The following is a 127,401-nucleotide window of genomic DNA, read 5'->3' as shown; positions in this document are numbered from 1 at the left end:
ACATGCAACATGCTTACTCATAAAAAACAAGTACAATGACAGTAATACAAAAAACTTATATACATATACACACAACTATAAACCTACAATTATTTGTCCACATTTCAGAAGTCCATGGCACTGCGTGTTGGTCTACTGGGTTTAGGTGCAGCGTATTAGTCTCTACTGGTGCACCAATAAGTATGAAGCAGGAACACACTCACAGAGGAACATCTGCACAGCTAGAGGGCAACCCTGCAATTATTATTTTCAATTGCTGCCTATGACACAGTAGGACATCGAAAAAGGGTGGTCCTTAAAGGTAGTAAAGGTGCTACCTTCTTAATATGTAGCCTTCTTCTTCCCTTACTAAATTACATTGAATGTCATTGCTGTCCGTGTGCTGATATCAGAGGCCAGTGTAGCAGCTGTATGAGACATTGGTGAAATGGTTCCACAGTAACACATTCTGACATACCAATGCTATTGCAATACCGTACATCCTGGTGATCCATCATCTTGTCATTGCTGTTGATGCTGTTGTCTACTGATGACTATTCCAGTGTTTCTTTGGTGTGATACTCTGGTAGTATACTTGAGGATCCCCATTTGAAGATGGAAGAGGTAAACAGCATGCATCACCTGGAGCAGTGACCCAGGACAACAGGAGGCTGGCCAACTTCAGAAGAAAGAACCTCGTTCAGATGGAGACTGAAGACAGTGAAATCAATGACGCAGAAGAGTCCATTGTTAAAACTCTAAACAAACACACATGGGCCCTTGACTTTAAAGCACACTGGCTTAAAACAAAACAAAGCTTTATAACAGTCATAATGTGTACTGTTATTTAAATTTTCATAATCATGGATTTTACAGTTAACTAATTGTTCAAACTATCATCATTGTGATCATGTATATCATTCAAAGTGAGAACAATGGCATACCTAATTGGATGGCATTACAAGGCATACTAGCGAATGTTGCTTCGGATGGGTCTCTAAAGGCTGAAAGCCTGCTTTCAGAAGCACCTATATTTCTTTTCAGAAGCATGGCAAAGGATGATTTAAGCAGAAATAACATAAGACAATGACAGAGAACACATAACAGGCTACTAAACAGCTAAGAAATGTAATATTTTGAACAAGTGGATGATATAAAGAATACATTTAAGTCACTGCAAATGTTTTATTCTTGCTTTATGTGCAGGACCAAAATAACTGACAGAGTAAAGGGTACATTTCTGTGATCTGAACAGCGGGAAATCTAAACACTGCCACCCATTTAGTCTATATTAATCCTGCTGGGGTAATAGCTCGACTTGAGTCTACCAGTTGCATCAGCTGTTATTTGTGTTACAGTCCTAACCTGTCAATAATAACATAGTGAATTAATTGTTTGTTTGCTGATATGAATATGAAAAGATCCAGGCCCTACTTTACAAAGAACCCAAAGCATCTGGATTATGTACAGAAGCAGACTGACCCCTTCTTAAAAGAGAAAGCCCTGGGATAACTTCCAACACTTTGATTGAATGAAACAACAAAGATTGGCTTCTGCTAGAGAACAACTCAATTCATTATTTATGTTTCATGTTTCATGATTCAAGTCACTGGCTGTGCAATTGGGTTAAACACTTTACATATCTTCATCAGAAATACATGTCTGGTTTTTTATGAGTAAAGACACGACGAACTATATGTATATATATATATATTATATATATATATATATATATATATATATATATATATATATATATATATATATATATATATTAGATAATAATCATTATATTGGAACCATAGACTATTGTTGCTGTTTAAAATGTGCCCCTTTGTTTTATTAAAACAAATCTTTTTAACAATGTAAGTTTCTTTATGATTTTTGTTGATAAAAGCATGGGACCTTTGACCTTATTTAAATGCACCACTGTTTGGATTAACAGAGTTCCTTGTGAATTTCATTATACAAAGTGTTTAAATGAGTGCAGTTATTTCTATATTGATTACACTACATTGATTGAAAACCAAGCCATACTGGCACACTAAACATAAATGTCTGTCAAAACCAGTCAATAGTGTCCAATGCACTAGTGGCAGATAAAAAGACTGGTTTACAGAGTAACATTGTGGGCTTAAAGTAATGGTAGCTAAGAACAAAATATCAATTTTATAGACCTCCACACATGTTATAGCAAACATGTACTTTCATTTAAAAACTTCATATCTTCTACTACACTAGCATAAAGAAAACTCTGTTTACAAGCCATGCCGCTACAATGTTGGGTAATTTCATTTGAAGAGTGAAATTGTCCTCCCCTTTTACTGGCTCCTTCCCTGTCAACAACCAATCAGCTGCTTCCACTAGTGAGTGACATGCTTAGCCTGTAACATGCTTTGTCCCAGGCAACACTGCTGAGGTGAAATGATCCAGGATTTTCAAGTGGAAACAGCATACAAACCGAGAGCTTCCTTTAACCTAAATTAGCGGCAAAAATCATATTTTACAAGTAAAATAAATGTGTGCTTTAACATTTTAAAACTGCACATTTTAGACCTACTGTCTGTAGTTAATGGAAGTACAACATGGCTCAGATTTATGGAATTATTTTGTTAGCTAGTTACTTTAAGCCTTGTTATATGATGTACAAGCTGCACCAAAACAAAACCCTTGTTTAGGAAGTTACAGCTGTGTTAGGAAATGCAGCTATTTTGTGTTTATCTGTGTACTGGCTATCAGTCTGCAATGTGTATCCCATGTTACATCTGGAGACCCACTTGCCCAATGTTGATAAACTTGCTAAAATGACCAATTCATCATCTGTGGGTGTATGGAACTCGTCTGGCTGACTGTCTGGCTCTCTTACATTTTTACATATAAACAGCATGCAATTAAGATTTCTCCAGCGGTTTTTGGTTGTTCACCATTAAATTGCCAATGTTCCAGTATAGAGACTAATTTCTAACAGTTTGTCATCATTACAGGTCAGTCTTGATGCACAAACCTTCAGGAAACACCATCAGTTCTTTAAGAAGACAGTGACAACTCTGGAACTTGCTAGTAAAAAGCAACTGGTTTTGTATGTATAACCCCTGAACTACTGATTATAAATTCTCCTGAATAAGCCCTCAAGTTAAGTTAACTGTGACACTGGAAGCCCTCATGCACAATCATTTGTTCCGCATTGGTTACTATCTCCTGCCAATTACTTATTTGATGCAACAGTGGGTGGACTGAATTATGTTTCATGCAATTGGGCATCCTAGCTGCATTGATTGCCACTGGGAGACTTACCAGTACTTAAACTGTGTCGGGGTTCTGTGATTGTGATTACAAGAGTATGCCTCTGTCCATCGTTGAATATAAGGTTGTGCAACTGAAGAAATGTACTTGTATAGGGGTGTTATGTGTGTGCTTCTTTATACTCATTTGAGATCCTCCCAGTAGTACTCAAATATACTAAAGAAGTAATTTACAAACCGCTAACCAAGATCATGCAGCAGTCTCTTGACACAGGGGTGGTACCGACAGACTGGAAAATTGCAAACGTAATACCGATCCACAAAAAGGGAAACAAAACTGAACCAGGTAACTACAGACCAGTAAGCCTGACTTCTATTATATGCAAACTTATGGAAACTATAATAAGATCCAAAATGGAAAATTACCTATATGGTAACAGGGTCCTGGAAGACAGTAACATGGTTTTAGGAAAGGGAGATCGTGTCTAACTAACTTGCTTGATTTTTTGAGGATGCAACATCGATAATGGATAATTGCAAAGCATATGACATGGTTTATTCAGAGTTCCAGAAAGCTTTTGACAAAGTCCCGCACAAAAGATTAATTCTCAAACTGAATGCAGTTGGGATTCAAGGAAACACATGTACATGGACTAGGGAGTGGTTAACATGTAGAAAACAGAAAGTACTGATTAGAGGAAAAACCTCAGAATGGAGTGTGGTAACCAGTGATGTACCACAGGGATCAGTATTAGGTCCTCTGCTATTCCTAATCTACATTAATGATTTAGATTCTGGTATAGTAAGCAAACTTGTTAAATTTGCAGACGACACAAAAGTAGGAGGAGTGGCAAACACTGCTGCAGCAGCAAAGGTCATTCAAAATGATCTAGACAAGATTCAGAACTGGGCAGACACATGGCAAATGACATTTAATAGAGAAAAGTGTAAGGTACTGCACGCAGGAAATAAAAATGTACATCATAAATATGATATGGGAGATACTGAAATTGGAGAAGGAATCTATGAAAAAGACCTAGGAGTTTTTGTTGACTCAGAAATGTCTTCATCTGTCCCTCAGGAGGGGGATCAGAATACCTCCTGGGTATCCCTGCCTGTCGTAAGAGGCGACTAAAAGGGTTGTGTCAGGAAGGGCATCCGACGTAAAACCATCTTGCCAAAACCATGGTTGCAAAGAACACAAATCACATACCGGATCAGTTGGGGCCCGGGTTAACAACGGCTGCCATTAGTGCTGTGTCCCAACAGGGTACTAATGGAAATTATGCTACTGTGGGGAAAACTGTAGAGTGGGGTCTACAGAAAAGAAACAAGGTGAAAGGGCCTGAAAGGAATGTTAAGTCAATGAGAGTGGGGAGTTGGAATGTTGGTACCATGACAGGGAGAGGGAGAGAATTGGTTGAAACTATGGCAAGGAGAAAAGTGGAGATCTTGTGTGTGCAAGAAACCAAGTGGAAAGGAAACAGCTCAAGACACCTAGGAGAGGGATACAAGATTCTATACGCTGGAAAGAGTACAAAAAATGAATGGAGTGGGTGTGATAGTATGCAAAGACCTAGCAGACAAGATAGTGAGGGTGGTTAGACACTCAGACAGGTATATCAATGTACAGGTGGCCTTTGAGAGCGGGTTGTGGAATATCATCTCTGTATATGCACCACAGGTAGGAAGACCACAGGAGGAAAAGGATAGCTTCTTGAAAGATCTCGAAGAAGTGGTTAGCAGAATCCCAGGAAATGAAATGGTGGTAATTGGAGGAGACTTCAGTGCACATTTAGGAGAGAAATGCCCAGATTATCCAGATGAACATGGTCAGAGAGGGCTAGGAGAGAGAAATAAAGAAGGCGGAAGGCTACTAGAAACACTCCAAGCTCTTGAATTGTTTGCAGTGAACACAGGGTTCACGAAGAATTATGAGCAAAAGGTGACATACAGGAGTGGAGGCCATGATACCCAAATAGACTACATATTAGTGAGAAGAACTGATAGAGCGAAAGTCCAAGATGCTAATGTCCTGCCCCATGACGCTGTTACCAGACAACACAGGCTACTAGTGATGGACATCACAATATTGAAGGAGCGAAGAATAAAGCAGAGAAAACGCCCAGCACGAACAAAAGTGTGGAAACTGAGAGACAACAAAGTAGATTTCAACAGGCTGGTGAGAGAAATGAAAAACAACACAGAGGAAACAGAGGAGCCTTCAGTTGAAGAAGAGTGGACTGAGATGAGCCACATCCTAGAAGAAGCTGCTACCAGGGTTTGTGGAAAGACAAGAGGAGGCAGACCGAGGGAAAATGAAGAGTGGTGGTGGGATTTGGAAGTTCAGGAATCACTGAAGGAAAAGAAAAAAGCATACAAAGCACTGAAAGATGGCACTGGAGAACTAGAAGAATATAAGAGACTAAAGAAGGTAGCAAAAAGAAGTGTAGCAAGAGCAAAGGAAAGAGCCTGGAAAGAATGGCATGAGAAACTTGAAACAAAGGAAAGGGAGGACCAAATCTACAAGATTGCTAAACAGAGAGCAAGACAGAAAAAAGATATTATCCGGGTGGCAGTACTCAAGGATGGAAAAGGCAGAGTCTTGATTAAAGAAGAGCAGATCAAGCAAAGATGGCTGGAGTACTTCAAAAACTTGTTAAATGTAGAAAATGAGAGGGAGAACCTAATGGAGGCAGAAGTAGTGTGTGGACCAATCCAAGAAATCTCAGTAAAGGAAGTGACAGAAGCTATCAAAGAGATGAAAGTGGGCAAAGCAACTGGACCATCAGGAATAGCAGCAGAACACTTTAAAAACCTCGATGAAGAGGGGATTCAGTGGCTGACGAGATTGCTAAAAGGGGAGAGACAAAAGAGTTTGAAATCACAGTTGGAGTACTCCAAGGATCAGCACTAAGTCCTTTCCTTTTTATAAACATTATTGACACACTGACAGAGGAGGCAAGAACAGAAGTGCCTTGGGAACTCATATTTGCTGATGATGTGGCACTGATGGCAGATTCAGAAGTAGAACTACAGGAGAAAGTGTTCAAATGGCAGAGGAGTCTGGAAAAGGGTGGACTGAAAAATCTGAAATAATGGTAATGGAGAGAAGAGGAGATACTATGACCACTGTTGAGGAGACAAATGGAGACAGGTTGATGGCTTTAAATACCTTGGATCAGAAGTGGTAAAGGGAGGAGAAACACCGGAGGCAGTAAAACAAAGAGTGAAAGCTGGATGGAACAAGTGGAGAGAAATAACTGGAATAATCTGTGACAGGAAAATTCCCAGAAAGTTAAAGTGCAAAATGTACAAGACTGTGATTAGACCTGTACTACTATATGGAGCTGAATGCTGGGCAGTTGGAAAGAGGGAAGAGAACCTGATGAGAAGAACTGAAATGAGGATGTTGAGATGGATTCTGCAGATTTCAATGAAGGATAAGATCAGAAATGAAGAAATCCGTAGACGATGTAGGGTGGCGAATGTGGTTGAGAAGATGCGAGAGGCGAGGTTACGGTGGTATGGACATATCACAAGGAGGGACGTTGAGGAAGTAACAAAGAGGGTAATGGAATTTGAGGTGGAAGGTAACAGGGGAAGAGGCAGGCCTAGAAAGAGATGGATAGATTGTGTGAGAAAAGATATGGAGGTATGTGAAGTGAGTGAGGAAGATGTGCTCGACAGAGACAAGTGGAGAAGAGCAACCAAAGCAGCTGACCCCAGGACAGTCTGGGACTAAGGCTGTCAAAAAGAAGAAGAAGAAGAAGAGAAATGTCTTCATCTAGACAATGTGGGGAAGCTATAAAAAAGGCTAACAAGATGCTCGGACACATTGTGAAAAGTGTTGAATTTAAATCAAGGGAAGTAATGTTAAAACTGTACAATGCACTAGTAAGACCTCATCTTGAATATTGTGTGCAGTTCTGGTCACCTTGCTATAAAAAAAAGATATTGCCGCTCTAGAAAGAGTGCAAAGAAGAGCAACCAGAATTATTCTGGGCTTAAAAGGCATGTCATATGCAGACAGGCTAAAAGAATTGAATCTGTTCAGTCTTGAACAAAGAAGACTACGTGGTGACCTAATTCAAGCATTCAAAATTCTAAAAGGTATTGACAGTGTCGACCCAAGGGACTTTTTCAGCCTGAAAAAAGAAACAAGAACCAGGGGTCACAAATGGACATTAGACAAAGGGGAATCCAGAACAGAAAATAGGAGGCACTTTTTTACACAGAGAATTGTGAGGGTCTGGAATCAACTCCCCAGTAATGTTGTTGAAGTGGACACCCTGGGATCCTTCAAGAAGCTGCTTGATGAGATTCTGGGATCAATAAGCTACTAACAACCAAACGAGCAAGATGGGCCGAATGGCCTCCTCTCGTTTGTAAACTTTCTTCTTATGTTCTTATGTTCTTATGTTTAAGCAGACACTGATAGTATTTAAAACGTTATTGTTTATGGTTCTGAATTAGCAGTATTTTCCCACTTCTGTTTTGCTTTAGATCAGCCATGTGCATGCAATCGAATTCTAAATTAATTCTAAATCTAATTCACCATAAACTTTTGAAACCAAATAACGTACAGTAATTCATTGTTTCCTCAAACATATAGAAGTCTTTCTTTGCATCTGCTGTGTTTCGGGGAGACTAGTGTTCAACATGCTGCTGCTGCTGCTTCAGTGGACCTTGTGAGACTCCTTATAAACAGCTTAAGAACATACCGAGGAAACGCAGAGGCTTTGCCAGAGGCCTTCAGGGTTTGTTGTCTCTTTATTGTGCAAGAACAAACTGTTTCTGACCCAGCCAGACAAGGAGGGTTAGTCACTGTGTATGTCATCTAGAGACCTCTAAACTGGCTTTCATCTAATTAGCCATTCTACAAGAGATAACAGGTTTATTAGGCTGCTTGTAATCATTTTAAGCCCTGTTCCAGTGGTTAAAATGACTAGACCACTCATTTGAGGGCAAGTAGTGTCACTTTGTCATAAATGCAACTGTAAAGAGAATGGACAGTGTATAAGGTGTCTACCATAAATAGCCCAGTAGCTTACTGTCAGTGCTGCCACCATAGCATCTGTCACCTTCAGTGTTGGGAGGTAACACATAACATGTACTGCATTGCTGTAATCTGATTAAATTTTTTCAGTAACTTGTAACTGTAATGGTTCATTGTTCACACAGGTAACCAAATGTGGCAACAGATTTTAACGGATTACATTTGATGTGAAAAAAGTATTTAATTTTGAAAAAAAAAAAAAAAAAAAAAAAAGAACTAAGGCTATTGCATAACATGAAAATCATAAAGCGCTTCAACAATACAGGTCAACCCTTACCTGTAGTGATGAGTCAATCCATTTAATTGGCTAAGTCTTGGGGCGGGTTCCTGGGCTGGAATAGAGGGCGGGGCACAGAGATGGCTCAGTCCACTCCTGACTTGAGTCTGTCAGGACAGTAATTTCTCAACCCTGAGAAGTAACTGTTTTTAACTGTACCTACAGTTTTTCAAAGCAATAGGTTACTGTAACTGTTTACAATTGTGTTCAAGAAGCCTGTAGCTGTAATGGATTAGTCCCTCAACAGTGGCCACCTTTACCATCATAAGCCATGCTTAATTAATAATCTTGAACCTTTGCTCTGGTATTGTGTTTAGTTTCACACGCACACAATTGCATTAAGCCCTCAGTAAAGCATGAGCAGTATTTAAGACCATCATACAAGAAGTATGTGAAGTCTCAACCCACTAACCCCTTTATTGTGTCATTGTATTCAGGAAACAGAAAGCAACTTTCTCTGGAAAGCCAGGAAAATGATAGCAGAATAATACAGGTCACCGACAATACGCGTATTACAGTTCACTTTGTTATATCATGGTACATTAAAGACAAATCACGGTTAACGCACCGTTAAAACATTGTAAAAACAGTCGTGCATGCAGCTGGGTATTACCGCCGCGCGTGCTGTTGATATAGGGTTACTGCAGAACAGGCTGTGTGAAGTCTTGTTTCTTGTTATTCTTGTTTATTAAGCAAACATGAAAACAGACATGCAGCGTAAATGTACTTTCAAAGGCCACAGCACTCAATACATCTTTTGAACTTTGCTCTGCCCTTGTGGGTGTACGGAAATTAATATTTGACACGTTTATTTTCCCGTCGGAACAGTTTCTTATCGGACACTCTTGGTACGGTGTTTATTATGTCCCCCACTACGGTTGAATCAATATGACACAACGTCAGCTGTAACATTAGCGATTTTAAATATTGTGTTAACTGTCGCATCATTGCATTGGGATGCAGTCACGGGATTTGTGCAGTGGCACGGCTGCTGCAATAGCTGCACGGAGAATCAGGAATATTTTAGGTTCCGTACTTGGAAGAGGGGGCTGGTCAAGGAAACAACATGAGGTCAAACTTATAAACACGACTGCAGGTAACCAAATGCCACGTTACACGAGGCAGCCACTTTGAAAATATTGGATTAGATTGGATTGGATTTAACAATCCCTTATAATGTACCGGTTGATAGACCTGTAAGCATAAACTAAAACATTGCTTCACCGGTAGTGTACTGTGATTAGTCTGATCAGACTGCACTTACCGGCGGTAGCACAGATCACTTGCAACAGTTCGCCCTTCATGTTGACAGCTTTGGTTATGATGCATTAGTATGTAGATTACCTTGAAGTGTCTCGGCTTGGAATCAGTATTTCAAATCATAACTGTTATTTGTTACTGTACAGATGTTATGCAAGCAGCAACAGCATTCCCATTGCTTAGCAGTTTAAGTCATTCCATGTTTTACTGTGACTCAGTAATTGGGGAGAGACTCAGGTTTGCATAACTAAACTCACAGTAAAACACGGAATGACTCAGACAGACTGCTATACAGTGGGGCTTATGGGAGTGCCATTATTTCCAGTGCCTGACGTAACATTCAGCATTATTTCTCAAGAAAAGGGATTGACAGTACATTCAGCGCCCTTCCAAGTTAAAGACTTGTATTGAATCAGAACAGTGACAATGTAAACATCATTCTCATAGTTTGTTACACTGTACTTTTCAGGTACATCTTTGATAGTTTTAAAATTGACCAGTTAACATTCCACATTTGCAACTTGACTGTGTTGTTAGGTAAGGCCTGTAAACCTGGAAAAAAAAGGTGCTATCCCTAAAGTCACTGCAGGTCTTACATACATCTTCCTCAAAGTAATGGGTGACATGATGAAGACTGACAAAGGGATGGTGTTTTATAATAGGGTTATTGTAGCAGTTGACTGTAGCTCAACCCGTCAGACTGGTTACATTCCAGATCTGCTAATGGTCCTCATCTGAGCTTCTCTGATTGTGGCATGTTTATTAGGCACACTACCCTCATTGTAGCATAATCTCATTATTTGTAATAAATAAATAAATAAGGGACATGAAAAATGGTACCCTCTGAACCGTGCTATTCTTAAAAAGGCATAGTTCTTAGTAAGACAAAGCCATGCAGTGTACCTTGTTTTCACCTAAGTGCCTCTACTTTATGCATTTGATTTGCACGATTGTGCCATATTTTAATGTTAAGTTATTAAACGTGATTTTTTCTTATTTGTTGTGCATATTCTAAACCTCAACATATATTCGCAGATGGGCAGATTTATACACACATGTTAGAATTGTGACACACTTTGTCAAAATTGTCAAGATACTTGACACATTTCGTGTAAATATTATAACACACAAATTGCATAATTTTGTATCTTTCTTTTTGTAAGGACTGGGTAAATGGCAGGTTTGTCTTTTGTTTCAGGTGATGCTGTTAAAATTGGTGACATTTCATTCAAACTGAAGTCACCTACGAATCCTGAACTTGTGCCTTTTAATTACTGTAAGTAATGGCTATGGGTAAGCTTTTCCCCTTCATACTGTATGTGTAGAAATGTAAGTGGACAGACAGGTAGCCTTTTAGCCTCTGAATGTGATGCATCCAGTAACCTGTGTTAAAGAAGGTCCTAACTGTAGCCCATTTCATCCCTGGCTCTCTAGATATATGCAAAATTCTAATTGCACAGTATCCTGAGGATATACATTTAACCAACCGTTAAACCTTTAGAATTTTGCCTGATCGCTTAAACATTATTAGAAGTATGCATGTAAAATATGGATTTTGGCCATTCAATAGTAACTATGCAGTGCAAGGTTATTTATTTAATATTGAATCTATTCCATATACACATTGGTGTTAATGTTTAACACGCTAAAATACATCCGGCAAGTACTGTGGTTTAAATTAAAGTGTTTGACCTGAAGTCACACTTGCCATAAAAAATCAGGTTTTAATTCTGTGGATTGACATTTACATGACAGCGTGTTAATGTAAGTTACAGTGGTAATAATTAGAAGTGGTGGAAGAAAATTAGACTGTGACTCTGTGATGAGGTCAGTCCAGTTAATTAAAACTGAGCAAAACAACAAAAAAAAGCATGTGAAGAAACGCAATTCATCTTGGGGATCAGCATGCATTTCACTATATGCAAAACTACAAAGTGTATGTAATTCAGTATGTTAACATATACAATTATTCTGCAGGTTTCATTCCACTTTAGAAAGCAGTATGAGTTCATTCCACCATTCTGCCAGTCTTTTGGCCATAGCTGTACTGTGGATCATCATGAAGGGCAGCAAGTTCTCTTGCATTTCCATCACACTCCAGAGGTCCCTCCATAGTCCAATACAGTACATGAGGAAAGTAAACAACAGGAGAGGAAGTTATTTCTGTATTCCTTGTTGTAGTCTTAATAATTGTTATTAAGCAGTAAATACCATTTGGCTGAGCAGCCTCTTTATATATATATATATACACACACACATATATATATATATATATATATATATATATATATATATATATATGTGTGTGTGTGTATATATATATATATATATATATATATATATATATATATATATATAAATAGACCATGTCGGTATATTAATATAATTTAGACATTTCTGAAGCTATTTTCATGTAGATAAGTACAAAAAGATATAGGTCTAATAATAAAACTGGCCGCTTTCATGCAGTATGCCTCGTGCTACAGTTTGCAGCCAGTGACATACTGTAACCCTGAAGACGTTACTAATGACATACAAAGTGAAACAGTAACAGGATAAATAGAAGTAAGTGAGGAAGACTGAGAACTTTCTTTAACTGCACATGTGAGGCGTAGGCTGTGAATGGGAGCGCTTGAGCAGCCAGATTCATGGATTTGCTGTCAGCTGTAACCACTTTAAGAGTTTGTGCATGCAAGGACAAAATAAGAAATCTTTAGTTTTCAGGTGTTTATTTAAAATAAAAAATAGTTTTGTTTTCTTTTTTTTTTAACCCATTTTCAAATGGGTAATTAAAATGGCTACATTTACAGTGAGAATAAAGGTAGCGTGCAATGACTGTCTCACTGTTACCCTTGAAAAAAAAAATCTTTTGAGCCTGTCCTTTTTTATTATTACAAATGAAATTCTAAGTGCCGTTCCAGTGGGTATCATTTTATGGTAGTTAAGGAGGGGCTATGCTAATATTTCATATAGCACGCATCATAAGAACGTACCAGTAATTAAACACACATTGTATTAAAAAGGTTGTTCACAACGACTTTGTTATTTTAGAATGATATTACACAAACGTTACAATGTTACTTACCTAATCACGGCTGTCCAGATATATTCAGCATGGACCATTTCCACGTTTCACCCTGACCTCATAATGTTCTATAATGTTCTGAACTCTGCCTTCAGAAAAACTGCCCTGGGTGTTGTGTGATGTATGATTTTGTGTTCCTCAGTGTCTGAAGCTTTGCCGCAGACAGTGGCCCCGCATCTCAGATGGGTTATGCAGAAAGACCTGTTGGGACAGGATGTGTTTCTGATTGGTCCCCCGGGTCCTCTTCGCCGCTCCATCGCTATGCAGTATCTGGTAAGTCAAGGTCTAAGCCACATAAAAAGGATACAATGGTATATTGCATTTTTAATGTATATAACTTTTTATATATAAAAGCAATTGCAGTATAAACAGATTTAACTCTTCTGACTTTATTCAGAGAAGCATTTTATGAAGTTCCTGAGAATGTACTTTTGACAAGCACTGGGTAAGCACTGATGTAGCTCTGTGCCCTGTCCCTTGGGTACCAAGTTTCACTGGCCCTTGCATCCTTTGTTTTGATGTAGTGCGGTGTGATTTCATCCCAAACACAGGAAGACAAACTCCACTGCATCCCTTCCTTTGGGCCCCCAGAAAAGATTGGCAAAACGGCATGACCGAGACTCAAACCAGTGAGCTCTCGATCACATGACTCCTCTTGCACTCCACAATGCTCGTGCTTTTATTACAGAACTTGAGCCAATGGCGACGCCTGCTTCGTGTTGATGATATGTTATGGTGATTGAATCTACCGATTGATTTTTCAGGGTAGAAAACGATACTGAATTATTGATTGCAAACTTATAAGGAACATCTTTGTCTTTGCCACATATTTATAACCAGTTTATAACCTTTTGCAAGTGTGAATGTGTTTTGTGAGATTCAAATTAACAGTCTGAGTAATCCTATAAATTTACTATATATACAACCTGCTGCCACTTTAAGAGTTTGTGCATGCAGTTCAGCAGTGCTAGGATCAATTTACTAACAGTGATGGTTATTGAGGCTTGTTAGAAGTGAATCAGATTATAGATTTGTTTTTTTATGTAATAACAGGGCAGTTAATGGTGCTGTAACAGTGTTAATTAGCAGATGGAGAATGTGTTTGGAATATGTTGGCTGTATGTTATTGCTGGGTGCTATGTGAGTAGTTCTTCCAACAATACACAGGTGAATACAAAAATGATTTGTAGATACCTTTTTTTAAGTTTGCACTGATTTTAAAATGTCAATTTAGATCTTCTGGATCACATAGTCTGGGTATCCATTGATATTCAAGGTTGTTGAACTCCCAGACATTTCCTTATACTAATCAAGGCTTCAAGACTCTACTCTGCCTTTGATGATGATGCTTCTCGACTTGGGGGGCTTGAACTCCATGCATGCCCATCTGAAATTATCTGCTAGTTTGACAAGTAACCAACTGGTGCAGGCTACCGTTGTAGTGATGGTGGTCATGTCATCCATGTATGCTCCAAGTGCCAGAAGCCAGCCGTTCTCCTCCCGCTGCCCATTGTGAGGCCCTAATGATGACTTCCATTGTCATGGTGTAGACCAGTGGAGAAATTGTGCAACCTGCCATGATTCCAACTTCGAGAAACGGCCAAGTAGTGGTGAGCTCTGGAGAAATATTACATTTGCCTTTCTGACTGCCGCATTGCATTATGTAGCTGTTTTCTCTTATAGTGGTGGATGACTTTTATTATGTAGAAGAACGTTGCAAAAATAAGATGTTGTCAGAAGACAGTACGAATGAAATTGTATCTTTCAATACAGCACCACGGAAAAAATGCATAGGTGGCTTAAAGGAACAGCTGTGAGTGTGTGTGTTTGTGTATTGGTTTGGTTTCTTTCCTCATAGAGCTGTATTAGAGGAAAACTGCTTCCTGACAGGAATCTCATGACAGTAGTTCTTTCTTTTTAACTGTCTGAACACACATGGTCCTTCATATGCTTAAGCAACAGTTGCTCTATTTCACAAGTAGATATCCCCTTAGGCCACAAATTCATGGTAATATTTGTGTGGAAAAAGTTAAAATGGGATTTGACACAATTTGTTTTATCATGGAATTCAGTTTTGAATGACCTTGGGAATTTGATGTCACAAGCCTACTTTAGCCTAATTTCTTCTGCCTGGGTATTATAGCTGCTTGCCTTACAGACATCAAACATTGGATATCACAGCATTTTCTAATGTTGAATTCAGATAAAACAGAGGTTATACTAGTGGGCTCACAGAACCAACTAAAAGGAAATGTGGGATTACATGAGCTCAACCCTTGCAGTCTCTCATCAAAACTTAAACGAGAAATTAAGAGGTTGGTGGTCATCTTTGGTCCTAATCTATCATTTGATCATCTAATGCTGAGAGACTAATGCATGCCTTTGTTTCATCTAGAATTGATTATTTTCTGATGTCCCAAAAAGTGTGGTATCCCGCTTGCAGCTTGTTCAGAGTACCGCCGCTAGAATTCTGAGTAAAACCAGGAAAAGTAAACATATTAGCCTTGTTTTGGCCTCTTTACACTGGCTCCCTGTGCAGTATAGAATTGATTTTAAGATTTTTCTGTTACCTTACAAGGCTCTGAATGGATTAACACCTAGTTATTTGCAGATGTTACTGACCCTGTATCTTCCAAACTTCACTCTGAGATAACAAGATGCAGGGCTGCTGATTATTCCTAGGGCCAACAAAAGCAACATGGGAGGTAGAGCTTTTTCTTATAGAGCGCATAAATTATGGAATGCTCTGCCTTCGTTTGTCAGGGAAACTGGGACTGTTAGTTTTCAAGTCAAGACTAAAAATGCACTTTTATAAAATAGCTTTCTTATCTTAGTGGGTTTTAATGCAACTTAATAATTGCTGCTTTTGGCAATAGTCAGTCAATCACTGCCAGTTGCAGTAGGGAGTGACTTGGAGCTAGGTCAGATGCTGTGAACAGGGGAAAGCTGGGGTTGGAAGATGTACAAAAACAGGTGTGAATGGCCCCATGCTAACAGTGACTGTGCTTCTCAATCCTTCAGGAACTGACGAAACGAGAAGTGGAGTATGTGGCCTTGTCTCGAGACACAACGGAGACAGATCTGAAGCAGCGGCGAGAGATCCGAGCTGGCACAGCATTTCACATCGACCAAGCAAGTGGGACTCACAGCTGAAACACTTTACACACAATGCCTTTCAGCCAGCACAGCCTTTTACATCCACCAGGCAAGTGAGAGTCACACTTTACACACACTTCCCATTCGATTTTAAATGCCTGCTTAATTGGAAAGATATTCCTTCAAGGTAATTGTTTCTTAAAGAATTTATGCTTCTCATGTTTCTGTATTGATGTTGTTTCTGATTTGAAACGTACATCTCTGGGTGTGGAGAAAGCAGTCGACTGTAAAGAAGGCAGCAGTGTTAACCGTTTCACAGTAATAATAATAATGATGGAACTGATACAGCAGCGTGTATCACTCCTGTTTGTAATCCCATGGGTTTGATCCGCAACCAAAAAGTCCCGTCTTTTCTCACCAACACAAAACACAAACACAGACACAGTTCCTACAGTGCGTGAATTAAGTGCTCGTGGTGCAAAGACAGTTCTGAAGTGAAAAGTGAGTGTTGATGTCCGGGTTTAATGCTGGCCTGCGGCTACAGCTCCGGATCGTGCGAGTACTCTTTGAAAGACAAACAACACAAACAAACAGTGTTACAAGACAGACGAACACTCAGAACACTCAGAACACTCTCGGTTTATCCACAAATTACGGGCTCCTTCTAGGTTGTTACTAACCATCTACAAAGGAACAGATCACTGAAGCTACGCCCCCCTATTTATACCCTCGCCCATGACCCCTAGGTTAACAACTGCATCCGCTCCTCCAATCCTCGGATGCCACACCGTCTACTGTCCGGGTCAGTGAGCTTGGGTGCTTTAGCTCCGCCCCCTTCCTAAATGACCGACTTCCGCCTACCCTACGGAATAAATTGTCTTGCCATTTGCTTAAGGTTACTCTGTTCCTTCTTTCTAGTGCCCTCACAGATCGGGAAGGAGATCTAACACCAAGCGTCATTCGATCTCTGTCACAGACCCACTTAAATATTTTCAGAGAGTTGTGGTTTACTGTGGAAACAATTATGCAATTTTGTGGAAATGACGGTCGCGGGTTTCTGCTGGTGTTTTTATGTTTTCTAACAGTTGTTATTTCAGTTCTTCCATTGTTATATATATATATATATATCTATATATATATATATATATATATATATATAATGTGTTATCATTTAAATTATTTCAAATGACTGGCTTCAAGAGAACTGTAAAATAACCATTGTCAATCAGTCAAAAAACCCATCTTATTTTTGACATTCAGCCACCTTAATTTTCAAAGAAGACAAGCAGGAGGTGGTTTTCATTGGTGGCTTCTGGCAGCTCATTCCATTGGTCAGAGGGCTGTGAGTTGAAAGGTTAATAGAAGAACACTGGAGCTGGTCTGGGTACTGATGTTTCTCTTCAGCACAGAGAGACATGTCAATCACCAGCTTGGCCTCCATGCTTCAGTAGCTTTGCAGCAGCAGCTGTTTTAGGGCCGCAGAACTACTTGTTGAACTAAACGGTTGTATTGACATGGATGATGTTGTGGTCTGTAATGATTTGTTTATGTAACGTTTGTGTGTAACTGGTGCCGTTGACCTAGAGCTCTGGCCAAAAGTTCTCCATCACCTAAAATTTTAGGATTGAGACACAATTTAAAAACGATCGCAAAAGACTACCGGAAGCCATAATAGTAGAACAGTATTTCATGTTAAATTTCGAAATGCCACTTTTGGCCAAGCTGGAATCAAGGCCTTTAATCTCAGAGGGGGTGTCCTGGTCTGAAAATGTTAAAAAAAAAAAAAAAATGAAACAGAAAAAGAGTTTACAATGTATACAGGGAATGTAAGCAGCGCTGTCTCCTTGTCTTTTGTCTCTAACCACTTGGCCACACCACTGCCGTCAGTAATCCAGTAATATGGGAAATGGTTGGATAATTTATTGCACCGTTTTAGTAGCTGTAAGGTTTCTGTATTTGACCTAAATCTTCCAGACTGTTTTATATAGCACAGTGAGGGAAGCTGATGAATTCCTCCTTCCAGGCTGTTTTATATAGCACAGTGAGGGAAGCTGATGAATTCCTCCTTCCAGGCTGTTTTATGTAGCACAGTGAGGGAAGCTGATGAATTCCTCCTTCCAGCCTGTTTTATGTAGCACAGTGCAGGGAAGCTGATGAATTCCTCCTTCCAGGCTGTTTTATATAGCACAGTGAGGGAAGCTGATGAATTCCTCCTTCCAGGCTGTTTTATGTAGCACAGTGCAGGGAAGCTGATGAATTCCTCCTTCCAGGCTGTTTTATGTAGCACAGTGAGGGAAGCTGATGAATTCCTCCTTCCAGGCTGTTTTATGTAGCACAGTGAGGGAAGCTAATGAATTCCTCCTTCCAGGCTGTTTTATGTAGCACAGTGAGGGAAGCTGATGAATTCCTCCTTCCAGGCTTTTATATAGCACAGTGAGGGAAACTGATGAATTCCTCCTTCCAGGCTGTTTTATGTAGCACAGTGAGGGAAGCTGATGAAATCCTGCTCTGATAAGGGAGAGTAGCACAGGAAGAATTCTTTGTGAGGTGACTGAGGTGATCTGCAGCATTGTCAGTTTCTTCAATAAGAGCATAAATTAATACACTTGAGCTGCTCAAGTCTTTATTAGCTCTGGAGGATTACCAAGGGGAGCGATTCCCTATTCATGTGGTTACAAAAGAAACCTGATAAAACCTTTCAAACCCTTTCAAAAGCACCTGTTTAAAATGTATCTGTTTTAATTTGTTTTGGCTCTTTAGTTGAACATTTCTTTGCAATCTGAAGTGTGCCAGCTGCTTGAATTGAAAAACATGGCTGAACTGATGTGATTTCTTGTTCGACTCTGAGCTCTCTAATGATTGGTTTAGAAGGGTTATGAAGTTCAGCCCGATAATAGATTGGGTGCTGAACTGGGCACATGTGGTGGAGGAGGTATGGAAGCAGTGTAATAAAAGATGAGCAGAATAAGATTGGAAATGACAGGCTTCACTTTGGCATTAATTAGAACTAAAACAAATAAGACGATCAACTGTATTTCACATATATATAAAATCATAATAATTGCATGGAAAGATTGAGAAGGTTGCATGAGATGGTGCTAAGATTTGAGAGTGGCATTTTATTGCACATTTTAATGAAGCACAACACAGCACATGTAGAGGTGTAGCAGTAATTGGTGCCGTGGTCTTTGCCAGTGCTTATTCGAGATTACGCTGTGGGCTCATTGTGTGTGTATCTTCTTTTATGATTCACACTGCCAATTGAATAGAATGAGGAGAAAGAAAGTAGAAATGTTATTATCCAGCCATTCGTCCATCTGTCAAATGCAGCTTTCTGACACACCAAGTACATAATCTATACAGTGCATAGCTAAAATGAATAAAATACAATTTTCAAAAAGCAATGCAATCTCAATAAATGTATGCATAATCAATACAAAAATCCAAAAGGTGTGTATTATGTGTCCACCAGTTAGTTAGTTGTCTTCACTGAAGTAAACCAAACTAGGATGATGTGATATACAATAATGTGGTGCAATACTTGATATACAATGATGTGATGCAATACTTGATATACAATGATGTGGTGCAATACTTGGCTTATCCAGACCTTGGTCTCAGGAGATGTATCTCTAATCCTCTTCAGGTTCTTAGCTAAGACTTGATGTGCTTGACAGGTTTATGGTAGCTTGTTATACCAGTTGAAGAATTCAACACAAAACTCCATGAACAAATGCAGTAAATATACATTGCACTACCCACCTAACACAGGAAAAAATAAAATAAAAGATATATACACATTTGTCAATTAGGCTGTCTGCCTTCTGTGAATCCCACCCCCTCAGCTCCCTTCCAGAATAATTAGAACACAAGAGCTTGAAAACATTCTTAGTTGTCATTACTGCTTAACCAGTGTAGGAAGTGAAAAGGACAAACTTTGCAGTATGTCGTAGTACCAAGCTTACACTGTCCTTTAGTCCCTGAAGACATTGTCTGTTTGTTTCTGTTTCAAGATTTCACTCTGTAGCCAGGGTTGGCCAACCCTGGTCCTGGAGAGCCACAGTCCTACAGTTTTTCTGGCTATCTTTAAATCATCATGGCTAAATACCTGCATTTTTTGTGTTGATTTAAGTAAGTAATTAAGAACTGAGGTGGAACGAAAACCAGAACACCCTGCAGCTCTCCTGGACCAGGGTTGGCCAACCCTGCTGTAGCCGTAGTCAAAGTAAACACTTTCACTACAATCTAGCCCCCTGATGTTGTGCATGCATATTGTAAAAGTACAGTGTTCCTCCTCAAGGTTATTCCTGCAGACCATGTGAGCTGCGGGGAGATAGGGATCTGTCAAACTGCTGTGCTAACGTTGATGTGATCATTCCAGTGGGAAATTATTTATGAAACACGTTTTCAGAATTTCAAGTGGGAGAGCTAGGTGTATTGCACTGTACTCAAGTTCAGTTTCTAAGGCTCCCCACGAGACCTGGTTCCTGCCTAGATACAACACAGCAAATGAGTTCTCTGAAGCTGCTCTCCAAGGCTTCTTTGTAAAGTCCTAATAATTAGTATGTATTTATTACAGTAACAATTCACACACCGGTAATGTGCTTGCCTTACTCCTTTCATGTCCTGCACATGCAATCAAGGAGTATAAATATGCATATTTAGTTTTCAAAGCAACTGCCTGCAATAATATTCATTTTCTTTCATCCCTTTTTCATTGAAATAATTCAGTTCTTGTATCTAGCTGTGGAAGGCATGCAAAGAGAGGTGTCTGCTTTGCCATTCACAATAGCAGGTATATATTGCAGAGCTCAAAGAGGGAAGAACCATTCCTCCATGACCCTTTAGTCCTTCCTATTCAAGTGTTTTCAAGCTGTCTTTGTCAGTTGTCTGGCAGCAGAAGCCTTTGTGAGCATGAAAAGCCTTCTTTTATAGAATAGTTTACTGAGCGTGTTTATTTTTAGATTTAGGGTTTGCTATGCAATACGTTTGTTAACTGTATTTTTCCATGCACATACAGTCCACAAGCTGCTATTTTTGCAGAGGATTATGAGGGGACACATTTTACTGTCTTTGTGTGTGTGTTTGGAGCTTAATATCTGTGTTTAGCCATCTATAGTCTTACTAATTAAACCTGTAATGGAGCAATACCCAGTGAAACAAGCATACAGTAACTACATTAAAAACATACATGGCATTCAGCATTAGCTTAATGGTACCGGATATGTTGCCAGGCTAATGGTCTCTTTGATGTGGATGACAGAGACCTTTGCTTTGCATGCACAATTTCTAGTTAAGAATACAAAAGCAATGTTGGTTTTTTCAGATCGTGTTTTTACAGGACTTCATTCATTGTCCTGGTGTGGTTTCTGCTTCTTTTGCGTCAGTGCCTTTAAAACTATTGATGTGATTATAGCTTTAGGGATCATTAATCATAAGTAAAGTTTTGAGTGGCAGGCTGAGTTAGTGAGCTTTCTACCCACGGGATCAAACCTACATTTTAATCTAAATCCAAATTCCGTGGCTGGTGGTTTGGAGTTTTATTTTTATTTCCTCAGATTTACGTGAGAAAGCTAGATTTATAAAGTTTGTTTTTTTTCCTTAGGTTTTTATGTTTTTTTCCCTGACAGTTCTAGTAACATGGTAACCCTTTCCTTCTTTGCTTTCACATAGTTATTCAGTGAAAGTGTAATTTCCTGTACACATACAGTAATGGGTCTTTCCATGTCGAATCTGAATTTCATATTGTTGCTTATAGCTTTGTCTGTTTCAGTTGATGGCATGCTATGTGGCTTATCAATTAAATCATTGGCTTTTTGTAGAAAGCATCATTACTTAGAAAGGAGATTAAGATGTGATAGCTTTAATAAAGGTGTTTTCAGTGGAAGTATTGAATTGTTGCAGTTTTCTGTCATTCCGTACACATGAATTGTTCATGCCCCTGTGTACACACCTGCAAGCTGCATGTTGATTTATTCAATGACACCAATCAGTACACGCTATTGGCAGTGGTTGTTATCGGGGAAGCAAGCGAAGAAGCAACATGCCCAAAGGAAATGGCAGTGATGGTGACTAAATAAACTAAACACATGCTGGATTCCCCAAGACCATCCTCATTTTGGGAGCCAGTTGGGTGCAAACACTCCTGCCACGCATGATTATTCATAACGAAGTTGCACCTCGTGTGTGCATAGCCTCCCTGCACCGGATAGGGTCTGTTCTGACAGAGGGTCTTGTAATGACACATAAAGACATTTTAATGGTAGCGCCCGAATACAAAATCAAAATAAGTCTTCAATATGTACCAACAATTGAGTACATGTTGAAAGAGATTCCATGAATAGGTACCACACTGCAAGCAGCAATGAGAAGCAATGGGTTTTGTTGTAACCCTACAGCATGTTCTACTTTAAGCCCATAAATATAATATAAATAGCAAAGCATTTGATGCAGCATGGTGTAATTTGAAGGTCTATTTGAGCCTTCAGTGGGTTCACCTGTATAAGTTAAACATTACATCATTTTCTTTTCAGAAAAGGCTCTTCTTTCATATTGTTGCTCCAGGTCTCCACAGTGTAGCAGTTCATTTTTCAAATTACTTCCATGGCATATAATCCTATTTCTTTTACAGCCTCTCATCTCTAAATGGCACTCCAATCATTTGTAACATCAGAGCCCATTTGTTTTTTTCCTCTGTTAATCAGAAAAGCAGATAGCTCTGTGCCTATTTTACCATTACTTATAGTGCAGAATGTTTCTGCTTAATTTACAAACAAAAACCAAAAATGCTTTTATTGTCTAATAATACCAAAATAATCCTGTAATCTCTCCTATCAGTCACCTTATCAGGAAGCTTTAATGAGCGGTGTCCTTGGCTTCTGATGCCGTAATTGAATATATATCTTGATTTGGCATTTTGCTGCAACCCTAAATAGGACAAGGGACAGTGAAATAAGGCAGTGCAAGTTGTGGAGCTGATTCAAGAGGGCAGGGAGGAGCACCATGGTTAAACTTGCAAAGAGCAAGTACCGTAATGCTAACATGCCATTTTGACGGTGTTTGATCTCCTTCATTTTTCTCTCCCATTTTCTATTAACATTTTGTTTCATTCTTTTTTTCCCAGTGCCATTTTTTGTCCTTGTTCTGTTCGTCATCTATTATATTGTTTGATCTTTGACATCTTGGGTGGCAAGAGAACACGGTTAAAGCAGCTGATCCCAATTAGGACAAACTGGCGGAGGAGAAATCCAAGAGCTCAGTACTGCTAATCTGTATCCTACTGTGGTTTATAACATATATTAAAAATAACATGTGCATTATTGAATTTGATCTCTGAGAGTAAGATTAGAGAAGTATTTCTCCTCTTTGATTATTGTTGTTTTGTAGTGTGTTACAGTATTTCGTCGGATGATGCTATGCAAAGTGTAAGCGCTGCTCTAATGCGCCTGTTTCCTCTCTACAGTGTGCCGTCCGCGCAGCGATGCATGGGAGGATCCTGGTGCTAGAGGGACTGGAGAAAGCTGAGCGAAACAGCCGTTCTCAACAACCTTCTGAAAAACAGGGAGATGCAGTTGGAGGACGGGCGCTTCCTCATGTCTGCACAGGGCTACGACAGACTGCTGCAGGTTAACGAAATGTTTTTTAACAAATCCCGATGTTGATGTTGTTAGAGAATTAGTAAATTTTGATTAATCAGGACACGAGCATAGAGAAGACTGCAACAAAGCTCTACGTTGCTCTACGTAAAGCTGTGTTTTTTTTTTTTTAACGATTATCACAGATTACATAATTTCCATGAAGTTTAACCAGTGCTGTGTAATATGTGAAATCCCCTTTTCTGAAAGAGTAGTATAAATATACATAGTGTTTTTTTTTAGTATTTAAAAAACTAAAATAAAGCAAACATTTGTTTTTCTGAAACATTTAGGAAGCTGGCAGCAGGTTTAGTTTGTTTACGGTAAATGATTAAAAACGTTGCATAAAGCTGCACAGGTTCTTTAAAATGTCTTCCACGAAAATGAAACCAGTTCCATCAAAGATCAGAAATATTTCTGCTAAAGATCAGCCTGTTAAAAACGAGACATTTCACATATCTGGTGATACTTGTATTAATGTTTAAGCCTTGATGTGCCAGTGGCCTCGTCTCACTCCCACAGTTCTAATAAGTGATAATGTGTTGATGTAGGATCACACTGAGGAAGAGATGGATGTCTGGAAGATTGTACGTGTGAGTGAGGATTTCCAAGTGATTGCACTGGGCTTGCCTGTCCCCAGGTACACTGGGAACCCACCTCTGCTCAAGGTTCCAAGCCAGAGACATTTATTACTTGCCTTTCAAGGTAAGCGAGCGGTAGTACAGCTGTTACTGCAGAGGTACTGTGCCTGCAGAGATGCATTGCAAACTAGCAGAAATCGGGAGAAAAAAAGAGCACTGGTTTAGTCAACCAGCCAGAGAAAATGAAGTAGACTTAAAAGTTAAAACAAACACTATGAACACTGTTTAGGAATTTAGTAACACAATAAGGCACACTTTAGCACAACTAGTGTTTAATGTCTGCAATGCCGGGCTTACGCAGAACGATTTTCACTGATCGCCGACGAGCTGAGGAGTTGGTGACTAATTTCTTAAAATCTGGGACAAAAAGAGGTTGTCGGGGACAAAATGATCGATAAGTGTGATAGGGTCTACGATGCCCTGTTAATAGCTTCTGCAATCTCCCGACGCTCTTACGACATCCCGAAAAATTTCTAACATGTCAGAAAACTTTAGTCCCCGACAAAGCAATTTGTGAAGTGTGTGAGGGGCTTCGGCCCGATATCCTGACGAATGCTACAGCAGCCAATAGGACAAGCTAGCAACAATAGCAACGAAGAGCATTTAGGCAATGAACTTCTGTTTTACAGTACATCCAGTTTTAATACACAGCCCCTCATTATAATATACGTTTTGTAGTTGAGATACACAGCTGTTCTTGTGCAAAAAAGAAACTTGTAAAATGTAAAATATCAATATTAAATTTTGGCTGTACAACAACCCAGGAGTCCTATCTAACAGGGATCTCTAAAGCTATGAAGCTCACAGTGGCATTTATTGGCATTCTCTGTTTGAATTTCAAGCTTTGCACTCAGAGTGACAATTTAGAACTGAATCAGAAAGCCTTCCAAGCCTGGCATTCCTGTTTTATAATGGGTCTGGCGCCCCTTGACAATTCACAAAGAGAAAATCAATACATAACACTTCACTCGTAACACTTCATTGTCTGAAATGGTGCTTGTACATCAAATACATTGTTGCACTGTGGACTTACAACTTATGTAACTGCTGTATTATGTCTTTTATATGATTTGTAAGTACAGAAGCTGTGCCATATATAATAACTCCTGGGTAGCCATAACTGTATTAACAATGCTTCATTGTCTGATATAAATCTGTTTATTGATTGCACAATATGTGCAATGTTATAAATGTATCCGTTAAGCTGCACTTTTATTCTGAAAAGGTTATATCAGAATAATAAAGAAGTAGTTATTGGTGGTTGCTATTAAGTCAGTCAGTTTTTCAGTGAACAGCAAAATTCGCTCTCAAGCGCTTGTCTGTCTGACTGATGGAGCATCTCCAGTAAATGTTTCAACACCAGCTCTTTCCTGTTTGAGAGATTTGAGCTGCTTGATTCAGGCAAGCACCATTTCCCCAGAGGGATCATTAAAGTGGAAGAGAAAGATGGCAGCCAGACCCCACAGACAGCAGTTACTGTGCAGATCGCAAGCACAGAAGTCACATTTCAGGTAACAATATCTAGGACTGCAGAAGAGCATGTGATATGTACAGAGTGGTTCAGGTTATGAGAATTGCGTTAGGAGGGAAATCACTGCTCAGTTCCGCAGAGGTGCGGCGATAGATTTCACACAAGTAGAATTTGTGCCAAAAGACAAAGAGGATGGCATTGATTCATTGTGAGATGAGACTGTCTAATAGATTGCTCTGTCTCTCACCTGACACGTCATCAAAAGACCTCATAACCTGGGATTTTAAAACTTGCCAAGTTTTCTAAACATGATAATTAATAATCATATACAGCGACATGGTTTTCTAAGCAGCCATATTGTTCTGTTCCATTAAATGATATCCCAACATAATTTTTAACATTTTGAGGTTATAGAATAGTATATTTAATTTGATTCATGCAATCATGTATTTGTGCAGTGTACTCCAAGGAAGCACAAAATTAAAACAACGTTTTACTGTGGTTCAATATTTTAGGGGAAATGCTACATGCTACATCAGTGGTGTTGTTTAATTGTATGCACATTTAGAGAACGCTTCAAAAACTGGTACATAAAAGCAACATTTTGACCTTTAATGAGTAATAAACATCAAAGTATGAAGTGGTAAAAGACACAGTTATGCACTTTATGGTGCTTATGATAACATTGACAGGGACACCTAGTTAACATGGGTTAATCATATAGCTAACTCATGTATGTCTACTAAAGTTCATAAGAAGAAAAAAAAAAACTCTGGAAATGGTTTTCAAGACAGCCCACTGTTCACTGTTAGGCTGTGTTTGCTTGATATCGTGCTACACAGGTCCCAGCTGGAATAAGACCTTTAAGATTCCACCTGGGAGGCCTGATCTTCATTAGGACACCAAGTCATGACCAGCTGCTGGCAGAAATGATGCAGTCACACATGGTGAAAAACGTGGGTCTGATTGGTGCAAAGGTAAGGCGTGTCACAGACTTGTTCAATCTACTGCAATGTACCGCTTTCATTTGTGAACCACTGGTTCACCTGTGGGACATGGAGCTGTGTATTTCCTGGCCATCAAAAGTAATTTCTGTTTAGCGTTTTCTATCTTGTGGGTATGTGCACAGTGTTTGGTTGATGACCATCATAATTGCTTGTTGGCAGTCTCAGACACACTTAATCATATTCCCTTTAGGAAGCACGCATATGGGGTTCTATTGAGCAAAAAGGTTAAAAAACAATTCCCTTTTTATGGTATATAACTAGCAAAAAAACAACTCTGAGTTATCCCGTTTGTTGTATAGTGTGCTTTATTGTTTCAGCAAATATGCCTTTGTACTTGCACTATTTGTTGAGCATTAAGTGTGTGCAGTATTTATCCACAGATGTTGTAAAGAACAAAATCATGGCTTTTATTTGATCCACATGGGTCCCACCATCAGGTGAAAGGAAAACCCAATACCGCAGAGCCTGTCATATCCGATTTGAATGGTTCCAGGAGTCCATGAGATATGTCAATACATCTTATCTCAGAGCGAGTCCATGTACTACATTGGAGTTGCTTTATTAATGACAAGTCATTAGAAATAAACAATGCCAGGTGCAGCAGTGTGTCAAAGTACGATACTGCATAAGAACATAAGAAAGTTTACAAACGAGAGGAGGCCATTCGGCCCATCTTGCTCGTTTGGTTGTTAGTAGCTTATTGATCCCAGAATCTCATCAAGCAGCTTTTTGAAGGATGCCAAGGTGTCAGCTTCAACAACATTACTGGGCAGTTAATTCCAGACCCTCACAATTCTCTGTGTAAAAAAGTGCCTCCTATTTTCTATTCTGAATGCCCCTTTGTCCAATCTCCATTTGTGACCCCTGGTCCTTGTTTCTTTTTTCAGGTCGAAAAAGTCCCTTGGGTCAACATTGTCAATGCCTTTTAGAATTTTGAATGCTTGAATTAGGTCGCCGCGTAGTCTTCTTTGTTCAAGACTGAATAGATTCAATTCTTTTAGCCTGTCTGCATATGACATGACTTTTAAGCCCGGAATAATTCTGGTCGGTCTTCTTTGCACTCTTTCTAGAGCAGCAATATCTTTTTTATAGCGAGGTGACCAGAACTGAACACAATATTCAAGACGAGGTCTTACTAATGCATTGTACAGTTTTAACATTACTTCCCTTGATTTAAATTAAACACTTTTCACAATGTATCCGAGCACCTTGTTGGCCTTTTTTATAGCTTCCCCACGTTGTCTAGATGAAGACATTTCTGAGTCAACAAAAACTCCTAGGTCTTTTTCATAGATTCCCTCTCCAATTTCAGTATCTCTCATATGATATTAATAATGCACATTTTTATTTCCTGCGTGCAGTACCTTACACTTTTCTCTATTTAATATCATTTGCCATGTGTCTGCCCAGTTCTGAATCTTGTCCAGATCATTTTGAATGACCTTTGCTGCTGCAACAGTGTTTGCCACTCCTCCTATTTTTGTGTCTTCTGCAAATTTAACAAGTTTGCTTACTATATCAGAATCTAACGTATACTACACAAAGAGAATCAGTGAAAATTATAACAAAGCACTGCAATACACTATTTGGCAATTTACAAAATAGCAAAAACCATTCTTGCCATGCTTTCTGAGTCTATGCCAAAATAATCCTACAGGTTTTTGTTTTTTTTCTCACCTTGCACGTTACCCCAAGACAGAAACAAGAAGAAGAAAGCCTGCACACAAACACAAACTGGTTTTGCCGGTCGGCATAAAAATCTTGTTTCAGCTTTTTTACTGTACAGTAATGATATAAATCCCTTGTTTTGTTTTATTTATGTAATAATTTTAACTGCAACTGAATCCATTGAAAGCAGGGAGCTGAATGTTCTATTTTAGACCGTTTTACCGTTAGGCTCTTTCAGGAGAGGGCAGGAAAAGGAAACTGTTGTAACTATTTGTGGCTGCTGCAGTTCAGGGGTTACAGTGTTCTGGGAATAAAAGAATGTTTGAAACAATGTAGTTATCTAGTACAGTACATACAGTACAGCACACACCATTTGACAGAGTACATTACATGATGTATACACGCAAGAATGATTCATTCCCAAATAAAAAAAAGGCTTTTCTGTGTCTTAGTAGTTTCGGTGATTAGGGGATCGCCTGAACCAAATATTATTTAATGAGGAAAAGTATAAAAACCACTCCTGTGGTCATCACTATCCTCTTGCAATAGGACCAGCTGGATGGCAAAACAGTGCTAGTAGTACCTCAAAAGTAATTGGAATCAAAAAATAACTATTGACCATGCCCAAAGAGTTGAAAAGAAAAGTTTTGAGTGAGGAAAAGAAGGGTTCAATTCTGGCTTTACTGGCAGAGGGATACAGTGAGCGTCGGGTTGCTTCCATCCTTAAAATTTCAAAGACGGCGGTACATAAGAACAAGATCAAGCAGCACACATTGGGGACAACAAAGCTACAGACCAGCAGAGGGCGAAAACGACTCTCCACTGACCGGGATGACCGCCAACTCATTCGAATGTCACTTAGCAACCGTAGGATGACATCAAGTGACCTACAAAAAGAATGGCAAATGGCAGCTGGGGTGAAGTGCACGGCGAGGACGGTTCGAAACAGGCTCCTAGGGGCAGGGCTGAAGTCATGCAAAGCTAGAAAAAAAGCCCTTTATCAATGAGAAGCAAAGAAGAGCCAGGCTGAGGTTTGCAAAAGACCATAAGGATTGGACCGTGGAGGACTGGAGTAAGGTCATCTTCTCTGATGAGTCCAATTTTCAGCTTTGCCCAACACCTGGTCATCTAATGGTTAGACGGAGACCTGGAGAGGCCTACAAGCCACAGTGTCTTGCACCCACTGTGAAATGTGGTGGAGGATCGGTGATGATCTGGGGGTGCTTCAGTAAGGCTGGAATCGGGCAGATTTCTCTTTGTGAAGGACGCATGAATCAAGCCAAGTACAAGGTTGTCCTGGAAGAAAACTTGCTTCCTTCTGCTCTGACAATGTTCCCCAACTCTGAGGATTGGTTTTTCCAGCAGGACAATGCTCCATGCCACACAGCCAGGTCAATCAAGATGTGGATGGAGGACCACCAGATCAAGACCTTGTCATGGCCAGCCCAATCTCCAGACCTGAACCCCATTGAAAACCTCTGGAATGTGATCAAGAGGAAGATGGATGGTCACAAGCCATCAAATAAAGCCGAGCTGCTTGAATTTTTGCACCAGGAGTGGCATAAAGTCACCCAACATCAGTGTGAAAGACTGGTGGAGAGCATGCCAAGACGCATGAAAGCTGTGATTGAAAATCAGGGTTATTCCACCAAATATTGATTTCTGAACTCTTCCTAAGTTAAAACAGTATTGTTTTGTTTAAAAATTAATATTAACTTATTTTCTTTGCATTATTCGAGGTCTGACAACACTGCATATTTTTCGTTATTTTGACCAGTTGTCATTTTCTGCAAATAAATGCTCTAATGACAATATTTTATTTGGAATTTGGGAGAAATGTTGTCAGTAGTTTATAGAATAAAACAAAAATGTTCATTTTACCCAAACACTATAATACCTAAAATACCTATAAATAGTAAAACCAGAGAAACTGATAATTTTGCAGTGGTCTCTTAATTTTTTCCAGAGCTGTGTGTATGTGTGTATGTGTATGTGTATAATGTATATATATATATATATATATATATATACACACACACACACACACACACACACACACACACACACACACACACACACACACACACACTGCTGTGCAATAGTCTTAAACATGTTGCATATTTTCTACTCTGATGCATGATGAGCATCAACAATTTACTCAAAGCCTCCACTGGTGTTTTCTACTGTTATAAAAACCTTGACTTGCATAATGAACATTGAGTGAAAAAGCTCGCATCACTTGATTTTCAAGGTGTGGTAGCCAAAGCATAATCAACAAGTACAGAGAAACATCATCTATAATTGACAAACCCAGGACTGGAATACCCAAAAAGCTGTCTAACAAGGATGAGCAATACTTGAAGATAATATCCTTAAGGAATAGAAATAAGACAAGCATTGAATTGACAACAGAACCGTCGGAAGGCATACAAGGTCTGCGATGCATCACTTGTTTGGACTAACCAATTTTGATGTTCCCTAATGACATTTGCTACTGGAAGAAATTCCTTGCATGAGTCATCCGGCACTAAATTTACCAGTGGACCAAGTTTTCCATGACTGGCTTAGTGGATTGGAGTCAGGGCTCTTGGGTGCAATGTCCCTGACCCCTGGAATTCTGAAGATTCCCTCAGTGTTTTTTTCTGAAGAATTATGAAGATTCCCTCAGTGGTTTTAGATGTAAACTTAAGACCTGGATTCTGGTCACTAGTTCACATTAGTCCTGTAACATGTTTTCACTACTAGTCATGGATTGGATTATAAAATATTAATGATAATGATTGGTGTTTGGCAGTTTTTTCCCCTGCATTCTGGTTTTAGAATTAGAATAAGCAATTCTAATGCATGTTAACCAGTACACACTGTGGCAGTGATGTCATCTTTATCAGAGACAGTAAAGAGCCCAATTACCAAATCAGTTGAAGCTGTTTAAATAATCAACAGTCACCTGGCTGTTATCTAGCTGCATGACAATGTGTTCAACAAACAAAACAAACGGTATACCAGTACAAAATCTTTAATTTTATAAAATGAAAAATGTATATTAAAATGACATTTTAGCAGAAGTCATTCAGCAAATGTGATTGCTGGCACAGTCACTGCCATTGCAAGAATATGTTTGATTTGCTTGTTCTCACAAAGAAGTTGATGGTAACAGAGTTCCATAAGTCTTACCTGTTGTTCATATTCACTATTGGTCTCAAATGTGCAGTTTTGAAAGAAACGCTTCAGAAGCCGTGGTTGACAACTTCTGTTAAATTTTGAAGATGTGGACTAGCTATATATATATATATATATATATATATATATATATATATATATATATATATATAGTATGAGTTGTAGATTCTGGATTCTGGTTCTGTATAACCAAAAAGCTGGTTTTATAGAATAGTCAGTGTTTCAGATGAATACTTTTTGTCAGTTCACACCACTAAGCAGCTTATTACCAGCGCTCCTCTGTCACTCACTCTCTCCATCACCCCCATGCTATTAATTTCTGAGTGACTGTTATTGTTATCCACAGCAAATCTTTGGAATTTACTTTAAAACCAGCTTACAGCTACAGAACATAGGGTTACAATGGAGAAATTTGACTGGCTCTTCCTTTTACCCTAAACCTAAAATCACAAAACCACACTGCCTCCTGTTGACATTAAAAGGGACGCAATTTGACACCCCAGTAAGCAATAGTAGCTGCCAATTTGTAGCGACTACAAAGCTACAGAAAATACATGCTGTTAATAATTAAGTAGTGGGGATGACACAGTGCTTTAGTGAAGACACCATTACGTGTGCAATGGAAGAATTGTCAGAGGAACACATCAATCTCGCTGGCTCCCCAGGATTTACCACATGGTCATTCCACCAGGAGTTCTTTATTCTCAGCATCTTCTAAATTATGTTGATTGATTGCACATTTTTCTTACAATTACTAAACCCCACCGTCTCTCATGCCACGCAATATATATTGTATTGCTACAGTATAATTTAAAGTCACTGATGTCAGCATGATTCAAGCATCAGGAATGTCTTGGTTTATTCATTTTAAAAATAAATGTAAGCGTAATGGATTATGCATTTAAGCATCAAATGTGAAACTCTGGTGTGGAAACATGGCTAACCAGGTTGTTATTGACAGGATATGACTACCAGGGATGTGCTCCAGCAGAGGTACACCCTTCCCAATGGAGACAGCCTGAAGACCTCCCCTGGTCACTGCAGCCCAGGAGGGCAAGCTGGTCCTTCTAGATGGCATCCATCGAGTCAACCTGGGAACACTGTCAGTTCTCTCGAGGTCAGCTTCTGGAACTTGGATACCTGAATGCACCTGGATTCACTTGAAAGTCTTTGTGGCCCTTTAACTTGGTACCAGTACAGTATATGCACCAATTGTGTGAAAAAGTAAAGTATTTTTTTCTCCCTGCAGACTAATCCACAACCGAGAGCTGACTCTGTATGATGGCACACGCTTGCTTCGTGTAGACAGGTATGAGTCTTTGAAAGAGGAGCTTCAGCTGTCGGACGAGTAGCTACAGAAGAGGTACCATTTTTAGTTTATAACAATTATTCCAGTAAGTGTTTTATGGGTCTGAATTATGAGAGATCTGCAGAGCAGGCCAATGTTCTTATATGGCTGTTGACTGCTGTTCATTTTTAATTCATGCCAGCACGTTTTATACAGGTGGTTTGTGGAACGAGTTTCGAAATTCTGTCTGCTACGTTGAGAAAACTTCATCCTAGGCCAGATTTCCTCACGCCATCTAAAAAAACCCTTGCCCTTTCATAATAATTACCAGCTGATTGTGTTGCTGAGCATTGAGCTCTGTTTTCACAGTCCTGACAGTAAAATGACATCACTTTTATTTCCTTCTTTTTTTCTCCATTTACTTCAGAATTCATGGTTAATCCACTTGATGGTTATTTGTCTATCGTTAAACAGGAAGTTTAAAAATTGGTAAATGGTCATGGGGTATTTTCTTTTTTCTTGCAGTCATAGACCAACGTCAAGCAATGAACCTTTCCGTGAGCAATCTGTTTTCAGATTGTGTGTCAAGTCTTTTTTATTGAAGAACACTTTTCCTCTCGTTGGATTGACAGGTGTCCTTTCAGCATGCTATATGTTACAAGAATTCAGGCTAATCTTTGTTGTGGCACTGTGTGATATGATTAGCTACATGAATGTGGAGAGGATGTGAAACATACTCATGTGTCATTTTGGTAACATGTGTAAGCCTGATGCACACAGTTCATTTATGCTGTAACAGTTGTTTATATATACATAAATAGGTCATGTAAGAACATGGATACAGTCCATAAACATGTTTTTGCATTTTTACATTGAAAGACACATTCTAGAAGATCCTAGGAGGGCACAAGTGCTGAAATCGTCCCTGTCTTAATCAGTGCTGGTCTGCAGCTCACACATCTCAGGGGGGTTGTTTGCCTAGTTTCCCTTTCATCTCATTACCAGTTTATTTTTATTCGTGCAAAAACCCTCTTGGGAGGCAAAGTACAGATGCCTACAAGGTTGGATAAAATACAAAAATAGATTAATTAGTTTTCAGTGAACAGCGGGATATCATCTGTCCTTTATGAAATCTCCAGTTGTATTCTCTTGATCTCTGGGAATGTGGTGTCTGAAGCTATCAGACTCATTAGTGACAAGAAAGAGCCTGAATGTGCAAGTGGAACAGCAGCGTTGATCCTGACCTAAGAGAATATGCTGGTGGCTCAGAGAGGAAGATTGGGGAAAAAGAACAAGATTTTCATTCTTCTAGTACAGTAACAATATTTGTGATATCTCAGATCACATTAGTGAAGGCTCTTGGCTTCTCAAAGACAATGAATAGGGGACAACTTTCAATATGATGCCTTCTTCCAGAGTATTTTTGTTCTTGCAGTTGCCAACAAGCTGCACATACGCATACAGTAGTAGCTCTTTCAAAGGTTTTTTTCCCCACTATCATGTGTATCTGTTACTTGGATATCTTTTTTTTAATTTTTTTTTTTTTATATAATTAAGCCAACATTTTTTTATTTTAATTAGTGCGATAGTAAAATAAAACAGACAATGCACAGACTATATTTACTGTACAGTCAGTGTTGATCTTACATTCAGAGTGTTGCTCAGATTGGAATAGGAGCATTTCTGCTCGCGAGCATTTGGCTTTTATCATCCACTGATCCCCTTAGCAATGGTTTCATTTTTTCAAGGCACACAAGAAAGCTTTCAGCTTAAGATGACTGCATTCAGTCACAAGCTTGGTACTGTAATGACTGTCAGACACTAGTAATTAGGAATGTATTACTTAGACAAGCTTAATGTGGTTATTATTTCACTCATAGTTACATTTCCAGTTCTCTCATGTTTGTTGGACTGGTCTTGAGGTGAAAGTATAATTCAAAAGCTGGTCCTTACAAATATGTACAGTTTACAGTTGCATATTATAGACAACATGTTGTTCTTTGCTGTCAAATGTTATAATTGCTGATTACTTTTTCTGTATCTAATTAATTGTAATATTCAGATTCCAGGAAATGTATTATAACACAGTTCAGACTAATTAAATAAAATAAATAAATAAATCCAGTGACAGAAGTGACATGTTTCTAAGCAGCTATGCAAAAGCAATCCTTTATACATGTTCTGTGCTTGTGGCATCTTGATTTTGTAACACAACTGCACAGATTGTCCAGAATTAGTTATTTACAAAAGCAAATTAAGGCCAGAAAAAGACACAGAATAGATCAATAAGAAGTCATTCTTTAATGTTAATCATTGTATGTGATTGCTGCCAGGAACAGGTTTGAACTGTTTAGGGCTGGCACATCTTTTCTATTTCTTACACATCTCTGTAAATCTTGTTATTACCATGAGATCCCTGGTTGCATTGCTGGGACATTGATGCTTCTTGGGTGTGCTTTAGCACATTCCTGGGTTGCTAACACCTCTACACTTGCTGTCAACCATTGCTGTCTGAACTTTAACGTCTGCAGCGCCAGATGGGACCCCCAGTTTGACGTTTCAACCAAAAGATAGCCCCAGTGCCCCATGCTGTGCGTGTTGAGAGATAGGAGCGTGGCAAGGGCATCTCTGGACCTAATTCAAATACTGTAGCAGCAGAAGAGTAAAAAACAGTACGAAATATGAATCATAGTCTTGTTATTCAACAAACCAGAACGATAATACTCTTCTACAAGTGTATAGTGGAACTGAGGGAGATTACATTTATTTTTTTTCCGGATCAATGTAAATATAATTGTTTTGAGAATTGCTCATATTAAGTGACAGTGGGGCAGGTTTGCTAGCAGACAGAGTCGATCCTGCTCCTTCATGACTCCCAGGGTGAACACCCTTGGAATAGAGCCTGACAGATCCTGACTGAGACAGTGGCGCGTCATGGACACTGTCAGGGGAAACTCACACAGAATACATGCAGGAGCAAAATAAGAACTGGGTCACAAAGTGGTTTCTAAAAGCTGATTTGGGTCACTAAGTACAGTTCCTATAGAAAGTCTACACCCCCTTGAATTTTTTTTCACATTTTGTTGTGTGAGTGCCAGAGTTTCATGCATTTAAATGAGGATTTTTTTCCACTTATCTACACACCATGCTCCACACTTGTGCGATTTTGAAGGCGATTGGTTAAACCTGAGCTCATTTAGGATTGCTATTACAAGGGGGGTGGACACTTATCCAACCAAGCTATTTCCATTTTTCTTTTTAATTAATTTTCTACAAATTTCTAGAATATTTTTTTCACTTGGAAGTTGTGGGGTAGGATGTGAGATAAATGAAAAAAAAACAAAACAACAGTTTTAATGCATTTTAATTTCAGGCTATAAGGAACCAAAATTTGAAAGGGGATGTAGACTTTCTAAAGGCACGGTATATGGCTTTCAAAGGGTTTAGACTAAATGAGTTGTGAATTCACTTGTTGACGCTTTATTTTATCTCTTTTGAAAATCACACTGTTTGTGGTTATTAAGAATGAAGTGACTACAGCTATGGTCAAAGGTTTTGCATCCCTCTATAGAATTAACAAATTTTGTCGAATGAAACGTGCTGAATGGTAACATATTGAATTTAATCTGACATGAAATACTGTACCACTGTTATGGCTTCCGGTAGACTTTTGCAATCTCATTTTGTAGTTTTTTTTTTTAATGTTAAATAAAATATCTACATATATATATATATATATATATATATATATATATATATATATATATATATATATATAATATCTAATCCTACAATTCTAGATGATGCAAAACTGTTGGCCATAGCTGTACCTAATTGTTAGAATATAACATGCATCCTAAGTAAAATGGGCAGGACTGTGCTGCCTTGTATTACTGCTAGAGGTTAGAAAATGGATTTTAAATGAATGTGATGTGCCAATTATATTTTAACAGATGGATAAGACAGAGTGATTCTAGATTTAAACCAATCATACCACCCAATACAATCATAGAAATAGCCCAATCTGGAGTGATTGGTATAACTGGAGCTGATAATTTTGATACCTCTGGGTTTCCCAGTGTCATAGAAATAGCCCAGTCTGGAGTGATTGCTGTAACTGGAGCGGATGATTCTGATACCTCTGGGTTTCCCAGACTCATAACACTTTTTCCAGCCTCAGTTAAATTGGTTATTGCAAGATGTAATTGGCAGCAGGGGTCTTGTTCTTTGTTGTAAGTGCAGTGAAGCAAGTGGGATTTGGCAGTATGTTTATTTCAGAGATATATGCTGTGAGGTTATTGTTTGAAACATATGACTGTGAAACTTCAAATATAAACTCTCTTAAACAAAACGGTTGCCTTGTTGAGGTTTACCCATGGGGTAGTATTCATGCCAATCAAATAAGGGTGGTGTATTAATAGCAGTCCCTTTATATATGTAATGTAAATATTTGTCATGCCAATTTTAGTTTAGTGCTTAGCTAACCTCCCATTAAATAGTAGTTACCCATCCAAAAGTGTCAACAGTTTTGATGGCTCTGTACTGTAAATAACTGTAAGGAGTAAACCCTCTATTATCCAAATTCATTAGGACTAGGAGTTGTTTGTAAGATCAGATTGTTATTGTTCATAAGACTTTCCCACTCAAGAAAGCTCCAAAAAAAGAAGCAACCCCTCTACCTTAAAATACACAACATGCAGTGCATGCTTGCACTGTAAATACCAGTGAGAGGGCTGGTTAGTGTATGTTCTGTCACACTGGGGGAGAAGAGCACAAGAATACAGGTTAACATGATAATCAAGGGTTTTTTTTTTTTTTTAATTTAGTCGTTGCCAATAATTTTTTTATTTTCTCCCATTTTGAAATGGCCAATTATTATTCATTTATGCTTGGCTCACCGCTACCACCCCTGCGCTGACTCGTGAGCATCGAAGACGAACACACGTTGTCCTCCGAAGCATGTGCCGTCAGCCGACCACTTCTTTACACACTGCAGATTCACCATGCAGCCACTCAGAAGCTACAGCGTTCACGGTCAGCTGTGGAATAGCCCAGACTAGAACCGGCGATGTCCAGGCTATAGGGCACATCATGTATTCATGCAGAGTGCCTTTACTGGATGCGCCACTCGGGAGCCCAATAATCAAGGTTTTACTGTCTAGTAAACATGGTAACTTCAACAGAATTGTGTCTTATAGTGGTGCAAGTCTTCACTGGCTTAGGGGCTGCATTATTCTGAAGTGTACTTTTGTAACAATAATCTGTTAATGCTATCCATATAATTCAAACCACAGAAGCAAAAATGTTGAAGTTGTGGTTTAGTTTTAATGGGTTGCAAAGTGTTTTCATAGTAAAGTAATTATGTGGTCAGATTTCACTTGGCAAGGTAAGAAAAGCAACATCGGTGTGAACACTTGATCCCTGATATGCAAAGTCATCCCTTTGTTAAGTGACTCGAACACCAGTCTAAAGTGCCTAACGTTTCCATTTTGAGTCCTTGTAGCCTTTCACTTGTGAAAGTGACCTATACGTTTCAGGTGGGAAACAATTTAGTTAACTGCACACGTGGACATGTGAACTAGGGACAAAACTTTCAGTACGCAAAATGGTTTGAATACACTTCACTTAGGCAAGTGTTTAATGTGTTTTAATTTGTATGTTGTTGTTGGGTGGGGTCATACGTTTTTCATGGTCTTAACATCTGGCCTAATTGTGTTTTGGCCTTTACAAGTGTTCTAAAAATCCTGGATTGCACAGCTGACCTTTCTGTGGTTTTGAAATGTCAGTGGGCTTCGGTTGGAATGGTCATTCATTCTGTGGTTTTTAGCTGTGATTGGACCTCAGTTGGAATGGTCATTCATTCTGTGGTTTTGAGATGTGAGTGGGCCTCGGTTGGAATGGTCCTTCATTCTGTGGTTTTGAGATGTGATTGGACCTCGGTTGGAATGGTCATTCATTCTGTGGTTTTGAGATATGAGTGAGCCTCGGCTGGAATGGCCTATCATTCTGTGGTTTTGAGATTTGAGTGGGCCTCGGTTGGAATGGTCATTCATTCTGTGGTTTTGAGATGTGATTGGGCCTCTTTTTCAGATCTGTCTTCCCGGTCCACCCTTCTTTGCGAATCGTTACCTTGGCGGAGCCCCCAGTTGTGGGCAGCAGCTCTCCGCAGTGGCTTGGACCAGAGCTACTCACCATGTTCCTGTTTCATCGCGTCAAGCCTCTCACAGTGACTGAGGAAACCCAGATCATCAGAGCAATGGTGAGCACTCTGTACATCAGAACCCAGACAATATTCCTGGTTTACCAGAAATTATAATTCAGCTTTGAGCGAATTTCTCCACCACAGCTTGACAGTCATAAGAAAATACCTAAAATAGTTCCTGTGCAATATGTTATATGAGAGAGAAATAGGGGATGTAAATATATATGAATTTGAAATAACCACTAATATATATATATATATATATATATATATATATATATATATATATATATATATATATATATATTGTGAACAATCCTCGCACTCACGGAGTTCGTTGCCCCTTTAAGACCAGACCCAGGACACGGAAATGGATTTTGAAAGCGCTTACGCGCTATTTTTAATAAACACAAATGAATACAAACAAAACAAACAAAACAGAAACAAAAACACCTAGCTCTCTCTTGGAGCTCTAACTAACATTAACGGGAACCTAACTAAACATTCAGGACGGCTAAGCCGTTTACCTGACACCAACACCAAATACAAACTCACACGGGCTTCACTCCGTACTTCACCTTCGATACGACTGGACACACACACACTCAGTCGGGCTCTTCACTCAGCAGCCCCGAACAAACTGCCTGTCTCTCTTAAATACCCTGCACCTGGCTCTAATTTACAACTACCACCAGGTGCAGGGGATTACTAAACAATTAAGCAATTAGACCCAAATGTGCATTCTCACAAGTTTTAGCAGGGAAGGATTTTAACCCCCTCCCTGCTACCTTACAATATATATATATATATATATATATATATATATATATATATATATATATATATATATATATTATATATATATTTTTCCCCCGTTTTTAATAATTCGGTCCTAGTGTGAAGGAAATCTTTTCAATCAGGTTCCAGTGGACTCTTTCAATTTCCGTGTTGTAAAAATCTGCAGATAGATGTACAGTATGCCCTAAAATGTGTTCTATATGTTATCCTCCCAAATGGGGGGAATAAATCCAAGGTAAGTCAGATTGTTGTTCAGTAAAAAATATAATATTCTATGTATTCCATCACTAAGCACAAAACAGGTTACTGGCAGCACCACAAAGTGTCCAAACTGACTTTGCCCTGTTTATTTTTTTATTGGTCACCTGGAGCTTATTTTCAGTGGTGTGTCTGAAGCTTATACCTTTTACTTTGTCAGTGTTTTTAGAATTTTGACTCATCTCTATGCTAAGACCATATGCTTAATCCATGGCGAGGTGACTGCACTTTCTATCAGCATTTCAGGATTTACTATGAGTGAAATACACCTGAGATGGTAGCGTTTAGGAGATTTCTCATTAAGCTCAAGTGTGACCAATGTGGATTCCGAAATGGCTGGACTGCTGTGCAATGTGTCACACTGCTTGGTATTGACAAAAAAATAACAGGAGTGTGTTTGGATATGAGTGGTTCTGTTCATACATGTTTGAAACCTGATGAATGTATATATACACTGAGTGTACAAAACATTAGGAACACCTTCCTAATATTGAGTTGCACCCCCTTTTGCTCTCAGAACAGCCTCAATTCATAGGGGCATGGACTGTACAAGGTGTCAAAAGCGTTCCACAGGGATGCTGGCCCATGTTGACTCCAGTGCTTCCCACAGTTGTGGCAAGTTGGCTGGTAGTGGATATTCGAATAGCTTGTTCCATCTCATCCAACAGATGCTCAATTGGATTGAGATCTGGTGACTGGGCAGGCCACTGCAATAAGCTGAATTTACTGTCATACTGTCACCAGTGTTGTACTGGACTATCAGTTGACTAACTGTAGCCATCCGTTGCTCTGCACAATTCGTGTCAGCATCCTTTGGCCTCGTTCATCAATGAGCCGCTTTCGACCACTGGCCTGCGTTGACCACTGCAGCGTTGCAGTTCTCGACACACTCAAACCGGCGTGCCTGGCACCTACTACCATACCCCGTTCAAAGGCACTTAAATTTTTGTCTTGCCCATTTACCCTCTGAATGGCACACATACACAATCCATGTCTCAATTGTGTCAAGGCTTAAAAATCCTTCTTTAACCTGTCTCCCCTTCATCTACTCTGATTGAAGTGGATTTAACAGGTTATATCAATAAGGGATCATAGCTTTCACCTGGATTCACCTTGTCAGTCTATTTCATGGAAAGAGCAGGTGTTCCTAATGTTTTGTACACTCAGTGTGTGTGTGTGTGTGTGTGTGTGTGTGTGTGTGTGTGTGTGTGTGTGTGTGTGTGTGTGTGTGTGTGTGTGTGTATATGTAATATGCACACACACATAGTAAAGTGTATGTATGCATTTTGCATTACAAACGACAAAATGTCTGACAATGTTCAAAAGGAGTCCTACGCAAAGTCAGTTGACGTGTATTTAAACACCCACAAACTTCGGAAGACAAACGACCCAACAGTGAGTGCCATTCTGTAGCTTTTTAATAAGATTTTGCTGAACCCACTCTTTTTTATTTTACATATTGCTTCTCCTGTCTTACCTGATTAAGTGTTCTATAACATCAATACCAAAAAGGAACTGCTTCCTGTGCAATGGGCTTTTTGCCATTAGAAGCCACTTACACATCATGTATGAGGACGTTATCTTCAGTGTTTCTTATATTGGTGAGCATTGTAAGGTCTCAGTTGTAAGAATAGATGCTGTTTTAAAAATGGAGGTAACATGTTTTTTTTATTTAGTTTTTGACAGGCCCAGTCATTGGCATCTTCTTTGTCCACAAGACAGTTACTGAGGATCTGCCGACGTCTTTCACAGTACCCAGAGGAAAGCATTTCTCAGGCTGTAAACAAAGCCTGCCTCTCCAGGTATTTACAGAAACACCATTTAATGTGTTAGCTGCTGTATCAGTACAGTACTGACTGTAAGCACTGCCTGGAAAGTCATGTCCAATTACAGCCCTGACTAAAAACTGCTTTTGAAGTGCCAGTGGAAGAGTTGTAATCATACAGGATGCTTGCTCATATTCAAAACCTGTCTGAAAATAGGTATGGCAATATATTGAAGTGTACAATTCCAAGCTTTTGTAATTCTCTAATGAAGTCCATACTGGATAGATAAGAGACATTTTGTAGTTTATTTGATTACATAAAGTTAGCTCAGTGGTCAGATCTTGGTTGTGTGGCATCTGTTAACACAACAGGATTAAACGGTGATGTTGTCACAGAAGAGTGCACGTTTTGAATGGCAGAGACGGGGCAAAATGCAGCTCTCATTGACTCTAGGACTTGTGCTCTGTTGTTTGTAGTGTGCAGTCTCAATGACTCTAGGACTTGTGCTCTGTTGTTTGTAGTGTGCAGTCTCATTGACTCTAGGACTTGTGCTCTGTTGTTTGTAGTGTGCAGTCTCACTGACTCTAGGACTTGTGCTCTGTTGTTTGTAGTGTGCAGTCTCACTGACTCTAGGACTTGTGCTCTGTTGTTTGTAGTGTGCAGTCTCACTGACTCTAGGACTTGTGCTCTGTTGTTTGTTGTGTGCAGTCTCACTGACTCTAGGACTTGTGCTCTGTTGTTTGTAGTGTGCAGTCTCATTGACTCTAGGACTTGTGCTCTGTTGTCTGTAGTGTGCAGTCTCACTGACTCTAGGACTTGTGCTCTGTTGGTTGTAGTGTGCAGACTCATTGACTCTGTTTAGGACTTGTGCTCTGTTGTTTGTAGTGGCCATAAGAATGTTAGTTCTGGTATTAAATCCGTTGTTGTGAGCAACATAATTCCATTGTCCTACTTGTCATACACTTCAATTCACTATAAAGGACTGTGTGGAGTATTTGTCTCTCAGATCATGTGGTGTATTTGTCTCTTTGTCTGTACATCCACATCTATGTATCACATTTTTGAAGAGAAGAAGTTAAGAAAGCATGTCGGCCACTCCCCTAAGCTTTGTGTCGGCCACAAATGTGACAAGCTTGCTAATTTATTAAGTTGTTGAAAAGATACAGCAAAGGTCCAAGCAAGGAGCCCAGCGGCCCCCCACTGAATACGTGACCCCAGCTAGAGGTTTCCTCTCTTAAAAGTACTCTGCTTCTTATGTTTAAGAAGTTATGTGTCCACTTGCATGTACATTGTTGTACTCCTGCAGATTGCAGCTTTAGGATTAGTCTTTCATGCAGCACTGTCACAGGCTTTTTGGAAGTCCAGGTATGTAATGTCCGGCTCTTTTTGTGAGGTTTGTCAGACAGGAGAATGCTTTTCTGAACTATGTACATACTGGTGATATGAATCATGGTCATCAGCTTTTTCAAAACACTGGAAGCTGTAGTTTTTTTTCCCATTTACAGCCATGGCTGGGGATGTATGTTACAGACATACTCAGGGACGCTGGAACGAGGGGTGCTGGGGGTACGGCAGCACCCCTGGCTTCGCATGAAATCCATCATATACAGGGGTTACAGTTTTGTTCAATGGCTTTCGGCACTCCCACTATAAGAATTTTTCCATTGCCACTGGACATGCTTGTTTTGACCACTAACTCACATCACCTTTTCCTTATCTGTTTGCAGGTTTTTGCCTAGCCTTGCGAGACCTGCTTTGCAGAAGAACTTTCTGGATACTGGAATTGAGGACAGCTCTGTTGTGTCAAATCAGGAAGAAAAGGAAAAGTTGAAGAAAAGGAAAAGAAAAGTTGTGAGTCTTTTCTATTGTGTTTATTTGAAATCTCGACATAGTGGGCTAGCATGTTGTTTTTTGGCAGATTATGAATATTTTTTTTGAATTCCGGTTTCCAAATTAAGTGTAGCCTTATTAATTTGTTGTCTCCTAAACAGCTGTTCAAATAATTGTAATGTGAAGAAAATAGCCTTATAGATATCTGTCAGTTGAGAGGTGGTTATTGGCAACCTCAGTGCTGTATTACATTTATCACTGGGAGCCACAGATGAAGCTTGTCAATGGATGCCAAAAAGAAATTACTTGATCCTTACTGAGATCACACTTATATTGCCCAGATTAGAACACTGTCTTGAGACCTTCCTCTAAGCATATCTGCCAACTAGCCCTTGCTATCCCACACCTCAAAAGGGCACACTAGTCTCTTGTGTCTTTTTTGTGCTATTTTACTTTTATTTGTGGCTTAGAATCCATTCATTTTATTTCCGAGTCATTGTTCCTTTTGTAGAGCAATATAAAGTCAAGATAAGAAAGTTAGTGCTGTTGTCCTGTATTATGGCTAGCCTTTAATTTGTCCACAGTTAACACGGTGCCATTGTAAAAATGTATTTTGTAGGTGAAATAAAAGATGGAACACTGAAGATTGGAAAGGTCTCTGTTCCTGTCTATAATCCAGATGAGAAGATGAAAGTTCCTGACATCCTGTTTTATGAAAATGCTCAGGTAATTCTATGATCATCTTTCTATTTAATAGTGGAGGCATTATTTGTTTCTTATGCTCCTTCAGTTCTGATCTGGATAGCCAGGAATGCTTTTGAAGCTGTTAGTAAGGTGTGGAGATGAAATCACAGCCATAGAATCATTTTCATCTTGTCGCAGAGTTTTGTCGCTGAGTGCAATTGATTTGACATCAAGCTGCTTAGGCTTTCTTTCAGAACAGAGATTGAACAAATCCTCTGGGTCAGCTGTCCAAAACAGTGCAGCGCGGTTTTGTATCCAGGTATTCAAAGTCGTATTTTATTTTTAGGGATTTGGATTCCCTTTCTGATGAAATATTTCAATTGAAATAAGCATCTTAACTGCAAGCTCCTAATCAAAATAGAATCATAAATGGGTTATATCACCCCAGTGCCGCTTAAATTATATGAGTTCCGATGGCACCTTAGCATTTGTGATTTGTATCTGAATACAATGCAGGTAGGCTCCATGTACAGGTCTTCTTTGTTGCTGCTACCATTGCTACTATTAATAAAATCCTGTGAATTCTATGGCTTATTTAAAAACTAGCATTCATTTTGTTTGTTTTTTAACCTTTCTTTATCCCCTCCATCTGCAACATCACAACGCGATAAGGGCATTGAAGCCATTGTGCTTCTTACTACTTAAGTCTTGAACTTGTGAACAGCAAATCCGCTGTTCGAAGAAAAATATAAACGTCTCTGCTGTGCATAACTTAAACAATCCAGGGCTGAGGACTTCCTGAAATCACTTCTTGGGTCACAAAAAATGTGTGTCAGGAAATGGATGGCTCATCCAGGATTTCTCCAGACACCCATTTCTGTTTTGGTTGCTGTGTATATAATTTATTTTTTTAAATATTCAAATGAAGTTCTTAAAACCCAACAGTGAGCAAATATGTTCAGGTAACCAGAATACCTGCCACATTTACAGCCCCTCACACACACACACTCACGCACGCACACACACACGTACGCTCGCATAGACACAGACACACGCACGAACACATGCACGCACATGCAAGCATACACAGACACGTATACACAGACACACACACGCACAGACACACACATGCACAGACACACACACACACTAAACACTCTTCAGTATGCATTATGGGTGCATCTTACACACTACAAGCGGTGGTAGACATGTGGAGAATTGCTCAAGCAGCACTAAGTGAAAGATGAATACATGTATTAAAATTGTATTTCTGCCAGTTCTCAAGAAGTAAAAGGAAATAAAGTGGCTGGCTGTGTGTCTCAATGGCTCCCTAAGAAGTTATCTCTGCGTCAAGAATGATTGCAATAAATCAGTCTTTAGGCTTTGGTGTCCTTGTGGACCTGCAAGAAGTCTGTGCTTGACCTACTTTCAGGTGGCCTGTTTTCTCTAGGTACAGTAAATAGGGAGAGGAAGGCAGATTGAGTGCAAATGTGTAAAGTGCTCCAGGCTTTTACTGAACTGGGTTTATACCACATATCGTAAACTGCAACCCCTTTTGTATCTTCTACAGAGGCAAACATCTGACTTATTTTTGTAGATCTGATTAAGTGGAATGCAATTACTGTCCAAGTGTAAAATCAGGATTATGTTTTGAGACATTTTGATGAGAAGACAAGCTTGGTTCAGTAGAATAGATGTGATTGCCCCTGTAATAAATCCTTCCCACCCAAATGTTCATAGCTGTGTTAGCTTCTGCAGGGGAAAGGATTACAATAAAATATGTGCTTCAGGTAATCTTTTTAAGATCCTTGTGAAATGTAACGGCGTAATCGAGTAATTGGTTCATGCAGATTTACTTTATGTAATCGGTACCAGTACAGACGTTGTACTCATCAGTGACTTTAGGAAATACTGTTTTACTGTACTTTTACTCCAGTAATTTCTGTTTCACATGATGGTGATGGAGGACATGCTAAAGGACTTCCTGCTGGGGGAGCACCTGCTCCTGGTTGGAAACCAGGTGAGGTTCTCAATCCTGTGTTATGGACACATTTCAGATACATTTTGTGCATATTCAAGAATAGTCATCATTAACAGCAACAATGTGCTGTTTAATATTTCCCTCTGATGGCCACATACATGCACCACAGAAATCTGGGGTTTCTGAAAAACAAACCTAGATTCACTTTTGGAAACAACAGCAGCTGTATAATAATTTCTTTGCTTTAGCAAGTGGTTACGGGAAACACAGTTTGTCATGCTCCCTATAATAACTTACTTTGTATAACCCCCAAAATGACACCATACAAATGTGAAATATAACTTGCATTAGCACAGCTTGTGCCTGTTACTGTTTCTATAAGAAGTTTCTTTTTAAAGCATGAATAACAATTGCAGTTTGAGTCAGATTTACATAATAATCTCATTTTACATTGAATCCAGGGGGCAAGGTTCGGCTATGATTTGATTTGCTGCATTATGAAAACCCATTACTGAGGGTTCCCTGCCAGGGTGAAAGTCAGCCGTTGTTGTTCCTCTTTCCATGTATCAAGAGAATTGGATGGTGGGAATTTCACATCTGTCCTTTTTTTTTTTTTTTTTATTTTGGTCCGAGCACCAAAACTACTATTAATGATTCATACATTCAAGCTCAGCTTCCAGGAATTTCATTCATATTTGTCTTTAATCTTTTTTTAAAAAGCTGTTGATTCATTTCCCCTGCAGGGCGTTGGGAAGAACAAGATAGTTGACAGATTTCTGCAGCTCATGAACAGGCCGAGGGAGTACCTGCATCTTCACAGGTATGTTGAGGTGTGACAAGCCTGCCTGGCTGTCACATGTCCCACTGCTTTGTATTCATCACTGGTTTGTGTGACTTGAAGCTGCGTTCATTTTAAAATATCTTCTCTTTCCAAGGTTAAACAACATTATTTTTGTTCATGGCAAATTGGGACACCCCTCATGGGAGGTGGAGATGGGGGTCACTTTTCATAAAATCTACTTTTAAAAAACATCCAAGGGGGGTTATTAATAGCATCTGAATGTTATAAAGGTCAGAGTGATTGTGGAAGGTTTCAAACACTAATTCCTTATTAGAACACTGTTCATTGTATATTTTTTAATGGATCACTTTGCATTAAATGTCTTTGTGAAACAGGACAAGTAATTTACACCAGTAATATTAGTATTAAAATCGGTACCCAGATTCGTGTTTAAAAAGGATGCGGATGTTGATCTCCATTGATGTCAGTCAACCATATTGAATGAATGAAATTAACCCTGTGTTAACCGCAATGATGAGATGCGGAAAGGGTGGCTGGTGCAGCCCACATGCATAACACGTTCAACTTCTAAAATGTGTTTATGTTATTATTTCAACAATTCTTTATTGAATACATGTCTTTAACATTTCACAAGCACAAATCTAAACTACACAAGTAAATATTATATTGTACTTGGATACTAAACATGTACAAAATATTGTCAACACATATCTGTGCTTCAAATTGAAATTTTGTTATTGCATAACAAACAGGTTCTATTCAATTGATCTAAACGGTAGTGGATTCTTACATTGCTGACTGGAAGACATTTTTATAGTCACTCTAAATCAGAGGGTTGAACATATTGCAGTACACTGTATATCACTAGGGAGGCATTAAGTATATTCCTTGATCCAGCACAGCAATCACTGGGAAACGTTTCTCCCATGCTTAATGCAAAAAAATACAGAAAGTCTTTTGAGTAATTCATTAAAGGGCAGATAACAATCAAAGCCTATACAGCCATGGCTATCTCTTCAGCCATGACAGAAAATCAACAAAAGTAATAGAAGCTGCAGTAGGAGACTGAGAGGAATGGAAATGTCACAAATGGACTACTTCAAAATATAAGGACTGGCTGCATTAAGACACTCCAGGAAACAATTTGCATGCACATGTTTTTATGAAGTCATGTGCCTAAAAGGGTTAGGACCCTTTTTTTTCGGACTGAAAAATGTGTAATATTTCAGATTAAAATATTATTGAAGGTGGCCTTTGCATTCTGTGAAAGTACATTTGCATTCAGTTATTGTGGTATTTTGCCAGTCACGGTTTGAAACACTGTTTAAATCTAGAAAATATTTTGTCAGAACAAGTAAAGCGTTCAGTAGATTGTGTACAAGGCGGTTGTCCATACGCACAGCAGTATTGTGTATTCCACCGGGGGTAAAACTGTGTTTAAACTTCCAGGAGATGATTAAGAGAACACGTTTTACTCCTCAGACCCATTCTCTGTGGTCAGTACAGGACTGCATTCGCCTAGTTTACTCCAGTTTTGTAAAAAAAAAAATTTTTGAAAAATGGCCAATATTATTGCCTCCTTGTTTGCTGTGTGGTACAGTATCACCAAGGAAACACAAACTGTAATTGGCAATTTTACATTTACACTGGGGACGGACACACGAGTGAGAGCTGCAATTTCAACTGGCTGTGAACAGAACGATACACAGTCCGATATCACAGCTGTGCAGAACACAGATGGATTTAAAATGAATGCAGCTGCGTTCCTATGGGGCAGATTAAAGCTGCAGTGTTCCACAGATTTGTTAGGTGTACACTATGATACCATCCCTCCCTGTCTCTTTACTACATTCCAGTCTAATAGTGTATTTAGTTTTAGCTGTAGGGGCACAAGCTAAAACATTTTTCCTCCATTGAAACCTGATGTCCACTACTTCACTCTGTCTTTCTAAAGGTTTGTAAAACTATAAGCAGGGGTTCATTTGTGCCAGATCGCAACAATAACTTATACATAACATGTACAATAAAACAAATTCTTTCCTGAAAATGGTATAGAAAGAAATTATTTAGTATAGGATTTATCAAACGGCTTTGTCAGTAACATCATTGCATCTTATACCAGTGTACCATGGGGTATTTGATCAGATACTGACCTTGTGTTGTAGAAAGCTGAAAATCTGCAGGTTCACAGTTCGGGTGGATTCTCTATTCCACATTCTCCAGAAATCACTTGCAGACTGTAATGTGAAGGAAGCTATCATTGTGAATTAGTAAGTATAACATGTTTCTTTGAATTGCAGAGACACCACAGTGCAGACCCTCACTCTGCAGCCCTCTGTTCGGGATGGTATTATCATCTATGAGGATTCCCCACTGGCCAGTTTGAATTGTTCCTATTTACGTTGTAAATCTAATCATGTTAAGCCTCCTCTGTTAAGCCCGGCTGATTGGGACACCTTCTCGGGGAGGAAGGTCCAGTGACAGTAGCAATCTATCAGTACCTGCACTAGCACAGCTGTGTGTATTGGTTTAACATCAGGATTATATTCAATTGCAGGGATGCTCCCCTAACCTGAGCATTGTAGGACTAAAATCTTGTTCTTCCTGAAAAGTGCTTTGACTAGCTGTCCCCAGGGCCCAACACCTCATCATTGTATCTATAACCCACTATATGCTGAATTCATGTTTTTCAGTTTAATCTGATAGCAGTATGGAAGCACCACAGCAGATGTTTGATAGATGTATTTCTCTGTTGTCTAGTGGGGTTAGTCACAATGCATGTTCAGTGAGCCTGGGTATTGGAAGCTTTTATTATTACTCTTTCTCACAGCCTACTCATTTGAAATGCTGGCTCCTTCCTTGACTCTTGAATCAGTAGCCAGATTAAACTGTTACGTTATTATTGATGTGCTTAAAAGCTATACAAGGAAATCAGTAAGATATGATTAAGTTATCTTTAAAAAAACATACAGCAGGATCTGTTTGTTGCAACAGCCAGTTCATTCATCACAGATACAGTATACAGTATGACATTTTATATAAATATATATATAAAAGACAGTGCCTGTAGGAAGTATTGACCCCTCTTGATGTTTTCACAGTTTGTTGTGCTACAACCTGAAATCTTGCATTTAAATGGGATTTTTTTCCCTTTGATTTACACAACCTGCTCAACACTTTCAATGTGTGAAGAAATGGGGGGGAGGTGAAAAAACAAATCAGTTAAAAAAAAAAACCTGTTAAGTTTTCATTAGATAAGTGTTCAACCCCTTTGCTATGACACTCCTAAATAAGCTTGGGTGCAACCAATTGCCTTCAGAATCCACACAGTAAGTTAAATGGAGTCCATCTGTGTGCAATAAAAGTGGTTTACATGATTTCAGATTAAATACACCTGTCTCTGTAACGTCCCACAGTTGGGTAGGGCATTCAAAGCAAAGATAACACCATGAAGACCAAGGAGCTTTCAAAACAACTCCGGGATAAAATTGTGGAAAGGCACAGATCAGGGGAAGTGTATAAAAAGATTTCAAAGGTATTGAATATCCCTTGGAGCACAGGCAAGTCAATCATTAAGAAGTGGAAGGTATACAGCACCACCGAGAATCTGTTAGAGCAGGCCATCCTTCCAAACTGAGTAGACGGGTAAGAAGGGCACCCAGGTAACACCATCCCTACTGTGAAGCATGGTGGTGACAGCATCATGCTATGGGGATGTTTTTAATCAGCAGGGACTGGGAAGCTTGTCATGGGAGAGGGCAAAATGGATGGAGCTAAATACAGGCAAATCCTTGAGGAAAACCTGCTTCAGTCTGCAAAAGACCTAATACTGGGATGGAGTTAAACCTTTCAGTAGGACAATGACCCAAAGCACACAGCCAAAGCGACACTGGAGTGGCTTAAAAACAAGAAAGTGAATGTCCTAGAGTGGCCCAGTCAAAGCCCAGACTTGAATCCGATTGTGAATCTGTGGCAAGACTTGAAGATTGCTGTCCACCAACAATCCACATCCAACTTGACAGTGCTTGAACAATTTTGCCAAGCAGAATGGGCGAATGTTGCAGGATCCAGATGTGCAAACCTGGTAGAGACTTACCCCAAAAGACTCACATCTGTAATTGCTGCCAAGTGGTTCTACCAAGTATTGACTCAGGGTCTTGCCTCTTCAAAGTGTTGAGTAGGTTGTCTAAATCAAAGGGGGAAAAAAATTCCATTTAAATGCATCAAGATTTCAGGTTGTAGCACAACAAACTGTGAAAACGTCCAAAGGGGGTGAATACTTACTATAGGCACTGTCTGTATGTATGTGTGTGTGTGTGTGTGTGTGTGTGTGTGTATAATAATCTATAACTTCCTAGTTCATACTTACAGTTAATGGTTAATTGATTTATAGGTCACCTAATGATTATAATGGGCTAGTTCAATTATAGGTGCCCTATATTCCAAAATTACGGGATTTGCTGAGGTCCTCAGTTATTTTGGGAAAGAGAATGTAATGTTTTTTTTTATGATAACATCTAAAAAAAACCCTCTTTAATGTGAAACTATAATTAGGAGGGGCAGGAGCGTTGTAATTAGATGCAGTATTAAAGCCACATACCACTTAAAGGTGCATGGTCCGTGACAAACAGTTTTGCAGTATCATAAGTGAGACCCAACTTGTGCAAGTTGATTTGACCCTTGCAACCTTGTGGTGCTGCAGGAACGTGCAGGCTGAATGCTATTGTGATCCACCCTGACTTCCGAATGCTTGTGCTGGCAAACAGACCTGGCTTTCCTTTCCTGGGGAATGATTTCTTTGGAGCATTAGGTACAGTAAGTTGTAGCTGCTGCTGAACACGAAGCCACAGCAGGTATCCCTGCTGACTGACTATTTGCTGAAAATTGGATTTCTTATTTTGTACCTGCAACCTCCACAGCTTTCCGTATTTCCTCCTAAAATCCCTTTCTGTGTCAGCTGAAAAAAAAAAAAAATTCTTACAAATGTGTATTTCTGAATAGGATCGTAAGAGCTTTTTCTTTTTGAAATTAGAGAAATGTTTTCAGAGCACTGGAAGTACACGAATGCCCTGTGTGCTGTTAATGCACAGTGGGCCCCACTAAGACAAACAGTAAGTGTCTGTCTGAACTGTATTGCGTCTAGAGGTAAACAGCAGGGATTTTAGATTGTATCTGCTACTGAGAAGTGGATAAAAACAGGAAAACCATGTATATGTTTAACTTTGACATGTTGTTTCTTTACCTCCTCTAGGAGACATATTCAGCTGCCATGCAGTTGACAATCCCAAGCCACAGTCAGAACTTGCCATGCTAAAGCAGTATGGCCCAGATGTCCCAGAGCCAGTGCTTCAGAAACTAGTAGCAGCGTTTGGAGAGCTGAAGGCGATGGCAGATCAGGGCACCATTACATACCCATACTCAACCAGAGAGGTTGTGAATATTGTCAGACACCTGCAGGGAGGAAGGGCCTTTCTTTGTATCCGTAAACAAAAGCAAGAAAATCCCAGGCATTATACCGCTGCGGTAGTTCTGAATATGAAGCTGTGCACTTCGATAGAGACTGTTAATAATAAAGTCAGGTCAGTTTGCATCACTGCCTATTTAATTACTTCCACCCCCCTCCTAAACCCTAGGGGGTTGGAGAGATGCATTTCATAGGTGTGTATTTTAATACTATAATAAAAATACTTTTCTCTTTGTGGTGTGCCAGGAGTGTTGATGTTGCCTCCAGTATAATCCCACTAAAAGCTTATTGTTGAGGTTCTGTTGAGCTGCTTCATAGCCAGACAGCAGTAGATGCTCCGAGATGGAGCAGTGTGATAGTGTAGAATTCATTAGAGAACTCATTGCTGAAATTGATCTTGGGTTTTGTGAAATACAAGACAGGACTTCAGATCTCAGTGCCAATTCTAAGATGTCATGTTCTTTCTGTGCCTGGCTGTTCAGGTCCAGATGGATTGGATAAGAGTCTTTGGCAGGCGGTTTTATAAGTATATGCTTATGTACAGCTATGGCCAAATCGAATGAAACCTGCTGAATAATATTACATTAACATATTGAATTATATACCGTTTTGTAGTTTTACATATACTTAACAAAAAACTGACAAAATAATGTACTACTGTTTTGGCTTTCGGTAGACTTGTGTGATATCATTTTTTAGCTTCTTTGATTACATGATTATGTTCATATATATATATATATATATATATATATATATATATATATATATATAAAAATCGTCCTATATACAAAATGTCCTATAGAGGTTAAGGTCTTGCGATCTCCAATTCCAGAACGCTGCTCATCTTCCCTTCACTTCACCCTAGTGTGTGTGTATATATATATATATATATTATATATAAAATATTTTTTTTTTTTTTAAATATGTCTCAATCCTAAAATTCTAAGTGATGCAAAACTTTGTTCTCTGTATAATGTAATAATTGTTGTAACGTTAAAATGACCAATACTGTGGCCCTAGATTCAGTAATCTAGGTTAATACATTGTATTTGGTTAAAAGGAGAAACTGTTTTAGTGCACAGCTTGGTAGCGTGAAGTCAAGACGGACATAAAAGGTCACAGGCACTGAGCTGCTGAAACCAAACTTCATTATTAATTGTGTACAGCAGTATCCTGGAGTCTGAGAGACACAACATTAAGCAGCAGTAAGACGGGAATAAGCAGCCCAGCAACAGATCAATATACAAGAACGTAATGTACTAATATAGCTTGTCTAGCCCTCTATTCGTCTTTTTTAGCCGTCAATGGGAGATCATTGATTTCTGGGGTTTATTTCCAAAATAGTGGATGCCAGTCTTGACAAAATGGATTAATGGCAGCGTGCATTGAGAAGCATTTAGGTCAATTGAAATTGATGGATTTGTAGATCAGTTTGAAAATAATAAATGAAGATAAAGACAGTACTGACTGTGAGACTTCAGGATGCCTAAATGAAACTGTATTTTAAGACGCAAAGTCATAGTTTGATTGGATCAAAATCAGTCCAGACATGTGGGGAAGTATATTGTGTGTGTGTGTGTGTGTGTGTGTGTGTGTGTGTGTGTGTGTGTGTGTGTGTATATATATATATATATATATATATATATATATATATATATATATATATATATATATATTTTTTTTTTTTTTTTTCTTATTATACGCAATAAAACGCTGCATATTTCAAAAGGTACTTCATAATTTAATAAGTAAAATCATACAGTAATATAGTATAAGCAGCATACAAGGCAAGCAACAGACTAACAAAAACATCGCGGACTTACTTGATTGATGAATCCTGAGTGATCTTATTTGTAGAAAAAAATATTTCTAGAACCTGTGTAAGATTTTTTAAATCACTGTAGCCCACAGAAATCCACTGTGAAGATGAGGTTTGAAAAACCAAACAGCGAATACTCTGTCAACCATTTTGTTTTTTTGTACCACAAGCAATTAAAAAGGCTATTTTGTTTTAGTCCTCCCTGTGGAAAAAGGTCCAGTTTAGACTTTGGACAACCTTTATTGTTATTTTTTTTTGTTATTTTTTCCTCAACATGCATTTCCTGACACATCAGGAAAATTCTTACCAAACAGTAACCAAACACTTAAGCGATGAAAACAAAAACAACAAAAAAAAAAACATTTTGTTTTTTTAAAAAGGTAACATTCAAAATCTGAGCTATCGCCATGATGAAAAAGAGGATGACCATGGCATAAATTAACAGTTTGTACAGAAATATTTAGATTAAGAAATGCCAGTGAATAGCTTAATGAACACTGGATAAGTGGTATGTAAAACTAAGGATCCATTAGGTAATCAAATTCATTGTTAGTATCAGTTTAGTAAGCAGTTTACCAGTTGTGTAAAAATGTAAGTGTGTCAGACAGACGGACAAACGTACAGACAGTCAGACACTCCCATACATCCCCAGAATCAGATGCTCTTAACAGTGCCTGTGTATGCCTAATAGTATTTCTAGCAAGCTTCCTCATAGTTGAAGAAGCCTCCACTCTTATCACCGTCGAATAGGATTACATACCCGTGAGGGGGATAAGAAGTTACTGTGGCAACCACTGGAAAGTAGAAAATCCCCCAGCAGATTGTAATAAACAAGGCCTGTGAGTTCTGGTTTCCCACCTTACTGGAAGTGCACCTTTCTGTTTGTCTGCTACCATCTTGTAGGGCTGTCTCAATGCATGGGGAAAACACAGCAGTTGATTTGTAACAAAATATTTTCAGTAATGAATAATAAAGAGAAATGCCTCAAATGAAACAACATTAAGTATGTTATCCACTGTTCTAGCATGAAGAGAAGGGAAGATGAGCAGCGTTCTGGAATTGGAGATGGTAAAACATATACGGACAGATTTTATAGGTCATCTAAGAATATCATAGAACTTGTCAATTAATATAAGCGACCTCCTTTAACAGAATTAGTCATATGGTCTCAATTTTTAAAGTAGGTCATGTTTTAATCTAAGAAATAAAGTATTATAATTCTAATCGAACATTGGACACGGTCTCAGCAAATAAAGATGAAGCATGTCAGGCGATTATTTACCAGAACTCCCGCTAGTATAAATAAAAAGCCTAATTTCTGTGCTTTAAAGAAGCAGTGCCAATGTGCTTTAATTAGAAAAGTAAACTGAAAGCTGTAGCGGAGTGTTTGATGTGTTCACAGAGACTCTGCAGCTCTGTTTTAGATACAGTGACATCCTAGAAATAAACACAGGTCTCCTGTTCACCTCCCTGAATTTCACACCCTGCATCTCCACAGTTTAACACTTAATAGTTGTCCTGATTGTCCTGGGTTGCGTAGGTCTCCACCTCACATTTCGGAGCTCCTGTTAAAGATTCAGTTTAACAATGATAGCGTTAACAATGTTAAATATACTGAATGGTAATCTGTTCTACTCCAGCAGTACCCAAAATTTAAAACAACAAAAATCACCACTGTGTCTTACTGTTAGGCCACTGGTAACAGCAGCCATTTTAAAAATGTGGGCAGCAAGTCCTCCGATTGCGATTATATCAGAGACGAAAATATCAAGAAACTGAATGAAATGTCTCACCATTTTATTTAATGAAAAAACTAAAAAATATTATTTTAAAACAACACAACTAAGTATGGGTGAATTGTGTACTGTGTAAAACATTGTAAGAAGTAATGCACTTTTATAGATCTATCTTTTTCTGGTTGCCTAAAGATTGCTTAAAACCCCCGTCTGTTTTTATTTAAAACCCAACATCCTTGCACACAGACTTGATTGATGCTTGAACTCCCAAATATCCTTGGGAAGATGATGGGCAAAATAAGTATGGAAGTGGGACTTACAAATCATGCAAATAGTGCAATTGCAGGACAAATCCTCTCCAGTGCTAGGCTAGAAAATGGGCACGTCATATCTATATGTATAACATAAAAATGAATCCTCAATGTAAAGAAGAAACTGAAACTGGACTGGGGCTTTTATTTAAAAAAAAAAAAAAAAAAAAAGGTTGCATGCTGCATCAGGTACAAAATATATACCCATAAACTAATAGGTCTGTATCTTGTTGTATTTATTTATTTATTTTACAGACATTTCCAGACGAAGGGCTTGCAAACGTGGTGCGCAATGTGTTTGACTTTGATTCCTACAACAAGGATATGCGTGAGATTCTCACCTGCGCCCTGCACAAACACGGAATCCCGATTGGAGCCAAGCCAACCAGTGTGCATCTGGCCAAGGAGTAAGGCTATTGGACACTTTGACACTAACAGTTATCATTTACATACTGTACACACTGCTGCTAATTCCATTACAAGTTACCTTACACACTTCACATGGGGCTTATTCCTTCGCCATCTCTGGTGTTTTGTATGTGTTTAAACATCATGCCAGATATAGTGCTATTGTTTCTAAAGGATTGATAGCGGAGGGGGCTCATCTAGTAAAAGCTTAGCCGTGTGGATTGCAGGGTGAGTCATGCAAGCAGGAGCTTGTTGGTTAGAAACCTGTTTGTGTCAAGTTGATCTTGGCTCAGGACCCACATGGAGTGATGCATTGGATTTTGTGCTTCCTTGAGTTAGGGAGCAGAATCGCTTTGGGATAGTTAGCTTAACACAGCTGAAATGAGGTGATTGGCTTCATAGTGGGAACGAAGGTCCTTCTAAGTTGGGTTGCAGCAGTGAAGCAACTTTCGAATTTGGGATTCAAATTGGTTAGAAATGGGGGACCAGTTGTTTTTTTTTTTTTGTTTTTTTAATCAAGCTTTTTGAAATAATGGTATGTGGTACAATGCATATCTTTAAATACACACTATGCCATAAAGTGGGAAAGGTGGTTCTTGACTGATTCTGTTTAAATTGGGGCAAGTAAATAATATGTATCAGAACTGACACGTTTTAATTTTAACTTGAAATGGACAGTACCCTTGGTGATTACGTTAAAGATTGAAGCTTGATTAACAAGTGTCATTGTTACTTCCTCAGTCTAGGGTGTGTAGCAGTGGTTGTACCTTACAGGGTAAGTACCTGTGTGCACACTTCCTTTTTGTAAACCTACACTGCTCTGTTCTACGGGCCTCTGCTGTTTGACTGAAATTAATTCGGTATTTTAGCTAAATGACACCCTTCCCCATACTGGTCTCTCTGATGTTACCAGGATAGCCCACTAAGGGCTGGTCAAGTGGGCTAAGACCTGTGAACAAAATTGAAAGGTGCTTTTTTTGTCTCGTTTTTTTAAACTGAAAGGTTTTATTTCCCACTTAAGGGTGTCTTGACTTGCTATCTGCTAGTGATAGCAATCATCTCCCATATCTTCACAGAACAGCCTGTCACGCTCGATTGCTTTGGAGAGCAATTCCTTCCATCACTTCCATCACCTGATTGTTTTAAAGCTTGCTGTTGGCGGTATGCTTAGACTTGTACCCCACTTTAATTTAGTGTACAGCAGTGGCCAGCTACAACCCTTTCAGCCATCACGTATGTTTCTTGATTACTTTGCAGTCCTATTTTCTTTAGCTGTTCTTAAATAATTTTATTACCAGTACACAGCTGTTTTCATTTTTGCTGTGTTGAGAATATATATATATATATATATATATATATATATATATATATATATATATATATATATATATATATATATATATATACACACACACACACACACACACACACACACACTGTATATATATGAACATAATCATGTAATCAAAGAAGCTACAGAATGATACCACACAAGTCTACCAAAAGCCAAAACGGTAGTACAGTATTTTATGTCTGTTTTATATGTATATATTGTAATTAATTTAATGAAGTACCTGAAGCTCCTGGGATAGCCTGCCTGCTGTGTGTTATTGCCAGCTGGGGATAATCAGCAGGTAGGTGCGTTCCAGCATGGCGTCAGGTATAAAGAGGTCCTGTTCGTTCACCTCGGGGCTGCTGCAAAGCCACGGACAACGGCAAAAGATCATCCACGCTACCCGGACATGGAGACCTGGCTGGGTAATCCTGATCGCCGTGAGAGTGACCCGGGATCAGAAGCGAAAGGGCCGACGGCCCTCCTAGTAGTCTGAGTCGGGGTCTGGTTGTGATTGAACAGACAGGATTAGTTCAGGGAGTGAGCGAGGTGTATAAAGCGGTACCTCCATGTCTTAGGGAGTAGCGCACGCCTTTGTTACGGCACATTTATTTTAATAGTTTTTTGTGCTTTGTTTTATTTTGCACTTTTTGTACAGCTTGCTGTAGTAGTTCTCTGTGCGTTACCATCGTTGGTAACGTCACATGACCATATTTATTTATTTTCACTTTCTGTTTGTGTTAATAAATCCTGCGCGCCTGTGCCTGCGTTGTAACGAATTGCACAGTAATAACCAACTGAAACAAAGTAGTTTAGCTAGTTCACCTTTTAACTGTGCTTATACAGCTGTGACATACAAACCCAGATTAGCAGTTCAGTTTGTTTTCACCTGTATTGTATTTTTAATGGAAAGGAAGGAGCCCTTTCATGTTTAGAGGTGTATTAACTCTGCATATACTGTACATTTTTAAAATAAAGGAAAATATTTGTTTCTTCAGTCTTGTGTTTTTCTTTATGACCTTGAAATTTGGCAGGCCATTCTATTGAAATATGGCCATTTTGGGATATACAGGAATGTTGGCACATTAACTTTATCTTAATAGCAGGGGAAGAAACAAGTATTTTCCTAGCTAAACAAAAGGGGTTTATTTCAGAGAAACCACACATTTAAAATCTCACCATATAAGCATTTTACACTTAAAACACACACACACAATTTAGATCCAATTTTCATATGTCAATGCCAACAGAATCCTTGTTGTTTCTTATTCTCAAAGCCATGTGATATAAAGCATGTCAGAATGCTCTAATAGCAGCAGAATGTCAAATCTGACAGGAAGTTGATTTTCTGTTTATAGCAAGTCCAGTTATACAGTAGTTGGAAAAAGATACTGTAGACATACTTATATTCTGAAAGAGGCACAGAGCAAATCACGGCAGAGCTGGCAGACTGCTGAGAAATCACAAATGCTGTGCCAGAGAGGGGCTGAATATACAGAATGTGTGTTTATGGAGAGTGAAACTAATTTAATATGCAAATGCTGTTATAGATCATAGAAGACAGCAGGCACTTGCTGAGGAAAAAATGCTCCCTGCTGCTGGCCAGTACAATGCAGAGGGTCTGGGTGGTAGAGCATGGTAGCTCTGTACAGAAATCCTGCTATTAGGAGGATACAACAAGTGCATGGGAAGTGTTAATGCCTGTTGGATAGAGTTGAGGCCTGGATCAAATATTGGAAGTTAAATCTAACAAATTTCACCTGTTGTTTTGAGAAAATGCTTCTAATGGCTTATCTGTATGGACGCCAGACAGCCACTGTATGTTTTAGTAAATCCAGTATATCCAGATTTCTTTAAAGCACAGGTAATAAGCTAACCTCTGAAAGCGGTTCCCCTTTTAGGTATAAAGCACTAGGGACAAGCAGTTTGAATTGCTTTGTGAAAACAGATTCAGATTTATTCCAATGAGCTGTGTGCTGATCTGGAATAAACAGAGGATGAAACAACCCTCCACTTTGCTGTGCATCTCTGGAGAAGAGCTTAAAAGAGAGGGCTTGGTCAGTCTTGAGGACCTGTTTCACTGATGAACCCAGCAGATCTTCAAAGAGCTGCCCTCAAACAGTTTCAGCTGTTTATATCATGTTTTACTGATGCACTTAACTCTTTGAGCACCAAGTTACTTTACAGAAAATCGGTAAGAGCAAATTATGTAGCTGCAGTGTCTCAGACTGAAAATTAAATAAGATACTAGTATCATAGATTAAGACCAAAGTCTCACTGAGTTCCCAGGGCAACAGGCTTCACATTATAATAAGATTATGTATCGCTAACAGGTAATGTTGTGTGATACCCTGCCGTTATGGACTCTGCCTGCAAGATGAGATGAGGTTAAAAACTATAAAACTGTGAATGCAGACGAGCCCAGCTCTTTTGCATTGTGATTCATGCCCAGCTTCCGTCCAGTTATATTTTCAAATAACACCCAGCACAACAAAGAAAACAGACCCTGTCTCATAAACTGTTACCCATTAGTTTATCAAACTCTTTTATACCTATCATTGCAGTACTCCTGCTGTTTACTTTTAAATGATAGAAAGTTAGATGTAGATATATTTCACGAGGAGTGCATCCGACTGAGCAGCTCATTCCACCTCCCAAGTGTAAACAGGATCAGAACCAGTCTTGGTTACGGTCTTTCGGACAACCAGCAATATCTGCTGAACACGTGAAGCAGTGCTATTAAGATATGTCAAGCAGAGTTTATCTAAGCATTTATAGAGAGCTGTCATAAAGTGATGCATCCACCTATAACTAACCTAGCTTACTGTAAAGAGTGTAATGCTGTTTTAATTTATGGGAACTTTACAAAATTGTTGCAGCCTTGCAATACAAAACCAATCTGATTGGAACACTTTAATATAGATTGTGTTTGAACTTAGTATAGAGCTGTATCCTGGATATAACTCCCACCACAGCCACCGGAGGATCCAGGGTAAAAGGGTTTAACACTTCAAGTGTCACACTCAAACTAAAATAAGGGTACTACAACTCTTCATGTATACTGTACTGTAAGACCCAATGATTTCTGCAAGAGGAAGCTGAGCAATTAGCTTCAGTACATAAATTCAGCAACGTATAGCTGATTTAAATTCTGCACAAACAGACGTGATTTGGTGAATTTCTGAAGATGTGACTGTTTGGCAGGTTGCCGTTGCCCGAGTGCAGACTCACTGGTTACTGGAAGCAGAAGCTGCTGTGCCCCACTGAGACTCGCCAGACGGACGTCAAGGTTGTACTGCACTGCTTGCTTTTGCTAACCGCTCTATCCTGACTTCTCTTCTATGGTTTTTAATGTTCCTGTTAATGAAAATAAACATGTCATGTACTGAATCTTATGTGTAAAATGTGAAAACATTGAATATGTGTCTGATAAAAAAAACCTTATCAAAATCAAATTATTTGACCTTGGTTGTAATGAAATTGCCATTGTCGCTGGTATGCTATGTTTAATTGAACTTGTTTTTCTCCTGAAGACTACGTATTTTTCTATGTTTCTCCAACAGGGTCCAGTGTTTTTAAGAGTCCAGGGATACCCACTGGAATGACACGAGGCGCGAACCCTGAGCTTCACTGAAGAGCAGGCACACTGGCAGATCCCCATGAATGAAGTGACTATTGTGTGTGATGTAAACACAGCCACAGGTAAACCGGCCCCCTAGAAACAGCTGCACGGTCCCTCGCGATTAAACTGCGGCAGTTTTTTACTGGCTTAATCTTATGTGAAACCAGGCGCTCATTCTGCGCTGTCACATTTGTTTCCCTGTGTAAGTAGCTTCTGTTGTCGTTGAATTGCCTTTTCCGTTTCCATTGCTATGAGATGGTGCTTTCTATCATTCTGAGTGGCTCTGGGGTATGCTGCTCTAGTAGTGAGTAATTATAATTACATCTACATGTAAAGCTGCTGTAACCTGGCTTTGAGCTTATAATACCTCAGCATTAGAGCATCCGAGCCCAGGACGGCTCAGAAGGAATACATTGATAGTAAGGGAAACAGTGAAATAACAAATAAAAAACAGCTAAAATGGCAATTTCAGTGGGTATAAATTAATTTTCAAAAACATTCATTACCATGACAGTAGGTCAACAAGTTCATTGCCATGACAGTAGATCAACCAACCCATTGTATTTTCTTTGAACAGACATTATTTATGTGGCTACCTGCAACCATGTCTCCTTGTACGCTATGCATGTGAGTGGAGACACTGTACAGTGTATGAACTCATACAATGTCTTCCCCAGGACTATCAGTGGTGCCTGGCAACCATTCGTAACAGTGGCGGCTCTTGGGAACCCCCTTCAGGGCCACGTTGTGTTGCACGAGGAACAGGTATGAAAATTAAATAGGCGTTTCGAATTTATATGGGAAATAGCTACTTTAGGTCTTTCCATCTCATTGTGACCTCTATGTTATCATAGATTGCCAGTATCCTGTATACAGTAAACTGCTTTCTACCTTCCATTGAGATCTGAGCTGACCTGAAGTCCTCCATGTATTCGTGTAATATCTGTTAAGGTTAAAGTTAGGATTACCGCTGTGTTCGCTTGGTAAATTGTCTGTCTTGGGTTTAGCACACGCCAGATTTTAAACTGAGAAATAGAAAGTCCTGCTGATAGAGGGACATGGTGACAGATCGATGGGTTAATAGAAGTGGGCCAATGGCTTCTTACATTTGTGTAATATTAAAGACAATAGTTTTTACACTTTTATTCCACTTGGCTGATTATCTCTTTTCCTTTAGCACAGTTGTTTCACTGCTTGAGTAACAAAGCAGTGGCATTATCCCCCATTTTGAAGCAAAGTTGAATTTGGCAATATTTAGCTTACAAACGCTAATATGATATTGCAGAAATAAGCTTTTTACAGTATTGTATCTGTTTCATAGCACTTTGCATTGGTTTGCCTAATAAGGCACTGAAAAATAAAATAAAGTTGAAAGAGCTGTTGGAATAGCAGCTGCTACAAATTAGATAAGACCACAGTGTTTAGGAAAATGAAACTTTGCAGTTTCTAAAAATACCACTTTAAGAAAAGAAAAGAATAAAAAAGTAAGTTGACTTATTACATCTGTCCATGGCATGGAATTCCAGACACCAGGACTAGGTCATCCAAGGGTCGCCCTTCTCCCAGTCAAGTACAAAGAAACAGAACTGGAATGCAGAGGCTCTCATCCCGAAAGACTTGCCAAAACTACCCAGGGTTTATTCAAGAGTGACGCAAACTTTCTATTAATAAACACAGACAGCGTGCACCATCTATCATTCAGGGCATAAGGAAGCCATTACCAGCAAAAGGGGTGGGTTCCCGTGGGTTGTTTCACATTTCTTGTAAAAGTAAACTTAACATTTGGTAGATAAATAATAACTTAAATTTGACTTATCTTTAAGCCAAAAACAGGTAGGCTTCAAATTTCATCTGTGGTAGTTGAAGATTATGGAGTTGGCTTAGAACAAGAATAACTATGATGATCAGCCCTCTTTTTCTTTTAGGACAGTTTCTATTCCAGATGCAGTAGTAATTATTTGCCCCGACCAATGTCATTTCCACAGAAGGCTTTTGCCGACCATTTTAACACAATTGTCAACTTGCTATGTGTCTGTGTGGCAGTAGAAAGGCATAGTCTTTTATGTTTTCATAGCCTGGCATTACTTCACCTAACATTAAGGCGATACATGGCACAGTAATTCATTTTTGAGCTTCTAGTACCGTTCATGCCTAGATGCCTGGATCCGCCTCTGGTCCTCAGAGAAAACATTTCAGTGCTCCCACCCCAGTCCCAAGTGGACAATAGCCAAAATAATTCAACACAATCAGTCTCTGATTGGGTAGCAGGTAGTTCATAGATCAGGATTGACTTGTACTGTGAGGCAAAGCTCTTGTGGCACCAATTGCTATTGTCATTCACCATTCATGAACCCTATACACAACAAACACGCTACTGTAATTATAGGAAGGGTCTTAAAGGCCACTGCTTATCTTTGCCTTTCATTTTACATTATAAAAAGTCTAACCATGGTCTGTGGAGACAGGTAGTCTATATGTAGGATTGGTTTAACGTGTGTGTTTAATATATGACTGGCTGTATTTATCTATGTTAAAGACAGACATTCATAATCACATTTTAGGGCAAGATATGGATCTAATCCTCCGTGGTGTGGACAGATGGGTTTGTCTAACTTCAACCATATTATGGAGTCACCAGAACACAAAACTGTTCACTTTACAGTTGATGAAAGCATGTAATATGCCCTATTGTATTTTGTGTATTCTTTCTAAGTTCATTTTTTACAAAACAAGACAAACACAATGTCTGTCATGTTTTTAAACCTCTCTTTGTGCCGTTTGTTTCCATTGTTTCTCAGCAGTTTACTTCTCTTAGGAAAGTTCACAAGTTTGTGTTTCTTTATTGTTCCAGAGCAATGCTGTCTTGCACTTGGATGTGATGAGCGGAGCTGTGCGCTGAATCATCCTGTCTGCAGAGGGTCAGGAGACCCCTAAGACCCCATCGTACTGGTGGAGCAACAAGCAAGACCAGGTGAGAGAGTGGAGAGGGCTGGATAGCTGCCGTCTCATTTTTAATCCACTGGACCTGTTCTAGTTTATCTTATCCACCTGTATAGAATGGATTTCCATTGTTATGGAAGGTTCTCTCTTTTACAATTTAACCCTCATTGCACAATAATGGGTAAATCTGACAGCCTCGAAGTTGTGGTTAAACATTGATAATACAATGAGAATGTCGGGTGCTGCTTGCTCACATCCATATATACTATAGTGTGCAAAGGTACTGTTCTTGGAAATGTATGATACTGGCTCCCAAAATGTGCTGAGAGTTTTCACAGAAGAACTGGCTTGTCTTCTACAATGAGAATCAGTAAGAGTACAGTATTGCTACTCACTTCAGCTTCAGAGGCACTAAGCAGGCTCCCTATATAAGAATGGGTCTTGTTGTTTTTTTTCAGGAACCACCTCGATGTGCTAGACATGTTAGAAGGCAGAGCGCACACTATCTCCCTGCCAATCAACCTCAAGTCCGTCTTCCTGGTGGCTGAAGACCGCTGGCTGCTCGTGGAAAGCAAAACCAACCAGTAGGTTCACATTGTTTTTAGTAGAGCAGTTTCAGCCCCACAAGACCTATGGTGTGATAAATTTAACACACCATCATTTGCAGAGGTGAAGAAGGTCTGGGTTGTCTTAGACTACTGTAACATTGTTAGGTTAGCATACACAAGTAATAAAGAATGGCATTAAACATTGCTACAAGAAGTGAGTCCACATATTGTACATTGTCATTTGTTATGAGCTTCTTTTCTGCATTTTGTGGACTTAAGCCTGTCTTTGTATGGTACTGATATCGATAATACTTTATTTCTGATCATATAGCATGAAAAGAGAGAATACAGTCAGATAGGGATGCTCTCGTTTATGAAATAAAAAGTAACCCCCTCCCCCGCCCCTCCATTCCTTACTAGGAAGTTCCTGCTCACTAAGCCGATGCACATGGAAGTAGAGGACCCTGGGGACTGCCAACTTCATCCAATCACTAAGGATCCCGTCAGCACTGGTTTCGGAACGACATCAGGTATGAAAGATCTTACAACATCATAGACCTGAGTGCTTTTCACTGTTCCGCTTGGCAGTAGCCTGGGTTTTCAAATGGAAGCACTCAATGATCTGTCTCTTCTGATCATGCTGGGACTGACCAAGTAGCATTAGCATCCCCTCCGAAGTGGAGACTGCAGACCGAAGCCACAGAGTGGAGCTGTGATATCACAGCACCACAGCAATTAAAGCTGAGGGAGCCACCTGAAGTATATGCCAGACTCATCTCAACTGTACCATCACTCACTGGGGCACATTTTAGCCAAATGATACCAGATTTAACTAGAAGCAGTAATACCCCAATAAATCCAATGCCACACATACAAAAGACAGAACAGCCACATTTTCCCCATTTGGGTCACTTAAAGCAGATACTGTGCTATATGTGAGTGAGCCAAGAAGGCTTTTTAAATGCTGCAGACATTGTTGTATCCATTAGTGTTGCATTGTAATGGCTGCTTGAGTCCTATGTGAAAAGGCTTCTCCAGTAGGCTTTTCACATAGCATGTTTTTTTTTTTTGGCTTTTTATTTTTGGCAGCATGTTATTTCTCTGTGGTGTACAGCCACCTGGTGTAAGCAAAGCAGTGTTATCCAAACTGGAGCCAGGAGCAGCACAGCTTTACAAGAGCCAATGGGAAATAAAAGAAAAGAAAAAGGCTGAGCTTTTAATGCTTAATCATCTTTGAGTCTTTTCACTCAATTTTAATAGAGGGTGTTTGGCAGCTGCTGTGTACATAACTGTGTTGTTCCTCGTTGTTTTAATTGTGTTGTTCCACATTCTTTATTACATATTTAAAAGACCCATTACCCTCATATTGAAAATGCCAACCCTATCCAGTTTGTTCTTTACAATTTCTTTACAATGTACAGGTACATAAGCACATGTCCTCTCTATATACATTCTAGTGCTTCAGTTTGGGACATTGTCACTTTAAAGTACGGACGACTTGGAAAACTGCAGTTGAATAAATATTGCTGTAACATAAGCCAAAAGGCTAAACCAAAAAAATAGAAAAATGTTTCTATTTCTAACAGCTGCCCCTCAGGCATCACAAAACCTTTTATAAAGCTAATTCCAGGAATGAGTACAGGGAATTTTGAGAGAGGAGGAGTGGAATGAGGCCAAGTGCATTCTGGATTGCAAGATGGAGGTGCTATTATTATTATTATTATTATTATTATTATTATTATTATTATTATTATTATTATTATTATTATTATTAGTAGTAGTAGTAGTAGTATTAGTAGTAGTATTTACTTGCTTTTTTATTTATTAAATATTTTGGAGTATAGTCTCCAAAAATACAAATACAAAGTCTCCTGAAAAAACTATACACCGTACAAAGAATATGTATATATAATAATTGATTTTGAAATAAATGGGGCTGCCCAGAATACATTTAATGATGTTGAAATATGTGTTTTTGTTATGAGACAAGCCTCTTTTTGTAAAATAAACTAATTTGATTCTTACTCTGCCTGAATGAGAATGAAAATACCGGTCTGTTGTGGACATAACAATAAGTCTATGTTTACAGTACAATCAAAAAGAATCTGGCTGTTTTACCCATGCATTTTGCTGTTAGTGGTATAATTTTACTCCATTATAAGACTCCTCTTGTGAAAAACTGTCGTCACACAGTGAAACCAAAGAGCAGCATGAGCATGCTGTTGTGTTTCAATGCCTGCAGTTTGTTTTTCCAGTGAGTTTGCTTCATAAGCGGTCTAAGCGTTCACCGCTAATGCGTTTCACATCTTCTTTCTGCTTCCCTTTTATTTTGTTACTTCAGATAAATTGACACCTCCTTTAAATGTTTACAGTCACTGGGGATGCTGTTTACAGAAAGCTTGCAATGATGTAGTAGTTGAATAAGCAAAGTAAGAAATTTAGGCTCAGCTGATGTTATGCTATATCTTCCCATACTTTATATATACAGGATTTCATTTTTTGATGGAATAACTATATAAAAATATCTACTGTATACCATAAGACCACATATCACATATAACAGAATCTCAATAAGACCTGTGTAATACTTGCATTTACTAGTTGGAGTTACCTGACCCAGAAAAACATCAACTTGACTAGAATGAACTGGATGTCTTCAAAAATATCCAACCCCAAAATATCCTACGTATCTAGGGCATGCAAAGTGAGGTTTTATAAAGCACATGCTAGTATGTGTGTTACTGGAGTTTAATTGACTGCTTTATGCTAAAACAGATAGAGACATGTTGTAAAAGTGTTGTTTAATGTATACTAATAAATCCAGCATTTGGACAAAATAACACCTGCCAAAACACTGTCAGCATGACAGGAAGGTCATCGTTTGCAGCCAGGACATAACACAGGTGTTTCACAATGTTTGTCCAACCCCTGAATGTTGTATACAAGAGCAGCAGTCTAAATGTTAACAGTGTGTGTCTAAATCATAGTCCCAGTGACAAGGGGAATACATTGCTCTTGTGACCTTGCCCAGGTGTGGAGCTCACAGTCCCATACGAAGTGTCCAGAGATCAGTTACCTGCAGAACACCTGGGGACAGCGCTTGGGCAGAAGATTGTATCTTCCAACAGGGTTCTTGCTGATGAAAACAACTATGTAGCCATTGTAATTGGCTTTCCAGATCTAATGGTAAGTAGAAAAGACAGACATATGTATGTGGTAAGTCAGGCAATTTAGTTTTGTTGACAGATAGAAGGCAAAGACTGTTAGAGGGGCTTGTCAAGTCTGAAATATTTATGACTGACCAGATTAACATCTTACGTAGTCTATGCCACATCGTGCCAAGGCTGTGATCAGGGCAAACAGTGGCTCAATGCAATATGAAATACTTGCTCTAATGAAGTTGCTAGCCGGTGTATGGTAACTATAAACTGTTTGTAATTTCATTGCAAAAACATTACATCTGGGCATCTGAAATCACAGGGTGTGAAAACCTCTGAGCACGGCTGTATATAAATAGATCGCTTACTCCAGCTCTTCACAGAACATGTTTACAAAGCTGCTTGTGTGCTCCAAAGCCTAAACCCATGGAGGAATCAGGGCATGCATCCTGCATGCAATATTTAAGACATGCAACCCCAGCTGCCAAGATGCAAACAGAAATGCTACAAGATCAAAGTCCTCTCTGACTTGGAAATGTAAAAGAAAAATATGTGCCACCCCACCCCTCTTAAAATGATCTAGGAGAGCATCTTGGTTTCCCCTCAAAGTTGAGCTTTTATGACAGGCACCAGTGAGATTAGAAGGAGCTGTAATACCCTGCTTTGCCAGATAAAATGGTATTTACTGGGACATAAGCTGCAGTGAGTTAGTGTGACTTCCCTACTTATGTGGAAAAAAAAAGCTTTTACTAACTGCCATCCAGTTTGATTTATTTGGTGTTTAGTCAGAAGCTTCCAATGCCTCTACTATTCTGGAAGGCTAAAGGAGAGTGAATGGGGTTTGTTTTCTTTCCAGTGTCTCTTAAGCTGGTGTTTCAGTGGGCTGTGTGGGTACAATCACCTCCTACCTCAATACCAGCAGACTTGGGCTATCAGGTCCTTATTCCAGTCTCCATTGTGATCTATGTCTCAGAGCAGTACTTATTTTACACTTGCCTGAGTAAAATATTGCTTTCCTGTCTCGTGTTAACAAAATAGAATTTGAACAGTAGAAACCGAGCAACAGGTTTTAATAGTATTTTAGACTGACTCTAGCTTGAGTAACCCTTTGGGTGATCGTTAGCTTGATGAAGAAGCTGATTATTGTGACTGTAAAAGAAACATCATTACGTCTTTTGTGTGTGTCTTGCTGGTTATAAACAGATTGCAGTATTACTCCCAGTATATTCAACACAGTGAGTGTTTTCCATTGTGTTCCTTTAAAATGGGATGTCAGTGGATTTGTTCCTGCTCTCACATCTTGTGCTTTGATGCCCTGCAGTCTCCTAACGAGGTGTACAGCTGGAAGAGGAAGTCTCCTTTTGTCAGGAGCAGCTCTGCAAGGACCATCTTCATCGAGGGCCACCAGAGTGGGGCTGTGAAACAGACCAACTGTGTTAGTGTGCTCGGAGCCAGCCAGCTCGTCCGTACTGTACCTGCTGGAGATGTGCCTCTGAAAGAACTCTACCTGAAAGGTCAGTCCCCATACAGCAGTAACACTCAGTAACAAGGGATGCAGGGACTGACATGCCCCGCCAAGGGATGCAGTCACAAAACTGATGGAAACGATGCATGTCAAATTTAAAGTTAGCCTATATCTATAGCCTACACTAATATAATGTGCAATGAATCTCTTACAATGATGTGTAGGCTGACTCCTAATAGGCCAGAATGAGATCTCGACGTACTGACCTGTATACATACAGATGGTATATTTCAACAAGTTGCCTGCTAGCCTTTTGGATCTTGGAGCTTTTGCTGTAAATACATTAATAGTAACAATTAATAATTCAGCCCTGCATGTTTGTTGATCTTTTTTTAATGATTTACACCAGAGAGCCCTTTAGCTCTGTATTAAACTGGCTTGTGTTTTCCACTAGGAGTAATTTATTGATCCTTTTTATTAACATGGCTAAATACAATAAAAACAGTGTCAGAACTCTGAGTCAGGCTTTGTAAACAGCCATTATCTTGATAAGTAGGGAACATGAGGACAAGCAATCAAATATAATTTCAGTTTTAGTTTTAATTTCCACAACAAGCCAATGTGTTTATTACCCATCATTTTTCCCCTGTTGCTTCATTACATGTTCAGGGGAAGTACAGAGCCCTGTTAATTATGTGCTGGTGATAAAGCTGAAAAATAAAAATAGAAATTGAGTTGTGTTGTCCCTTTGAGGTGTACCATGTGCTTTAGATATGTGTTGTTTCACTGTTCTCTGGCACTTTCTATCAAAGGAAGAATCCAATTATAGCACAATTCGTGTGTCCGGTGGAAGCAGTGCAGGGTTTCTGTGTTAACTCTTGTGGCAGATTTGAAGAGGCTTTGACTGTAAACTTTCCAGCACTACTTGCTGCTAGGAGCTACATCATTGGAAGGTTCTAGTCTGTTGGTGGAACATTGTATTGGACAGTCACCAGACTTCTGGGGAGGTGTTTCCTTTGTGTTGTTGATGTCATATGAACCACATGCCATGGAAAACAAGGTTTCCATGTAGGTGGTGTGTGCACACAGAAGACAAGCTGTGTAACAAAAATGCTCATTTTGATGACCATTTGCTGAAATACAACCAAGCATGGCTGCTATAAACACACTAACAATGTATGTCCATCTGGCCCCTCTGACGTGTCATTGTGTCTACACTCATCACCTTCGTACTCGTTAGTAACACCCAGAGAGGAAAGGTAGTTTAGGGTAAATGCTGTTCCTTTACTTGGATGATGAGGAAGGAGGCAGTAATTGCTTATTGAAAACGCAGTTGTTTGTGACCTCCCCATTCAGAATGGCAGCGGCGTCGCAACTGATCCTCATCTTGGTTTCTTGTATTGGAAGAGAAGCCTCTCATTAACCTGCCTGAGGAGCTTCCTCCAGTCATGAGGGAGGCTTTGTTAATGGCAGCAGCAGGATAGCATGGAAGTTGTCTAGCAACAAGCGAATTGATCTAAAATTGAGCCACATTTTTTTCACAATTCTTATTTGGAATTTTAAACTGGGCTTATTATTATTTTACACATTTAAGTACTGTACTGAATTCTCTAATTTAAACTGAAAACTTTAGTCATTAACTTTGCAGTGCAAGATCTACAGTAAAATGATAATAATGACCAGCATGTGTTACTACAGGCCAAGCCAGGGCAAAAATATTGTTTACATGGTTCAGGTTGTACTTTGATATGCTATTGAGCATAACAAAAAAATGAATACGCACTGTTCTGGATTGCATTCATGTATCTTTGACTGCTTGCAGGTTATTGATATTGGCTCCTGTAACTCATAGCATATGTTGTGCAGTTTTAGTCATGAAGGCGTTGCTTCATTAAGCTCACGGCAGTCAGAAATGCATGACAGATGTAGTTGACAGACCTTTCTGTATATTTGTGGCAGAATTCGTGCAACAGATCTTGATGCTATACTAAAAAAAAAATAAAACCCATAACTTTGTTCACACACCAGTGTATGTATGTATGTATGTACTGGCCTGGGAATCTATATGAAATGTGGCAAGGCTGCTTGGGTTGGATGCATTGTTTTCTATGTTCAGAAAACGTAAGCTGATGTACATCTAGCACCATTAACAGACTGTTGACATCAGTTCCCCTCAGCAGATGTTGTTTTTGTGCTGCCCTCCAGGCAGGGAAGGTTATTACCCAGACAGATGTACAGTTGTGGACCTTACGGTTCCAGATAGTGGACCTTGTGAACTTAGAGTGCTGAAAGGCCCCAAAACCAAGGTATTGCTTTCTTGTGAGTCTGTCTACACAGCACCTCTGTGTGTATGTCATTTGCAACAGACTTTCCACTAGCGGTGTAATGCTTCATTGTGTATCATTGAATCATGATACTTTCTTTACAGGATGTATCATATCATAATAGAGGCAAAAACACAACACTAGACCACAAGCACAACACCTTGTAGCTCATCAAATGATTCCTGAATGAAGAATGTGTGTTTTATAGGTGGTGTGGATACATACTCTCCCTATCCCATGTCTTTTAACAAAATGGTCCATCGTTAATGACCATTTGATCTTATTATTCATCATACAGGCAGCCAATCAGGACCATCACATATATCTTGATACATATGGCATGGCGACCTGCATGTCGTGATGTGTGTCGCATCGTAAGATGTTAGCGTAGTGTTACACCCCTGCTTTCCACCTCACCAAAACACCTCGAGCTCCTCACTCTACAGCCACACACAGTCCTGAGCAAACTGGCTGCTTTCCTTAAATACCCTGGACCTGGCTCTAATTTACAATGATAATTAACAGTAAAACAATTAACACAGTTAAACAAATAAAACGTACATTTTCAAATGTTTTCAGGCAGGGGGAATCTGACCCTTCCCCTGCCATCTTACTATATATATATATATATATATATATATATATATATATATATATATTGGGTGATGAAGGAACAACGGCCCTGACCAAACTTTGCAAGTATTCAGAGCTAAGAAGTGGCCTCAAGACTGGAAAATGTCAGTATACATTGTCAGGGAGATCTTAGAGTATGTGAGAATTACAGGACAATCGCTCTGATCTGCCACGAAAGCAAAATACTGCTGAAGATCATCTTAAAGAGACTAGATAACTTTATGAATACTCAGCTACCTGATGAGCAAGCAGGGTTTAGGAAAAACAGAGGCACGAGGGACCACATTTGCAACATGAGGTGAATCATCGAAACCAGCAGAGAAAGAAATGGAAAAGTTCACATGTGCTTCATTGATTATGCCAAAGCATTTGATTGTGTAGACTGGGCACTCTGGGAAATCTTGAAGAGGATGGGAGCCCTGGTGCATCTGGCCGGTCTACTAAGCGAGCTTTACAGAGACCAGGAAGCGACCATAAGGACATCAGACCTGGTAACAGAGAAATTCAAAATCGGGCTGTGTCCTTTCTCCGGCCCTGTTCAATCTATATGCGGAAGAAATCATCAGACAATCCTTAGAGGGTCTGGACGTCAGAGTAAAGATTGGCGGGATGAAAATAAACAATCTCCGCTATGCAGATGACACTACCCTGCTAGCAGACAACATTGAAGACCTGGAGAAAGCTTTAACAGTCTTGCACAGAGAAAGCGCAAAGAAAGGTCTTCTTCTGAATATGAAGAAGACTATTCATGTCCACAGTGCCCGACGTTGATCTGAGAATAGAAGGTGAAAGGGTCGAAAGGGTGGCACAATTCGAATTCCTCGGCTCAGTGTTAACGGACAACGGCGATATCAAACCCGAGATCACCAGGCGGTTGGCCAAGGGGAGACAAGTCATGTCAGGCTTGACGAAACTCTAGAAGGACAAAAATATATCCACACAGACAAAAGCAAGGCTAGTGAGATCCCTGGTTCACCCGGTAGCAACCTACGCGAGCGAGAGTTGGACGACAACCAAGACTCAAGAAGGAAAATCCAGGCATTTGAAACGTGGTGCTGGAGGAGAATGCTCAGAATCCCGTGGACTGAAAGGAGACCCAATGTAGAAATTCTTCAGCAAGTAGGAAATCCGATACCTCTGGATGGAACAATCATAAGGCAGAAACTGGTCTACCTCGGGCATATTACAAGGGGCAATCAACTAGAAAAAGTTGTCATGACAGGTATGGCCAATGGGAAAAGAGGGCGTGGAAGGCCCAAAATGAGATGGCTACAGGAAGCCAAGGAAGCCCTGAATATGAGTCTCCAAGAAATCCTACAAGCCACGAGGAATAGAGAAAGGTGACGCGGACTCTGTCATAAGGTCGCTATGAGTCGCCTGCGACTCGACAGACGAATGAACATATATATATATGTGTGTGTGTGTGTGTGTTACATACAAACTATAAGTCATGTTAAATTATCCTCATATTCCCCTTATAGAATGTACCAAAGTAAAAGCCTAGCAAAGTCTGATATGCATTGTGAAAGATTGCTAAAGCATAAGTAAGCATTGCAAAGCATGACAGAGGTGTGTTGAAGCATAATAATGAACATGGCAAACTGTTGTAAATGCATAGTGTAACTGTGGGGAAAGCATGGGGGAAATGTATTGGGTTCAACTTTTATCAGGGTAAATGTATATTATATAAATATCATTTAGCATAAGTTTAACATTAGAACTATAGGGTTTTTTTTTATTATTATGCATATTCTGAACTTCAGATTCCAGTTTCCATGGTAACACCAGCATGTTTCTTTGCTGCGTGGGTGGGTTTTATAAGACAAAGGGTGGACGTGTCTTTAATGAAGCAGGATGAGAGTTTTTTTTTTTTTTTCAATGTGACATAAATAATTTAGTTGAATTTGAAATATCATGCATGAAGTCTCAATTACTGTCAGCAAGCACATTTCCAGATTGTTATGTCGTGTTGCCTGAGGACAATCAGCATGATCATCTATTGAAAGAAACAGGCGTGACCTAGACTGGCCTTTCTAACCCAGTGAATCAGCAGTATGCTGGCATTGCCTCACTGACTGCATGCTATGCAATGGTCCTGCTCACAGGTCAAGGACACTATCTCCCTACTCCTCCTGGCTCTCCAAGATCTCCCACACAGACGTGTTGCTGGCCCCCATGGGCGGAGGGGGCGTGGTCACAGTCGACATGGGCGGGTACGTGAGGCTTTGGGAGACGGGATTGGATACTCTACAGCGCTCCCTGCTGGAGTGGCAAAGTATGATTGGACAAGAGGATGGGAGGCCTGTGCAGGTAGCTGCTTATTTTTGTAACCTATTTTTGAGATGGTTCATACTGTTTGCTGTTCCAGCTTCAGGTGCTCTTTTGTTGCAACGCAATACATGTCCCTGAATATCTAAGTTTTCTTCTGCAGTGTTACTGTGAGTGTCAATTTAATCAGCTGAATGTTAAAGTGAGACTCTTCATTTCGGAAGCCTTGACGTTTCTTCTTTAGCTCTTCCAGTAATGGCTAAATTGTGAATTAACTGACTTTCATTCTTGCTGCTGGTGTCATTCTGTTCAAAGATCGCCGTTCAGCTATGTAAGATATAAGTGTAGTGTGAGGTGAGATGTGACCTCCAACGTTGCTCAGAGGTCCACCAACCCCCAGAAGGGAGATGCAGTTGCAAAGAAGGTGGTGGGGAGGTGGAGGAGAAAGGACACAATCTAGAACACCCCTTGCAAATCACCCCTTGCAAATCACCTGAAACTACAAATGGATCTTGTTCTGTTGTTATGCCATTTAATTAAAGCCCTTTATTGCCAGCATCTTTATTTTTTAGCCTGATTTGGGTTTGTCTCAAAAATTATGGTTTGAATAGTGTAATCCCTTTTTTTAGCACAGACAGTACACTGGATGAAAAAAAAAAAAAACAGCAGTTATACAAGCTGTTTCACATTTTAATAACTGACACATACAGTGTTTTTTATGTTACTGGATAATCTAAACAAACACTCTATTGCTACTACTGTAATTATTATGCAAGTCAGCTGTGGTGCTATCATTTAGTTGCTATAGTTTATTCCATTCTAAATCTTACATCTCCCCCTGCTGACTAAACAGAGATATTGCAGGGAACACACCAAAACGCATGCCCAGGTTGCATTGCAGGAAACAGTCAGACCAAACATACTATTAGAAACTGCAAACAGGACTCCTGGATACTAAAATTAACAGGAAGATCAGACACTGGGAATGTATCAGTCATTTCTGTTTGTATTCCTATTATTATTATTATTATTATTATTATTATTATTATTTATTATTATTATTATTATTCCCCTTAAAAATACCATAGTAAAAGTCTAATATGCATTGTGAAAGATTGGTAAAGCCTAGGTAAGCATTGTAAAGCAGAGCGACAGGTGTGTTGAAGCAATAATAAGCGTGGCAAGCATGGGGGGAATTGTATCGACCTAAACAAAGGGTAAATGTACACCTTTTATGGGCTGCAGTGTCCCTTCATCAAAAACGTTTTTCTTTTCAATCTTGGACACAATTCTGCTTTGGCATCGTTAGTGTCTTGTTTGTGATTGGAAATTTTAAACTGTACCGTTTTTTACCCCAAATAATTGTTATTCAATCCCATGCATTACTTTAAAGTTGCCACATGGTGGCACCCGAGAGACATGATTAATGAAACTCCCAAACATTTGCTTTTAATATGATATGTAAACTGTTCATTTCATTGGAGTGTGTTTACAGTATATTATATATATATATATATATATATATATATATATATATATATATATATATATATATATATATATATATATATATATATATATATATATTATTGGAGGTTTAGATTTACAAAAATAACATGTTTAGTATTTTACAAATTTTGAAATTAAAAGGTAATTGACATGATAATATTGCTCGCGAAAAAACACGAAAAATTATTATTATTTTTTTTTTTTGTTGGTATTTTTAACATCAAGTATGAACTACATCTGAGTTAAGAAACTTAGAAAATGTAGTCTTGGGTCAGTCCATGTGAGGTCACCTAGGCCACATAACCACCAACTCAATATAAAAGATGTGACATGTCTTCCGCTTATACAAAGTAATTAACAATAATGAATAATGCAGCCTTTTAGTAAAAGTGGTGATTTTGTAAGCTTTAGAATTCAGGCTGCAGGGCAGGGTTTATTTAATTCCTAGTTACCCGAGGAAACGACTAAGCTGTTTAAAGAGTCTTGTGTCAGAGTTCACCTTCAGAGATATAATTAATGCTGTTAAGTGCCTCTCCACCTAATGTACCCGTGACCCTCACATTCCTGGACACGTTGTGTGCTCATCAGCAACGAACCAGCTCTTCCGGGCTCTTGCAGTTGACTCAATAAGTAGTTGAAAGAGTAGAGATTGAAAAGTCCTGTTTTCCAGAAAAAAAAAAAGTTATTTAAAAAACCCTAAAGTATCCAGAGAGAAGCTAGTTTCAGCAGAATACTCTTCAATCATTTCTTGAAGATAATCATATATGAAAGAATGAAGACTCCTTGTTGGAATACCTGATACAGGATGGTAGGTTTGTTTGTGGGTGCAGCTCTCTTTCAGAGACACAGCCCTCACAGCAGCTCAGAAAGCAATGAGAAGCTGTAATGCCTCATGCAGCCTGTTATCAATCACCTTCCCTTACTGCTGCGAGCCCAGGGGCTCTGTATTTGAGGTACATTCAAAGGCTCTGGGACAGTTGCTTGGAGAAATAAAACAACTTTAACAGTATAAAACCAGAAAGACACTGCAGTTGCAGAGGGTTACTTTCATTTGCCCCAGCAAATAATCACTGACTTTCAGGGAGTTTGGAGATTTCCTTCTGAAAAGATAATTAAACAATAGAAAAATTTAATGATTTCCTTTCATGCTCAACTATCTGATCTAACCTTCTCCTGTATGAAAATGAGTCACTGTAGCACATTCCACACAGGATTTTATACACACGTCTCTACAGAAGAACCTGCGGCTAAAAACGATAAGCACCTCTGTACTGTATTGGGAAGCGAATAAGTAACTAGGAATGTAATTGAGTCACTCCAGTGAGATTACCAGGAGGTCGCTTTAGATTTACTTACCCGTCTGGAAATAACATGATGACATGGTTTTCAATGTACCTAGCTTACTATACACTGCTTCCAGGCGATTGTGGATAAAACCACAAAGCAAGCAGATTATAGAACAGGCACCAAAGAAAACACCTGTACCACAGTTTCTCTGTCGTTTGAGGTAAATACATTTTTTTAATCGATTGTGAGGTATACCACAGTGAAGGGAGGTTCATTAAAATGTGACTCATTTTGCTAGTTCTGTGTCTGTCTGTTTGCTCAGCACGAAGTCCCCTGCTGGCTGAATGTTGTAATTGAAGTGAAAATCACATTTTTTCTTCTGCACATTTTTTTCAGATATGACTTCATTAATCAACCTTAGTTCAGCTTCGTAAAGCTATCCCTATTATCTGCTCTAAAAAGGTTGGAGAGAAGCTCCCTTGGGCACATATCTTACCCAGTGGAATGAGAAGTTGACAGAATTTGTCAACACCCATTTGGTCTGGCTGCTTTTAAATCCTAGCTGTTGTAATATATTTTCCATTACATATTTATAAAAGCAATGATTGCTGAAAGGTACTATTAAGTAATGTGTTCTAGCATTGAATAACTTTTTTGTATCCAACACAACAGACCAAATATATGTTTTCAATGGCTCCCATTACGGAATCTATCTTGCATTCAAGGGCAGAATGACCGGGTGAATCGCACTCTTCCAAATGACACAGTGTTGCTAAAAAGATGCAGAGCTTGAACCATGGAAAGTCATTACCCGCATTCAGCTGTTATTAAAACAACATGCGGTTTAAAAGCATTGAACAGTGTGGTGAATATTCTCATTGCATGATTTCAAAAAATTAAGATCTCCTGATAAAGGACATTGCAATTCTTCAGATCTCCTGATAAAGGACATTGCAATTCTTCAGATCTCCTGATAAAGGACATTGATGTTCTTCAGATCTTGTGCTGCGTGCTGGAGCTCTCACTTTCATGCCTAAACTGATCTCTTGCGAGACATATAGACACATACAGTACAGAACCCTGCATGAAAGCATGTTCTATTGAAGGTCTTTGTGTCGCCTGCAGCGGATCACTCAGAATATGTCTTTCATTTCATTAGATCATACTGTTCCATTTTGGAATCGAGACAGTTATCCTTTGAAGCTGTCTTTTAGAATTGGTAGCTGTCCTTTTAATTAGAAGACAGTTTTGTGTGTGGTTTTTCTTTTTTTTTTTTTTTTTTACTTATTGCATCAGAGTTGTGGAATTTGCCCTTTGTCTCTGGAATTATATTACATACTGTGTATTTTAGAATTAAAAGTTTAAAGCCTATTTATCATTTATAACATAACATAGTACCAGCAGATATACCTGCACATGCTTATTGCATTTCCAATGGTTTTTCATTCACACTTCGGATTAGTTATTCTAGGTTAATTACAGTAACACTGCCCTTGATGCTGTGCTGGGTTATAGCAAGGGAGTTAATGTACATTGGAAGCAAACAGCTTCATATACTGTGTCAGCAGAACAAGTCTAAATGATAGAAGTAAATTAAATATTTTCTTCTCAAACTTTTAAAAATTTTTTTTATTAAAGTCATCCATAACTATTAAACAGTTTAAACACGAACACAGACAGGCTTGTGAAAAGCCAGTCAGCAGGAGAATGTGTACTGGTCTCCTTGCAGACAGTTACGAGATGAAGGGGCCACATGGCTTGTTGATCTGTATAATGGGATTTGAAACAAAAGCCACCAAGTATAACCCTCCCTCAGTATACTGTGAAGGAGACATCCCAGGTACTGGAGTGGTACATCCAGAAATATATATCGGAGGTTGCAACAACCGCAGGGTTATAAATCTGGCTGTGAAACTAATGAAGCTGATGGAATGCCATACCAATGCACAGATTACAAATGGTCATACCGTTTTATTTTTTTTTTGTTTCCCCTCATAGCAGTAGGTTGATTTGATAGTCTATCGTCAGTGGCTGCTTAGAACACAGAGTTCAATTTCAAACTAAAACTTTCCTTGTAAATTCCAATACTGTACCAGCAAAGGATACAGGATCCCCTGGACTCCAGGCTTCACAAACAAAAGTAAACTGACAAATACAGACAAAAAACAAGTTTTACTTCCTTGAGCACCTCTGTGACGACTCTGAATGCACAGACTACCTCCAGTTACTGTCTTTTATACAATTCGGAGACACTTGGAGGCTGAATTGATTTTTTAAACTTGCTCAACCATTTAATACTGAAAAACATGAAATGCATTCATGAACTCAACTGCAATCAAAATGGGATTGTTTTATTGCTTCAACACACCATGTTTTATCATTCACTGAATTTACTTTCTTATTCTCTGTGTTTGCAGGTGCAATTGTTAGTAAATGATGCAGATCTTTTGACAGTTTTTTTTCCTCATGCTGTGCATAAATGTCAGTTATTCCCTTTGATTCTCTTATCGGCTTATCTATAGATTAAACCTGATATTGTCATAAGTAGTGAGATGCCAACGCTGGTAACTGATTATCAATTTAAGTAACAAAGGAATGTATGTGATGAAAAGCACAATGTTCTCATAGCAAAGACAGTTATGTATTGTAAGTCGCTTAGCTTGTTTTACACAGTGCTGATGCCTGTTGGGCAAATATGTAAAAAATGCATTGTTTCAGAAGTTTGAAAGTACAGTGATACATTATTTTGGTGTGAAAGATGTTGTTGTACAAACGCAAGTCATATATTAACTCTATAGCTGGGAATGAATGAAGCGCCTGGGGTTTTAATGAGTGCAACAAGTTCATAGTCAGTCAGCCTTAAACCCTCGCTTTAACCATTACACCATACTGCTCCACCTTAAACCCTCGCTTTAACCATTACACCATACTGCTCCACCTTAAACCCTCGCTTTAACCATTACACCATACTGCTCCACCTTAAACCCTCGCTTTAACCATTACACCATACTGCTCCACCTTAAACCCTCGCTTTAACCATTACACCATACTGCTCCACCTTAAACCCTCGCTTTAACCATTACACCATACTGCTCCACCTTAAACCCTCGCTTTAACCATTACACCATACTGCTCCACCTTAAACCCTCGCTTTAACCATTACACCATACTGCTCCACCTTAAACCCTCGCTTTAACCATTACACCATACTGCTCCACCTTAAACCCTCGCTTTAACCACCACCATACTGCTCCACCTTAAACCCTCGCTTTAACCATTACACCATACTGCTCCACCTTAAACCCTCGCTTTAACCATTACACCATACTGCTCCACCTTAAACCCTCGCTTTAACCATTACACCATACTGCTCCACCTTAAACCCTCGCTTTAACCATTACACCATACTGCTCCACCTTAAACCCTCGCTTTAACCATTACACCATACTGCTCCTCTTTCACATGTAAATTCCTATTCTGAAATATACCCCCTGGAGTAGCAGATCCCGGTAGAAGTCAAAGATCATTCCTGTTTGTGAAAGGTCTTGCTTGCCTAATCTCACAGGCTCATTGCCTTCTGTGGTGGCCTGACCTCTGGCCTGTAGCCAGGAACAGTGATGCAGGCTGGTTTCAGTTCAGTTGTTGTTTTGCTGAAGCCATTTGAAATGAGAGGCATGTACGTAGCTGCAGGAAGATGAAGGAATAAAGCTTTATCCTGGAAAAAAAAAAGATGAATGGACTTTTAAAAGAGATATCCTGTGCAACATTAAAACAAAGTTGAATGCTAAATTGTGCTTGAGTCGGTGGAAGATGGTGAAAGACGAGGAGTGCTTGCAAATATGAAACCGATGCAGCTAAAAGAAAAAGGTTCCCCCATTAGAATTCAAAGCTTCAATGAGTTACATAACAGCACAGAGCAGACAGAAGCCAAGTTCGGAGAACTGTTAAAAAACCTATTCTCCAGTTTGTCAAGTGTGTTTCAACATAGCCGTGTCAAAGATAACATTTGAAAAGTGAATTACAGTTCCCTATGAAGGAGCTGGGTCTTTTAGAGAGAAAGAAACAAATTGCAGTTTTTCATTTACAAGCACTTGTCCCTCATGCATGTTTGCAGAACTGCATCTTTCAGATATTGTTTGCATTTGTTATGGAGATTCCGTCACCACTAGCATCCCCTAGGAATTCTGGCTGCAGTGCATGCTATATTACAGGGCCATGTAACATGACTCTTTCCTGGTAACTTCACCTCAGAGTTATCAATTTTATAACGCTCATCATGTAGGGCATGAGTTACTCCGCTCTTCTTGTGAATGCACATTTTCTCCATTACATGTGGTTTCTGTATCACCAACCACAAATGGAGGCAACACCTCCCTAGAATTAGATCCACTTGAGCTAGAGTGACCACATAGCGAATGGACAGGTTAGGATTAGGCTAAGTACTGAGCATTTTTCAATACAGCTCGTATTACATGTGACCAATCTCCTGTCAACTCTGTTTTGAGACATTCTGTTCATTTAGGGGATAATAAAAAAAATGCTAATATCCTAGTATATACATAGCTATATTGTACTAGGTGTTCACAGGTGTGCGTTAACAAGAGAGGTTTTTTTCTAGTACAAAAGAAAGCTTGCTGGGTGGCGGTTGTGAAAAGGCAAGAGGAATGATCTGCTGGAGCACACAGATGTAAAGCTTTGCTACAGTTCAATTATTTTGCAGCAAACAGCTGCTGGGAGATTCACGTAGTGCCATGCAGCTGCCTCAGAGATGAGAAGTGTCTTCAAGGCTGGTTAAAGCTGATGTTGAATAGAGAGCCAGCTTGATCATCTACCATCCCTGTCTTGAATCGTTTCTGTCAGGCTGAATTGTTATATTGTGTGTGTGTTGAAAGTGTTGGATTGACGGTACAGGAGACCTGTTCCATCCATTATCTTAATTGTTTAATTGAACCAGTTAAATTTCATTATTTAATGATACTGTAGAATAAACCTCCACTGCCAGGTTTGCCCAACCCAGGCTGAGACAGCATGTTAGCAAGGTGTGTGTTCTCTGTCTTAAACTTGTAACCCAGACTTGAAGATGAAAGATGAACTTGTGGTTCAGGTACTTTTACTAGGACAGAGTTCCCCTTTACTGGGAACTAAACATGTAAGCAATGTATCTAGGTGTACTTTAGCTGTTTTGTCTGAGATCCTCATCATGACTAATGTATTTGAAAGGATCATTTGTATTATTGGGCTCTCAATTCAACATGCCGGTACATGCCAGTTGGATTAACGAATTTGTACCCTATAGATATTCATTAAGACTTATGGGCAAGAATTGTGAAGTGCTAGACAGCATGTGTTCTTTCTACACAAAAATGTATAGTTGGCCTCAGGATAAATATTTCAAATGCAATCTGTGAAATGTGGAAAAAAGAACTAAGATCTAAGAACTTTTTTTTTTTTCACCTGACATGTATTGAGTAAAGTAAGCCCACATAGTCAACCACATTGCAGTACTGCTCTAAAAATACAAACACACTGAGGTTGTCAGATGTTTTCTCCCTTGCATCCTTGCAGGCTCTACCATGATTATGGAACTGCTGTGCCCCTGTTGTTTTTTGTCTATTTTTAGTAAACTAACTTCTTCAAAGGCAAACTAATTAAACAAAATGTGTGCGTAGGCAGCCATCAGAAAATCCATCAGGCACAGTTACAGATTGCAAACCAGGCACAGTCACAGATTACAAATCAGGCACAGTCTCAGATTGCAAATCAGGCACAGTCACAGATTGCAAATCAGGCACAGTCACAGATTACAAATCAGGCACAGGTGCAGATTACAAATCAGGCACATTTACAGATTATGAATAAGGCAAGTTGCAGATTACAAATAGATCTGTGTCTATGTCTGAGCATATTCGTCTGATAGCGCACATTGCCATGCCAGTTGCCCTGTTTGTTAAATTGCTGTGTTTTGACTTGTGTTTCAGATTACAGTTCAGAGAGACAGCGGCTTGGATGTGAGCTCTCCTAAACATGGAAAGGTTGACCACAACAACATTCCGCATGTTGGTGGCAATATGTGGGCCCGTGGAACAGGTTGATAGTTGCTTAGATATACACTCTCATCTGGCCTGCACTTGCAGGCACATTAATAAGGCTGTCTTGCTATTCACGGGACAGTTCAGGTGACCTATTTTTTTCTTTTTAATGTAATTGTTAGAAAATATTATACTGAATAATTCGACTGAGATGTGTGCACATGTTTATATGAGTAGGTAATGTTACAATACAGCCTCAAGGTGCAAAGCATACATTGTATAAATAATATGTTATTGCTTTGTATAAGACATGACCTTTATACAGTAAGTAAAGAAATACAATAGTTTGTATTGTTGAGAAGATAACATTGGTAAGTGGGAGTGGTATGTGAAGGGCAAAGAACTCAAGTGATAATAATTTCTTGAGAAAGGAAATTAAGATTTGAAGTAGTTCACTATTGGAATATTTCAATAAAACACAGTAGAATTACGGCAGTACGTTTGTAAAGCCAGAGCCAGGAGCTGGACTAGGGCCTGGTGTGTGAACAAAGCAAAACCATCTTCAGTTCTATAATCTAGTCCATGAATATAACTAGCTGTGCAAGCTGTAGATTTAAAATGTTAATACAATTTACCATATGGCCCCCTTTGTTAACAAGAAGTGATGTACTTTATATCAGGAATTGATGCTATCCCTTTCAAACCTTTTGTGTGTCCTCAGTATGCATTCTTATGAAAAAGGCTGAGACAATTGCTGCTTTCACACAGTATTGTTGACACACTGTACTTACAAATCTCTCACAGAAACATTTCAAGAGACCCGTTTGAGGTCATTCTTCTTTACCTCAAGGATCATTAGTATGCACTGTATATAATACGTGTGTACAGTATAATTACAATCATGACAGATTGTTCATAAATCATCAAAAATGCAGCATTATTAGTACAGCATGTTAACATGTCTGAATTGCTGTCAGTTTTGATTGTTGTAATCCCAAGCATGCATGGCACATGGGTGCTGAATGATGCGATTCATACTGAATGTCTCTCGGAGGTTCTGAAAGGGCTTTACAGTTGCCTTCATTCACTGGGATGAAGGCTGCCTCTGTTCTCCACAGCGTCTCTGAACACAGAGCATGGACTGTCTCCTGCAGCAGAACTGCATCAGCCCAGGCCAGCTCTGCACAGCCTCTCCAGGCACTGCTGTTCACTTGAGTCTGATACCCATTGCTGGCATTTCACAGCACAGTATAAACGAACACTGACTTTATAAAAAACAGTACACATTGAAGCTTTATTAAAAGAGAAGGATTTTAATAATTAAAAAAAAGGAATATCACTTGACAGACGTTTACTGTTAAATTACCTTTATAAACCGCGTTTCACATTAAATAGAAGCCTTTCTAAATTAAATAAACAAACCAATATTAATCACCGTAAAGGTAATTAAAGGGCTCACTTTTCTTCAGCATACTTTACCTTAGAGGTTAAACATTGTTATTGTATTTTATATATCTTGTAAGTTGTTAGGTTAGTTGTAAACCCACTGCAACCAGCTCCACCACTGCTTCAATGCTGCAATGTCAAACACTGTTTCAGAAGCTCCCTTCATCATTTCAGTTAAGTCTACCGGCACCCTTCACTTTCACCTGTCACCTAAAATGGCTGCCATATTGCATTCATGCACCTTTTTGCTTTGTGGCTGATAAGGGTTCAGTAATACGGTTTTGTTTTTTATGCTCTGGATATATTAATGATACAGACCACACATGTTTTTAAACACTGCGTAGGCTATATATAGTTCATGTGTGGTCTTGCATAATCTCCACGCCCTAGTCTTGATGCTAAACCCATTCAACTTTATTTCCTATTAGGTGTAATTTATGTTTCTACCAGTGCATGTTGAAATTTGGGAATATTTGTTCCTGAGACCACATTGTCCCATTTCCTGTGACTTGTAAGAGGCGCCAAAACTGAAAAACAATTCACGAAAACTGTCAAAATGCCAACCATTTAAGAACCATTCCAAAAATAATCCAACAGAAAGTGTTGTGTTCCTGCAGAAATCCTGTGTGAGTATATCTCTTAATTGCCCCTTTTTTTCAGTTGGTTGCAACATATCAGATTACTGCACTTGCATTAAACGGTAGTAGAATTAGAAAGAGCAAAATTCTCAGTTTGAATTCCTGCCTTTACCTTTGTTGTCTTAAGAGGCTGTGTACTATAATCATCAGTGGCATTATGTCTTTTAAATAGGTGGAAGAGAGGGGGGATTAGTTCAGTATCACCTTCCATTATTTTGCTTGGCTTATTACAGAGACAGTCATAACAGAATAATGCATTCATTTAATGAAGAGGAACGAGAAAGGAAAACAGCTGTATGGACAAAGGGCTGGAACCATCAACTGATTAGTTATCTGGCTCGGTTTCAGCAATGAATCATTCATCTCTTGTGCAAACAATGACTTATCTACGTTTGTAAGTATGTGACAGAACACCTGCAGCTTTGTGTTGCTTTCAACTCCACTGTTACTTGGCTTGGAGTTTTCTTTTGGTTTAAAAAAGAATAGGGCCTCTTGAAAAGGTAATCGTCCCTCATGCCACGGTGCAAACTTACAAGAAAACAAGCCAGGCTTATTAATTCATCTTGTTTTGTTCTTGTTTCAGGTTGAAGGAAATTCACATGAGTGAGTACGATGCGTCCATGTATGAGGAGTTCTCTGGAGCTGTGAAACAGCAGGTGCAATCTCTGCGAGTCATCTTGGACAGTCTACAGGTAACATCTATCTCTGACCTGCTGCCTTACCTGCTAGCATTATATACATGCTTCAAGGATTGCCTCTGTGCATCAACCAATCAGAGCGCTTGAAGCATCTTGCTGCTGGCTTATGCTCCAGTGCCTCCAGAAACAGCTAAAGATAAATGTGTAATTACAAACTGTTTAAAAAAAAAAAAAAAAAAAAAAAAAAAAAAAACACACAGAATTTGGTTAATTTAATTGAAATGAAGTATGTAATCAGTAGGGACCTCAATCAAGGGTTCAGAGGTTACATTAAAATATAATTTGTTGGTGTCCGTTTCTTAAGTCTTATACCGTCTTTGTATTCTATTTTTCACTGGTAGTTTAAGATGTAGGGTTAGACAAGCTACCTACCCTTTTTTTGTTTTTCAAATTGTGTTTTTGTTATACTGAGAATGTATGTAGGAAACCCCTGTGGAGCAAATATTCAATATTTTCAACATGGGCCTATAAAATAAAAAAGTAATTCAAGCTGTATGGGGCATTATATCTTTAACTGACATCTGCCTTGAGTCAAAAGGGAATTGTGCTTCTCTGAGAGAATCGAACTGGACCTCTTAGTGCACAGCTATTCAGAAATGAAAATGAGAATGTCAGGCTCAAGGAGAAAGTAATTACATTCATTAGACACAACAGTGTATATAATTAAAGACCTTCAAAATATAAAAATGATTTGAATGCAGGATCATGAAACGAAGCACTCAGCTTCACTTTGATGATTATACTCTACAGCAGCTTCAACATAAGAAAAGGACTGGATTTAATAAAAATGAAATAGAAGATGAAGAGAGCAGGAAGCACGTGAGCTGTTGCATCCCTTTTCCTGATAGCACTGATGAAGATTAACAATACCACAGTGCAGCTGTGATCTACCCAGGAGATCCAGGGATTGAACTCATGAGCCTCTGGCTTCAAAGTTGAACTCCTCCAGGTGACATGAAGGAGCAGCTCTGACAAGCAAGAGTTTCATACTGTATAGTCACATTCTCCTCCCTTTATTATCGCACATCCAGGGTTTGTAAGAGGTCATCTTCAGTCTCTTACCCAGGAGTTATCTGGCAATGCTTTAACTCTTCCATGCGAGTCAAAGAAGCAGCTTCCAAACTGGTAGGAGACATCAACGATCCTGGTCTTCACATTTCCCTCCCCTTTATAACAGGTCATAGAAAGCAACTACACCTTGCTTTGATAGTGTCCCCTGCTGCTGTGAACTGATACAGATAACCTGCTAGATAAATGACAACATTTGGGTCTATTTGCAGAGACAGTGAAGCATCCAAAGCTGAAAGTGCTACATAAAAAACAAGGTGCTGTCTAGCAGATAATGTGTTGGAAGATACCACGGGGGAACCTGATTCGCTTCTGTGGTCTATGAGGTTTGGGATGCTAGAGGTTAAATACACTAGAATGGGCTTGTCATTAAATCAGATAGCAGACTTGATCTCATTGGGATAGCAACACAAGCAACTAATCAGAATGTCTAGACCCTGCAGGCACATCAAAGCCTGTCTTGGAACAAGCTTTCTGTAAAGGATGTTATAGGTGAACTGAAAAGTGGTAAGGCCTTCATATATTGTCATGATAACTCAGAACGCAGTGCTGCGGGGTCCTGAGGCGAGCTGTGAGAAGAGAAAGAGCAGGTCCTCCCCCAGTGCTTCACAATTTACTTTGGAACAGATTGAAAGGAGATTACCTGATACAGAATCCCACAGGCAAGGCTTTCCAAAGGGATTCAAGTCTAAGAGATGTCTGAGGTTTCATTGAAGACAGAAGAATTAGAATTCATCAGTTACCAAAAAACAGGAAACCTTGACTAAATCTTAATAGGGCCAGCCCTGGGGCCGCTAGATTTACTTTATGAAAGTATATTTTAGATTTTACTTTATCTGCTTTAATAAGTTGATTTGTAATATGAAAGCATTGTCCTTTCTTTTCCCTGTGTTGTAGTTGTCATAATATTGTAGCATAACATGCCGTAACTGTTCAGTTTAGTTGTTAGGTAGAGTCCAGATGTCTGCTCAGAGACTAGGCAGGGTTTGCCTTGTTGCTGTAAGGTGTTGCTGTTTTGCACACCTAAGGGTCCAAAAAAAGTTTGTTTCTGTACTTTTACTGATTTACCAAAGTAACAAAAAAGAGATACAGTAACAGACCCATAAATGATAAATGTTGATGTTTTAAGTTTGTAGAATGTTTTTGTTTGTTTGTTTCTGTTACAATTAATAGATTGTGAGGGATTTTCATTTTATAAAAGTTTAGGTTAAACCAATAAGCTAAGGGTTTTTTTTTTTTTTTTTTTTTAACTAACATTTAATTTGTTTGAAACTGTCATTGTAAAGTTCCAAGCTGCCTACCATGTTGCACAGGCTGTTGTAGACTTTTACAGGTCCAATGCTTGATACAGCAAGGTGTGTCTCCTCTGCCCTGTCTGACATATCAAGTTAACAAGTAGCACAGTTTTTCCCATGTCTTTGTGCTAAAGGCCAGTTTCTGTTATTCGGACAGCATGCCTTTTATATTGAGGAAGCTATTGTGTTAAGAGCTCTTCAGATGGCAGACATGTGGATATAGAGACCACACAGCAGTAATGGCTGGTTCAGCAGGTGTGTGAGAGCTGGATAGCCCAGCTGCAGGACACCTTGTTTTCTTGTTGCACAGAGAGCTGTTGAACAATGTTTTGTGTAGCGATTGCCCTGAGTTGTGTGTGTGTGTGTGTGTGTGTGTGTGAGTGAGTGAGTGTATGAGTGTGCATGTCGGACCACCAACACGTATGCAGCTGGCCCCCTGAATGGAAAACCAGGTTGCTATAGCTGCTACTGTTGATAAAACTGTCACTCATCTTAGGATGTGAAAGATAAGTTTTAATTAATTGAATAACATTTTTGGAACTGTTCAAAATGCCAGCATTGCTGTATTGAAATGTTGGTTTTAGTTTGACACTATTTTGATGGAGGTAACACAGGTGTGCAGGTGTTTTTGTGTGCATGTAAAATGAATACTGTGGTTACCACCACACCAGTGCAGTGCTTACCCAGCACCAGTGGTTACCATAACACCAGTCTGTTTGGGAAGTTGGTGGTTCATTCATGGCCCAGCTACCTGTGCCACACTAGCCAGGAACATGCTGTTCTAGTCTAGATACAACAGATGAAATGGAAATAAAACCAGGCGCAGTTAGGGGGTTGTAAGTGCCGCTATCAAGCTGTATTTGAGCTCAGGAAGCAAAATGGTGATTCAGCTTTTAACATTGACATGGAGAATGTGTACTGCAGGCTGATATTCTTATCATGGGCTGAGGTGTGTAAAAAAAAATACATTTATTTTGTGTTGCTGCTGAAATATTGAATATCATTATTATCTGTAGTTGTAGTGTCACTTTGCAGGACAATCGTTCCTGCTCTTTCACCTGCTGTAGAATCGTTGTTCTGAGGGGATATTTTTATGCAGTGGGCTTCTAGTCCCTGTCTTGCATTTTGAAAGGAACTACAAATCAGCCTAGTAAAAAAAAAGAGAAACAAGCATTAAACTAAGAACAAGTAGGAAGGTGTTATTTACGTATTTTTAAAAGCAAATAACAAAAAAAAATCTATTTGGGCTTTGTGTGAGTCAGGCAACAGAAAATGTCAAATTAGTGAAATGACAAGATACTGCATGTCTGTTATGCACAGCTTTGTTGCAAATAAGACCATAAAACACATTTAAAAGCTGTAATAAAGGAAAAAGTAACTGCAAATGGCAGTTTTGAAGTGTAAACATATACCTTTCAGATTACAGAGGGTGTTTGAAATGTACACAAATGTCCCCCGGCTATCATAATGTTCTCCGCTTGCGCTCTGTCTCTCTCTCTCTCTGTACATATTTATTTATCCAGTCTATTCATGAGTATTTTCACCTTACAGGTCCCAAGGACCTTGTCATTAAAATGATTATTTGGATTTGGAAAGAAATAAAGAGAACATCCCCACAGAAGCTTAACAAATAGCATGAAACCCGTAACAGTGATCCTCCCATTTAAAACATTTATTTTGTACCGTTTAATATATTACTGTAATGAAAAGCAGCACAGTCCCTTGTTGCATATGTGGCACTGAAACTCCTGGATCCCTATGAATTTCTTAATGGCGGTGCCTGCAGTGCAGCATTGTCAGCTTGATTGAGTGCCGTGCAGGGCTGGTTTGATGTAATATTAAAGACATTCCTTTGAGAGGAATTTCAATTTCTTTAGTTAATGTGTGCACAGCCATGGAGACCTGCGTTGTGAAACCCTGGAACAACAGTCCTCTTTGTGTCCCCTCCCCCTTTAGCTGTAAGTATGGAGAGGTGACCAGGGACTGAATCACAGCCTTTTCACTGGCATGGTATTCCTGACACTGAGCTTCCCCGTAATACAACAAAGAGAGTTCACCATATGAAGTGATGATGAAGGCGTTGAGAAGTCAGGCTCCAAAAAAACAAACCGCTTCACACCAAGACAAGAATCCAAAATATCGCACCTCATTGTTTATACATTATTTTTTTTCTTTTCTTTGACACGCCTGTGTCCAGTTCAAAATGCTACCAGTATTTGATGTTGAATCAGATTGATGTGTGATCTTTTTTTTTTTTTAAACAGATACCCTCTGAACATTATATGCTGGTACATGGCAGAACAGACAAAATACATGTTACAGAAAAAAAGCTTTTTTTAATGTGACTGTAAAATTGTAAACACAGACAAACAAAATTCCTCTATGGGTCATTGTGGTTTGTAAAGTGTTGCACAGATTTAGTTTGCTATCAGTGTTTCCAAGCCTTATCTTTGCCTGCATGCTGATGTCAAAGAGTAGCTCTATGTGTTGCTGTTGCCCAGGCTGGAGCAATGGATTGTTTTTAAAATCGTCAACGTTTGATCCCTGTCTTTTACAAAATGCGTTGCAAAAAAAAAAAAAAAAAATGTAAATCTTTGGTTATTAACTTGCTTTCATTGAAATGTCCAATGGGGACTGGTTCTGTTTTGTTTTGTGTGATTGTGTAATGGAAATGTTTATCAAATGGGTTCTGGAAGTTCTTTCCTTGTTGAAAACCTATTCAAATGAAAATGCCACATGCCTATAAAGATATGCAATGCATGTGCTGTAATTTGTAGTTACACATCAAACCCCCCTGAAGAGGCTGATAGCACAGACACAGCACTGTAGTGAGAGTGTTGGAGCAGGAGCAGCCCCACTTCACTGGTACATTGCCTGTCAGGTGCTGGCATAGGAATTCCAACATACATACCCAATATTCTTTCAACTGTGATTGGGCTGCAGCCAACTTGTATGATCATAAATGTCGTTGAAGAGAAGGCAGTGAAAGGTACAGCCGATATAATTCCCCAACATTTCCCCTGGGGTGTGTATCAGCCTGCTGTTACACAAACGCAGCAGTGGAGAGAGGAAGACATGCATTGTTTATGTTTGTGATTCCAGGCTAAACGCAAAGAGAGGCAGTGACTGAAGAACCAGGCCCTTGGGGAACTGGATGACACCAAAATCACTGATGGACTGACAGGAGAAAAAGCCATCTACAGACTCAGAGGAGAACTGGAGCCTGAGGTGAGTTCACAAGCATGGGCTTGATGCACCCTGGCAATGATACATACAATTCCTGTATGCCAAGAAATAGATTTGTAAGGCCTCAGTGGTTTATATGTATATCTACTGAGAGAGTTAAAGAGCTCTGAGTGTGTCTCTGCCTAATGATTTATTTGGCTTGATAATGAGCTGATAGAATTTCAGTTTTCAGCAATATATATATATATATATATATATATATATATATATATATATATATATATATATATATATATATATATATATATATATATATATATATTGTTAGGCTTGGCATTCATTGTGAAGGTTTGACAGAAAACAGACACACTGGTCAAGTGTTTTTTTGTTTTTTTTAGTTCGTATTTAATTTTATTGGGTGCTTTTAATTCTCCTATTAGAGTAGATAGTTCAATACTTTGACAGCTTCTATTCACAATGTTAAGTATACAGCTTGAGATCCTGTATCTCCTGTGCCAAAAACAACTGACTGGTAGATTTTGACAGAAAGCAGACAATATGCTCAGTGGTAAACTCTGAGCAGCATTGCGTTATTGGCAGCGGGCTTGGAGCAGATCAAATTTAAATGGGAAATCGCATGTAAATGAACTGCCATTCCTAAAGATGTATATCAGAGAGAAACAGTAACCTTTTACGAGCCAGAGGCTGTGGCTTCCATTAAACTAACACATGCTGAGTTTTTGTCATTAATGAATTCAGAAATACAGATCTGCAGTCAAAATATATCGTCTGTCCATAAACTAAACAGATGGCAGTGAGATTAATGTTGATTTTCAACTACTAACTGTACAGTAGGCAATAAGATGAAGATTAACTTTAAGGCATAAAAAGAAATCTCCAGTGCAGAACAGCCGGGAAGCTCTCAGACCTGATCTGCTTTCATAGAGAAGTATCACTTGAGAGCTCATTTCTAGGCTGTCAAGCACTGTCACTTGTTAATTGGTGATGTGGGTAGATCAGCGAGGATGAGGAAAGGGTTATTTAAGGTGGGATTGTTGTTGTAACCTTGAGTTGAATAAGCTTACCCGTTCTATCAGAAAATAGGGGCCAGCTGTTTTAGAGCTTACTGTGTTATTAGCTAAATCACAGCAGCTCAACCTTTTCTCTTAGTGCCCTGCTTTTTCCATTAGTTGGGCTTTGATTAGTAGTGCAGACAGTAGAAGGGAGGGCCTGGAATGTTTGCCTTGTATGTATTCTGAAGCTCCCATATATTCAGAAGAAAGGTTTTGGCACAGGAAAGGTTGTTGCATTGTTATTGATCTTTCAGACATGATTTTATAGTTTGGAGCTGACAATTCTGATGAACGAAAGTAGAATTTTGGCTGAAGTTCTTTCCATGCAGTGTGATTGGAGCTGCTGTAGCCCACCCTGAGTGCTTTACCATTCAGACACTCCAGTGCAAAACATACCAGGACACTACCTCCTCACAGAAGCCCCCTTGACAATGCTTTGAATTTTGGTCAGAAGCTCTTAATATTAAATGATGTGATCAGTATGGCTGGACTGGCTGGTATTTGCAGCAGCACTTAGTGGATTTTTGCTGATTCAGCTGGGAACCCCGCAGCAGAAGCCGAAGCACTTGAGGTTGTTGGCAGATGTCTCGGGCAGCATGTACCGCTTTATTGGGCTGGACTGCAGTCTGCATGCTGATGGAGGCTCCGGAGACCTATGAGCACAAGTTCAAGGTGACCGCCCCTGTCCTGTACTGTCTGGATAATCATTCCTTACACCAGCCACTCCCCTTCTATAGCAACGGAAAATAAGTCTCATTCATTCAGAAGATTTAGCCAGGGGCTGTTACTTACTAGCTTGAGGAAGTGCAGTGTCATTTAGTGGGCCTTATTGTTAGCAACTAGCACATAATAGAGCTGTTTGAGGAGAAATGCCACAAATGAAACATTTTCATAATTCTTGGCACTAAACATTTTTTCCTTCAAATCCATGACAATTCTAAGGATATAACTTTACAGAAATGGTCCATGGATTGTATGTTTCCAGTATTACAAGTTAGCATACATTAGAATAATTCACTGATAAAGGCATTAGCTGAAACGCTTGTCTACTTGACTTAGTTTCTCAAAGGTTTTATCTCATGCATTAGACAATATATGACGAAGGCACTTCTATGTCGAAATGCTGGTGACAAGCTTTTTTTATGAATTAAAGATATTTTGGAGCGCAATTGAGTGTGCGGTTCTCTCTTTCTCTATATTGATTTCTGGCTTCAGCCTTGTGAACTTGCACCTCGTCTACTTCGGGGTGCATACCCCTTTTTCTCTTTTATTTATTCTATTGATTTTCTTTTCAACCACAGATAAAACAGGGAACCGACAATCGTTCAGATGAATAATTGTAAATGCTTCTTTAAGGGAATTGAAAATGTAACAGTAGTACCTGTTGCCAAGTATTCTGCAGAATGGTTGGGTTTTTTGACAATATCAGCTACAGTGTTATACGATATGTTTTCACTTTTATTACATCAGTCCTTCCTTCTTGTGGTAACTAAATAAGGCAACAACACTTTGCTACTAAAGCTTCCACCCAAACAGTTTAGAGGAACAAAAGCCCGTGGTCACCTTCTCTAAGGAAGCTATGGGAGGGGTGGCAGTGTGGTTTGAAGTGTTGTCATGAGTACTGCTGGTGGTGGCTAAGAGACTGAGTCAGATTCATTCATCTACATGGAACAGAACACGAACTCCTTTCAGCCTTGCAAAGGCTTTTCATCCAAGCAGTGAGCCTCCTTTCAGACAGCTGTGTGTTTGACAGCATGGTGGAAGAATTGAATGGGGGAGAGCATTAGGAAGCCAGTTGGCCTTAATTTAACGGAACTTACAAAATCCCTTTATATGTTTATTAAATCATATCATAAACCATTTCAGATGGCAACTTATAAAAATTTCTGAAGCAACATTTAACAATACCCTACGCTTTGCCTATTATGGCTATCATATTATCGGCATGTAACTTTCTCATTTCCAGAGTATAATGCAAATGCTAGGAGATGTTGGCTTCATCAACAAATTTAACTTGTAACTGATGCTACTGTCAAACCCTCAACACCGACGTATGCCTTAACATGGCTGTCCTATTGCAGTCATGTGACTGTTAGGCTCCTGCGGTATAGAGATGGTAAATGCTGAGCCAGTGTGTGTATAATATTTATTATACGTCACATGCCCAGTGGAACCTATCAGCAGCCACTACACTTGTAATTTTGGTGGCTACCTGTAATTATGCTGATATTATTGCACTCTTTGTATGACAACTAAGCAAAGAGTGTGAGAAAAACACACTCGCAACTTGATTAGAGGTAGCCACCAAACACTTAGAAACATACATTTAACTGTATCTCTCTGCTACATGCATGACGACCAAAAAAACAACAGCCTTCAACTAGCAGCTTTGTCACTGTACAGATTCCCATAACGCTTCTGTAAATAGCAGCTTGGCATGGTGGTTCAGCCAGTGACTTCTTTGAGTTTGTATTGCAGATTTGTAATGACTGACGAGGTGTTTGTTATGTAGCTGAATCAGTATTAATAGTACAGCTATGTATCCAGTAGCTGTAAATGTCTGGCTGTTAGTGATAATGCTGGTCTCCCAGTCTGGAAGCTGGCTGCAATAGACAGTAGCTGGCAGTGCTCTTATCAGACATTGTCTGGGTTCATTCATTATCTTTAGATCCTGAAGGAATTCAAAGCACAGTGCTCCACCTGTAGCACTAAGCCTTACCCAGATGTGAGTTTTTCAACACATGCTATCACTGCCATTCTCTAACAAGGCCAATTCCATACTGTATCAATGTGATCAGTAGACCACGCAGTGAGCTGGATGATGGTGATGATGTACAGAGCATTGAAATAAAGCGTTTATCTTCTTGAATAAAGACATCATGCTAGGGTTTTGGTTCAAAATGTAATAGAAGCACGAAACAAATTAAAATGTATCGGTATGAAGCATTCCAGTTTGCTAGCGCCAGGTTTCTGACATACTGTACGTAACTGTGTGATCCCCAGCCACTTTCCTCATTGGTCTGCGTTGTCTTAAACAGTGTCTTTGGTCTTTGTCCTCCTCTTTGTGTCATGGCAATGCACATTCTCTGTTTGCAAACCTCCCTGATCCCATGCCATTGCTCCACCTGTGGATGTGCTGCTACTGTGCAGCTCGCCATGTTGAGTCTGTGGTGACCAGCTGCCAGAGCACAAGCACTGCTTCAGACAGCCAAGCCCACTGCTGTGCATGAAACTCTTCAAATGATTTCTGAACAAATTCATCTTTTCAGAAGTCAGGGGAGGAATTGTGTTGTTGTTTTAAACACTGGTTTAAATTCACAAAACCGTTTACTCCAAAGTGCCTGCAGGTAAAAGAAACCCTGGAATTACAGAACGATACAGGAGTTACAGAACGATACAGGAATTACAGAACGATACAGGAATTACAGAACGATACAGGAGTTACAGAACGATACAGGAATTACAGAACGATACAGGAGTTACAGAACAATACAGGAGTCACAGAACAATACAGGAATTACAGAACGATTACAGGAATTTAGTGCAGGGAGTTGTAGGTATTTCTCAAGTTGTGCTTTTCTAGTTTTGGTGCTCTACAAAAAACTGAGCTTATGACACTTAAGAGTAACAGGCCTCACTGGACATGGTATATGATCAGTGTTTAAAGCAATCTGTCACAGGTCCTCTCCAGTTAATACTTAGATAACCCTGGATAATTCCTAAAACACATTATTGGCCTTACTACTTTTTTATCTCTCTTGTCAGTGTTTATTTTTTAGTGATTGTTTTCGTTTGTTTTTCTCCTTTAAGATTTTTGAATATGCCGACAGCCATTTAACAAAGCTTGTAAACAAAGTCTCATGATAGTATATTGGGCCATATCACAAAACCTTAGTTCTTGAGTTATTCAAACTTTTTAAGTCTTAAATAAAGTTGGATATTCGTTAAACTGTTGTCGGCTTCTTTGACAATAGTCTAGAAGAGTTTCTTATTGGAACAAAGGTTTATTTAATCAATTAAAAGAGATTTTTAAAAACAGCTGTTGTACCTTTGAATATAGCCTGTTGTAGCAGCTCCCTTAGAAAGGGTATATTACTGTATTGTGATTCAGCATCTCAATCAAGCTTGCTTGAGACCAACGTTCTGTAAGATGCAGGTATTGCAACACTAGAACTGGAATCATTGAATCTGAGTGAAAGAGAAATGCGTGACCATTCTGTGACAGCTCTCGGCTGGTTTTTTGTTTTTTTGGGGTTTATTTCAGTATGATATTGTGGGGCACTCAGGCGATGGCTTCGACGTTGAGCTGGTCAGATGTGATAAGATTCTGAAGAACAACAAAGAGAGATTAAAGGTTCTCAATGTATATCCCGTAGCTCAATAGCATTGGATTAGTCAGCTGTGGGGTTCAGAGCCTGGGGCGGAGGGTGGACTGATCTGACACAAGGCACAGGGAATGTAAGCAAGCGATTGTTTAGTCAGCCACAACAAACACTCCACCAAACAAACAGTGTTCCATCCACGCTTTGTGTGGGCTAATCCAGCTCTTCTTTACAATACTTTTATTTTGGACTCTCCCTTCTAAAAGTTTCCCATAGTATAAGCATAGTAAAGTTTAATAGAGCATGGTAAATCATAGATAAGCACTGTACAGCCCAGAGGGGTATGGTACAACAGTGCATTAAGAACATAAGAACATAAGAAAGTTTACAAATGAGAGGAGGCTATTCGGCCCATCTTGCTCATTTGGTTGTTAGTAGCTTATTGATCCCAGAATCTCATCAAGCAGCTTCTTGAAGGATCCCAGGATATCAGCATCAACAACATTACTGAGGAGTTGATTCCAGACCCTCACAATTCTCTGTGTAAAAAACACATCTATGGTAAATGCATAGTATACATGGGGAAAGCATAGAAAAACTGCAGATGGGTTGGGAAATGATGATATTCTCATTTGGGGTACTGAAGATGTTACGTCTTAGTAACAAGACTAAGATAACTGATAACTGACAGGTCTATCTGACAACTTATCTTTTCCATGGCTCTTGGGGATGGGTTCGCCAAAACAACACACACTGTAAACTGAGTTTAACAATGACCTGGTTTATAATGAGCACTGAATATGTCCGAATACCAGATGGATGGATGGTTTGATTGTCTGTTTGCGTTTGTCTTTAGACGATGCATGCCCATTCTCAGTTCTGTATTAGTTGGGGACTACACCCTGGAAGACACCGAGCATACAGTGAAAGGGATTGCCACAGAGGAGGCGGATGAGTACTTTGTTATAGTACTGAGTGATGCCAACCTGGAGAAGTACGCCATCAGCCCTGATCGTTTCGCACAGGCGCTCACCTGCAACCCACAAGTGAACTCCTTCACTGTATTCATCGGCTCCCTGGGAGATCAGGCCCTCAGGTAAGCAATTCATCTTTGTTGGATTTGTGCATTACTTTCTAGTCACTGTAGAAATTTTACACAAGCTCCAGCACAGTGGGACATGTTCACAATGTTGTATTGCACAAATAAAGCACTGGGTATATTTTCAAGCCATTCACAGAGGCCTCGGACTGGATGGTAAATATGATGAAGCACCCACATAGGGAGTGTAGTGGTCATTGTAGAGTGTATTTCACTGTCTGCTGTATCTGCTGAGATGATAATCAATTTAAAACTATGAATGTAAAGGTAATATAGTTACCTTTGCGCTTACAAAAATATTCAGCGTAGTGAAGATTTATCTGTGGAAATTGTAGATTTATTTGTGGAATTTGCATATTTATCTGTGGAATGTGTATATTTATCTGTGGAACTTGTATTTGAATTGTTTAATTGTCTTGTATATTGACTCCTACTCTGGATACAGGAAAGATCAGGAATATAACCCCCATTATCACTTCACTACAAGTGCATATTGACACTGCTAAATATGCATGGACGTTTATAATCAGATATTCTTATCTAGATTCATTATTCTTTCATTTTCACCATTACCTAAAATGATTAAAGAAATGAAATGATGCGTGTTGTTTCACAGGTTGTATGTTGAGCAGTCTGATGTTCTCTCTACTCCTGTTTTGTCATGGACACTGTGGTTCTTTCACTTAGTGGAGCCATCGACAATAATGAATTCAGTCCGATCGAAACAAAGCCATTGTGTGCCTGAAAGGGTCTCGGTGACACACTGCTTTCAGGCCCTGCTGTTTTCCCAAGGTCCACCGTCACACAGTCACGGCTCCATGAATGACATGCATTGTGCCGGCTATTCAAAAGCAAACACTTCCCTTCTTAAAAGGCCTTAAAGGTTTTTTTTTTTTTTTTCAGCCAGCCGCTGGCTACATCATTTGCAATGTTAATGTCCTTTTCCACCCCCAGGCTTCAGAGGACACTACCGGCAGGGTGATCTTTTGTCGCGATGGATGCCAAACAGATCTCACAAATCCTGCAGCAGATCTTCACCTTCACCATGCTGTCAAGTGCCTAAGAGTCGCTGCTTTTCCAAAGGGCCCCAGCAGCCATGCACGAAGAGCAAGCCAGCAAACCAAGGGCGGGAGTGAAAAGACGTCCTGACAGTGCCTGAGTACTGTGAGGGAGCTCTTATCCATGTGATTGTACCAGAAATTGGAATCCTGGGACAGTGATCCCGACATTCCCTACCGGATTGCACATGCTTGCTAAAGACCACGGCTCTCGGGATGTTTTCCATGGCCCATCCGTATAAATAACATAACAGTGCTCTTCCTTTTCTAATTGGTGGTGGTTCCGGACAGATAATAGGACAGTTTCCATTGGACCCCTTTAGGAATCCGGCACTCAGTTTAGAAACCTGCAACAGATAACACATCAGAAAGTGCTTTAAAGAGTAGGGCCTCAAATGGTGTGCCTGAAGCAAGCGACGAATCCAATCCAAACTGCATACAGGTTGCATTAGTTAACAAACAGAAGCACATGCATGCATTATTATTGGTTTGTGGTTGTAATGTATTTCAGTGCAGTACCTGAATAGTACAGTAAGCAGTTTGTTAGTGTGTTTGGTAAACAAGTGTTAGAGGTAATTAAAAAATCATTGAACTTCCCATTCCTTTGAACACCGGTAGGGCTGGCATTACCCTAGTGAAAGCAGCCCCCGAAATGCATTCTTTCTCTTGAAAATACTGGAGCAGACCTATAATTAGATGTCAGCATCTGCCTCAAGTCTCAGTAAGTCTCAGTAAGTCTCAGTCCAATTCCAGTGTAGGGCAGCTGGGTCAATGTCCAGCCTCTCTGATTTAGGGCTATTTAGCACACACAAATAATGAGTTAGGGATATTAAGCACACACAGATCATGATTTAGGGGTATTAAGCGCACACAGATCATGATTTTAGAAGAAGAGAGAATGAAATGTGTGAAATGTGTTTCAGTCGTTTGCAGTGGAACAAAAACATTTTTAAACCTTTTGATCTAAAGTTGTAGCTTTTTAAATCACTGTTTGTGCTGCTCAGCTGCTTTTAATCCTGTAGTGCCCAAACCATTTTTTAAATGAAAAAAAAAAAAAAATTTACCAAGTAGATTCTGTTTCTTGTATGTATTGCAAATGAAAAGTTCTGGCTTGTGAGGCTGGATTAATAAAAATGTAGTATAGAGGGGTGGCTAAGCATTGTATCATGTGTGAAACAGAAATGGGCATAACAGGGTACCTTTTTCTGAGGAAATAGTATGTGCTCAGCCAATCATATAATAAAGCTGGTATGATCTCATTGTTTGCCTTTGTGTTTCCACACATGAGGCTAAGTCGTAGGAACAGGCTGAGCTGCACATTTCCTGGTCACTTGAATGGCTGCTCAGCGTCTTGGTGACAGTAGAGCCAGCTAATAAGGGTTTAGTATTTCACAAAGCATGCATCATTTGTTAGGTGTACAGATCTGCATGTTCTCAAGACCCTTAACATATAAATATTGTTTTGTTGTGATGGTTATCCAAGGATATTCTCTCATTGAACAGAACACAAATTGCGGGGATTTAAAAAGAAAAAGAAAAAGAAAAATGACATTCACGTAAAGTTGATTCAGGTTATATTGATGAAACGCTTCAATCTGAGTTTCAATTGTTCAAGCGACACATTGTTAACTAGGAAAAAGGGAAAGTGTTGTTCCCACAAACACCACGGGTGCATATTTCAAAAAGAGAGGTTTGGATGCCGTTACACATGTGGAATGCAATGCAAGTAGAGATGTTTTGGCTAGAGTCGTATAGTTAACACAAAACAAAAAATGCATGATATGAAAACACTGTGTTTTAAATAACTTGGAAAGTACACCACAGTGACCATCAGAAAGCAACACCTACTACAGTAGTTTTCTACTGGTCTCTTCCAGAAACCCCACCAAAGAGTATAACGGAGGCTGCCAGCTTTGTAATCCCATTCGATCTCAACACAGGACAGTGGCACAGATATTGATGGGTGCCAGTCATTAGTATTGGAAAGATAAATCCCAGGACCACACTTAAAGTTCTTCATTATAGCAACAAAGAAATGACATCTGACACCTTACTGCAGTATTCCATGGCTCTCAATATGGCAAAGTATGGCAAAATGTGGTCTTACCTATATGAGCTAAAATGTAAATATCTCATACTTGGAGAGGCTTGCTGCCAGCAAGCAGGCTTAAAGGAATATCTTGCTTGCATCAGGTTTCATTTTTATTAGTAGTAGTATTATCTGACATACCATTTGTCCCAGCTGAGGCTCAAACCCCATGAATCCTGGCCAGCAGAATGTATTTGATGCATGTGAGATTGCACGGTAACATTCACAGAATATGAGCCGAGGAATTTCTAAAATAATGGACATTTTAATCTGAAATGGCTGTTGTGACGGAGTCCAAAACTCCCTAAAGGGGGGGTTGCAACAAGAAATGTTTTTTTAAGTTGGCTTCAAAAAGCACCACTGCAGTGTGTGTTTGTGTCTGAAATGAATCCATTCTCCGCTGGTCTTCCTATTTAAAAAAGCAAACGAGCTTTATTTCTCTTGCGAACTCTAAGCGTTTCTCAAACTGACACATGGAATTTAGCAGCCAGGCATCTTGTACAGTAAGAAAACATTTTATAGAATTTACTGGAAACAGAGAAACTTTTTAATAGCTTATCTGTTATTTTTTGTATTATTAAGAATTTTACCCAGTTTTAATTTTTTTTTTAAAGGCATTAAATGGTATGAAATAAGTGTTTGTAGCGCATGCCAGAATGTGGGTTTAGGTTATTACCAAAATATTTTAACCATATCAAGGGGATCGAGCATTTGACATGCAATAACTTTAATTATACTTTAATTAACTTTAATGAAGTAATAATTTTGTAAAAATAACACTCACCTTGTATACCATTTGGAGGCATTGCCATGTGCTATACACAGGATGTGCAGTGTGTAATTGAGTGTGTATCATGCTTCACAGCCACATGAATACTACTCAGTCTATTACACTTTGTACAGTGCTTGCTGAATCGATTGTTAATGAAACTGCTCAGTGATGTGTCCAATACACAGGCAGCACATGGGGTGCAATGAACGGGAACAGAAACACCAGAACAGATACACAGCTGGTTAAAGCAGATTTTTTAGACTCACTTTGTTATATATATTTACAGTAGGTGTCACATCTGTAGATAATTATTTTCACATCTGTGTTGAATTACACAGTTTAGGCACTGTCCTCCCAGTTAATTCACTGTTTCATTCTGTAAATTATGAATTGTATGGTGAAGCAACACGAGATTTGCCATGAAGCCCATCCAAGGAAACTCTGTTAAACCATACAGGATGTGGCGTGCAGAAAGAGCACTTGCTAAAAAGAGCTTTTTTTTCAGAACTCGAGTCAGATGAGTTTCTAAAGTCACCATGCTGACGATGGACCTTTATGGTTGGGAGTAACCACTCTTCAGCTTTGTTTTTTTCTCCCATTCAAGCACTGCTTCATTTTCTGGACTGGACCGGCGTGACGCCCTTCACTGCTTCAGTAACACCCCTCATTGCTGTCTCCTGCAGTTAAAGGGGCTGGAGGTGGTGAGCTGATCTCTGACTCCAATCCACTGTGTGGGTGGGACCAGCAGCAGGAAACCTTACTGTATTTGACGCTCCAGAGCTTTGTACTGCGCACTGGTTTTGAGTTATTTTAGCCACCACTCAAAAGTGGGTATAATCCGATCAAGATTGTGAGGCAGGGTTTAGTTACTCTTTCAGGGGAAAGCCTCAACCCAAAGTGAGCATCAGCACAGGAACCACAGGTTACATGATGCTGAATATTGAAACCGTTTTGTGTTCTCATGCATCACTGCTGATTAATATAGATCTTGATGGGGTAACAAAGGTGTTGGAAACAATCCAGACTATTTAGCAACCAAGAGCTCAACACCACATGTCCGGTAGGCATCTCTCTAATTCGACAGGGTGTAAGAAAAGGTCTTACTGCTGTCTCATTTATCTATTTATTTTGCCCTGAACTGATGCTTTTTTCAGCAACATCCTTAATTACAGAGCAACTGGCAAAGGTGTTATTTTCTGTAACACCGTGTTTTTTGAGCAAAAGAAAGCAAGCTGAGACAGCAATAGTAACAAGAAAAACAGATATGATGATACATTTTAAGAATCGCCGACATCAAAATATACTAGCATATGAGGAAAAGTTGAGCTTACACAATGAATATTGTTGCTCCTGTAGAATTGAATCCTTGGCACACAGACAGCCTGCTTATTGTGTTGTAATTCAGTGCTGTTTTTTCCACTTGCTTGCTAATTGAAGTGTTAATGCGGGGTTAATTTATAGAAGTTGCTTTTGTTACACTCAGTCAGGGTTCTTTTGATATAAATATTTGCTCTTTCGACTCAGGTACAATGTTTCAGAGAATCTAACGTGAAGCCACTTGCATTAGGTTCACCAGCTTTACAGTGTCTGTTTCTTTCACATTGTAAATCTACATTACAGCAGCGTGTTTCATGCTTGACTGTGTGTTTTCACTGAATGAACTAGCGTCTTGGGAGTTACTGTAGGCTAGACTATATGAGAAATGTTGAGGTCGGTATAGTCCATCCATTGTTGTCTGGTGTATATTTGCTAATAGACTTGTGCACATGCTGCGCAAGTATTAAATCAAGTGAAAGCACACATCGGCAGAACCGCTTATGAGAAGTGAAGGTCAGTGGGCGTCCTCCGATCTGACCACTGGAGGACAAGCTTGAACCCATCAGACGCCTGGCCACTAAGAACCAGTCCCAGTGCAAGACTTCCTGTGGAATCTCCAGCGATCACTGGTTTTTACACTGCAAGGATACAAACATGCACCCTCTTGACTTTATGACTTGCCTCTGAACACCACACATTACTTGACCAGATGAGCCACCTGAGGACCCTACGGGGTGTTTGTTCAACCCACACGGGGCAGTTGTGAAATGTCTCAAAGCCTCACTTGTGAAGCAAAGCACTCAGAGATGATTCGCTCCTGAGGTTTCACACCTAGCCAGAGGTTTTCACTATCATTGACCAAAGCCTAGACGAGGCCTCTTTGCATTTTTTTAATTTTTTTTTATTGAATCAGTTTTTAGATTTGCCAAATGAAATTCCTGGTGATAACACAATGAGTTTACGTTTCACTCAGTAAGACAAGACAAGACAATTACATGAAAAGGCGGCAAATTAACCAGAAAAAACTAAAAACTAAATGATGTAGTCACGATTATGTGATAACTTCATGAAATTCTTAACAACTGGTGCCTCAGTGATGATGTGGTATGATGATGATGTAATCATTGACGAGGAGGGAAATGCAGCTTGACAGACATCCCATCAATATCTATATCTTTTACCCTCTTCTTAACACAGGGCCTGGTAACCAACAATGGAATGTGTTATTGATCTTTTGAATACAGGATATAATTACATTGCATAATTACATGTGTGTGCCTACATCATCTAAGAATCTTACAACTGGGATAGCTTTGTGTAATTATTTTGTAGTAAAAGAATGAACATTTGTATACTCTGAATGCCTGAAAGGAAAGAACATGCATTTGTAATATACATTTAGAAATGTATTGGTTTTTCCCCCCTCATTTTAAGATATACCTGTATAGAGTCAGCCTATGTTTCTTACATATTTAATAATATAATGTGTATATCGGGAAAGACCTCTTCCTACTCTTCCTACTCTTTTGGATTGAGGGTTTGTTTTGCAATGTGCAGCTCTTCATTGGACAGGCAGCTCAGACGGGATAGATGTGTGCAGTTCTAACACTTTGCTTTGTGCTGATCTACCGGAAAACATAACCCATAATGATGTCTCAACAGAAGTATGTTTTTGATAGATGATTGGAATGTAATGCATGACTGCTGGCTGGTAAAGTGTGCTGCTGTATCGTGTTTCCCATTGGCAGGCCTCTGTACGGCACTAGGTCTTTACACACGAGTCCAGGAAGTGAGGGTTAACACATACCTCAGTGTGAGTGTGCTATTAATCAGTCTGAATAACTCCATGTCAATCAAGCCTGTCACTAAACACACTGTTATTAAATTCTTAGGAAATTCTATAGCAATTGTAATATTTTTGTCTTGGATAGCCTTTACATACCATTACATCTTATGATGATAGAGTAAGGTATAGAATAAAATACTATGTTCACCCATCAACGTGCATGGTTAGCTCAATAAGCTTTTCATTAAAGGTTGTGAGCTGGATCCATTCCTAGCATTGAATAAACAGGAGTATAAAAAACATCATTTCAACATAGACATTCATGGATGTGACAGTGTGAGCCCTTTGTGATTCTGCATGACAAATGAGTTTGCACATGTGCATCACTGAGTAATGAAGAACATCACAGACACACACAGACCATCAGAGCCATACACCACTGAGTAATGAACATCACAGACACACACACCACTGACCATCAGAGCCATACACCACTGAGTAATGAACATCACAGACCATCAGAGCTATACACCACTGAGTAATGAACATCACAGACCATCAGAGCTATACACCACTGAGTAATGAACATCACAGACCATCAGAGCTATACACCACTGAGTAATGAACATCACAGACCATCAGAGCCATACACCACTGAGTAATGAACATCACAGACCATCAGAGCCACCACTGAGTAATGAACATCACAGACCATCAGAGCCGTACACCACTGAGTAATGAACATCACAGACCATCAGAGCCATACACCACTGAGTAATGAACATCACAGACCATCAGAGCCATACACCACTGAGTAATGAACATCACAGACCATCAGAGCCATACACCACTGAGTAATGAACATCACAGACCATCAGAGCCATACACCACTACACCACTGAGCCATAATGAACATCACAGACCATCAGAGCCATACACCACTGAGTAATGAACATCACAGACCATCAGAGCCATACACCACTGAGTAATGAACATCACAGACCATCAGAGCCATACACCACTGAGTAATGAACATCACAGACCATCAGAGCCATACACCACTGAGTAATGAACATCACAGACCATCAGAGCCATACACCACTGAGTAATGAACATCACAGACCATCAGAGCCATACACCACTGAGTAATGAACATCACAGACCATCAAGAGCCATACACCACTGAGTAATGAACATCACAGACCATCAGAGCCATACACCACTGAGTAATGAACATCACAGACCATCAGAGCCACACCACTGAGTAATGAACATCACAGACCACAGAGTAATGAACACCACTGAGAATGAACATCACAGACCATCAGAGCCATACACCACTGAGTAATGAACATCACAGACCATCAGAGCCATACACCACTGAGTAATGAACATCACAGACCATCAGAGCTATACACCACTGAGTAATGAACATCACAGACCATCAGAGCCATACACCACTGAGTAATGAACATCAGACCATCAGAGCCATACACCACTGAGTAATGAACATCACAGACCATCAGAGCCATACACCACTGAGTAATGAACATCACAGACCATCAGAGCCATACACCACTGAGTAATGAACATCACAGACCATCAGAGCCATACACCACTGAGTAATGAACATCACAGACCATCAGAGCCATACACCACTGAGTAATGAACATCACAGACCATCAGAGCCATACACCACTGAGTAATGAACATCACAGACCATCAGAGCCATACAGAGTAATGAACATCATCACACACCACTGAGTAATGAACATCACAGACCATCAGAGCCATACACCACTGAGTAATGAACATCACAGACCATCAGAGCCATACACCACTGAGTAATGAACATCACAGACCATCAGAGCCATACACCACTGAGTAATGAAGAACATCACAGACACACACAGACCATCAGAGCCATACACCACTGAGTAATGAACATCACAGACCATCAGAGCCGTACACCACTGAGTAATGAACATCACAGACCATCAGAGCCATACACCACTGAGTAATGAACATCACAGACCATCAGAGCCATACACCACTGAGTAATGAACATCACAGACCATCAGAGCCATACACCACTGAGTAATGAACATCACAGACCATCAGAGCCATACACCACTGAGTAATGAACATCACAGACCATCAGAGCCATACACCACTGAGTAATGAACATCACAGACCAGAGCTATACACCACTGAGTAATGAACATCACAGACCATCAGAGCCATACACCACTGAGTAATGAACATCACAGACCATCAGAGCCATACACCACTGAGTAATGAACATCACAGACCATCAGAGCCATACACCACTGAGTAATGAACATCACAGACCATCAGAGCCATACACCACTGAGTAATGAACATCACAGACACACACAGACCATCAGAGCCATACACCACTGAGTAATGAACATCACAGACCATCAGAGCCATACACCACTGAGTAATGAACATCACAGACCATCAGAGCCATACCACCACTGATGAAATCACAGACATCACAGACCATCAGAGCCATACACCACTGAGTAATGAACATCACAGACCATCAGAGCCATACACCACTGAGTAATGAACATCACAGACCATCAGAGCCATACACCACTGAGTAATGAACATCACAGACCATCAGAGCCATACACCACTGAGTAATGAACATCACAGACCATCAGAGCCATACACCACTGAGTAATGAACATCACAGACCATCAGAGCCATACACCACTGAGTAATGAACATCACAGACCATCAGAGCCATACACCACTGAGTAATGAACATCACAGACCATCAGAGCCATACACCACTGAGTAATGAACATCACAGACCATCAGAGCCATACACCACTGAGTAATGAACATCAGAGCCATACACCACTGAGTAATGAACATCACAGACCATCAGAGCCATACACCACTGAGTAATGAACATCACAGACCATCAGAGCCATACACCACTGAGTAATGAACATCACAGACCATCAGAGCCTTACACCACTGAGTAATGAACATCACAGACCAGCCATACACCACTGAGTAATGAACATCACAGACCATCAGAGCCATACACCACTGAGTAATGAACATCACAGACCATCAGAGCCATACACCACTGAGTAATGAACATCACAGACACACACAGACCATCAGAGCCATACACCACTGAGTAATGAACATCACAGACCATCAGAGCCATACACCACTGAGTAATGAACATCACAGAGCCACATACACACCACTGAGTAATGAACATCACAGACCATCAGAGCCATACACCACTGAGTAATGAACATCACAGACCATCAGAGCCATACACCACTGAGTAATGAACATCACAGACCATCAGAGCCAGAGTAATGAACATCACAGACACACACAGACCATCAGAGCCATACACCACTGAGTAATGAACATCACAGACCATCAGAGCCATACACCACTGAGTAATGAACATCACAGACCATCAGAGCCATACACCACTGAGTAATGAACATCACAGACCATCAGAGCCATACACCACTGAGTAATGAACATCACAGACCATCAGAGCCATACACCACTGAGTAATGAACATCACAGACCATCAGAGCCATACACCACTGAGTAATGAACATCACAGACCATCAGAGCCATACACCACTGAGTAATGAACATCACAGACCATCAGAGCCATACACCACTGAGTAATGAACATCATCAGAGCCATACACCACAGTAATGACCATCAGAGCCAGAGCTATACACCACTGAGTAATGAACATCACAGACCATCAGAGCCATACACCACTGAGTAATGAACATCACAGACACACACAGACCATCAGAGCCATACACCACTGAGTAATGAACATCACAGACCATCAGAGCCATACACCACTGAGTAATGAACATCACAGACACACACAGACCATCAGAGCCATACACCACTGAGTAATGAACATCACAGACACACACAGACCATCAGAGCCATACACCACTGAGTAATGAACATCACAGACCATCAGAGCCATACACCACTGAGTAATGAACATCACAGACCATCAGAGCCATACACCACTGAGTAATGAACATCACAGACCATCAGAGCCATACACCACTGAGTAATGAACATCACAGACCATCAGAGCCATACACCACTGAGTAATGAACATCACAGACCATCAGAGCCATACACCACTGAGTAATGAACATCACAGACCATCAGAGCCATACACCACTGAGTAATGAACATCACAGACCATCAGAGCCATACACCACTGAGTAATGAACATCACAGACCATCAGAGCATCATACACCACTGAGAGTAATGAACATCACAGACCATCAGAGCCATACACCACTAATGAGTAATGAACATCACAGACCATCAGAGCCATACACCACTGAGTAATGAAATGAACATCACAGACCATCAGAGCCATACACCACTGAGTAATGAACATCACAGACCATCAGAGCCATACACCACTGAGTAATGAACATCACAGACCATCACAGACCATCAGAGCCATACACCACTGAGTAATGAACATCACAGACCATCAGAGCCATACACCACTGAGTAATGAACATCACAGACACACACAGACCATCAGAGCCATACACCACTGAGTAATGAACATCACAGACCATCAGAGCCATACACCACTGAGTAATGAACATCACAGACCATCAGAGCCATGACACAGACACTGAGTAATGAACATCACAGACCATCAGAGCCATACACCACTGAGTAATGAACCATACCATCAGAGCCACTGAGTAATGAACATCACAGACCATCAGAGCCATACACCACTGAGTAATGAACATCACAGACCATCAGAGCCATACACCACTGAGTAATGAACATCACAGACCATCAGAGCCATACATGAACATCACAGACCATCAGAGCCATACACCACTGAGTAATGAACATCACAGACCATCAGAGCCATCACAGCCATACACCACTGAGAACATCACAGACCATCAGAGCCATACACCACTGAGTAATGAACATCACAGACCATCAGAGCCATACACCACTACACCACTGAGTAATGAACATCACAGACCATCAGAGCCATACACCACTACACCACTGAGTAATGAACATCACAGACCATCAGAGCCATACACCACTGAGTAATGAACATCACAGACCATCAGAGCCATACACCACTGAGTAATGAACATCACAGACCATCAGAGCATCACAGACCATCACACCACTGAGTAATGAACATCACAGACCATCAGAGCCATACACCACTGACATCACAGACCATCAGAGCCATACACCACTGAGTAATGAACATCACAGACCATCAGAGCCATACACCACTGAGTAATGAACATCACAGACCATCAGAGCCATACACCACTGAGTAATGAACATCACAGACCATCAGAGCCATACACCACTGAGTAATGAACATCACAGACCATCAGAGCCATACACCACTGAGTAATGAACATCACAGACCATCAGAGCCATACACCACTGAGTAATGAACATCACAGACCATCAGAGCCATACACCACTGAGTAATGAACATCACAGACCATCAGAGCCATACACCACTGAGTAATGAACATCACAGACCATCAGAGCCATACACCACTGAGTAATGAACATCACAGACCATCAGAGCCATACACCACTGAGTAATGAACATCACAGACCATCAGAGCCATACACCACTGAGTAATGAACATCACAGACCATCAGAGCCATACACCACTGAGTAATGAACATCACAGACCATCAGAGCCATACACCACTGAGTAATGAACATCACAGACCATCAGAGCCATACACCACTGAGTAATGAACATCACAGACCATCAGAGCCGTACACCACTGAGTAATGAACATCACAGACCATCAGAGCCATACACCACTGAGTAATGAACATCACAGACACACACAGACCATCAGAGCCATACACCACTGAGTAATGAACATCACAGACCATCAGAGCCATACACCACTGAGTAATGAACATCACAGACACACACAGACTGTCCGAGCTGTACACCCACGTGAGCAAAGCTTACTGGGAGATGTTGTTTTCTTACCAATAGCCTTTCTGTATTATGTTCTGCATGAAGAACACAAGGCCATCTTCAGGAACCTGTCATGAAGACTCTGAGCACACTGGTGTGCTCACTGACAGCAGGCTGCCCACTCTCGTAAGCTGTGTTCATAACTCACCTCACCCCATTTACCAACTTCAGAGGTCAGCAAAACGCTTCCTGTGAAGGCAAGCCGGGTAAACTTCTTGGAATTCTAGTAACCACTACTTTGATTGTGCCCATCAGTAATTATAGCAGAATAAATGCTTTACCAGGATTCTTATTGTGTACAAAATCTCCTCACACATTATTAGGAACTGCTTTGTTTAGCAGTATATTTTATTCAATGAAGGAGGCAACAACTCAGACAAAGATTAGAAGTAATAGCATTTATTAGCTGAAGTGTTATATTATAACATTGTGGCCCAGGATCTCGTCTTATGGCCAGCGAGAGCCGTCCACTTTTGAGCAGTCAGAGGGCATCCAAGGTTGGGTGGTATGGGACCCATCAACCCCCTACAAGAACATACAGCTGCGAAGGAGGAGGAGAAAGAAACTCCAAACATTTTGGAAAAAGTAAGCACTGAATTAAAAAACTCTGACAAGTTAGATGATTGGGAGTCACTGTAGTCCAGCCTCGAGAATAACAAAAAGTCTCCCAGTTTTAAAGTCAAGTGATCTGAAATCACTACTCCTTTTCTAGAACCCCCACAAGCCTAGGAAGTAGACTTCTAGAAGTAGAAATGTTATGGACCAGGTTCAACTCACAAGAGAGACATAACTCACAAGGCTAGGGCTGCCAGCTGGACAGTTAGTATTCCCTGACTGACATCACCAGCAGTTGAGCTGCTTGGAGACATATTACTATTGCTTGGAGATAATTACCTTTGCACCAGGGCAGATGGTCACAGAAAGGTCTGTGCAGCAAAGTTGAGAATCACAGTCAGACAGAGAATAAGAGAGATTACAATGACAGGGGATTTATTGCACACATGTGTTGCATGTATTGAAGTTTCTGAGAAGTTCCTGTAGTTTTATCTTTAAAATTTTCTGTAAAAGCAGCCTCAGCTTAAAGCTTCTTAAACATCTGATTTGCCCACCTGGGCTGAAGTAATTAGTGGTTCATTTTGGTATTGACAGAAAAGTTATTGGGCTAATATAATTGAGCAAGGATTTTGTGTGTTTTACATCACCTTTGAGGCATTCAAATTAAAACACATGATTTTCCCAATTCCTAGATTTCAATTTAGAGGTGTAATTGTCACTTACCCAGGTGAAGGGTAAATCTGAGAGACTTCTGAACAGTTCCTTACACGTACCCAAGATCACACAGTGAATGAGTGCCTTTGGAAGCAGTCCTTTCTAAACTGGACGGTTTAAAGGGTTAAACACAACAATACAGACAGGATCTTGTAGAGGGTGCAATGACTGGACGCTAGAATGCATTCCCACATGCTAACATGCCCCAGGCTCTCTCGCTCGTAGCTGTGCCTCTTGGTTACATCATACCCGGGGTCTGTATGGGTGAGCAGCACAATCTCTCCAATGTGTCTCCATAAATGGACCACCACTTAAGATGTGGAGAATCAAGACAGTGTTTGCAGTATTCCTAGCTTGAAGCTTGTAGTCATAAATCACTGTCTCGGGATTTTGTTCAAGCGCACATCCTCAGGGCAGGATGCAGTGTTACAGGAGCCTGTTTCTGCAGACAGAGTAACCCCATTCACAAACTAGATAACCAAGGTCAAATGTCTTGTGATGAGTACCTGAGTACAAACTGTATTGAAACATTCGTAAAAAGAAAAGAAGGTGTTGACTAGGTAAGAAATCTACAACTCAGATTAGTATATTCATTTGGTAATTTGCCTGAGAATAATAATAGATTTTAGTATTGCAGGAAAGCTTATGTAATGGAAACGCTCCTGCTGCATGTCTTTTGCAAATATTTCCACTAAAACCCTGCTTAGTAATTATGTGGTTTAAATAATAGTAGGGTGTTTTAATCCTTTAGTGAAGTACATTTTGCTGCCAAGACAATATCCTGCTACCTAAACTACACATGTATAAAATATTCGCTGGAATAACACTATGTAACACAATTTTTGTCCTGGGTAGTAAGTGTTATTTCCTAATTGCTTATGCCTCAAAAATATAGAAAATGGCTATTATTTCCTACAAATTTTGCTTCTGTGACTAGGACAGTGATATTTTGAAATTTACCTATTTCCAATGAGAAAACGGGTGAATTTGTGTCTTTTTGTTTACATAAAGTCAGAAAAAAACAACATATGAATCCAAATTAACATGTATTTATACTAAAGTAATACAAAAATGACTACAAAAGATTTAGAAGTGAGTAGTTTTTCGAGATTTACGATTATACTGTAAATCACTTTCACGAATCAGCCCCCAAATGTAGTCTCCCATCATGTTCTCGTTATACTGTCCTTGGTAGCGGCGTTCAAAGTCCAGTATATCCTGGTGGAAGCACTTGCCTTGCTCCTCCGAGTACGCTCCCATGTTCTCCTTGAATTTATCAAGATGAGCATCAAGGATATGAACTTAGAGGGACATCCTACAGCCCAATGTGCCATAGTTCTTCACCAGAGTCTCAACCAGCTCCACATAGTTTTCGGCCTTGTGATTGCCCAGGAAGCCCCGAACCACTGTAACAAAGTTGTTCCAAGCCGCTTTCTCCTTACTAGTGAGCTTCTTGGGGAATTCATTGCACTCCAGGATCTTCTCTATCTGTGGTCCGACGAAGACACCGGCTTTGACCTTTGCCTCAGACAGCTTAGGGAAGAAGTCTTGAAGGTACTTGAAGGCTGCCGACTCCTTATCTAGAGCTCTGACAAATTGTTTCATAAGGCCCAATTTGATGTGCAGTGGTGGCATCAGCACCTTCCGGGGGTCCACCATTGGCTCCCACTTGACGTTGTTCCTCCCCACAGAGAACTCGGTCCGCTGTGGCCAGTCCCGCCTGTTGTAGTGCGCCTTGGTGTCCCTGCTGTCCCAAAGGCAAAGATAGCAGGGAAACTTGGTAAAACTGCCTTGGAGACCCATCAGGAATGCCACCATTGCAGCCTCTTGATGCCATCTCAGAAAAATGCAGATATGTATCCACTTAGGCAGCTGGAACTAAACTGAACTGGTGGGCTTAAGGTCCCTGTATTTATACTACTATTTATATTACTGGAAAGTTCTAGAAAGTTCTAGAAGTTACTTCAAGTTTCCTCAGCACTGAATCTATCTGGAATGTTCTGGAAAATAGGTAAATTTCAAAATATCACTGTCCTAGTCACAAAAGCAAAGTTTTTGTGGAGTAATAGCCATTTTCTATACTTTTGAGGCATAAGCAATTAGGAAATAACACTTACTACCCAGGAACAAAAAAAAAAAAAAAAATTGTTACACGGTGTAATTTGCTCGCTTTGTGACTTTTAGTCGAGCCAGTTGAAACTTATGCCTTGCTAGACCCCTTTCGCAGAAGACTCCTCACTAGAGAAAAACTGGGATTAACTGGATTACACTGGTATAGACCAGGCATGAAGGTGCAGAGAGCTCATTTTGAATTATATTTCTTTGTTTGTTCTTTCTATTAGTCTGACAAAAACTGTAAGGCATACTAATGCCATTTGTCCTAAATGGTAACACAATAAATACATATTGAATGGAATTCAGGCTTAAAGGGGAAAAGGTATTAATTTCTGATCTTATTTATTAAAACTATTCACACAGAGAAATCAGTGATGCCATGGCTGGTCATGTGACCTTGCATTAGCCAATTGAGGTGCACACTTCAATCTAGGGATTTAATAATAAACCTCTCATTTCTGTAGAGTATCTTCCCATAGCCGTCTGCCCAGAGATGCACTTGTTAATTAGCTTTGATTTCCCCCGCCCTGTGCACTGTGCAGGTAGAACTATACAGGCACATTATCTGTGACTGCATGTTGGAGTTTTTCTCAGGGTTCCATCCGCTGTCACAATGAATGGGCCTCATCTTCTTCAGTGTGGTTGAAGTCAGGCAGCTCTTGGCACACACGGTTACACAGGAATGTGAATGCATTCTTCGGGACCCATCTTGCGCATACTTTGCAAACACCCAACTGTTCACAGGTGACTGTTTTCTGCTGAACAACCTGCTGCCCCCCTGGGCTGTGAGTGGCTCCTGCACACACTTTATGTCTCAGCTGTGATGTGGGTGGTTACTAACTCTTGATCAGTCATGGGAAAAGTGACAACAGTGTTTAAACACAGGTGCATGTGTCAAGCAATGATCACAGATACTGCTGGTAAATGGAAATAAATATATGGGCACATTCCTGAATCAAGAATAAGACTGTACTCCTGGCTAGTGTATTCACATTTCAATTGACAATCCATTGTGTATTTACTGTAAGTCAAGCCCCTTTTAATTTCTAATTAAACAATTAAAAATTAAATGTACTGTCTAGAATATTTTTTTCCTAATCCAAAAGCTTTCTTGGTTCCTTTGTCTTGTCTTGACTACAAATAAGAAGGACAAACTCCCATGAAGCTTTCTAAAATCCCAGCCACTGTTTAATATGAATGACCAGTTTTGGATGTGGTTTAAAAACACAGATGTTAGCTGGCTTGAATAAGACCTCATGCCACTGCATCACAAGGACTTTACCTTTCAGTACAATTGTTCAAATTCTACTGTACTTTAGATTTTAGCATTGATACCTTGCTGATCGAAAAAGCAGTTTTATGGATATGAAATTTAATACCCTTTCAAGTATGAAACACTGTATTCCATCTTAAATACAACTGATTATATGTGAAAGTAATAAAAAGAAACAATGGCACTTTCACGATTTGGTTTAATAGTTCGGAACAAAACCCACGCCCAGAATGCATTAATTCATTAATGGGGAGGTGGGTACAATGGTAGAACCGGTAATACCCTCATTATAATAATTCACTTTAATACCAAGCCTTTTAACTAGATTCCTATTCAGAGTTGGATGCCTCAAGTGTATGGTTTCCATGGTGACTCAATATGTCAGCCAATAACTGTTGTTTCCATCTCCACTGGATTTATTGGGAAATGTCTCAGTGCCAATTAAAAAGTAGGCTGATTCCATTTCACTTTGCAGGCACCAAATGCACTAATAAAACTATCCCAGTCTGCTACTAAAGTTAAAAATACACACTCAATTGCATTATTAACACTCCTGTACTCTCACGTACAGCGTACCTATGCTATTTAAATATATATAGCACCCAAACCAGACTTGAAGAAAGAAATCCTGTGCTACCATTCCAGACAAAGAAGGCTGAGGAGGGTTAATTTGCTTATTGGTCACGATTTTTTAAATCAAATTTTTAGAAATTTTAAAACAGTTTGTGTGAACTCTGTGGAGTTTGAGAAGTTGCCCTGTCAAAACTTAAAAAAAAAAAAATTCAACTATCAAATAGATACATAGAGGGGAAATTTAATGTGGTACAATTATACACACAGTGACTGAGGATGATATATTCTTGTGATTTACAGACTATTTCATAAGGTGTGTCATCATTTCAGATCCAGAAGGGTTAGATACTCTATAAACTAGTCATATACATACTGATGTCTATGTAGAGACGGGGGTGCCAAACATCAATGGTAGTTAAACATTTGCTTCTTCAGCTGTCTTTGTAGTTTTGAATTACACACATCAGTAAAATACTATATATAATTTTGGAAAACATTACTACATGCGAGTCGCCACTGAATAACCAGTCTCATGAACTCACAGCCAATCAGAGAGCTGAGCATCCACAGAAGAGAATAGACTATCATGAGAAACTGAAGAGTAGATTCCACAGCAGTAATCACACCTCACAGTATCTGTGAATGAATAAATGAGCTCATGAATGAATAAGAAGCTGCTGTCAGGAGTGCAGTGGCTCACTGGATTGGCAATCTTCCACTGCTAGGTCACTCCTGCCATATTGATCTTGTGTTCGTTGAGGCCCTAAAGACAAATGAGTTGTAGGGGTTTCAATCCGGTTACATGCAGACTAACCTGCTGCTCTGAACTAAAGAATCTACAGGCAATAATGCTTATTGAATCCAGCAAGGGCAAGTGTGGCACAGTGTAGTGGGGAATCTGAGTTTTAAAGTCAGTTAAGCTTAAAGTATGTCTCGACCTTCTGTTCAGTATTCCAGAATTTCAGATTGAAGTGACCTGAGTTTATTTTATTAATTAAAAGCAGTTCAAATTGTTCAGGTGGCGGGTTCCATGGCCACCTCCTCCAGCTTTGATTCCTGTCTGCTTGCAGTGATGTAGGCACTATTATGATTGATTGTAGATGGGAGCATGAAAAAGATGTTTTATAAAACGACAAAGCACAGGGTTCCAGTAGAAGTATAATTACTTAGCTTAGTAAAGCACTTGTAGACATGCGTCCTCATCACAAAAATTGACATGACAATGTTGGCCCTAATGGAGACTGAACTGTCATCTCACTCCCTAGGAGAGCTTCAGTGCTACCAATCAAAAAGTACTTGAAAAGTATCATGAATCAATACAATCTTTTGTAAACCAGCCTCACATATTTCACTACTCGAAACAGAGCAGATTTTATAATGACCAATTTCATGCTGAAGCTCGACCCCCCAAAATAAAAATGGAACAGATGGAATTGGCTTCCATTGACGATGCTGCCCTGGGCTATAATTGATATGGCAGTCTGGGGGTGATATAGTTCCAATCACATTGCAGTACCACTCTCAGCTTCCCAGGAGCTGGGCTCAGCAGCATGCGTGACAATCAGCTGCTCGGCTTCGAGTTTGGTTGGCAAGGTTGGAGGAAATGGAGAGCTCCCCCATCTCTCAGTCCAGTGTTACTTTCTGAGATGTATGAATTTACTAGAAATCTTTGTACTGCTGATGATATACACTTGTGTTTACTGGAACGATGTATAGTGGTGCAATATTTACACTGCATAAACATTAAGGCATCTCTTATGTCTTCCCACAGCACATTTACAAAGTAATTTGCATTTTTCTCAAGCTTTTCCCACGGTTATAATATGCATTTACCAGTTTACTGTGGGGTTTTACAATGCTTTCCTATGCTTTACCATGTTTTCACTATGCTTCATTGCACTTTGCTATGCTTTTACTATAGGCAACTTTTAAAAAGGAAACTTTTAAAACCATCTTTGAATTGTTTTATTTGAATGTTCATTTCCTTTCATTGTTTATCCCCTCACCTGCTTATAGAACCAGCTGAAGATATAGGCCATGGAATGACTAATAGACCACCTGCTTGACAAACCGAATCTATCAGTACAGATAGCTCATAATTAGGGTTCTCAGCCACAAGGTAGAACTACCCCTGGGGTCAGAAGAAAGGGTTTTGAACTCTGCACTGTATCTGACATGTGCCTGACATATAAACCTGGACAGGGATTAAGACCATGGGCAGCTCATTTAGCTATTGTTAATGGACCAATGGGCAACCCTAAATCAGCTCCTCTGAGTAGTTGATTCAGTAGCTCCATTGATGAAAAATTGACCAGGGGTGCTCATTTTAAGAACTTCATCCATAACTTGAAACACTCAAACACAAGATAAACAGTAGTGGCTCTTATAAAACAAGCCAGATGTTTTGTTCAGTACCTGGATGGGCAGTGTTAGTGAATTTCAAGGCTGCAGGTGGGAAAGGGAATTGGGTCTAAACGCTTTAAATAAAAAGGTGTTTGTGTTTAATTAAAGCCTTTCTCCCCCTCGGGAGTTGTAATTAAAGTAATTAGCTGCTCATCTGCTTCTCTGAAAGTCTGCCAACTAAAGAAGTGGTTCCAATCTGTGTTTCTGTAATGTGATCACCTGTCTGCTAAAACAGGCTTTTTAAAATAAAATAAATCCCCTGGTCTGGAAGTGGGGCCTAGTGGTAAACAAGCTCATATTCTGTGCAGGTCCACTTAACCACCTGAACTTGTCAAATTAGTTGAAAAGTATGAGTGGGATGGAATAACATGTAACTTTCTCTTATATGGTTAAAAATAAAATAATTTTAAATTAGAGACATTTTATGTGAAGTGTTGCCCAGTATTTATAGAATGATTCCAGCTCTGCATTAGCTAGGATAAAACAGTAGTGCATTCATTGTTACTGTAGTAAAATCCTTGATACAGATGACATGTAATGCTCCTAATCCTGAAGGAGGAGGCACCATATTAAGGGTGGGGGGGGGGTTCGTGCTAACCCCAGAACAAATCTCGGGGGGGTCGTGCCAACTTCAGAACAAATCTCAGGCCCATTTGGAATGAGAATACGAGAGCAAGTTAATCCACGCGCAGCTGCTATGCTGTTCTACTTGAATTGCCTTAAACCTTACCACAAACAAACTTTTAATAGGATGCAATGTTATCACACTCTCATGTCTAAGACTGATGTCATTTCCTTCAGAAAACCTCCTTGAAACTGAGACAACCCAATTATAGACAATATGAAAGCTGTTTATCTGCACACTGCCCTGCTAAAGCAATACATTATTTTTCCTGACAAATAGCTTTTGTTATGGTTATGCCAACTCTGTTTGAGAATGGGAATGTAAAAGCATGTTTGCAAGTATGTAGTGCATTGGTACTCAAATCGAGTCTGCACACTTTGCAATGTATTGTAACACATTTGCTGCAGTTTCCGAGTTCACAGAAATCTTCAGCACTGGACTGAGCAATGCACTGTGGGCTTTGGTAGCAAGTCACCAGAATACATTTTGTGGGTCTATTTGTAGATTTGTTGTAATGATCAAAACCTTTGACATGTGCGTCTCCGGTGCAAGCTTGGTTCACACTCACACAAGTCGCAGATCTTCCACTGATCCAGTTCTAGTTTGTGGCCTCCTGTGTCCTTGTGCTGAAGTATTTCTCACTCAGAAGCAAACTCAGCTGACTAGAGAACAGCAGGATAGCGTTCAAAACACTCGATGAGAATTCTAAGATGAATCTAGAAGCGGTGAAGTAAAACACTGGAGAAGGCACTAGTCTAAACATTTATCTACTTGACATAGTTTCTTATAGTTATTCCATTGTGTTACATACAGTAAAGATCGATTGCTTGCAGCATCTGAATGAACTAATATTCCCAGAGACAAGACTAACCAAATAGCCTTCTTCGTATGCTTCTTGTATGGGTCTAACAGTGTGGAAAATTGCTCCCAATAATGAAGCATTCATTCATTCAGTGCTTCTGGAGGGGGAGCTGGGAGCAGACTTTAATTAGACTTAGCAGAGAGAAAACTTGGTAAAGGAGCCTCCTAAATGTGGCCGATTAAAAAAAGAGAGAGAGCATTTACTAAAGACATTTGTGACATTCATTTTAAAGATGCTCTCCCTTATAAATTGTTTATCTTAAATAAAAAATGCAAACTGTTTGCATTACTGTTGAAATCCTGTTTTCAAGGAGTTTAAAGGTGCTGATTAAGATATAAGGTATGATCATCAATGTTTATTTTTGAAATGCTCTTGTCTGCACTGTGGATAAAGTTTGTCTGGGAGACAAAACAATGACTTCTTCACTGCCCTGCTCTGACTTTGATTGGCTTAATGCCACACTGTAGCAACTACAGTCACCATAGCAACATGCTCCAGCCACAGCCTCAGATGACACTGAAAAGAAGTGTCAAACAAATGTCATCCTATCTGATCAAATCGCTAAACTGCAAGCAGTAGCAATGGTAATGTTGATAGCAAAGTCAACAGCATTGACCTAAACACATTTTTTTACGCTTAAGAAATATAAAAGGCTTTTAAAATCTAGTTTATTTTAGCAATGCTGATTTAAAAAAGAGCATTTTTTTCCATGCATAGGAAAATCCTTTAATGCATAAACTATTTATACATGGCTGCATTGTTAAGCAGTCTTTGTAGATTCGATGCACATGACTTTTGAATTATTTACCAACTGTGCTGGGAACTGTAACAGATCAAGCGTGGGCTGGAACACAGGGTTACAGAACACAAGTAAAAGTGAACTTCATGCTCTGACGTGCATATTATATAAAGAAAAAACTAAGATAGCACAATGTAAAAGGTGGCCCAGAAAGACCAATGTGTTATCCACCTAATGTGGGTCCCACAACAGGAACATAAAGTCTGTTTTCTATACAAACGTATTCAATGCTAATCCCTAACTATCTTCCCAGTGGCACTGCAGGAAGACTGTTCATACACCCTTCTGCTCCAGAGTTCTGCCAAGTACTGTGCATTTCTGTGTGAATCTGGCAAGGTGTATATACTGAGGAAGCCAGATCAAATTTGCAATCAGTTATTCACTTATTCAGCCTGACCACATCAACCCTTTACTGCCAGATACACACTCACACAAATATATAACCCATATGTTTTCCACCAGTTTCCATGTTTGTTATAAACTTCCAAGTTACAGTGCATAACAGGGCTCGTTCAAAATGTAAATATTGGTGTATTCTACATTGCTGCCTAATACTTTGATTTGTGATAGCCTGCAGTAATAGATTTCTTACACTATCATTAGTTAGACAAGAGTGTCGTTACATCTTTCTAACTGCATTATAACTATGCTGTAACTGCTTAATGAGTGCAACCCCAAGAAAACATTATTAGGGCTGCATGCTAAACTGCAATCTCTGTGTTACAGTGGGTATAATATGCAATCTAGTTGTACTGTCTGGTTATTTGTATCAATGTAAGGCAATTTGCTCTATTTCTTGGTGCAAAGATCTTGACAAACATGACCTTAAGGTTCTTCCATTAGGCTAAATAAACCACACAGCATAGCTGGATCTCAGATTATACCCAGTGAAAGAAATATGGAACTGGTAATAGCACAGTATATAACTTGAAGAAACAAAGGTAGAAACACTTTTGAGTCTTTCGTTTGTTACTTGTTGTTTTATAACAGTAACAGCTCTAGTGTAGCCTCGGTGTAAGACTGGCCCTTCTCTCGGAGGGGGTAATGCAGAGCTGATCTGTCATATACCGTTAAAGGCAAGTTGGGTTTAGATTTTACCCTACTGACCAAAGGTAGGAAACTAAATTGAAGTGTAAATGTTTTTTTGTTTTTTTTTAACTCTATGCCATACACTACAGTAATAAAACCCTTAAATAGGCAATACAAACACATGATCATGACATCACTTTTCTAAGCCTGGCCATGCTGTGCATTTGGGCAACACCACACATTCAACAGTGTTGTGTGAGTGTGTTTTGTGACACCTTATATTAATCAAATTCTTGGGAGCCCTGATTTGTGACGTGGTAAGCAATGCTGCTGCTTGTTCTGGACTATCCTTGTCTATATACAGGCATATGGGACACGGAACAACGCCTGCTGCTCCTCATCACTCCTGATGCAGGTGTTTGGTGGGTCTATGTCCTCCGATTTGTTACAGTTCATTGAATCTTAAACAGTGAACACATCCCATAGAGTGGGGCTGTATATTTTATTTAAAACAAACACTTTAACCAGAATTTCTCAGCCAAAAATGTGTTTTTACTATGAAAATATATTAGACTTTGTTCCAGACTGCCACATCTTTTGAATGTATCATTTTACAGTTTATGCTACCAATAATTGAATTAAATCCATAAACTGTGACCATATTGCATAGGGTCTAACCCTAGCCCAAATCCAAATCCAAACCCTACCCTTAAACCCCTAACCTTGAGAGTCTGCATTTATTACATCAATGATATGTTATTTCATATATTTCATGAACATTTTCCCAATACACTTTTTTCCAAGACCCTATTTAGTCAGCACTTCATGATTAACCCCCAGCTCTTTAAAATCTTGCCAGGGCGTCTGATTGATCACACCTCCAGTTCCTATGTAGGATGTAGGTGGGGCTCTGCTCTCACAGTACCTGCTGCTTGTATGTGCGTTCCCTTTAAGAAATAGTGATTTTTTTGTAAACATGTACATACTGAGATTGTTGGGCAGATCTCATGAAGCAACAGCACGACATTATCTTAAGCAACTCTCAAACAAGCCTGGCTGGTGTATCGTAAATCTTTTATAATCCCTGGCTGGTGTGGACAGCATCAGGGCAGAGAAATCACTATGACTTGTACAATCTTGTTCGCTGCTCTTATTACAGTTTGTGGCTGGTTTGCAATAATGATACAGTGTTGACAAGCACCTTTACCAATGACTGGGAACATTGTCAAAGCAAATCCACTTGACTAGCATGGAAATGTGGGAGACTTGAAGAGTCATTCATTTCTATGAGACCCCCGATGATAAAATAAATCCTAATTACACAGAGCACTCTTTCTGCACTAGCCACTCTCAGCATGTGGTATGTAGGTTATATTAATTTCCTTGTCGAATAAAGTGTTGAGATTAAGACCTTCTGAAGACAGCAGTATGTAAAGTAAACGAGTTATTTGTGAATTGGTAAGTGTTGCCTTATGTTTTATCTATGACAGAAAAAATTGTTGCACTGTATTTACTCCAGTTATTTGTATCAGGCTATTGACGATGGTATTTAAAATAAAGTGCAATGAAGCTTTATAAAAATGAATGACCTTTGTTTATCTGAATGATCATCTTGCACAATTTCAAGATATAGGGCCCACTACAGGATCTGAAAAAGACGCCCCTTTTAATTGCACACAGAGTTATTTCATAGTTATCAGGTCATATAACCTTCTACTGCTGCAAGTAGAAACGGGGACATGTTTATTTGGCTCACAGAGGCATGTAGTGGCAAGGAGGTTTCTCTCTAAGGCTAAAAGTTCGAATCCAAGCTATATCACTGCCGACCATGATTGGGAGCTCCTAGGGGGAGGCGCACAACCGGCCCAGTGCCGCCTGGGGGGAGGGAGGGCTAGGTTGACCAGGGTGTCCTCGGCTCACCGTGCACCAGCGACCCCTGTGGTCTGGCCGGGCGCCTGCGGGCTTGCCTGTAAGCTGTAACTCTGGGTGGCTGCATGGTGAGTCTGCAGTGTGTAAAGATGCGGGTGGCTGACGGCACACGCTTCGGAGGACTGTGTGTGTTCGTCTTCGCCCCTCCCGAGTCAGTGCAGGGGTGGTAGCGATGAGCTGAGGCTAAAAATAATTGGACACTGAAATCTGAAGTCTGAAATGTGCATTAACATTAATAGTTATTGTTAATAAAACTATTGGACATACATATTTTCTCTACACCTTAAGGGACTATACAGCATACGTCAAAGTGAAAACCATGTAGAACCATAACACAACAATACCTCAAGTTTTACAAGGGCTTCCATTTCTTTGATGACATAATTTGGCCACACCCACGCACGGCACTGTTAAGCTCTTGGTTGTTACTGTGTTAAGAAGTCATTCTTAAAGCGAGTCGGTTTGGTCTTGGTAAATACTGTACTGTGCAACCAGAGGGCCCTTTGAACTTCTAAAGTGCATTTGAATAGAAAGAGTGAGTGAGAGTCAGAGTGGTAGCATTGGCTGATTTCCTAAAAGATTTCAAAACTTCAATCTACTACTCTTCTTTCTGCTGGGACTGCAATGAATTGGTCTACTGCACTCAAATTGCACTTCAACTTGGTGAGCCTGTTCTTTGTCATTCTACTAAATACACACACTTAAAGTGATTTTAGCAAACAAAATAATTCCAGAAAAGTTACCAGTTTTGAACTCGTATTAGCTGCATAGGTCTAGATGGGTATTTAAAGAAACACATTTTACAGTAAGCATGGATTGAACTCACATTTGTACTTTCTGTGTCATTTCAGCCATGTCTTCTGGGTCAAAGCATGTTACTGGCTGGAAGCATGTCATTTAACAGCGGAAGCAACTGATTGGTTTATGACAGGAAATAAGTTGCTGAAACGATAGGGTAAATTCATCCTCCTAGTGAAATATATATATAGCTTCAAAGGACCACTTACTGAGACATCACCTCCTTACCTACTGTAACTAACGAGTGATGATCCTAATAAGATCCATGACAAACATTTCAGCAAGTTTGTAATAGCTCTGGACAAGCTTCCTGTCTCTGCTTACATTTTGAGATGTGAGAAGTCCAGTATGGATACAGTAAAGACTTCCATTGTAACAGATGTAGTTTTTGGATTTATTGGCTCTCCACAGAGAGGGTACACAGTATGGCATAAGCCTCTTTCCCACACCTCCAGCCCAGTGCGCCTCCTCAGCCCTGGCAGCTGCTGCTGTTTCTCACTCAGCCCATCCACTTGCTGCCAGCTGTGATGATTGGTTTAAAATGAAGACCTGGGAATGAATCTTGTACCAACAGATTTTTGTGTGCATGGGCTCTAAGCAGGCTGTCCTCTAAGCAGGCTGACATTTATCATGAAATGAATGCACTGGGCTGTTGCATGAATCTAGTCTCATGGATTTACAAGTCGATTCTGCTTCCAATTGAATCCCAGGGTGCTCTTGAAATTCTCCAGGTTTGGAAAGTTAGCAGCCTGTAATAACCTGCATGCAGGTATACAGGGCTGGGTTTTATTATTTGTGAAAGCATAATCTAGTAATAAATGTATTTCATTTAGTGGAGACTGTATTTAATCATCATGTCAGGTTTCTTCTTAGACCCAGTTAATAACAAACAGGCTCTTTTTTTGTACGTACTGACTGACCGTGGCTCTGAACATGTTAATTATTTCCTGAGAGTACCAGAGGGTTCTGCTATAATTAATTGGCTCACATGCACCCCTTGTGTGACTGTGCTTGAGAACTTCTGTTTACCAGGAATAGATGTGTTTACCTCTCTATTCACTAGCTCAGTCAATGGTTAAGCACAGAGTAGACACTGTGTGCTGTTGATGTCACACAATTTCAAAAAATCCAATAAAAAATATATTACCAGAAAAACCTGGAGAATTTCAAGAGCACCCTGGGAGACATCCCAAATGTTTACCAAAGTAAAGCCTGATCAGGTAAAACAGGTTAAAAAGTGTTAATGAGGTGTTGATGGAGACTAATGCAATGTAAGAGACACTTTCAAACAGGCAGTAAAACAACTTATTTAAATACCATTAACAATAGGAACAATAATACATTAATATAATAAAAAGCCAACAAGTTAGGTTGGATTAGATGGTAGAAAGGCACCAGCTCTGGTCTCCATCTCCTAGCATTCACTGCAGCATGAAACAAGGTGTCGCTGTACAAAAGGTTACTCACAGTTAGAGAAAATTTCAGTTAAGAAAAAAATAACCTTGCCAGTGTATCCAAGAAAGTGTTTATTTGCTTTCCTGTTTAAGCGCTCAGAGCCCTCACACCCACCTGTTTCATCGGGAGCCAGAACCATATCTGAGTGTAAACCTTCAGGGGATCAGGTTTCAAAGAACTGCTTGTATGTCCCTACTCGAAGTAACCATACTGCAGAATACTGAAGGAGCAACAACGTGTTAGACATGGGCTACTAGGGAAGTAAATAAGAGAAAGCCACTTCTGA

The 127,401-nt window shown here is 39.6% G+C and overlaps 1 long non-coding RNA gene and 1 pseudogene across 1 annotated transcript; both read left to right on the top strand.

Annotated features, from left to right (window-relative positions):
* Window positions 1-9,418: 9,418 nt before the first annotated feature.
* LOC121321107 lies at window positions 9,419-102,728 on the top strand (annotated as a pseudogene).
* Window positions 41,508-50,286, top strand: LOC121320963. Its single transcript, XR_005950893.1, has 6 exons — window positions 41,508-41,540; window positions 41,832-41,947; window positions 43,639-43,762; window positions 44,361-44,467; window positions 47,150-47,226; window positions 49,509-50,286. It is a non-coding gene; the product is annotated as an uncharacterized LOC121320963 (long non-coding RNA).
* Window positions 102,729-127,401: the final 24,673 nt, after the last annotated feature.

Source organism: Polyodon spathula, chromosome 9, assembly GCF_017654505.1.
Source record: "Polyodon spathula isolate WHYD16114869_AA chromosome 9, ASM1765450v1, whole genome shotgun sequence".
NCBI classification, from domain to species: Eukaryota; Metazoa; Chordata; class Actinopteri; order Acipenseriformes; family Polyodontidae; genus Polyodon; species Polyodon spathula.
Note: the sequence above shows the minus strand (reverse complement) of the source record. Positions and strands in the feature narration are given on the sequence as shown.